Source organism: Orcinus orca, chromosome 5 (assembly GCF_937001465.1).
Source record: "Orcinus orca chromosome 5, mOrcOrc1.1, whole genome shotgun sequence".
Classification (NCBI taxonomy): Eukaryota; Metazoa; Chordata; class Mammalia; order Artiodactyla; family Delphinidae; genus Orcinus; species Orcinus orca.
In genome coordinates this window covers 137,041,437-137,185,615 of record NC_064563.1, presented here as the reverse complement: position 1 = coordinate 137,185,615, position 144,179 = coordinate 137,041,437, and the positions used below count along the sequence as shown (strand labels likewise).

General features: G+C 42.0%; 1 protein-coding gene, 1 long non-coding RNA gene, 1 other non-coding gene and 1 pseudogene across 3 annotated transcripts; 3 read left to right on the top strand and 1 right to left on the bottom strand.

Moving 5' to 3' along the window:
* Positions 1 to 60,628: 60,628 nt before the first annotated feature.
* Positions 60,629 to 62,084, bottom strand: LOC101282944 (heterogeneous nuclear ribonucleoprotein A1-like; annotated as a pseudogene).
* A 4,950-nt stretch (positions 62,085 to 67,034) lies between these two features.
* Positions 67,035 to 134,712, top strand: LOC125964571 (uncharacterized). Its single transcript, XR_007477720.1, has 2 exons — positions 67,035 to 67,096; positions 134,558 to 134,712. It is a non-coding gene; the product is annotated as an uncharacterized LOC125964571 (long non-coding RNA).
* C5H21orf62 (chromosome 5 C21orf62 homolog) lies at positions 112,171 to 131,739 on the top strand. The gene is made up of 2 exons (XM_033418209.2): positions 112,171 to 112,362; positions 128,308 to 131,739. The coding sequence occupies exon 2, from the start codon at positions 128,367 to 128,369 to the stop codon at positions 129,024 to 129,026; it is 660 nt and encodes a 219-aa protein (XP_033274100.1). The 5' UTR covers positions 112,171 to 112,362; positions 128,308 to 128,366; the 3' UTR covers positions 129,027 to 131,739.
* Positions 113,610 to 113,682, top strand: TRNAE-CUC (transfer RNA glutamic acid (anticodon CUC)). Its single transcript has one exon. It is a non-coding gene; the product is annotated as a tRNA-Glu (tRNA).
* Positions 134,713 to 144,179: the final 9,467 nt, after the last annotated feature.

The window sequence follows — 144,179 nt, the reverse complement described above, 5'->3', positions numbered from 1 at the left end:
TAGCATTTCCTCCCCAACGTGTGACGACCAAAGACGTTTCCAGGTATTGTCGAATGTACATTGGGGGTACATGCTTGTGTATTTTTAATTTTTCTGGGAACTGGATACAAGATAGACACACTGTGTCTGTTCTGCAACGTCTGGTTGCTTCTTTCAGAGAACCACTGCACTCCTGGATGCTACCCAGATGCAAACAAGACTCAGGCACACATGGCGATTGCAAAATGGAGGAAGACTCTTCACGGCTGGGCCAGGACCATTCGCCACAGAGCACAGCCTTTGACAGCTGCACCATCATCCCTTGACCGTCTGTACCGCCTGATGGCAAAATCTCTCAGCCAGCCCATCTCAGTGGTGCGGCTGCTGCCTCAGGGATTCTCACCTCCCAGCGTTCACACTCTCTGTAGTGTCCTCCCATATGAATCAGGCTGACATGTGTAACCCATAGGATATTTCAGCGTGACATCTGTGGCCAGGTCATAAAAGTTTTTGCAGCATCTGCCTTACTCCCACTTGGGTCACCATCTCTCGGGAGGGAGCCAGCTGCCGTACTCTGAGGACACTCAAATAGCTTGTGGACAGCCCACAAGGGAGGAACTGAGACCTCCCACCAACCACCAGCATCATTTACCAGGCATGTGAGGGGCCACCTTGGAAGCAGGTCCTCCAGCCCTAATCTAGTCTTCAGATGACTGCAACCCCGGTTGACATCTCGGCTGCAACCAGGTGAGAGGCTCTGAGCTAGAACCACCCAGCTAAGCTGCTCCTGAATTCCTGGTGCACTGGAACTGTGAGGCGAGGAGTGTTTGTCATCATTTTAAGCTGCTAAGTTTTAGGGTGTTTTGTTACGCAGCAATGGGTAACTAATACAGCGGGTCTTCCCCACAACCCCATAAGGCAGGTAGGACAGAGTTTACGATTGAGAAAATACCCCTCATGGCTGGAACCTGATGGGTCCTTTCCAATCTAAAGGACTTCAGTGGAGCAGAATCCCTTCACTAAGAGGCTGTGAGATTTCAGGGCCCCAAGCAACAAGCTTTTCTCTGAATTCTAAGTAAGTGGCCAACTGCAACTTCTGAGCTGAAGAAGCTGCACCCGGGCCCATCAGAGAAGCTTGGCCTACAGCCTAGTAATTATGTTAATGATTCAGAGGCACATTGTGAGGGTCATGACCAATGCATGCTGTATCTCCACTGAGGTTCTTCAAGGGAGAACAGCGGTACCTGCAGCAGGAGACCTTTCAAGGGAGCCTTGTTTGCTGCCTGGAAGGTGGAAAGCACGGATCCCACTACCGGGCCTGTGGTGGATCCACCTCTGTGCTGGGGTGAACCCGATGCTCGTAGGAGGCTTAAAAGGCCAGCAGAGGCCGCCATGAGTTCTGGATGTCCCTCCACAGGCTACAGACCGTACCAGTCATGGGGGAGGGGACATGGCTGTGAAATTGTCTTAAATAAATGGTCCTTCACATATGAAAATTATTCTTGATCAGGAGCTATGCCTTGTGAGCACTTTCTCTCCTGAACTGATTCTCCAACTAGACTATACCTTAGAATCATCTCGGAAATCTGTCAAAAATGCCGATTTCAGGTGCCCACCTCAAGTGGCTCTTAGCCAAGCCCAGAAAGGCAGTTCTTGTTTTTTCAAACCGCTCCCAAGATTTTTCACGGCTGGGCCAGGACCATTCGCCACAGAGCACAGCCTTTGACAGCTGCACCATCATCCCTTGACCATCTGTACGGCCTGGTGGCAAAATCTCTCACCCAGCCCATTTCAGTGGTGTGGCTGCTTATTTGAAAACAAGTTTGGAAACCAAATCTGGGCCCAAGATGGGCTACTTAGGAGCTATCTACCTTGGGCCAGTTATTGAACCTGGCTAAGCCTTGCTTTCCCCTTCTGTAAAATGGGGGCTCTATTAGTTTGCTAAGGTTGCCATAATAAAATACCGCAGACTGAATGACTTAAACCGCAGAAATTTATTTTCCGACAGTCCTAGAAGCCAGGAGTCCAAGATCAAGGTGTCGGCAGGGTTAGTTTCTGCTGAGGCCTCCCGCCTTGGATTATAGCTACCTGCCTTCTCCCTGTGTCCTCATGGTCTCCCCTGTGCATGTGTCTGTGTCCTAGTTTCCTTTTCCTATGAGGAAACTAGTCATATTGGATTAGGGCCCACCCCAATAATCTCATTTTAACTTAATTACCTCTTTAAAGGCCCTATGTCCAAATACAGGCCCATTCTGAGGTCCCGGGGGTTTAGGGCTTCAACAGAGGAATTTCGGGAGGCCCACAATTCAGCCCTTAATGGAGGTAATATGGTCATCGTGAGGATTAATAAGATGAGACACGTGACGCTTAGGGTGTTGGATGAGATCAGAAGTTGCAAACCCTTACTTTCCATTCCCTCCAACTTTGGTGGCACTAAGTGGAAAAAGTGCCTTTAAGAAGTGGGTGACATACAGGAAATCTGGACTTTTCTTTCAGGCAATAATCCCCTTAAAACATCTGGTCTGCCCCACCCCACCCCCTTCAAGAGCTGGTGCAAATCCCCCCATGCGGGAGCCGGTGGCGCTGGAATCCGAGCAGCTGCAGAGGCCACAGGCCTGGTTTCCCGGAATCTGAGCTTAGCACTTAAGACTGAGTTTCTTTTCAAAAGAGCTGAGGGCTCAAGCACTTTGTCGCACCTAATCCTTTTTCAGAAGGAAGCAGGCGCGCTCACGTAGCCACAGAGTTCTCCCTGTGGGCCTGCAAAGGGGTCTGGATATTTACACCATCCTCACCCATTTCCTCGCAAGGCTGGAGACTAGAAGCAAGGCCAGCAAACCCACACATGGGACCACCTGACTGGGGCAAAGAAGAGGGGCCACAGAGCCTGCGCGAGTACCTGCTGTGGGCTGGTACTGAGAGGTCTGAGAGGTCACGGCAAGGGTTCAGCCCACCGGACACCATGAGGAAACCTAGCATTCCCAAGGCCCAGTGCTGCAGAAGCTGGGCAGACCACGAGTCCCTTCACTTCTTTATTACTGATAAGGGTGTGAAGGTGGAAGGAAGTGGCATCTGGGGAGTCCCCAAAGCAGGCAAAAGCGAAATGCTACAACCACAAACACAAGCACCTTGAGCGTGGTCACCTCGGGTGGAATGAACAGCACCCTCTTGTCCACAGCCCGTGCCACAGGGCCTGGAGTCTCCTTTAACAGGATGCTGCCCTGAGAGATGGGTGGATGGGATGGAACCTGGGTGTGAGGTTGGCGATCTGGGGAAGGAACATTCCGTCTCCAGGTCTCTGGTTCTTCAACTGGTTGGATCAATTACCTCTAATACTCTTCCAGCTCTAATGTTTTATGGTTCCACCCACACCCAGACCAACTAGGCTTTACTTTTCTGGTTCAGCCCAGGTAGAATCAAGTATTGGGTGTGGAAGGGGACAGTCACTTTTTTTCTAATTGAAATATAGTTGATTTATAATGTTTCAGGTGTACAGCAAGGTGATTCAGTTATACATATATATGTATGTCTATTCTTTTTCAGGTTCTTTTCCATTATAGTTTATTACAAGATATTGAATATAGTTCCCTGTACTACACAGTAGGACCTTGTTGTTTACCTGTTTTATATATCGTAGTTTGTATCTGACAATCCCAATTCCCAATTTATCCCTCCCCTGCTGCTTTTCCCTTTGGTAACTGTCAGTTTTCTATGTCTGTGAGTCTGTTCCTGTTTTGTTAGATTCCACATATAAGGGATCTCAGATTCATCTGGCTCAGAGTTGATCCCCAACAACTCCCTGGGGGATCATTGCCTAATGAAACGAGTCTACCCCAAATTTCCTCTTGCAATTAAATTCCTGACAAAGCACACAATTTACAATCATTTCTGAGTGAGATTAATTTTTCTAGGACAGTTTCTAAAATAGGATTTTAGGAAAACACCCTCTAAGAAAGGCTTATACCCGAGAAAATACTTGACTTTTTTCTTTCCAGTTTATTTTTCTAAGAGTCTAGCTAGATTAATTAATTGCGTATTTGTCAATTCTTTATAGAGCACCTGGTCTGTGTGCTACTCTACGCAGAGCGCTTGGGCACCCTGGTGATCAAGGCAAGCATGCCTGTGCCCACCTGGAACCCAGAGGCCATTGCATCCCCCGATACTGCCTCGGAGCCCAGGACCGGAGGAACCACGTGGAATGAGCTGACCCAGGCAAACTTGGTGCCGGCACAGACAACAGTCCCTGAGCTCGGTTCTTCAAGGGTTTACCTTCCCTTGAGGAAGTACCAGATAAATACAGGAAGCTCAGTTAAATTTGAATTTTGGACAATGAATAATTTTTTAGAGAAGTGTGTTCCAAATATTGCCCTGAGAACTAGGTACGATTATCATTCTACCTATTTTATGAATGAGGAAACCAAGGCACAGAGAGGTTAAGGGACTTGCCCAAGGTTACACAGCTGTGATGTCACAGCGTGGAGATTTAAACGCAGGCAGAGCAGCACCAGAGTTGTTCCCTTGTACCCCACTCGAGCAGCCTGGCAGCATGGAGGTGGGTGTGATCTCCCAGCACCAGTGTGTTGATCCAGACTGAGGAGTCTCCAGAAAAACCTGCCCTGTTCCCTGCTCTGGGCCTTTTATCTCTTCCTTTTATTTCAAATTTATTGTAATTTGGTTTTTTAAAATCAAAGTTATAAATTCACAGAATTTAGAGAGTCAGGTAGGTTTGAAAAGCTTATAATAAAATGGAGTTCCTCAACTCTCCATTTCCCCTCTACCATTTCCTAATCCGAGGCAATCACTTTCATTTTAATAGATTCTTTTGATATTTACATCCTATATATCTGTAATAACATGATTTTATTGCTATTTCTTGGTTTTTTGGTTTTAGGTATTGCCTACTAACTTCCTCTACAGAAGAAAAGGATTTTACTCTTTCGCATAGAGCACACGTACACACCCATGCACACACGTGCACACGTGCACACACACACACAGGTGCCTTTCCTCCATTCTCCCTCTACAGTTTCACTGAAATTTTGGAGACTGATACTAAGTGTTTACATTATTATAATTCTGTAAATGCTGTGAATAGTGGAACCCTAAATATTATGTTTCTTTTTGTATTCCTCAACAACTTACGCTTTTCCTGAAGTTAACAATTGTCTTATATTTTTGATCAGTTTTAATAATTTATCACGAAACTCTTTTCAATGTGTTCAAACACTAATTCTGTCTTTTTGAAGAAGTCTCCTCCAGAACCTTCTGGATTGGTTACCCTCTACGTCTACTAGCAGCTGTTGTATTAGAGGTAACTTTACCTCTCTTTTGTGATGGAACCCCCGTTTCCCAGACCCCACATCTTCCTTTTTTTAAATTTAAAAAAATTTTAATCCTTTTAAAGTAAAAATATCACCAGCAGCTTCCTCAATAAGGCCTTGCATATCTGAAAACATATTTATTATACCCTCATTTTTAATGAATAGTTTTACTGGGTATAGAATTCTACCTTTGGAAATACTTTTCTTCAGGATGTTGAAACATTTATCCATTGTTTTCTATAACATTGTTGTTGAGAAGTCCAAAGCCATTCTGATTCTTGACACTTTGCATAAAACATGTTTTCTTTTTTCTTCCTGGAAACGCTTAGTATCTTCTCTCTGTCCCAGTGTGATGAAATTGCATGATGATATGTCTTGGTGAATCAGTTTTCATCCATGCTGTGGGTGTAATTGGGAAATTTAGGCTCTTGATGTCTGGGAAGTTTTCATGAATTATTTCTTTGGGAATTTTCTCTCATTGTCTCTGGATCTGCTTTCCAAATTTGGGTTTAGACGTTCTGGCGTCATCCTATAATTGCATTACTTCTATTTTTTCTTTGTGTTTTTGCTACGCATTCTGATTGCTATCCTTACCTTTTTCATTTCTGCTCTTTCCAAGCACTTTTGTTTTTTCTCTGAATTTTTTTTAAAAGTAGAATCCTAGGGGCTTCCCTGGTGGTGCAGTGGTTGAGAGTCCGCCTGCTGATGCAGGGGACACGGGTTCGTGCCCCGGTCCGGGAAGATCCCACATGCTGTGGAGCGGCTGGGCCCGTGAGCCATGGCCGCTGAGCCTGCGCATCCGGAACCTGTGCTCCGCAACGGGAGAGGCCACAACAGTGAGACACTCGTGTACTGCAAAAAAAAAAAAAAATTAGAATCCTATTTTTTTCTAGTTTTATTGAGATTGAATTGATATATATCACTATATAAGTTTAAGGTATATAGCATAATAGAATCTTATTCTTATTTCATGAATACAACATTTTCTTCTTGCTCTCTGAGAATATTAATAATGATTTTAAAACTTTTTCTTCTCCCTATATAACTTCTATAGCTTCTGTTGCCTCCAAATGACTCCCCCTCCTCTTTGGTTCTGCCTTTTCTGTTAGAGGTCATTCTCAAATGTCAGTTGATCCTTAAGTGTCTCTCTATATTTACAAATGGGACGCTAAGAGCTGCTGGTAAGCCCTGTGCACATGCCTAGGGTTGGCAGCTATGGGATTCAGTAGGGTGATCTTCTTGGGTCATTTTCCTGGGGAACCCTGGGTATCACTATTTTTAAGTCTTTTCTCTTGCATTTTTAGAAGAACTGTAGTGAAATCTCTTACTATCTCTCATGTGGAAGCTATAGTCCTTACTAGCATTTTTCTGGAAACAAGACGGAGAAACTGGCTGGAGATGTCAACATTCAGAATGTGAACATTTGTGTGGCCTGGTTTTGCAGAATAGGAAAGGAAGGTAGGAGATCTAACCACTTCTCAAAAGGACTGTTAATCAGTCATCCTGCTTGTAGAGTCACCTTTACTCCCACTTGCATTCATCCCTAATGCCACCAACTCCTGAGCAGTTGGGTTGCTTTTGGCTTCCCCACTTGGTGGCTGTGATTCAGCTTTCTCGGTTCTGTTACATCAGTTACCAAACATACATTTACTTTCCAGCTTCCAAAGTTTATTGCTATTATCGCACTCTTGTTCTCTTCATCCTGTAGGTTTGTGTGTTCTCCAAAATACCTCCTCTGCTGTTGCTGTAGTGGGGTTTCAGGAGGGACTGGAGAATAACCCTTGCATTCAACTTGCCATCTTTGAGTAGAGGTTCCCCCAATCTCCTCTCTGGCCTTGGCTTTGGAACCTTTCCTGTCTTTATCATAGCACCAATCAAGTAAGGAAACAAAAGCCCATTCCAGTATCCATTGCCATCTGATTAACTTTGCTTTAACATATGAACAGAAGTTTCTTTCTCTACTTCTCCACTTGTGCTTGTTAGAGCACCTAACACAATAGAGAAGAGAGAAAAAAAAATCTAAAAGTGGACTTAAGTAGTTCTCCCCATTTTCTGGAAAACAATTGTCTAAAGGTCCAAGAGATCTTGATCTGTGTGATCTTGAGGCACATGCACTGCCTCCTGGTGGACAAGCTGGTACTGCTTTTCAGGTTCTCTCCATGCTTTCCAAGATGATGATGCGAGGTCAAGATACTACTGCCAGAGGAGGTGAGATTTGAACTCAGACCAGAAGAGAAGAGGGGAAAATATGTTCTAAATTTAAACTTCTTTTTCATTTCTTATCAGTCAGTGTGTCCAGACCAGCATCAATCAGTACACCCACTGTCTGTGGCCTTGTAACTGTCACTGGGGATTTAGCATTAAGGTGGGAAAACTATTTTCTTGACTTCTAGGCTGTCTCTACCCTGTACAAAGGGAAAGTATAAGTTTTAAGAAAGAAGACATGTCATCCACATGAAACTCACCTCCAGTCATTTCACCCCACGATCTTCTGCAGCTGTGCCGTCCAATGTGGTAGCCACTAGCCATGTGTGACTGTTTAAAGGTCAATCTATTAAAATTAGAAATTCAGTTTCTCAGTCATTCTAGCCACATTTCAGGTGCTTGATAGCCACATGTGACTACCATATCAGACAGCACAGATGGACAACATTTCCATTGTTTCAGAAAGTTCTATTGGACAGCACTGACCCAGAGCTCCTACTGGTACCTGGACGATTCTCACAGACAGAATCTACCACAACCTCACCCATGTTCCTACAAGTCTTTGTTCCCACCTCTGCCGCCACATCTACTACAATCCGACTTGAAATGGAGTTAGTTAGATAATACGCCTGTCTCTCCCACTTGACCATAATAAGCTCATGAGGGCTGGGACCAAGCTTGTGCCATCTGCTATTATTCCCAACCCCCAGAGTAGAAACAGGCAAAGCGAAGTTCCTGAATAAATGTTAGTTGAATGAGTGGCTTGATTATAAACTTCCTGAGGGCAGGAATGAAATGTTCTCATTTTTGTGTTCCCCACAGTTCCTTGAGCAGAGGAGGAACCTTAGTAAATGTTTGCTGGATTCTTGCATGCTCTGAGCACTGTCAGCCTGAGGACGGACTTAGCACCCACTAAGGCAAAAAGCTGGACTGCTGTGCTCCCCAAACTCACCAGACTCCCCCTCACCTCTGTCCTCACACATAATGTCTCCTGAGGCTTTGCCACATCCCACCTACTTTCTCGTTGCTTCCCCATGAGGTCTGGTCACCATCACCCCTACACACCTTACACACACACACAGACACACGCACACACACGCATGCCCTCCATGCTGTTCTTTGACATCCTTTCCCCTCCCTTCTCGCACCTGGTAGAGTGGTCTCAAAATTGGGGTGTGTTCATCCCCAGGAGTTGCCCACTATGATCTTCTGGAGTATAGAGAGAAAATGTTTGGACTTCTGTTTGGGGGTTTTATCTAATATGCAACTATTAGATAAAATGCAAATTTTATCTAATATGCAAATATGCATATTTTATCTAATATGCAAATATGTTGTCCTGCCTCAGTGTTGGGCACCCGCGCCTTTGGCAGTGAAAGTGCAAAGTCCTAACCACTGGACCACCAGGGAATTCCCTGTTTGGGTTTTTTTTTTAAATCTCATCATTTAAAATTGTCTTGTTTGGGGAATTCCCTGGTGGTCCAGAGGTTAGGGCTTGGCACCCTCACTGGTGGGGCCCTGAGTTCAATCCCTGGTCAGGGAGCTAAGACCCCACAAGCCGCGTGGTGTGGCCAAAAAAAGAAAAACTATCTTGTTCTGCTGTATGTTTTAATATTTTAATAATATATTAGTATAGTAATAGATGCTTATTTATAAATTAAATACACATATTTGAGGTGTACTCTAACTTATTTTTATTGATAGGAGTATGTGTGAAAAAGGCATTGCCCTGGAATACCTCCTGCCCTTCCACTTTCTAGTCCTGCTTGTGTCTGAGGAGTGAGCAGAAGCCCTACCCACTGCATCCTCTCAGTCTACTCAGGCCCAGCTGATTTTCAAGGAATTGACATAGAGCCTTACAAACTGCTGGTGTCTTCCAGTTTTGAATTCTTAGTGTATCTTCAGGGAACACACTGCACTTTGTTCTTGAATTTGGATTATTTTCAGTTACTGTACTAGCTTTGTCTTTCCAACCAAATGGTCAATTCCATGAGCATCTTACAGTTATTTTGTACTAAAGACCCTCTTAGACAGGAAGGGCAGAGAGAATACCCAATCTAATTGCATTTTGTAAATAGGGGAGATAAATAGAGTCAGGGAGGTAAAGTGACCTACTCCTAGGCGAGAGCCTCGCCAGCCCCCATCATAGATGGGGACCATAAATTTGCACAGAGGAAGTTCAACAAACGTGGAAAGGACTATGTTTCCAAGGATCCCTGCTCCAGCTCACAAAAGCAAACCCGACAGCCATGGTTAGGAGCTTTCTGCCTGTCTTCAGCTTACCATCCTCGCCCTCGAGGGGTGCAGCACCTCCCTGAGGCCTGAAGAAAGCTACTCACAGAGGAGGCGTCAGCTGCTAACTTGACAAAGATAAGAGCCAAGGTCATGACCTTCTAATGGTGAACCAGCCTATTAGTTTAGCAATATGTATGTCCAACGTCAGAGCCATGCCTGGTGGAGATTTGATTTTTTTATTATTCAGGAAGCCCCTTACTTGAAAATGAGAAAAAACCTCTAGCAACCTCTGGAAATCTCTTCTTTTCAAATAATTACAAGTGAGATCTTCACCTAAGAAACTTGGCTGCATGGTCTTTCACATTCCGCTGCGCCCTTATGCTGGCGGAGGAGAACAGGCAAATGATTCGAACCTGTGGTCTTTAAAAAAAAAAAAAGATGCCAATCAAATGTAAATGATGATCCCATTAAATAATGATTTTCATTCAAACTCAACAATACAAATTTCTCAGACTTTGTGATTAGCTCCGTGTCAAACTTTTGCTCTTTTTAATTTTTTTTGAGCAGCTAATTTGGGATATTCTGCGATAATTTTCAGCCGGGGGGTTGGATTTTTTTTTTCAGTACTGACCAAAAAGAATCTTGCTGCATTCAGTCTCCTGAGAATGTTGGGTCGAGTTTTTTGATCCCTGTGGCTCATTGATTTGCGGGCTGATGTAGTGCGAGCGGTCCTTATTAGTGGCGTCTGTCCCTGCTGTAATGTTTTTGTTATTTTTCCTCATTTGTTCACTCTGACATCATGTCATTACAGAATGGTGCTGTTCAGGCCCTGCCTGGGCTGTTCGTTAGCGTGTGTTTAATGAGCAGCTTAATTGAGCTGTCTAGTAGGCCACCTGTCGCCCTCCGGACTTATTAACATACTAATGGCCTGACATTGTATTCTCTGACAGGCAACAGGGCTTACTGATTTGATGTCTGGACATGAGGATTTTATGCAGGAATGAGAGCGGGCATTGGGAAGGAGGTTTAAAAAACGCAAATTAACTCTTTGGTATCTCTGTGTTTATGGCTCTCTTGTGGAAAAAGAAAAAAAGTTGGACCCATCGCAGGCCAGGAAAGCATGTTCTGGGGAGGAAGGCTTGCTTTCTCCTTGTATCCCCAGTTGTGGTTCTCCAGGAGAGCAGGCTTTGTTTCGATTACAGTGTTATCGTTGGGAACTACCTCAAAGGAGAAATCTTCTGCAGCCTGGGGGGAAGGTTTTGCGACTAGACTTTTCTCGATTGTGGCTAAACAGATGAGAAGCAGCAATGCTTCACTGGAGGGATTTGAGTGTGGTCTGTTGTCCCCGCCTTTTGAAGCCAGCTGAGGACAGACCTGGGGATGCTGGGCTCCCTGGGAAGGCTCGGAGGGATGGCCAGAGCTCTCATATGCACGTTGGCAGGGGGGTCGCTGCTTTTGTTTGTGTTTTTCGTCTGGGAGTGCGGGGTTGGGTCTTTCCCCCTGGCCTCCCTTGCAGAGGCGGGAGGAAGAACTTCTGTTCTGGGAAATTTCAGGGGACTGAGTCTGGAGCATGGGCACGGCACTCCTGCAGACGGGCTGGACATCGCTCTCCCGTCCCCTCTGCTTTTCTCCCTAGCTGCCTCTTCCTTCGATGCCTGCACATAAAACAAGCACAGACAGGATCATAAAGAAAAGGCTTCTTTAAGATTTCAGGAAAGGATCACAGCTAAGGGTTGTGCAGAGTGAACTAAATCCCCCAAAGCAGCTGGGAGGTGTGTGGGAGCCCTTGGAGAAGAGGCCCATCTAGGGGCTGGGGTGAGCTTCAGGGTCCTGCCTAGCCTGAGGTTCCCCCTGAGTCAGCTGAGGAGCTGCAGGAGGCTGGAGGTCTGCAGAGTGAGCCAGAAAGCATTGCAGATGCGGCTGCCCGGAAGCCGCATTCCAGAACTTGGCACGTAGAACCTGCCGCCAGCAGGCTTTCTCTATGGGAGGTCACAAGTAGGTGCTGAGCGGGGGGGAATGCTGCCAGCTGAGCAGTCACACTTCCTCTCCTCGTTAGTGCCCCCAGCCATAGGGGAGGGCTGGGGGAGGGAGGGCAAGAAGAGCAGAAACCCACCCACTGTCTATCTGCCCACCTCATGTGATGATGATCATGGTAATGATGATGATGACAGCCTTTATCTGTATTTCTTAAGTCAAGCCTTTTCTAAAGATGATCTCACTTAAGTTTTCTCTCCTAGGGTTTTTCAACTTCAACACAGTTGACATCTGGGGCCAGATCAGATGGGTGGGGGGCCTGTCCTGTGCGTTGTAGGATTGTTGAGCAGCAACCCTAGGCTCCACCCCCTAGACTCCCATAGCAACCCCCACCCAACTGTGAGAGTCCAAAATATCTCCTGGGGGAAAAGTGGTTCCCAGTTCAGAAACACTGCTCTAGAGACAGGTGTGCCACCCTCAGTTTGTAGATGAGAAGCAAACACTCAGAGCGTAAAGGGAGAACTCAAACTCTTGCAGATAGTACAGAACAGGCAGAGCAGGATTTAGACGCAAGTCCATCAGATCTCATTCCTTTGCACAGTCCTCCCTGGTCACGATAAGGATGCATCTGGCCGTGAACAGAGGTGGGTCTGCTGTCCACATCCCCAGTGCTGACGATGGCAGAGCTATTGTAGATTGAAATATTTTGCTAAGGGTTTTACATAGCATCTTGTAAAATCTTCTCAATATCCCTTTGAGGTAGGTACTATTATTGCTCTCTTTTAAGAGATGAGGAAAATGAGGCTCAGAGGAATTAAGTAACATGTCCAAGGTCACACAGCTAGTGGCGGGGGAAGAGAGTCTCACCCAGGTCTCTCTAGTTTCAAAGTACATGTGTTTTCTATGATAGCACCCCGGATCCCAGACATCTGCACCCAGAGATCCCCAACCTTATGATCCATTCACCTCTCTTTCCAAAAAGAAGGGGCAATTCCTCCCTTTATTTCCCTGGCTGACCAGGGTGCTGTGCCTGGTAAGTTTCCCACGGGCACATGTGATGGTTCATTTTATAGGTCAACATGACTGGGCAACAGAATGCCTAGATATTTGGTCAAACATTATTCTGGGTATGCCTGTGCAGGTGTTTCTGGATGAGATTAACATTTGACTCTGTAGACTGAGTAAAGCAGATTGCCCTCCCTAATGTGGGTGGGCCTCACCCAGTCAGTTGAAGGTATGAATAGAATAAAAAGCTGAGCCTCCTCCAAGTAAGAGAGGATTCTTCCTGCCTGATGGCCTTGGAACTGGGACTTTGGCTTTTTCCTATCTTTGGACTCAAACTGAAACAATGGCTCTTCCTGGGTCTCATTTTCAGATTGCACAAACCTTCAGATTGGAACAATAGTGCTGGCTCTCCTGTGTCTCCAATTTGCCAACCCACTCTGCAGATCTTGAGAACTGTCAGCCTCCATAATCATGTGAGCTCACTCCTCATAATAAATCTCTTTGTACATTTACATCCTACTGGTTCTGTTTCTCTGGAGAATCCTGACTAATATAGCAGTTCGTTTAGCTTTTACACATGGTAAATTTTTATGTCTCATATTTTCAACATTTCTGCTTCATTTTGTTTTAGGACTTGTAACCAATATCTAGCTATTTTTAAAAATGCAATCTGAGAATATTGATGTCAAATACTTGCTCATGCTGTTGGTCATTTGGATAATTTATCACTCTGTGCTACATTCTAGATGAATTCCTCCCTAATGACCTTCCAGTCCATCAATTCTCTCTTTAGCCTTCCAATTTAAACTTTGATCAATTCTATCCAGCTTTGTAAATTTTAGTGATAAGCTGCTTTATCTCCAGGATTTCTAAGTGGTTCTTTTTCATACCCATCTCTTCTTTTTTTCATCTCCACCTGGTTCAGCTCCTTAGTTGTGTTATTTTTACTCTTTTTTTTTTTAATCTCTGTTACTCTTGCCTTTAACTCTTAGAAGATACTCAGCATAGTAAATTTTTCTCTAAAGTGATTTCATCTTCTGATTGCTGATTTTGTTGATTTGGTGTGAGTTCATCAAGAGTTAGTTTATTTTGGGATTTCCTTGGTGGTGCAGTGGTTAAGACTCCACACTCCCAAGGCAGGGGGCCCAGGTTCAATCCCTGGTCAGGGTCAGGGAACTAGATCCCACATGCTTGCTGCAACTAAGTGTTCACGTGCCCTGTGCTGCAACTAAGGAGCTCACGTACCACAGCTAAGATCTGACGTAACCAAATAAATAAATAAATTTTTTTAAAAAAAAACATTTTCAGATGTAAAAAAAAAGGAATTAGTTTATTTTTGTTTTGTTTCATTTTGTTGTAGTTGCGTGGCTCTGTATTCACCACTCCCTTTCTGGGGGTTTTGTTGTCTCTATCAGGCCCCTTAGAGTCTCCAGTTCAGAACCACATCTTAGAGTGGGTTTTCAGAGTGTTCATCCTAAGGAGGTAACTGGGAATATTGCAGTCCCAGCCACTGAGCCATTTGATAAGTTGACCAGATCTTTCTTGGCTTCAAGTCAAGGCTTTTCCTCATCTTAATAGGTATGTATCTTGAGTCTAGGCAGTGGTTGATAGAAGCATTTTTATCCTCTTTATAAGAAGGGAGCTGCACCCCATCCTTGGCACTGTTCCCTGCCTTGTATGAGCCATTTGTAGTCTCAACCACTGTGTAGGAAACAAGCTCCCTGCTTCCTTTAACTGCTTCCAGGCCCACAGTCCAGGAGGCTGGTAGCTTCAGTCCTGCTTTCACTTTAGGTTTGCTGGCTGACGAAGATGTTATGTTTTTTTGAGCATGGCAATTTTTTTAAATCTATCATTACTCTGTGTTGGTGCCGATGGAAGGCTCAAAGCCTGAATCCTGATGGAGTTTAATACTCTCTGCAGTACACACATCTCATCACCATTCTGCAATATTTTATCAAAAATCTCTCTACAGGGAATAGTTCCTGGTTGTTATCTTGGCTTTACAAAGCACTGTATTAGTAGTCAAAAGTAGGGGCTGAGGGGCTTCCCTGGTGGTGCAGTGGTTGAGAGTCCGCCTGCCGATGCAGGGGACACGGGTTCGTGCCCCGGTCCGGGAAGATCCCACATGCTGCGGAGCAGCTGGGCCCGTGAGCCATGGCTGCTGAGCCTGCGCGTCCAGAGCCTGTGCTCTGCAACGGGAGAGGCTGCAACAGTGAGAGGCCCGTGTACCAAAAAAAAAAAAAGTAGGGGCTGAGTCAGACTGCCTGGGTTCAAACCCTAGATCTACTACTTACTAGTTTTGGAAACTTGGGCCAAGTTGTTTAATGCTTTAAGCCTCTTCTGTGAAATACATCAGTAATCCAACTTCCTAAGGATATTATGAGGATTAAATAAGACAATCTGTGTAAAAGCACTTCCCACAGATTCTGGCACATAGTCAGCCCTCAGTAAATGTCTGCTGTTATTATGGTGGTTATTACTCCTTAGTCTGAATCAGATATCCAGCTTCAGTGAATTATTATTTTTTGAAAAGCTCCAGTGGCCTGAAAGGCAGAAGAGCTAAATGCCAAGAAATGATTGAATCACTAAATTTGTCAAGGTGCTTTCCTATCTATTAACTATTGTCCCAAGACAAATCTGTGCTTTGTTTTTCCCATTTTATGGATGAGAAAATTGAACCACGGGATTGCTGTACGCTTCTGACTGACCATAGGCACGTGAATGAAAAGTCACACTCAGTTGATGCTCTGGGGCACCAGCAGTGCCATCATTTCTTGAAAAGAGATTAGGAAGCAGCCCTAAGAAAACCCTGGTTCCTTCATGGAAATCAGCATTGTCCATTTCCTAGCTGATACACGGCTGTCAACGTAGCTATGCTGTTGGAGGTCTTGGGCACTTGAGATTACCCCAGCATCATGTACCCCAACAATACACACCAGGAAACTGGGAGGGTGTCTGTTTCCTCCTCCAAATCCACCCCTCAATCACCTCTACTCTGCTCTGGGCCCTGGATTGGTGGGGTTACATCCACAGGCCCCCCTGCCCTCTGGGTCCTGGCAGTGTTTGGTCAATGGGCAGGGTGACCAACGTTTTTGAAAGTCGACCTGAGACATGGCCACATAAGACTGAAAAACAACCAGCACTACCTATAGTAATATAGTATATAATCAATACTAAGATACATGTGTTTTATTCCTTTAACAGGAAAATATGAAAAATAGGTATTTATCCAAAATGACATATTATTCTATATTACTTACTTCTCTGTTATGTAAATGCTATTATTTAAACAAAACAGCACTAGGACTAGCTAACAATGGAAATTAGTAGCACAGTTGTCCCTTGATATACATGGGGGGACCCCCGCCCCCTTACCAAAATGCTCTGATGCTCAAGCCCTTTATATAAAATGCTGTCATATTTGCATATAACCTACACATGTCCTCTTGTGTACTTTATTTTATTTTAATTTAATTTAATTTATTTATTTATTTATTTTCTTTGGCCGAGCCCCGTGGGATCTTAGTTCCTCAGCCAGGGATTGAACCCAGGCCACGGCAGTGAAAGCACCGAGTCTTAACCACTGGATCGCTAGGGAATTCCCTCCTCCTGTCTACTTTAAGTCATCTCTAGATTACTTATTATACCTAATGCAATGTAAATGCTATGTAAACAGTTGCCTGAGTGCAGCAAATTCAGGTTTTGCTTTTTGAAACTTTCTGGAATTTTTTTAGAAATATTTTCAGTCTGCACTGTTGGTTGAATCCGCAGCTGCAGAACCCACAGATGTGGAGGGCTGACTGTAATTAGTAGGTGCACTAATTAAACAAATAATATATGTGAGAAAATAAAACTATTTTATTTTAATAAATGTTTTAATTTATTGTTTAATGTTTAATAAACATTTTAATAAATGTTTCTTTAATAATGTTTCTTTCGGTCCTCTGATAGAGCAATATATTTCAGCTCTTTATTGGATATTTAAATCTTGTAGGCTATATTAAGGTATATAAATGTAAAACTTTTAAAGGAAAGGAAAACAAACACAACAGGCCTAATTAAGTAGATATCGCCTATATTTAATTTAAAAAATAGCAATAATATGTTTCTTCCTATGCAGTGTTATAATAAGATATTTTTATTCTTTTTGTTTCCTCCTCTAGTAATACTTCTCTGAACTGCCTTTTTCATCTATATAGTGATAAAACTGAACATAGACCAAAGTAAAATTCACTTTGACTTATAGCTCTCCTCTTATGAAGCCCACATTACGCTGATGCCTGATACCAGTCCAAGGTGATGACATTGAGCTGAATAGCCTCTCAACAAAAGTGTTTGAACAAGGGATACTTTTTATTGGCTCTGAAGGTTAATTTTATGTGTCACCTTGGCTGGGCCATGGAGCCCAGGTGTCTGGTCAAACAACAGTTTAGACGTTGATGTGAAGGTATGTTTTAGATGAGATTAACATTTCAATCAGTTGCCACTGAGTGAAGTGGATCACTTTCCATAATGTAGGTGGGCCTCATCCAATCAGTTGAAGACCTTAAGAGTGAAGACTGAGGTTTCCTGAGAAAGAAGGAATTCTGCCTTAAGACTGCAGCATAGAAAGCCTGCCTATGTTTTCAGCCTGCTGGCCTGTCTCATGAATTTTGGACTCAAGACTGAAACATCAGCTGTTACCTGAGTCTCCAGCTTGCCCGCCCACCCTAGAGATTCCGGGTTCGCCAGCCTCCACAGTCAAATGAGCCAGTTCCTTAAAATCTCTCTGTCTCTGTCTCTTTGTCTCTCTGTCTCTATTTCTCTGGAGAACCCTGACTAATACATGATAAACAGAACATTTTTAGACTTGCAAGAGTTCATTTCCAGCTCTCCAAAAATGCCCATCCACTCTGTATCTATGGGCTTGTCTAGGTTGACCAGCTGTTTCTCAGTCAGGCCCTTTGCATCTAGAAATTCACCATATGGGTATTCATGTCCAAAATTAGTAAAGAAATTGAGAAAATCCTGTTGCCCTTTTCTGGTGATTTGGTTTGTTTTTTGGTTGGTTTGGTTTTAGTTTTTAAACAGTCTTATTTTTTAAAAAGTCTTTTTTGTAAGTGAGTTTTTGTCATAACCTCCACATAACATAAAACAACCCAGGTTCAGTCGATTCATCCTTTGCTAGGCTCCTGATGGCCTCTTCAAAGATCATCAAACAGTTGGAGAAAGAGCAGATTAATTCTGCTTTGCTGTAATCCTTTTCTCCATTCTTATCCTCAGTGTTCTTTCCAAATTAGAGAAGGTCACTCTTCTTTTCCCAAACTTTGAAAATATGACTTTGTAACTAGTCAACATCCCTTCTATGGCAGGAGATAACGAGAGCCATCTCCTAGGCACACGGCAAGGGAGGCTATATCCTTCCATTTCTATAAAGTCAAAAGTCTCACTAAGTGCTTCTGCATGTTTTAGGAAATCTACAAGGTGACCAAAAACTTTCATTATGAAAGCACCAATACAGTAAGTTCCCTACATACGAACCTTCAAGTTGTGAACTTTCGAAGATGCGAACGTGCGTTCGCATGTCCAATCACGTTAAGTTTGTTCATGTGTCTGGCATACACTGTCATGTGTATGAATCCTCTACAAGTGGTTGTGCTTTTGTGTACTTTACTGTACAGGACTGTATAGAGTACAGTAGTACAGTATCTTTATTTCAAGCCCAGGATGTCGGAAGCATGCATAAAAGTAGCGGTGATGTAGCTGGTACTAGCGTACTTTTCAAGGTATTGTACTTTAAGATGAAGAATGTTTTCCTTAATTTTTGTGTTTGTTTGCTTTTAATGTATTATTTGTGTGAAAAGTATTATAAACCTATTCCAGTACAGTACTATATAGCCGATTGCGTTAGTTGGGTACCTAGGCTAACTTTGTTGGACTGACGAACAAAGTGGACTTAACAAACAGGCACTCGGAATGGAACTCATTTGTATGTAGGGAACTTACTGTATCCCAAATAAGCAAGTTACGCTCCCCGAATGCAGGACCATTAGCAGGTAAGATCTTTTCATTTTCTTTGGTAAGAAATTTCCAGTCTGAAAGGAGTTTGCCGGAATTTACATTTGCACCATCAGGCAAATGTGTGAGTAGATTAACAAAAGTCTAGGGTTTATCTGGACAAGGTATCAATAATCTTTCATTTTATTTTTTCTGCAGCTTCACTGAACTCTTCATAGAAATCAAGAAGATGATTTGAAGCTTTATTTTTCAAATAGAAATACCTAAGAGCTAGGGAGACATTTTTTTTGTTGCTCTGTGTCATTTGATGTACTGTAGAAACCATGATTATTGGTAATCTATGATAAAAATCAGGTCTACCCTGTAAGGGACCAGCACATCCCTTACCAAAATGTCCCCCTTTTGTTCACCTCCACTTTAGGGTAAAGAAAGAGTGGCAATGAGCTAATGCCCAAATAGCACATTACTCAGAAGCTGCTGGCTTAATGGAAGAGGGTAAGAGCCGGCTGAAGGCTCAATGGAGAAATGATAAGCTAGGGGTCAGAATGCCGTCACACCTCTCCCACATGCCTTTAAAGAGAGCTAATGTACGGACCATCTTCCCCTTGGCCAGAATACAGGGGCCTGGGAAGCAAGGGGGTGCAGAGGAGACTGTCCCTCTCACTACTGCACTGTGTCACCCTCTGAAGTGATGCTTGTTTCCCATCCCTGGTGCTGTGGACTTGGAGGGTTTGGAGCTGTCGTTAGTGCCAGTACTGGTCAGTTTGATGGGTCAACCTGGCTAGGCTTGGCCCCCAGTTATTCAACCAAACATAAGTCTAAGTGTTGCTGGAAGGTAGTCTGTAGATGCAATTAACACCTACACTCAGTCCACTTTGAGTAAAGGAGAGACTATCCTTAACAACCTGGGTGGGCCTGGTCTAATCAGTTGAAAGGCCTTGAGAGCAGAACTGAGGTTTCCCTGCAGAAGAAGAAACATCCTCTGTGAACTGCAGCTTCAGCTCCTGCCGAGAGTTCCAGCCTGTCCTTCCTGACGGCCCACCCTGAGGATTTCAGACTCACCTAGCCAATCTCCACCATCAGGTAAGCCAATTCTTTGCACAAAAAAATAGTTCATTTTTTCTGGTGGAACCCTGGCTGATATAGTGTCCGGGGGAAGATGACTTGCCCAAGGAGATGAGTCATGACTGTTTTTGGGGGAACTTCATGCTGCCTAACCAACAGTCAGAGGAGGGATCAGTGTGTTGGCCAGGGTGGTTGATCCCCAAACCCAAGGGGCAAATGACATAATAGGGGGATGGAGGTCTTATGTGTGGACCCAGGAGATTCACTGGGGTACTTCTGAGTACTTCCGTGTCCAATAGTCCGGGACAGTGGAAAAACGATCGTCAAGGTCTAGATCCTTGCAGAATGAAGGCTCAGGTGATCCCTCTAGGTAAAGAGCTCAGCCTAACCGCGGCTGGCATGAGATAAGGGGGGGACACAGGAGGATGATGGAAGGAAGCAGCTAATTTTTTCAGTTTCAGGTAGGAGTTTGACTGAAGTGGTGTCACCCCACAATGATACAGTCACTGACGGGACTTTATGTGCTCTGCACCCTCCACCCCGTGCTGGGGATGCCCATTTTTCAACTGGACAAAAGACAAGAGGAAAAACTGGGGGGTAAAGGGGTGACCTGTGCCGAATATCTTCCGTTGGCACCCCCAGGTCTGCTCCCCACCCCTCTCCACTGTTCTGTGCCCAGGAGGCTGAGGTGGGAGGATGGCACGGAAAGGCTTCTGGGCCCCCCAACTTCCCGTGATCCTCACTCAGTCAAGAGGGTGCTTGAGACGTGAGGCCAGGCCCTGTGTTCTCTTGATCCCTCTCTAGGGGTCGCTGCAGGCTGGCCGAGTCCCTCCAAAGGCGGCCAGGGTCAGGTGTCTTCACCCCCCCACCCAGCCTTCTCTGTCTCAAGCTCCCGGGCTCTCAGGCCCGAGGGTGGTAACAGCATTGTCCATGATTTATTAGCCCCGAAATGCCACACTATTCCTTGCCGTTGCCCTTCTCCCAGCCCACATCTTTGTAAATGGTCCCTTTATGAAACTTTCCTCAGATACCACAATGTGTGTGTAACACACTGTTTCTTGCTTGTGCCCTGAATAATGTAGGACCACTTGGGCTTCTTTAAGTCTCTGAGGATTTCTCCAGAGCTTATCAAAGACTCGCGGAACTGGGAAGGACTGTAGATGCCATTGAGACAGCATCGCTTTCGCAGATGAGACAAACTGAGGCCCATCATGGTGAAGTAATAAATCCAAGGTCCTTTGGCCAAGCAGAGGCAGGGCAGCGGCCCATCCCAGATCTCCTGCCCCCTCCTTCCATCTGCCTCTGTCTCTGAGAATGACCCTCAGGCTGTACTGGGTGTTAGGATATAACCACAAAGGTAAAATCCAATAACAGGATGAGAGATTGGGGGGAAATACTGGCTTTCCAGAGAGCATCAAACCACCAAGGGAATAATACTATATAAATCAGCCATCCATGTTGGGGTGAGGCCACTTTGGGGGCCCAGCCACTCAGGCCCAGCCTGGACGATGACGGGGTGGAGCTTGTCCATCACCTGTCCCCTCCTCGGTCCTCCACTTCATCCCCTCCTTCCTCTGTCCCCACCAGCTGTGGCTCAAGTGCCCCATTCTTAGGAACCCCTGTCAGATGTCTCTGGTAACTGAGGAGTTAAAGGATTTTTCTAGCGTATTACCAAAGCAGTTTACAATGGGTAAGAGAACTCTCTTAAATGGGCTTCTAGAAGTCATTTTGTGGTGAGTATAAAGAGACAGCGCCCGCCCTCTAAAACAACCTCCTTCTCCTGGGCCAGCAGTCGGAAAGAACTTAACTTATGGGACATGATGAAACTTTATTCCTGGCCTCTCACTGAATGAGTATTTGGTGGTAATAATCGTCCTCTACCCTTGGATAAAAGTCCCTGCAGGCCCCAGGAGTTTGACAGTCACCTTAAGCGACAAACACTGTCTTGCTTCAGACGTTAGAATGTCCATGTCACATACTGATCACGATTCCAGCTGTAGTGTTAACCCTTGTTCTCACCCCCGGCTCGGCCCTGCTTCAGGCTGGAAGCCGCAGTAGCCAGATGGACTTGGCTGTTTTCTTTTTTCTTTCTCCACCTTGTGCTTTTATTCCTCTCCACCTCTACCTCCTTCTCAGTATTCAGTTTCTGTTTTGTCCAGAGTAGTAGCAGCATTGGGAGGGAGGAGGCCGTAGGGGATGGGAAATGTCTTATGGTGTATAGGCTGTAGGCTGCTTGCATATTTCAGCCTGTTCTTTTTTTTTTATATTGTTTGCTTTGAAATAATTCTGAATTTACAGAAAAATTAAAAGAATAGTACACAAACTCCCATAGATTGACAAATTCTTAACATTTTGTCACATTTCCTTTATCATTCTTTCTTTCTTCTCCTCCCTCACTCACCTGTCACCTGAGATTCCCTTCCCCACTTTTTTTCCTAAACGATTTGACATAGTGCCCACGTCAACACTTTTACCCCCAGACACTTCAGTGTGTATTCCCAAGAACATGGAGATTATCTGACGTGAATACAGTAACTATGAAATTCTAAAATTTTAACATTGACATAATTCTATGATCTAATATATAGTCTATATTCAAATTTTACTAATCATAAAAATGTTCTTAATGGCAAATTTCCCCCAATCCAGACTTCAATCCTGATCATGTATTGTGTCTGTTAATCTGAAAAGTTCCTCAGTCTTCCTATGGCTTTCATGACCATGAAAAGTGCAGGTCAGTTGCTTTGTAGAATATTCCACAATTTGGCTTTGAGCTGAGTAGGGTTGGGTTCTGCATTTCTGGCAGGAGCACATAAGGGATGTGTGTCCTTCTCAGTGCAACACGTCAGGGGATACACCATGTCAGTTCCTCCCATGACTAGTGATGTCAGCTTAGATCACCTGGATAGGGTGGTGTCTACCATGTTTCTCCACTGTAATTACTCTGATTCCCATTGTAATTAATAAACAATCTGTAGGGAAATACTTTTAGACTATGGAATACTTTGTTTCTTTTCAAACTTTCATCCAATAATCTTAGCATCTATCGATAATTCTTGTCTTAAGCCCCAAGTCTGTCATCAGGTCAGTCTTGGGGGAACTCACATTCCCCAGTGAAGAGTTCTTATGAATTAGAGCTGCCACTCACCCCTAGGGGAGGGAATCACTGCTCCCTTTTAACCCTTGATTCAGGTATGGAGTATGATTCAGGTATGGTATGTTTAAGCCAATCTTTACTTGTGGGCATCACAGAAGAAATATGAGATGAATGTCTGATGAATTCATCAGAAGCCTCTTTTCCTCCATCACCTGGACCGCCTCACCTGGACCACGGCTACTCGACCCCTCAATATTGCATTCTCAGGAGGGAGAGAAAAGCTTCCTGATCTGGAGGAACTCCTACATCCCCAGATCCACGGGGTCTGGCCCTAATCTAGAGCTCACCCCAGTATATTCACTGTCTTGACTGGAAAGATGGTACCCTAACTCCATTACACTCATGCAGCGTGTGTGTGTGGTGTCCATGCTGTGTGTGTGGGTTGAGAGAGGCTGGGTGAGAAGCCATCTCATATCCAGAATTTGAAATGGGAATTTAATACAAATAGCTGTTAATTAGGAATAAGATTGTTTAAAAAGTCATTGAAAATTCAGAGAGATGGAGGTAGCAACTATAAGAAGCAGCTCCACCCCTAAGGCTGGTGGGAACAAAGGGAAGATGTATTTTTAAAACCTAGAATTGAGGGACCCTGAGGAGAAAAACTCAGATCTCAGAAGAAAGGGCCCCGCTCTGCTGGTGCTGGTGCCTCTGGGCTTGTGAGGGGGAAACTGTGGGGCTGGAATGCAGACCTTGGAGGAGGGAGCTCCAGCCAACTGGTGCTGGTTCTGAAGTGGGGAGACGGGGGTGTGGAATGAAGCTGATTCTGTAGCGGTTCAGAAAACTGCACACTGGATGCAGCACCTTCTGTGGGAAGGAACTTCTGCTGCTGGGGTGAAGAAGCATCTTGGGTGGTGTCCTGAGGGACAGGAAGCAAACGGGAAGGAGCAAGTCCCTTTTATGCACTCCATCCCTTTAGTTTCTCTCCAGTTCACCTCATTGGCAAAACTTAACACGGAGCCAGCAGGGAAAGTAGAAATGTGGTTTGCAAAGCCCCAGTCCCGATCGAACAGCATAGAGAAGACTTTAGAAAGGTGAGTTTGGAACTGGAAGACAAGAATAACTGGCACACCTCCAAATTTAAAATGATGGTGTCTGTCAAAAGGATACAGCACGTGTGGATTTACAGTGGGTGCCCCATGGCAAGAAAGATGATCTCTCAAAACAATAACAGTTGGGTTATCTATGCAGCCGTGCTGGACAGTGTGCCCCATCTGAATGGAGGCCAGGACAGCCTTAGACAAGTTGGTGTGGCCAAGTGTTGCCCAAACTTCTGGCTGAGCAGCTTTGCAGTAGGAGGGGAATTAGGACCGAGGACAGTACAGGTCAGATCGAAAGGTAACCACATGGAAACAACCCAAGTGTCCATCAACAGGTGAAATGGATAAACAAAAGGTGGTATATCGATACAATGGGATGTTATCCAGACATTGAAAGGAATGGAGTTCTGATACACGCCACGACATGGAAGAGACTTGAAAACATTCTGCCAAGTGAAATGAGCGAGAAATAAAAGGACAAATATTGTACGGCTGGATGATTTTGCTGCTATATGTCTAGACTAGGCAAGTTCCTAGGGACAGAAGGTAGATTCAAGTTTACCAGGGGCTGGAAGGAGGGGTAATAGGCAGTTACTGGTTAATGATGACAGAGTTTCTGTTTAGGATGATGAAAAAAATTTGGAACTAGATAGTGGTGATGGTCGCACATTATGAATGTAATTAGTGTCACTGAATTGTACACTTTAAAAATGGTTAAAATGACAAATTTTATGATATAGATAATTTTTTAATTAATAATGTAATATACAAAAACCATTGTATTATACACTTTATTTTTTTAACATCTTTATTGGAGTATAATTGCTTTACAATGGTGTGTTAGTTTCTGCTGTATAACAAACTGAATCAGCTATACATATACATATGTTCCCATATCTCCTCCCTCTTACGTCTCCCTCTTACCCTCCCTATCCCACCCCTCTAGGGGGTCACAGAGCACCAAGCTGATCTCCCTGTGCTATGTGGCTGCTTCCCACTAGCTAGCTATTTTACATTTGGTAGTGTATATATGTCCATGCCACTCTCTCACTTCGTCCCGGCTTACCCTTCCCCCTCCCCGTGTCCTCAAGTCCATGCTCTACGTCTGCATCTTTATTCCTATCCTGACCCTAGGTTTTTCAGAACCTTTTTTTTTTTAGATTCCATATATATGTGTTAGCATACAGTATTTGTTTTTCTCTTTCTGGCTTCCTTCACTCTGTATGACAGACTCTAGGTCCATCCACCTCACTACAAATATCTCAATTTCGTTTCTTTTTATGGCTGAGTAATATTCCATTGTATATATGTGCCACATCTTCTTTATCCATTCATCCAATGATGGACGGATAAAGCAACTTAGGTTGCTTCCATGTCCTGGCTATTGTAAATAGAGCTGCAATGAACATTTTGGTACATGACTCTTTTTGAATTATGGTTTGCTCAGGGTATATGCCCAGTAGTGGGATTGCTGGGTCATATGGTAGTTTTATTTTTAGTTTTTTAGGGAACTTCCATACTGTTCTCCATAGTGGCTGTATCCATTTACATTCCCACCAACAGTGCAAGAGTGTTCCCTTTTCTCCACACCCTCTCCAGCATTTATTGTTTCTAGATTTTTTGATGATGGCCATTCTGACGGGTGTGAGATGACATCTCATTGTAGTTTTGATTTGCATTTCTCTAACAATTAGTGATGTTGAGCATCCTTTCATGTGTTGGTTGGCAATCTGTATATCTTCTTTGAAGAAATGTCTGTTTAGGTTTTCTGCCCATTTTTGGATTGGGTTGTTTGTTTTTTTGATATTGAGCTGCACGAGCTGCTTGTAAATTTTGGAGATTAATCCTTTGTCAGTTGCTTCATTTGCAAATATTTTCTCCTATTCTGAGAGTTGTCTTTTCGTCTTGTTTATGGTTTCTTTGCTGTGCAAAAGCTTTTAAGTTTCATTAGGTCCCATTTGTATTATACACTTTAAATGGGTGAATTATACAGTATGTGAATTATGCATCAATAAAGCTGTTAAAAAAAAAAAAAGAAACACACAAGCACAGCCCCTCAGTCACATTCTCAAACACAGTGCAACCATTATTGGTTATCATACCCACATGGGTCCCTGGAGAGGCTGTCTTAAAGCACTTCCTGCTCACACTTTTTTTTTTTAAATAAATTTATTTATTTATTTTTGGCTGTGTTGAGTCCTTGTTGCTGCACGCGGGCTTTCTCTAGTTGCGGTGAGTGGGGGGCTACTCTTCATTGCGGTGCGCGGACGTCTCATTGCCGTGGCTTCTCTTGCTGAGGCACAGGCTCTAGGTGCGCAGGCTCAGTAGTTGTGGCTTGCAGGCTCTAGAGCTCAGGCTCAGTAGTTGTGGCGCATGGGCTTAGTTGCTCCACGGCATGTGGGATCTTCTTGGACCAGGGCTCAAACCCATGTCCCCTGCACTGGCAGGCGGATTCTTAACCATTGCACCATCAGGGAAGTCCCCCTGCTCACATTTTCATGTCCCTTGACTGATCAAACAATTTGAGGTGAAACTCTCCCCATTAATCACATCATCTCATTTCACAGCAGAGCAAGAATGAGTGTGTGATGAGTTAGGTGCAAGCTATAATATAGTTAGCATAGTATAGTACAGTACAGTACAGTATAGTACAGTTTGGTACAGTATAGCTTGCTCAGCATGAAGCTACAGAAGTTCCCACAAGCCCTGAGAAGAGTTCGCCTGCCAATTAACTGGTGATGAGAGAGCAGTAGGAACATTTCTCCCTTTAATTTTTCAAAAAGCTAAATTAGTGTGTTTTCATTATTTAAAATATAAAATAACCACAATTATATATAGCCTTATACCCATTAGGATGGCTATTGTCAAAAACCAGAAAATGACCAGTAGTAGCAAGAATGTGGAGAAATTGGAAGCCTTCTGCCTTGCTAGTAGGAATGTAAAATGGTGCAGCTGCTGTGGAAAAAAGTATGGTGGGTCCTCAAAAAATTAAAGGAAGAATCACCATATGATCCAGCAATTGCACTTCTAGGTATATACCCAAAAAACTGAAAACAGGAACTTGAACAGATATTTATTCACCAATGTTCACAGCAGCATTATTCACAATAACCAAAAGATGGAAGCAACCCAAGTGTCTGTCAACGGATGAATGGATAGTATATATATGTACACATACATACATATAGATAGATATTGCATAAATGGAATATTATGCAGCCTTAAAAGGAGGAAATTCTGACACATGCTACAACATGGATGAACCTTGAAAACCTTGTTAAATGAAATAAATCAGACCCAAAAGGACAAATACTGTATCATTACCCTTATATTAGGTATCTAAAATAGTCAAATTCATAGAGACAGAAACTAGAAGAGAGGTTAACAGAGTCTGGGGGTAGGTGGGAATGGAGAATTAGTGTTTGATGGGTACAGAGTTTTTAGTTTAGGAGATGGATGGTGGTGATACTTTCACGACAGTGTGAATGTATTTAATGTCATTTAACTGTACATTTAAAAATGGTTAAAATGGTACTTTTTGTCATGCATAGTTTACCACAAAAAAGGAAAAAAATGTAGAAATAAGGTAAGCCAAAAATTAAAGATCACCAAAATTTCTCTAACCAAAGACAGTTGCTGATAGCAGCAATCAGAATCACTACAAACTAATTCTAGGGATAAGGGTTAGACTGAGTCATGGCTGATGGCTGATAAGAATTGAGTCCTGAACTTCCCTGGCAGTCCAGTGGTTAAGACTTTGCACTTCCAATACAGAGGGCATGGGTTCAATCCCTGGTTGGGGAACTAAGATCCCGCATGCCGCGGGGTGCAGCCAATAAATAAATAAATAAATAAATAAAATTAAAAGCTATGGGGGAAAAAAAGAATTGAGTCTCAAAGGTAAAGGTATCAAATTTTGTACCTTAAGCATTGTTTTGATTTACCCTTTTATTCATTTGTTAACAGCTCTGATTTTAGTTGTTAGAAAAATAGAAAGGGGAGATGGGTTGTCTGACAGCCTGAAGATAAGTAAGATATGGCTCTTGCCTCAGGGAACTCATAGTCTAACGGAAAATATCAGACTTTGACAAACAACTTGACCACAATGGGGAGAGTAATGGTCTTCGTACCTGAGAGAGGTAAAAGGCTAGAGAAAGGGAGCTCCCTTATACCATGGTGTGGTGGGAAGCATCGTGGAGGAGGCAATATTTGAACTGGTCCTTGGAAAATGAGAATAGGGAAGGATTCTCAGGCAGGAGTCATGTCTTGAGCAAAGGCTAGGATTTAGGAAACTGAACGCTGTGGAGTTTGAACAGAGGACACAGTTAAGTGAATAGGAATAATTGGGGATTAAACTAGAGAGGAGATCATGAATTTAACAGAGTCCCAGGAGATATGACCTGTGCTTTAGTAAGTTTAATCTGACTTCCGGGGTGTGTATGTATATATCTGAGGAGGGTAGGTTTTAAAGTATAGGGCTGAGTAATACTCTTTTTTTTTTTTTTTTTCAAGAGAAGGAAATATTTTTATTTTGGAAAGCATTTATACTGTTAATAGTTTTTATATTTTCACTGATTAAACAGTATGTTATGAGAAGCTTTGTCTTCGTGACAACTATAACAATAATTATAGAATTGCACCAAACAATATATGTGCACTCATGACAAACACATGGCCAAATATTTGGATTTAGAGGACCTGTGGAGCCTTGCTTCCTACAACTTCTAATAAGTTAAGCATAGAGTTACATCACAAGTGAATATGATTTTACTGCCACTACCATTTGTTATTCCAATACACAACTGGAGATATAACAGAAGTCAGAACCCTGTTTTGTTCTCATTTGTCTGAGTGATATTTGCTGTTGTGAAGTTACCAGTTCCCATGATTTGGTGGGTATGTAGGAAGGAAGCGGGGTGATGGCTTCTGGCTTATCTTTTGTAGGGAAGTTGAGGATCAGTGAACATATTTCACCTTCCAATATCCAGGTGAATTTTTCAATGGATCAGTATTTTCATCAGAAATATGCTTCACAGCAAGTAGGCTTTATGATGGTGTGGTCATACCCACACTACCCTATTCATCAAGTGGTCTGATCAATTTGATTCTTCTGATTTTCATCATTGTTATTTCTCCTTTCACATTGAATTGTTAATCCATTCTCTTGATGGGCAGGCGAAGAGGCTTCTCTGCTCACCCGCCGGGGCGGGCGGGGCTGGGAGTTGAGGCTCGGGCTTCGGTCAGAGCGCCGGGAGAGGACTGGGGTTGGCGGGGTGAACACAGCCTGCAGGGGGTTAGTGCGCCACGGCTAGCCGGGAGGGAGTCCGGGGAAAAGTCTGGACCTGCCGAAGAGGCAAGAGACTTTTTCTTCCCTCTTTGTTTCCTGGTGCGCGAGGAGAGGGGATTAAGAGCGCTGCTTAAAGGAGCTCCAGAGACGGGCGCAAGCCGCGGCTAAAAGCGCGGACCCCAGAGACGGGCATGAGACGCTAAGGCTTCTGCTGCCGCCACCAAGAAGCCTGTGTGTGAGTACAGGTCACTACCCACACCCCCCTTCCGGGGAGCCTGTGCAGCCCGCCATTGCCAGGGTCCCGGGACCCAGGAACAACTACCTGAGTAATACTCTTTAAGGATGACTATTTTGTTAAGGAATTTCTTTTTTCTTATTTATTTTCTAAAAATCAGCTTAAAATCCATGTTTTATTTCTAAGACCCTGTGCTCTCAGTTCAGAACATCTGCCTGAGTAGTGTACTATATCACCTGCTGGCAGCACCTCTAATTGCAGGCAAAACAAAATAAAGTGTGTCTGTGTCTGTGTTGGAGGGTGTGTGAAGGGTGAAGAGAAATATTCCAGTAGTGAATTTACAAACCAAAACATATAACAGCATAGATCAGCACAGGGGATTTTTATTCCAACAAGAGAAATTAATTGCAGTATTATCACAACTGACCATAAGTGGAAACACAGCTTGAGTAGAATGTATTGGGCTGGCCAAAAAGTTCGTTCGGATTTTCCGTACCCTCTTATGAAAAATCCAAACGAACTTTTTGGCCAACCAATATTAACTCTCAGTTACAGAAAGTGCATTTTAACTTTGTGAGGAACAAGAGAGAAAATGCACAGGTCCCCTTAGAATGAGACATGTAGATTTTCCGGGCTAACTTCACTCCAAATTATACCTGCAAATTATAGAAATGAAGACTGGCAAGAGAGACTCTCTTTCCCTGTGCTGGATATCATCTATTGGATACTGGTACTCTTTCCATCCATTATAAGAGACTGCCGGCTGTCTTAAATCTATATTTTTATTGTTCCATTTTAGTGGAGGCATCAGGCATATATTTGTCCAGCTACAGATGGATGTTTTCCAGCCTCTCTTGCAGGTAAATGTGGCACAAGACCACATTCTTTATAATGGGATACAGACGGAAATGATGCTGCCACTTTCAGGACCACCCACAAAAGCTTCTCACACATGTTCCTCCGTGCCCTGTCCCTCTTCTAGCTGACTGAGAGGATGAACACCTAGGACAGCCTTGGAAGCCCCATGTTGAAAATAGCAAAGCCATCATCAACCTGAGTCCCTGAATGACTGCATGGAGCAGGGTTGCCATTGCCCTGACCCCTGCCTTGGACTATTAACTGAGTAATCAACTTTTTACTCTTAAAGATGCTGAATGTGTGGAGTCTATTTGTTACCATAGTTCAGACTACCCTGACTCCTATCCCCTTTTTCTGTCCCCTCCTGTATTCAGAAATTTGAAGCCTTAAACTCCATCCCCCAGACTCTCTCCCACAAGGGTTCTGGACACAGTTTAGGCTCTGCCAATCAGATGCACTTGTGCACCATTTGGAAGTCAGTGGTAAGGCAGAGCTGTTCTTCCAGTGAGAGAGGTGTCCGATGGGTAGGCTCCAACAGACGCTAGCATCACACCAGCCAGATTTCCTGCTCCCCTCTGGCACCTGGCTTTGCCAACCAGGGTGTTCTGATGATGATGATGGAGAGTTCCTCCTCCTTGGACACGGTTGTGATGTGACCTCAAAGCCCAGCGAATGCCTTCTGCCTCTGCTGCTCCGGACCTTCTAACACTTACGTAAGCATAATTCCCTAGATTAAATGCCTTTCTGCATGTCAGTATCTTGCACTGATATTGCTTTCCCATTCCAGTGGGAGAGAGACATTTCTCATCTTTTAAAATTAGTTCACAGTATTCACAAGAATTCACCTGTTCATTTTCATTTATTTGCCCTCCTCAGAGACTCTTCATCTTCCCGTGTGTCTGCCTGGTTTGAACTTGTGTCCCAGCAGTAAGTCAGTGTCATTCTCTGAGCCTCAGTTTCCTCATCTATAAAATAGGGATATAATCCCTGACCTACAGAGTTGTTCTGAAGGTAAAACGAGACATTATTGGATGGAAAAAACATTTGAGAGATTGATATATGAAATGTTAAATCCATAAAAAGAGAATTAAAAAGCATACTTTGGTGAGTCCATAGGGGAAGAAACTATAGTATTCACCTGTCTTTTGAAAGAAATGTATTTTTATATGCACTGACTTAAATGCTATATATTTATGTATATATTTCTAAAATATATGTGCAGTAATACATAAGATCTAAAAATTCTGAGTGTAGGTTGATTGCTTAAATGTGAGGTATAAGTCATAATACAAGATCTACAAAGTGTGGTCATAATAATTTCAAATATCTTGAATCACTTAATATTTACTTTCGAAAAGTAATTCATTTTACTGTGACCCGCAATCACCAACTGAAAAACTTCTAAGACCCAAGAAAAAGTTTCTGTGTCCCAATCCACCCTCTTGATCAGCAGCCATTCTCTCATTAACATTTGTGGTCCGGCTGATTTTTGCTCTCATTTGCACTGTGTAAAAGGCCTCCGCCAGCTTCCTTTCCTCTCTGTTCAAATAAACAATAGCTTTTGGAACAAAGAAGGAAATTTGCAGCAGGTGAAAGTTTAGTTTTAATGATGCAGAGACCGAATTGTTTTTAAACTAGAAATACGTAGAAGACTTCAAACTCCCTTTAATTTCTCATTTCTCACAATTATCCATTAGAGTTTACCAAATCTCTTACTTTGAGTCAGAGAATCTTTGAAATGAATTCAGAAACTAACCTTTTGCACATACCTAGCTTATTAGCAACAAGAAAAATTACTTTTCTCTCTGACTGTGAGCTTCTTCTCCCTCTGAAACATAAAATAGAGACATAAACTTATAGGACGTAGAGGCAGCAACCGGTGACATTTTCATATCTCCTTAGGGAAAGAAAATCTAGACGAGAGGGGGGTGAAAAAGCCTGAGTTTGGTCATTTGTATCCACATGTAGCAAAGGGGCTATTAGGTGCTGATGAGCGGCTCAGATCAGAACACCCAAGGCAGCTGCCAGCCCCCTTCATGCCCTGAAGCCCTTGAATCAAGACATTTAATTGGTGTGTAAAAAGTCACCTTAACAAGGTTCACCATCACCTTTCCTGAAAATCTTCCTGATGAAGGATTTGTGAAAACTTTTCTAAACAAACATCTCCTCTCATTCAGCTATTCCAGAAGAAGAAATGTCAACTTTCACATGCAGTCATCCCTCAGTATCTGTGGGGCATTTGTCCCAGGACCTCTAGCAGATACCCAAATCCACAGAGGCTCAAGTCCCTTTATAAAAAGGCATAGTACAGTTGTTTCCCCGCACCTCCCACCCTGCATCCGCAGATGCCACTTCCGTGGATGCAGAACTCGCGGATATGGAGGGCCAAGTGCACACGGTCATTCCCACTCTTTGAAATTTCTTTCCCGCTAAAATGCAGAGGTAGCACTGAGGATGGAGAGAGCAGAGACCAGGTATGAGCAGGCAGGGATAGTATTAGTCAGGCTAAGTTACACAAGCTGCTGGGCCAAAGGATATGTATACACATTTGCTATTTTAATAGTACTGCCCAACTGCCCTCTGTTAGGGCTGTACCCATTCACATCCTCAGACTTATTTAAGAGTGCCTTGTCTCCTCCCAGTCTATGTAGCAGAGAATTACCAAATTCATGGATTTTTTTTTCCAATCTGCTAAATGAAGAAGGGCTGATATCAAAGTTTCTGAAAATCAAGTGTGTCACTGGGATAATTCCTCTTCCCTTTCACCCTCTACCCTCTCGCTCCTTCCCCTGGACGTTTTTTACTATGCTAAAATACACATAACATAAAATTTACCATGGTAACCATTTTTAAGGATACAGTTCAGTAGCTTTAAATACATTCACATTATTGTACCACCATCACCACCATCCATCTCCAGCATTTTGTCATCATCTCAAACTGAAATTGTACCCATTAAACAGTGAGTCCCATTCTTCTGTCCCCGCCAGCCCCCGGCAACCACCATTCTACTTTCTGTGTCTATGAATTTGTCTATTCTAGGTATCTCACATAAGTGGAATCCTACAGTATTTGTCCTTTTGTGTTTGGCTTCTTTCACTTAGTATGTGTTCAAGTTTCATCCACGTCATAGCATGTAGCACAATTTCATTTGTTATTAAGGCTGAATAATATTCCACTGTATGGATAGACCACGTTTTGTTCATTCATTCACTGATGGACACTTGGGTTGCTTCCATCTTTTGGCTATTGTGAATGATGCTGCTATGAACATGGGTGTACAAATATCTATTTAAGTCCCTGCTTTCAATTCTTTTGAAGTGGAATTCCTGTATCTTAAGGTCATTCTCTGTTCAACTTTTGGAGGACTCGCCAAACTGCCTTCCACAGTGGCTGTGTCATATTGCTTCTTTTTAAATTCAAATAACTGATGTTGATACAATTACTTAGAATTTTCAAAGCCATCTTTCCTTTAAAAATCTCATAAAATCCTAATGGAAATGCTGCAAGATGAGTGTTACTTCAATCCCCATTTTGCACATGAGGAAATCAAGGGTAGGCAGGAAAGTAGGATCACAGAGATTCCGGTGGCTTCTTAGCAACAGACAGCAGAAGCCACTCTGGGGAGCTTAAGGAGAGAAGTTGCTCTTCAAAGTGTTCCTTAGGTAGTTCAGAGTTTCTAGGAGGGCCAGAAGATCAGCCCCAGAGCTGGGAAACCCATCCACACCCCAGAACAAAGATCTCACCCCTGACCCACTGTGCACAGACACGGCGCTTGCCACAGGGGGACTGGACCCAGGATGGCTGTCAGTGCACAGCCGGATGTCTTCACCGCCACACTTGCCAGAGACAGAGTTCTCTGCAGTGAGAGCTGTTTCCTCATGCTGCTTTCCTCCAAACTGGGGCCTCCCACAGGTGCACCCACAAGCCCAGCCTAAGCCCTACCAACAAGAAGGCTGTGAAGGTTGCTTCTACCTTAGGGAGAAGAAAGTCCCAAGTCATAACAAGAGATGTATTAAAGGGTGCTGGGAAGCTAGAAAATGTGGCAACTCTCCATAAACACAGCTAGTAAATGCAGGGCCAGAACTCGAATCCACTTCCTTCTGACTCTGCTTCTAGTGTCTTGGAAAATTTCTGCTGCTTATACCTATGACTGTGGACACTGATCTTCTCACCTAAAAACAGAAAAGGAAAGATTGCAATATTGAGAGCTCCGGGGCCCCGATGAACGCTGAAAGATGAATGATGTATTGGCTGAATGACACTGGCATGAGTTGTCATGCAGCCTCTCTCTTTCTCATCACAATATTCCATCATCAAATGCAGACTCAGAGCACTTAATCCAGGTATATGCACCTGCCGCGTGCAAATTAAAGTTCAGAATGGGTGCTGCTCCAAAGTGATAAACAGGAGACGCTTTTCATATGCTTATTTCAACAAGCAGCGGCAAAAGGACTTAAAGTGGGTGGGGCTCCTGTTTCTGAATTCTCTTCAGAGCCAGAGGCACATTCTTTTGTTTATAATAAGTGGTTACAAATTTGTACTTCAGTTCCCTCATCTGTCAAATGGATATAACAATCATTTATACTTCTTAGCATTCCCGAGAGCATTAAATGATGCAAAGCACTTAGCACAGGGCCAGGCACGTATAAGAGCTTCATAGATGTCACCTATTACATTGTGGTGGTTGAACTTGTCTGGGCAATAAGGTAGGGATCGATCTGAGCCATATTAATTTGGGTCCAAAATGAAACATGATTCAATGAGACAAATTTCTTTTATGAGTCATAAACAGGCTCTGAAGTTTGGGGAGCTCCAAAAAAGGCTTGAACAGTGGCAGTGCCAGTGGAGTAGATGCGTGTTGAGCTTCCCGGGATGACGGCGGACAGGAGTTTCTATATTGAGAAGGATGAGGCAGGTTTGTGCTTTACTCTCATGCGTGCTAACCACCTCCTACACGAAGCATGTGAGTGACGCCTCCTTCCTTAGTGTTGAGTCCTTGTGTATCTTCTCCGGTTACTCCAGAGATAGAGTTTCTGAGACATGGAGGATCCATTACACACTTTTCCTTGCGCTGTCAAGAGCAGCTCCCTCCCACTGACCTGCCAGATGACAGCGCCCTGAGCGGTGACCTGAACCTCGGAACAGGTGAAAAGATAGTCTCAGAAAATCCGTATAGATGCCCGCTTCTGCTGCTCATCCCTGAAAAACTTTGCCGGTCTCCATGTTAACATATTTACTCTTAACTCAGCCCTTGTTCTGAAAAAAGAACTATGCTTTGCCAGGTAACTCGATGCCCTCCTTACCCAAGGGTCGAGGTTCAGACCTGGCCAGCTCGGTGAACTCTGTCTGAGGTCATGCTCTTACCCTGCAGGAAGGCTTCCATGAATGGGCATGATCCAGACCCCTGGGACGGAAGCTTTCCCCTAAGATACTGGCCTCAGCATCGCACAGGGGCCTGGTCCCATCTTCAGAGGGACCACTGCCCAGAACAGACGCTGGGACAGGAAGGGCAGATGGTCTGACATTGTCCTCTTACCCACTGCCATCCCATCACAGGACTCAAGATCAGAGAAGCCCACTGTTCTCTTCTACTGTCTTTTTCTCTTTTACTATCTCTTTCATTCATAGGTAGATAGATAGATAATAAATAGATAATTGATAGATAGATAGATGATAGACAGATAGATAGATAGATATGATGTAGTGTAATGTAATAAGTAGTTGAATTTCTGTAATTCTTTATTTCTCTCCCGATACCTTGTAAATCTGTAAAACAATGGGTAGGCCCTCAGTAAATAGCTATTACTTTTATTGTCATTATCATTTTTACTATTGCATGCTTGCTATTCTTCTATCTTTCAACTTTGAGCAAATATTAATTGAATGCCTAGTATGTGCCCAGGGCCCTGTACAGCCTGACTCCAATCCAACCATCCAGACTTCCCTCATGTATCCTCAGGTACATGTCAGGTACCATCAAGTCTCATTTCACTGAATTACTCACCAATTCTCCACCCGTTAAAACTCATGATTCTTTCTCACCTCTTGCTACACGCTGTGCCTGAAATAGCCTTTCTTCTTCTGCACCTGGCAAAGTGCATTCATCCCTTAGGACCTCTGTCAAATGTCACCTCCTCTCTGAAGCCCATCCTGATTGGTTTCCCTTCTTTTACTATTTATCCTACCGTATCCTAATTATCGGCTCACGCGTGTGATTATCTCCTGAGGGTGGGAACTTCACTTAATCATTTTATCCTTTCTACCCACCCCAGCTCCCCCTCCAACAGTCTTTGGCATATATTAGGTCCTCAGTTAACGTTTGGTGAGTGAATGAGGATGCTAGGTGTGTTGTGTGTTGCATTTGACTTGGTATTACGTGGGCATAAAGGCACTTTGCTCCCTCTTCACGTGGGTCTCAACTCTCTTCCATTGGCACCCAATAGCTTTGGAATGGATTGGTCTGGTTAATATCTTAGTTTTCCCCTTTACCGCAATTCCTACTCCCAAGTGGCTGCAGATAATTTTTGTAGAGACAGACCTCACTGTGATGGGCCCATGAGTTCTTCATGTTCTTGCTTTCTGCGTGCTGTTCAACCAAAAACTGAGGCAGCATTCCACTTTTACTGTCAAGGATGAAGAGGAAAATTGTAGGGCTTCCCTGGTGGCGCAGTGGTTGAGAGTCCGCCTGCCGATGAGGGGGACGTGGGTTCGTGCCCCGGTCCGGGAAGGTCCCACATGCCGCGGAGCAGCTGGGCCCGTGAGCCATGGCCGCTGAGCCTGCACGTCCGGAGCCTGTGCTCCACAACGGGAGAGGCCACAACAGTGAGAGGCCCGCGTACCGCAAAAAAAAAAAAAAAAAAAAAAAAGAGGAAAAGTGTAAATTTAGAAAGTCTGATTAGCGCAAACTGCCTCACAACCCACCCTTGGCCTTTTGCAGGGTGTTTTGCAGAGTGTTTTGTACATGTGGGTTTGTTCCTCTGATCAGACTGTGAAACGCCACGCTTTTCCAGGGACTAACAAGCAAACAGGCTGGTAACAGGCACACAGCCAGCTGGCCGCCTGACCGCACTCGTCCTCCCCTGTGTTGTCACCCCTTTGGCTTATATCTGAGAGCGAGACCTCTGGAAGATTGTAGTGACCTGTCTGCTCTGATCTTGCTGAGAAGCCATTAGTTAAACTTCTGCAAAAAGAGCAGCCACTTCCCTGTGAGAAGAGCGGAGTCGTTAAAATTTTCTCTCTGAAATGAGAGCAAATGTTGGGTACAGACACAGAAAAAGTTTTTCTATGAAAGATGCTTATCAAATCCTGGGCTCAAACAAGGAGGAATATTTAAACTTGCAAATGAAAAATACCTGGTGTCAACATATCTTCCCAGCATGGCTCCAGCAGCCTCTTTTTCTGGGAGTGTTGTTAATCAGTCCTCTGTTACCAAACCAAACGTGGGTCCAGTTGCCTGCATGGAGTAAAGTCAATCTACTGACACCAGGTCGTGGCGAAGGAAGGTGCAGGGTTATTGCAAGGCCAAGCAGGGAGTATGGGCAACTCATGCTCAAAAGACCGTAACTCCCTGATGGCTTTCAGGGAAAGGTTTTTAAAGACAGCGTGAAGGAGAGGGGTGTGGGGTGCGTGATCAGCTCGTGGACATTCTTCTGATTGGTTGGTGGTGAGGTAATCAGGAGTCAACATCATCAGCCTTCTGGTTCCAACCTGTCTGGGGTCTGCGTGCTTGTGGGCAGCACACAGTTAACTTCTTCCACCTGGCGGGGGTTTCAGTATCTGCAAAACAGCTCAAAGATATGGCTCAGGATATTATCTTTGGCCCTTGAGGAGGAACTAAAGGGACTTGACTTTGTTTAATAGCCAAGCTATTATTATTTTTTCTTGCTTGACTGTTTTCCTTTCTTTCTGCATTTTCTCACTTCTCTGATTAAATTTGCTCTTTGGAGCTTAGAGGAGGCCTGGGAGGCTAAAGGTTTTCTACAGACAAGAGGCAGGTGGAGGACAGTAGGGGCAGGGGTCCGGTTCTGGGAAGGCTGCATAGGGTCCTGCTCAGTTACAAGTGCTTAAAAGCTGGTGTATGCAATCATTGAGCCAGCACATGTTCTAGAGACCCTATTAGGACACACTCTGGGAATCTGTAATAATGTATGGATGTTTTATCTCACCCACCACATGCACACACACACACACACCCTGTTTTATGAGCCATTGGGAAGTCAGCAATTGCTTAGTCCAACCCAAACTCCCACTTGTCTGGGAACTGCCCTTCACACCTCTAGGAGTCCCATGGGATCTACCACGTTCCTACCACCCCCCTACCCGCCAGCCTCAGATATCTGTTCTCGACTGGCTCTCGACCCAAGTAGACCAGCGCCTCCCTGCTCCAAAATGTATAGATCTGGGACAACTCAGCAAGTCTCCACAGCCACAGCTATGAGACGTGAGGCTCAGAAGCCATCAGTGATCGAGTTTCCTACATGAGAGAAGAAAGAAGCAGAGACAAGAAGCAGGGGGAAGTTCTTGGGACTTCTAGGGTCCCTGGAGGTGGTAGTTGCTCCTGAAGCCGAGCTCTGTCCTTCCTTTCTGCATCTTGGCTGGGCAATGATTCCACAGATGCTATAAGCCCTTCCAGGGCCTGCTGCCTAGTTTTGCATGGTCCACAAGGTAAGAATTTACATCTTTTTAATGGTTGAAAAAAATCAAATGAATAAAATATTTTGCGACATGTGGGAATTTTATGAAATCCAAATAAAGTTTTATTGGGACACAGACATACTCCTTTGTGTACAAATTGCTACAGCTCCTTTCATGCTACAAAGACAGAATTGAGTAGTTGTGACAGAGCCCCCAAACTGTAAAATATTTACTATCTGACTCTTTATAGAAAAAAACGAGCCTATCCTAAAGTCAGAAACAATGGAGTATCCTTTAAAAACCCATGAAATTAAATCAATTTTAAAAAATGTTACTCATGGTTCAGTCCTATGGAAAACAGCATAGAAGTCCCTCAGAAAGTTAAAAAGTGAACTACCGGGCTTCCCTGGTGGCGCAGTGGTTGAGAGTCCGCCTGCCGATGCAGGGGTGACGGGTTCGTGCCCCGGTTCGGGAAGATCCCACATGCCGCGGAGCGGCTAGGCCCGTGAGCCGTGGCCACTGAGCCTGCGCGTCCGGAGCCTGTGCTCCACAGTGGGAGAGGCCACAACAGTGAGAGGCCCACATACCGCCAAAAAAAAAAAAAAAAAGTGAACTACCATATGATCCAGCAATTCCACTTCTGGATATATATCCAAAGAAAATGAAATAACTGTCTTGAAGTGGTATCTGCATCCCCCTGCCCTCTGTTTATTGTGGCATTAGTTACAACAGCCAATGGAGACAACCTAAGTGTCCATTGACAGTTAAATGGATAAAAGAAGATGTGGAGATATATATAGGTATATATATAGATGGATATAGATACAGATATAGTTGCCAGAGATGGGGGGTGAAACGGGTGAAGGGGGTCAAAAGGTACAAAGGTCTAGTTATTGATATAAGATAAATAAATTCTGGGACTGTAATGAACAGCGTGGTGACTATAGTTAACAATACTGTATTGTTCAGTTGACTCTGGAACAACACGGGTTTGAACTGTACAGGTCTATTTATATGAAGACTTTTATCAACAACTGATCTCAGACTTTTGGCCTCCAGAGCTGTAGGGCAATACATTTCTGTGGCTTTTAGTCCTTTTTTTTGGCAGCCTCACAGAACTCATAGAGAGGTGGCTTGGGTTTCCATACAGAGTGGGGAATATGGTGGTGGGTTAGAAAAGGCCTCTTGGACCATCTAGACCTCCCATCTAATGCCTTCGTCCCCTCCCTCTCGGTCCAGTCAAGAAACCATGTCGTCGAGACTTACATACTTCCAGGAACAGGAAAATCACTCCACAGCCCTCTTGTGATGATTAATTCAATGTGTCATCTTGCTCGGACGATGGGATGCTCAGATATCCGGTTACACACTATTTCTGAGTGTGCCTGTGAGGGTGTTCCCAGAAGAGATTAGCTTTGGAGTTGATGGACCGAGTAAAGCTGATTGCCCTCGCATCGTGGGTCGGCGTCATCCAACCCTTTGAGGGCCCAAGTAGAACAAAAAGGCTGAGGAAGGTTGAATTCTCTCTCTCTGCCTGCCCTGGGACTGGAACTTACACCATCAGCCTTCCTGGTTCTCAGACCTTAGCATGTGACTGGAGTTTACACCACCAGCTCCCCTGGGTCTCCAACTTGCAGATGACAATGGTGGGATTTCTCAGCCTCCATAATTGCATAAGCTAACTGCTTATAATAAATCTCATTATACAGGTAGATATAGATGATATAGAAAGAGCCTATTGTTTCTGTTTCTCTGGAGAACCCTAACTATTACACTTCTTTTATTTTTTGAGTACATATATTTTTAAAAATTTTTATCGGAGCGTAGTTGATTTACAACGTTGTGTTAGTTTCAGGTGTACAACAAGGTGAATCAGTTATACGTATACATAGATCCACTCATCTGAAGCAACTGATTCCATCTTTGCACAACTCTTTTTTGTAACAAACCCAAAATCCCTCTTTAGAGCTTCCACCTACTGACTGCAATATGTTCCTTGTGAGGTCGTCCTTATCCAATCTACCTTCCCCATGACAGCCTTTCAACTACTAGGAGGTACTATTGTGTGTCCTTGTGTCTTTTCTTCCCTCAATTTTCCATCCCGTTCCTTTCGGCTGAGTTACGGAGTTACAGTGAGTTACTGAAGTCTAACTCCTGGACCCTTAATCTCCAGGCACTTAAAGTCAAGGAGGCCTGATCACAGCGGCAGTTTTTGATGTTTTCCATATCAGCCAGGCTGTCATTGTTTGTTTTTGTGTGTGTGTGTGGTGAAATGTACACAACATAAAATTTACCATTTTAACCAAAAAAATGTCTCTCTTATAACACAGATTCTGCTCCCCCTGAGCACAGCAGCTCTTCTCCTTTGCACGTGTTCCATGTCTTTTGCATCCCCTGTCACGTGGGTGCCTCAGAGTTGGATGTCATGCCGCAGTCCCTATCTGACTACACAGATGAGAGTAGGGCCATTGCTGCCCTTTTTCTTGATATTGTTTGTTGACTTCCATTGTTTCCTTTGAATCACATGATATTTGACTTAAGAAATCACAACAGCCTGCTCTGTATAGGAAAAGTATGATGGTAAGCTTCCAGATAGTTCCAAGAAATGGATTGCTGTATGTGTGAATCTGTCATTTAGGGAGAAGGAGCCTGGAATGGAAGTCCCTTGGGTAGGTAGGGAGAACAAAAGACCGGGGATGCAGTGCCCCATGGCAACTTGGGGGGCAAGTCTTATTTTATCTGCTTAAGGAGGCAGGAAATGCCCCTGATTCCCTAAGCAGGGCAAATAGCCAACCAATAAAATCCATAATGACAATTTTTTTTTTTTTTTTTTTTTTTTTTTGCGGTACGCTGGTCTCTCACTGTTGTGGCCTCTCCCGTTGCGGAGCACAGGCTCCGGACACGCAGGCTCAGCGACCATGGCTCACGGGCCCAGCCGCTCCGCGGCACATGGGATCTTCCCGGACCGGGGCACGAACTCGTGTCCCCTGCATCGGCAGGTGGACTCTCAACCACTGCATCACCAGGGAAGCCCCATAAGAACAATTTTTGAAACAAACAAATATTGTGATAATTATTCCATTCACTTTAAAGAATTTTAAAGAACATTTTTTTCTTATTAGTAATAATAGTCATAATTGCCACCAATTACTGGGCAATTACTATGTGCCAGGCGCAGTACAAAGTGCTTCACATCCATTATCCCACGAACTCTTACAGCTCTATGAGGTGCATATGATTAGCCCCATTTTATAGCTGAGAAAACTGAGGCTTAGAGAAGTTAAGTGACTCATCCAACGCCACATGCGAATAGAGTGGGGCATGATTTGAACCAGGTTTACCTGAAGGGGAGGCTCATGTTTCCGGCCACCAGGCTGCAGCTGTATAAAACAGTCAACTCAAAATGAAGACTGGGGAGGCCAAAGTCGTCACGCCTTCAAACACACAACTCTACGTAAGCCTTCAGCACTGCTGCTTCCACAGCCCTCCAAACCAAGGTCCCACCCACTCACTTCTGCCACTCTTTTTCACCCCAGTGTTCAGCCTTCTTACTCTGACTCAAGAAAGACAAACCAACCAGTGAGAGCCTGGTCTCCAAGTTGTCCTCTTTGAACCAAACTCTTTCCTATTTATAAAATGCACTATTCATAATCCTACATCCTAATTTGTACTTTCTGTATCACGTTCTTTTCCTATTGGTAAAATTCCAACTGCCTTATCACCACCATCCTTTTTGTCCTTAGAGAAATTCCCTGTAGATATCATCAGCTCCATGCACAGGTGAGAACCAACTTTCTTCTAGAAACTTCGTAGTACCCATGACAATACCCCCAACCCTTAGTAGCTTAGGGGAGCCAGAAAGGTAGGGGCTTCATCTAAATCCCAGATACTTTTAATTGTGGCCAATGCATCATGAATAACCAGAATAAAGCTCTTAAAACATTCTTATTTCTTTTCATTCCAAAAGCATGCATATACCCTGACTTTTACTAATCATGTACTTTATTTTTATTCGAGCATAGTTGATTTACAATGTTGTGTTAGTTTCACGTGTACAGCAAAGTGAATCAGTTATACATATACATATATCCACTCTTTTTTAGAATCTTTTCCCATATAGGTCATTACAGAGTACTGAGTAGAGTTCCCTATACTATACAGTAGGTCCTTATTAGTTATCTATTTTATATATAGTAGTGTAATGGTGTACTTTAAGTTATTTTTTTGCTACTTCCCTGTTCAAATGCATGACATCCTCTCTAAAAAATAGGTCACCTATTATTTACATTCTTTGGAATGTCCTCAAATAGATTTTTTTTTTTGATGGGGAAGAGCAATAATATTTTTTTCTTTTGTTTCATTCAAGTATAGTTGATATACAATATTGCATTAGGGAAGAAGAAGAATATTGATGTTAAGCCTTCCTCCCTGCAAAGTATATATTAAAGCACATATTTATCAAGATTTCTGCTCTTCTCATAACATAAGAACATGTCCCTGGCAGATATCTGACATTTTAATCCCCTAATTTTTCACAGGTTCTTAAAGCAGATGCAAAACAAATATTCACCCTAGGTTGCAAATAGGTCATTAGGCTACAGTCAACGGGGTATTAGATTAAGGCTGAATCGTCTCTTTCAGAAACTCCTTGTGTGTCCTTCGGAAAATCACACAACCTCTCTGGTGTTTTGTTCTGTTCTGTTTTGTTTTATTTGAGGCAGTCTGGATTAAATCATCTCTGAGGTCAGTTTTGGCTTTAAGACTACTTCTATGGTCACGGTCCTTTCCCTCTTATTCTGTGATACTGTGGGTATTTGTAATCGGGACAGGTGTCCAGACAAGGTCCATGGGTGGAATGTAAACACATTCATAAGGAGACATAGAAGTGGCGACACTGGATTCTGTTGTGACCCAGGTCAGCAAATAGGTATTTGGCCCCCTCCCCTGCAATATTTGTTTTCATGGTAAAAATCTAGCTCCGAGAAACGATGCTGAATCCACAGATCTTGTCGCTGGGACTCATCAGGGGGACAAAGACGGAGTTTCCCAGCGCTCATTAATCCACATGTAAAAGATTAAGCAGCACAGACACTGTGACCACTGGGAAAATTACAGAGATAAAGATCATTACATGCATCTGGTTTTCCAGGGGGAAGACATGGAGATAAAGCCTTAAGTCTTTAATAAGGCTAGAAATTAAAACTGGGATTAATGACAACAAGAAGCATTTATAAGAAGCTGTACCTGACACTCCTGCCTAAGTTTTGCTGGCCTGATTTCCGGAACATTTTCTATGTTGTTAATATTTATCACCAGCTTCTTTTCTGGTTGAAAACAACTGTCACTGCCCACTGGTTTCAGGTCCACAGCCTTCTCCTTAGACATACTTGTCCTGCTTCAGACTATACTTAAAAAGCAATAATTCAACACTGGTCCCATGAGGTTTCTGTAGAGACGAGGGAGTATGAATCTCTGAATGTCAATGGAGCTTTGAGGTCTGGCCTTGTCCTGTGGTACACCAAGAAAACAGCTCCCGTGACAGGTGACTGAGGGGCATGCACCCTGGGCTCAGAATGGGGAGGGGAGAATGGACTCCCTCCTTATTAAATAGCTCAGATACTCCTACAAGTGGAGACTCAGAAGCCTCTGTTAAAATGTAACTGTGCCACTCAGCTGACCAACTTTTATGGGTTGAATGGTGTGCCTCCAAAAAGATATGTTGACATCTTAACCCCCAGGACTTAGGATGTGACCTTACTTGGAAACAGCATCGTTATAAAGGTAATCAAGTTAAAATGGAGTCATTAGGGCAAGCCCTCATCCAATATGACCGATGTCCTTATAAAAAGGGGGAATTTAGACACACATATGCACACACACAAACACACACAGACACACAAAGAGGAAAGAGACACAGGGAGAATGTGTGTGAAGGTGGAGGATTGGAGTGATGAGTCTACAAGTCTAAGAACACCAAAGACTGATGGCAAACCATCAGAATCTGGGAGAGCAGACTGGAGAAAATCCTTCTCTCATAGTCTCCAGAAGGAACCAACCCCACAGACACCTTGATCTCAGACTTCCAGCCTCCAGAAATATGAGAGAATAAATTTGTAGTTTAAGTCACCCCATTTATGATACTTTGTTAGGTCAGCCCCAGGAAATGAATACACCAACACTTCAACAGAGTAGAAAGTATGAGTGCCTTAGCTACTATCACCTGGCAAAGAACAGCATTTTAAAGGAATAGAAAATGTGTCCAAGTGGGAAAGCTTGGAAGATCCAGAGGAAAGGGTGGTGCAAGCAAAGGGCATATCAGAGGCCTCGTTGCCACGACGGCTATGGAAACCCGAGGGCTAACCTAAGAGCACCAGAAACCTTAGCGAGTTGAGGACAGATTCTAAACTGAAGGTCAGGAAGGTGTTGAAGATAAGCTCTCCCTACATCACAGTTTGCTGAGGCTAACTGTGGTTTTAACCATATTTGAATTTGCAGTTAATTATGGGGTTTCAAAATTGATTATACCTAGTAGCACAATCTACCAGATTATCTTAGCTCCTTTCACCCACGACCATTAACCGTGAACAAGAGCCGTGCCCACATTTCGTTACCTCTATGGCTTGTTCACAGGGCTGAGCTTATCAGGGCTGCCAGGCCTGGCCAGGTAGATGGATCCAACCTTAGCCACCGGGATGCCGGGGACATCTTTGCGACAGAGTGCTGGTGCGTAAAACATATGAAGAGTCTGGTTGTGGACACTGGTCCGACTCCAGGACAAACGTAAGCAAGCCTGCAGAAAAAGATGAAGCTTAAATCCAACCCCTTCATTCTCTTAGCCCATTTCCACGTTGACTTCTTGTGCTGTTGCCCACAATCCACCCAGACCTGCTCTGCTCCTTGCCAAGTTCAGCTCCGTCCAGAATGTAGCCCTAATCCATCATGGCATGGCAGATCTCAATAACTAGAACATTCCAGAGTGCAGAAGGAAGGTGCAAATAGTACACTGTACTAATTAGAATTAAGTTCAGCTGTAAGTAACAGGAAAAAAAAACCCATGAAATAATAGAAGACTAAGCAAGGTAGAGTGTTTCTGTTTAGTTTGAAGGAGTTTAAGGGAGGACATTTGAGAGCAGAAAGATGCTTCACAGTATCAGGAACCCTTTTTTCCTTCTTGCTCCACTTCAGATGGCCTCATCCTATTGTTCTAAGATGGCTGCCAGAGCTCCAGCCAACACAATCGCATTCCAGCCATGAGGAAGGACACAAGGGAAGGAGAAGAGCATGCTTTCTTTCTTCAAGGACAGTTCCCAGAAGTTGCTACATTAGCCTAAGTCTCGTTAGCCAGAACTTAGTCACATGGTCACACCAAACTACAAAACAGGCTGGGAAATATAGTCTTCAGTGTTGGCAGCCATGTGACCTAAAAATCAGTGATTCCAGTAAGATAGGACAGGGCTGTTCAACCTTGGCACAACTGCTGGGCCTGATGAGTCTTAGGTGCAGAAGCTACCCTGTGCACTGTGGAGCATTTAGCAGCATCCCTGGCCTCTACCTTCTAGAGGCCAGTAGCAGCCCCCTCTATGTGATGAACAAAAATGTCTCCAGCCATCGCCTAATGTCCCCTAGGGGCCAAAATCACCCCCAGTTAAGAATCACTGCTCCGGAAAAAGAGAAGATGTATTAGCCATTTCTGCCACCTCCACTTCACCTCGTATCCTGCCCCACTCTCATGCCTCGTCTGTCACTGAAGGCCACCTTTTCACTTTATGTTATTCCCTGATTCTAACCCACCACTTTCAACTCATACTCTGCTTCCTAGACAATATTGGGTACAACACCCCTGAATCAACCCTGACCTAAGATCTCCCAGTTTGGGGAGTAGTCCCTTACCCACGCATCGCAGGACATGGACTCGGAATTACAATCAGAGAAAAGCAACACAGAGAAACAAGCTTGTTTGAATTCATTATGGAATATTGAACATCCTGAAGAAGATGCAGCCTTTAAAAAGGTCAGTGGTGTACATATGTATATATCATAGGTAGCAGGGATTATATATATATATATATATATTTTTTTTTTTTTCCGGTATGTGGGCCTCTCACTGTTGTGGCCTCTCCCGTTGAGGAGCACAGGACGTGCAGGCTCAGCGGCCATGGCTCACGGGCCCAGCCGCTCCGCGGCCTGTGGGATCTTCCCGGACCGGGGCACGAACCCGTGTCCCCTGCATCGGCAGGCGGACTCTCAACCACTGCGCCACCGGGGAAGCCCAGGGATCATATTTTTTAAAATATTAAGACACGATTTGTTCCTACTGACTGGGTGACTATCAGCTTATTGAAGCTGAAAGATTCACCGCTTTGCGGAGAGAGTGGATACTGCTCAGGGGAGAATTCATCAATCTGTTGGATGCTTCAAACTAAATTTTTCAAGGTCCTTGGTGAGTCGTTGGGGGAAAAGGAAGGCAGTAGACTTGAAAGCCAAGTTTTCAAAAGAGAAAGAAAAAGGATTTCTTAGAATTTCCAAAGTTGCAATTTATATATCAAGAACTAAAGCTTTGAGGACTTCCCTGGCCGTCCAGTGATTAAGACTCTGCACTTCCAATGCAGGGGGCATGGGTTCGATCCCTGGTCAGGGAACTAAGATCCCACGTGCCGCTTGGTGCAGCCAAAAAAAATAAAAAATAAAGCTGCAGAAAAAAAGAAAACAGCCAAGTTAAAAAAAAAAAGAACTAAAGCTTTGAGGAAAGGCCACAGAGTAGGTCACAGTGTGTAGGCTATGACATGAGGGGAGCTCGCAGCCCATAGGAAGAAGACAGGCCCTTCCAGGGCCCTGGGGAGGAACCTGGAAAGAATTCCACGGGGATGAGAGAAGGAGCCTCAAGAAGCCCTTGGCACCCATACCCTGCTGAGTCCTGGGCAGCCAAGGGACAGGCAACGGCAGGAGCGCCTGGACAGACCCAGTGGAACCTGGGTACCTTGGGAGAAAGGAGCGTCTGGGGGCAACATGATTCCCGGGCAGGAGATTGGCAGGGTCTGAGGAAGGAGGTGCAAAAGTGAGGACCTGAGCTAATCCTTCACACCCACCCCTGAGCGTGGCACGTGAGGAAGACATTCAGAATCTGCACATACCCCTTTGGACTTGCGGAAGTGCCAGGAGTATCTATGGGAGAAAAGAGAGTTGAGACCAGGACAGGGAGGCTTTGGACTGTAGGAATCTTTGAAGCGGGGACGTTCCCACGGACCACAGGCTTTAGCAGCAAGAGCCAGCCAGCAGGCACACAAGGTGGTAACAGACACAGCTCTGTAGACTCGGCCGAAATGCCCATGAGCAGGAGGGGTGATCTGGGACTTAGAGAAGGCCAAAGAGCAGATGCCACCCGTCCTCTGCCGTGAGACAGGAAGCCATCTCTGACCATCAGTTACCGCTTTGGGAAAGGAGGAGGAAAAGGGAAGTAGGGAGAAATCCTGAAAACACTGATTAGTTACCTGAAAGACACTGAGTCGTCAAAAGAAGCCGTTTAAACCTGAAATTATCAAAAGATAATTTAAGTTATTGTATTAGCTCGAGCTGCCGTAACGAATAACCAGAGACTGGGTGGCTTACACAACAGAAAGTTATTGTCTCACAGTTCTGGAGGCTGGGAAATCCAAGACCAAAGCGCTGGAAAGGTTAAGTTTCATTCTGAGGCCTCTTCTCTTCGCATATAGACGGCGCCATCTCGCTATGTGCTCACATGACCTCCTTGTGCGTTTGAGGGGACAGAGAAGCTGTCTGGTGTCTCTTCCTATAAGGACATCAGTCCAATCAGATCAAGGCGCGATCCTTATGACTTCACTTAACCCTAATACTTTCTTAGTCCAAATACAGTCACCCTGGAGGTCAAGGCTTTGACATATGAACTGGGCTGGGCGAGGGGTGGGCAGGGGTGATGGAGAGAGGGTGGAGAGGGACACAAAAAGTCAGTCCATAGCAGGTAGCAAATTTAAGTGCTTTTTTCTACGCAGTTGGATTAGGGGCTCAAGATCAAGTTTATTTCCATCATAGAGAGGTGAACTAAGTTTCTCTGTTCACATCTACGTGTGTGACCTGCAAAAACATGTAAATATCTAAGTGTATACAGTTCAAATATAAACCACTTGAGGATTTGTACAAAATGTTGGCATTGGGTATCATTTGGAAATGGCGTTTTGGGTGATTCGTATTTTATTCTTTTCACGTACTTATATTTCCGTATTTAACCTGCATTTCTTTTATAATAAGAAAAAACACACATAACACTAAAAAATGGTCACTATCATCCAACCATCAAGATTTTGTACAAAAATGATAAGCATGATGATATGTAATCCTGGAAAGATCTGGGGAAATGAGTACTTTCATTCCTTGCTGGTAGAAACATGCATTATTCCAGTCTTTCTGAACGGCCATGTGGTAATATGTATGAAAAGCCTTAAAATGTGTATCTGCTCTGACTTAGCAATTCCACTTCTAGAAATTTGTTCTTTAAAGATTTATTTTAGGGAACCTAAGAACATGCATAGAGACTTATACAAGGATTTTGTGGCAGATTTATTAGCAAAACCCTAATAAAATAATTGGACCCAAGTGTCCAATCCTAGGTAACTGAAGGAAAGAATTAGGATATTCTATACTATGGAATATTATGCATCCTTTAAAACTCAAGTTGTAGAAGCATATTTGTGTTTATGGTATATTGCTAACTGAAAAACTAAGCTACAAAACTGCAGGTTTAGCATTACTTCATTAGCCACAATATTAATGCAAAACAAAATATCCCAGAACTCAGTGGCTTGCCACAGACAGTTACTCTCATGCTCACAGTGGGCAGGTTGTCTGAGGTTAGGCTGATCGGGGCTGGGCTCTGCTGGGTGGCTCTTCTTCAGGCTGGGGCAGCGGAATGGGCTCCCAGCTGCAGGTGGGGTCAGGCCTATTTTCGTTGTCTCTCATCCCTCCAGGACAGCAGCTCCCAGGGGCACATTCTCAGAGTGGAACAAGCCCCACCTATAACCAAATTTAAAGCCTCTACTCATTTACATCCACCAGCATTCCATGACCGCAGCAAGTCCATGGCCAAGCCTTGTACCAATAAGTTGGGAAACTACAATACTTGGTGCTGCCACAAGTGAGAGGAATGGCCAGGTGGCATGGCAAAGGGCACGGGTATGTGGAGGGGGGAAGAATTGAAAATAAGATTGCCATCTTTCACCTTTGACACTTTTAAAAAAATAATTAACATGCAATATCTACCTCTCTATTTATGAAAGAATCTTTTTCAATAAGCAATGGGTTTTGCATTGAGTGACAGAAATCTTGACTATGACTTAAAAAGTACAATGTTAATTTTTCTCATGGAACAAGAAGACCAGAGGCAGGCAGACCAACAATGTCATCAAAGAGGGAGGGAGGTTCTTCTGTCACCCTGACCAACCATCCTCATCGTGTGGCCATCATCCTTAAGTCACAAGATGCCTGAGGCCCTGCAGGTATGTGTGTGCCTGCTCCCCAAACCTTGACTTTTTCAGAAGTATCGATTTTGTTTACATGGATTAGTATGGACTTGGTCTCTACCTGGGTGGGTACAGAGAGCTGCTGAGGATTGCAGTTTTCCTTTTCTCCTCTTTTGCAAAGAAATACCAGGCTTCCGGGATTAATACTAAGAACTGTTGATTTACACATTGCCTGGAGTCACCCAACATTTTACCCAAATCTGATGTCAATTTCTCTGAAGAGATTACCCAACCCACTTACTTCCCCCCTGTAGCCACATAAGCAACTGCAATTTAATACTCGTGGTTATCACAGGGTTCAGCCTTAAGCAGTCCTTCCTTAGAAACAAAACAAAACAAAAGGATACCTCCAATAAGTTTGCAATTTTATTCCTTGCTGGGAAGGGCCCAGTAAAATGCCTCTCGTGGCATAGCTAGAACAGAAGAGAAACCCATCAAAGGTGGGGAGGCCAAGGGGGCCAAGGCCAGACACAATTAACTTCAGCCACTGGGGCTTTCAAGTTAAGGAAGCTGATTGTAGCAAATGTCTCCTTGCAGAACTGCCAACTTATTTAGAGACCCACTAGGGACCCGGAGTGTGGGGAGGCCGTCCCGAAGGCTGGAAACTCTTGCCTGGGCTTGAATTTAGAAATAAGTTCAATGAGTTCCTACCCCAATGAGAATCATTAGTTCCTAGTTTACTTTTTAAAAGAAAGTTTAAGCCATCCGGGAACCAAAAGTCATAGGACAGAGGCTTCACAGTTTATTTTTAACGCTTATAACCTAAGGGCAGGAAAGGGCTGTTTTCATTTTCTAGGACTTGACTAATGTAAGAGGCAATCCTCCTAGAATACACTTCTCTCTCTTTCTTTATTGTCTTCTCTCTCTTTCTTCTATACTGACAGTACTCCTTGATAATGTCAAATGCCCACATCTTAAGTCTATTGCTCTTTGAATTTTGACAAATGGGAACACATATAACTACCCGCAATACAAGATAGAGGACCTTTCCATCATTCCAGAAAATTCCTCTGTGCCTCTTTCCAGTCACCCAGCACTGTTCTAATTTCTATCACCATAAGTTAGTTTTGCCTGTTCTTGAATTTCATATTAATAGAATCATAAAGTATGTATTCTTTTGTGTTTGGCTTCTTGTGCTCAATATAATGTTTTTATTTTTAACATCTTTATTGGGGTATAATTGCTTTACAATGGTGTGTTAGTTTCTGCTTTGTAACAAAGTGAATCAGTTATACATATACACATGCTCCCATATCTCCTCCCTCCCGCGTCTCCCCCCTCCCACCCTCCCCATCCCACCCCTCCAGGCGGTCACAAAGCACCGAGCTGATCTCCCTGTGCTATGCGGCTGCTTCCCACTAGCTATCTACCTTACGTTTCGTAGTGTATATATGTCCATGCCTCTCTCTCGCTTTGTCACAGCTCACCCTTCCCCCTCCCCATATCCTCAAGTCTGTTCTCTAGTAGGTCTGTGTCTTTATTCCTGTCTTACCCCTATGTTCTTCATGACATTTTTTTTTCTTAAATTCCATATATATGTGTTAGCATACGGTATTTGTTTTTCTCTTTCTGACTTACTTCACTCTGTATGACAGACTCTAGGTCCATCCACCTCACTACAAATAACCCAGTTTCGTTCCTTTTTATGGCTGAGTAATATTCCATTGTATATATGTGCCACATCTTCTTTATCCATTCATCAGAAGATGGACACTTAGGTTGCTTCCATGTCCTGACTATTGTAAATAGAGCTGTAATGAACATTTTGGTACATGACTCTTTTTGAATTATGGTTTTTTCAGGGTATACGTCCAGTAGTGAGATTGCTGGGTTGTATGGTAGTTCTATTTGTAGTTTTTTAAGGAACCCCCATACTGTTCTCCATAGTGGCTGTACCAATTCACATTCCCACCAGCAGTGCAAGAGTGTTCCCTTTTCTCCAAACCCTCTCCAGCATTTTCAATATAATGTTTTTGATTCATCCATGATGTTGCCTTCATCAAGGGTTTGTTTCTTTTGATTGATGAGTAGTATTCCATTGTAAAAATATACCATAATTTGTTTATCTATTCTCTTGCTGATGTTCCCAGTTATTATGAATAAAGCTGTCATGAACGTTTTGGACACATCTTTTTGAGGAATATGTTTTCATTTCGCTTGGGTATGTACCTAGAAGTGGATTTTCTGCTCATAAGTTAGATAACATGCTGAATTAAAATTTTACTATTTTATGTTTTCACCAACAATGCATGGTTGCCAACACTTGGTATTATCAGTCTTGTAATTTTAGACATTCTGATGAGTGTGTTGCAGTATTTCATTGTGGTTTTAATTTGCATTCCCCTATTGCCTTATAATGTTGGACACATTTTCATGTATTGAAATTTCTTGGCTATTCAGGTATCTTCCTTTGAAAGTGCTTGTTAAAGATTTTTGTCCATTTTTTATTAATTGGGGTTTTTATTATTGATTTGTAGGAATTCTTTATATATTCTAGATGAAGTCTTTTTCAAATATACGCTTCTTGAATATTTCATCCCAATCTGTAGCTTGACTTTTCATTTTCTTGATGATGTTTCTTTTAATGACAAGTATTTAATTTTGATAAAGTCCAGTGTATGAATGTTTGCTTTTATTGGTAGTGTCTTTTATGATTTTCTAAGATACCTTTCCCTGTCCCAAATAGTGAAGATATGTTTTCCACTTCAAATTAATTTATATGTATAGTGTGAGGTAGGAGTCAAGGTTAATTTTTTTCCTGTGCCAATATCTAGTTTTTCCACCATTTTTCCCTGATATTTACTGACATGTGACTTATTTGCCTTTCTACATTGAATTGCTTTGACATTTTTGACAAAAAGCAATTGACCATGCGTCTATATGTTGCCCAATAACCACGGTAGATCTATTTCTGGACTCTTTATCCTGTTCTATTGATCTATTTTTTACCTTATACCAATAGTACACTATCTTGATTACTATAGCTTTTTAGTAAGTCTTGAAATCAGCTAGCATAACTCCTCCACCTTTGTTCTTCTTTTTCATGATTGTTCTGGCTATTTAAGATACTTTGCATAAATATTTTAGAAATCAGCTTATTCATTTCTACAAAACTCTCTGCTGGGATTTAGGTAGGGATTGCATTAACTGGATAGATAAATTTGAGGAAAGCTGACATCTTAACATACTAAATCTTCCAATTCATGAACATGGTATAACTCTGCATTTATTTAAGACTTCTCTAATTTGTCTCAGCAATATTTTATAAATTTCTGTGTAGAGACCTTGCATATCTTTCATTAAAATTAAATTTATTCTTAGTATTTGATTCTTAGGTTACTTTCAGTAGTGTATTTTAATTTTATTTTCCCATCATTTGTTGCCTGTATAGAGAAATACAATTTAATCTTTATACATTGGTCTTTTACCCTGCAACTTTACTAAATTCACTAAAAAATTCTAGTAGTTTGTAGATTCCTTTGGATGTTTCATGTACACAGTGACATCAACTGCAAATAAAGATAGCATTCCTTCTTTCTTTCTCATCTTTGTGCCTTTTATTTCTGTCCTTGACTTATTGCACTGGCGAGGCCCTCTACTGAATTGTAGGATAGAAGTGATAAAAGTGAATATCCTTGTCTTGACTGTAGAGGGAAAGCATCTAATATTTTACCATTAAGTGTGATGTTAGTTCTAAGTGTTCAGTAGATATCCCTTATTAGAGAGGAGGTTTCTTTCCTTGATTTTCTACTTTGCTGAGAGCTTTTTGTTTCTGTTGTTGTTTTCTTTTTTTTTAATACAGAATGGGTGTTGACTTTTATCAAATGTTTCCTCAGCATTTATTAGTACAGTCACAAGGTTTTTGTTCTTTATGACATTGATTTTTTAATGTTCAACAAATATTCCACTTTGGATAAACCTCACTTTGTCAAGATATATTCTTCTTTTAATACATTGCTGTATTCTATTTGCTAATATTTTGTTTGTGGTTTTGGTTAATTTCATAAACTACTCTAATCTGAACAATAATCTGTCCTCATTCTGTCAAAATGAAGGTCACCACAGTCCCAACCCAATAGCTGTACTGTTGCCAAACAAGTGTTTCATGAATCAGTGATTTTTTAAAATTTCTTATTTTTATTCTTCTGTATGAAAAGTTAAAAAGTAGAACTGAATGAAATTTACCATGGCACAAATACAAATGTGTAGATTGTAGAAACTTTCTGTGAAATCGGCATCATATAAAAGCTATAACAAAAAACAATTCTATTTCTGTGAATGTAAGAATGCCCTAAAAAATAAAGGTTAAGAAAAAATAGAAATGTCAAAAACAAACAGAAAAACAATTCTATTTGATATAGAAAAGTAAGAGCAAAACCAAATCCTATAATCACTGTAACTGACTGAATATTAAGGAGCCTGGCTCTCTATTCCTTGCAATGATGCTTGTCTTCATCAATTTATTATCAATACAAAAATCCTAAAATGAACATTTTTAATACTGGGATTAAGAATTGTCCTTTTATAACCTGGGAACCAAAATTATCTATGAAATGTGTGACATGAATTTGAGGAAAAGAGGAAAGAAGAATCCCTGTCTCACATCACTGGCATCTCATCACTCCTAATTCCCATCCTATTTCCAGCCCCACCCAAGTCCTTTGGTCTCTGAGTTAACACAGTGACCTGCTGTGTGCAAAGGTGGACTCAGCTCAGGCCTTTTTTCTGAGCTAAAGTGGGGTCCCATGTCCCATATCCCACGTCAGGGGATCCCAGCTGCACCAGGCCCTAACAACCATCCCCTCAGAGTCTCTTTGCCCAGCATGCCCTTCCCCTAGGTTTGCATCAGGAGGAGAATTAGGTAAAGGTACCTTCTCACTCAGTCCCAAAGTAACCTGCCTCAGGAAACTAACTTTTCCAAACTGACTGAGCAGGAGGTGCTGGGATAGGATGCTTTGATTCTGCAACCAAAACCTCTCCTCTCCTTCGGCTTGACCTGGAGTGGCACCTGCTCTCAGGTAACCTATGTCCAAAGCCCATGGCCCCATACCCCTCCAGCCAAGCCCTCTGGCATGCTTGCCCACAGGTTCTGTGGGTGGAGAGAGTGGTCTCCGTGGCTGAGCCGTCCCCACTGCTGGTTCCAACAGCCTTTCCTGACCATCAGTTCTGAGATATTCCTGATTCCTTCCAATAAACCTCCATCACTCATGCCCCTTTGGTTTTCCTTACTGTCCTTGAGCTGGTTTTGGGCACTTGCAACCAAAATAAGCTTGACTGGGTCAGGGGAAGCCAACAGGTGTGGGAAATTCAAGTGTCACGAGAGCCCTGCATGAAACAGGGCACAGCAAAGCAGGAGGACTTACCAAATTAGAATGGGATGGAAAATCAGGATCTCATGGCCAAGGTGACCCAACCAGCGTGCAGGGGTGGGGGAAACATCTTCAGAGTGGAGAGCTGGAGGAGGGCGTCCTTGAAAACACAGCTTCAAACCATGCAGTGTGGCTGGAGAGTGCTGGTCCCCTGAATGACACCTGAAGGGCAGCATGAAAGATATGTGTTCCAGGTGAATTGGGGCAACAGTAACCAAATAACGAAGTCCTAAGCACAGTCCTTTCAAATGCAGAGTAAAGAGAGGTTTGAGGGTCACTCAATGCTTATTCCAACCCATATGGATGCAAATGCCAGCAAGACCCACCAACTGCAGCTTTCACATATGATTACTACTATAGCTCCCTCCATTCATTCTCATGCCACGCAGAGTCCTAGGTGCTGAAAACCTATCAGTCAATCAAACAAGGGTCCCAGTCCTCAGGGAGTTTGAATTCTATCTACTGAGCATCTACAGTCAGCTAAGCACTTCACATGCACTCTTTCATTCAATCCTCAGAGCAACCCTATGAGGTAGGTACTGTAACAAGCTGCACTGTACACTTGACGAAACGAGGCTCAGAGAGATGAGGAGACCAACCCAAGGATGCACAGCCGGTGAATGGCTGAGGTGGGTCTGAGCGGGAAGCCTGGCTCCAGGGTCCGAGTTCTTGACTTCCATCCAGGTAGAAGTGGCAGTCCAGGCTTCTTCCCCCTTCTACCTCACATGCACATATTATTAAGCTGGAAACCCTTCTAGGCACTGGGATAAAATGAGAAAGGAACCCTCAGTCTGGTAAGAGGTACAGCTGTGCTTGCTCTCGACAAAGAGAGCTCTAAAGAAGGAACCATTTATGGCCAGAATGTGGGTTCAGGAACAAGCATGCTAGAGAGGAAACCTCAAAGACACAGGCTGGGAGAGGGGAAGGAGCAGGGAGCCTGGGGGAAGACAAGAGGTCCCGCGTGGCTCTGAGACCAAACCCTGGAGGTGATGGAGACGGGGGCAGAGGCAGGGTGTGATGAAAGGCAGTCGTCAGGAAGTGGGTGGGAGGGAGTGTCAGGATGTCCTGTGCCTGGTACCATGTCTGTGGCCTCAGAGGAAGGAAAGGAGAGAGGAAGTGAGGAGGGAGGAAGGGAAGGGGAAGAAGTTGGAAAACCAAGGTGGTTCAGGTTATGAAAGACTTGCAGGGTTCTAGTAAAAAGTGTGCACTTTTTGTTGTCAGTGAGCAGTCATTCATGGTTTAATCAAGGAAGTGATAAGCAGTACTCCACCGAATCTGCATTTCTATATTAGATGATAGATAGATAGAGATAGATAATAGATACCTAGATGATAGATTGCTAGATACTTAGATACCTAGATGATTGATTGATTGATAATTGATAGATGATAGATAATAGATACATAAATAGATACATAGATGATCGATCGATTGATAGATAATAGATGAGAGCTAGATGAGAGAGAGAAAGGCAGAGGTAGAGAAAGATGGAGAAGGAGACTGGATGAGAATGGAGATGGGCTGAAGATGGGGTAGGGATGAGGATAGTGATATGTTTTTCCCCCGGGGGGTGGAGGTATAGAAGGCACTAGGGGTGGACAGAAGACAGGATTTTTTTGTTACATTTCTCCCCCTCCCAGCTTTCTGCACAGGCTGGAGACTGGGTGACAGGATGCAGGAGGCAAGCGCTGGCCTGAAAGAATAGCCACTTCCCCTGACCAATGCCCAACACACAGGCTTGGATCACCGGCCAGACCCGCTGGGAACTGGAGCCGCTCGTCCCTGCTGGAAAAGCCCCTGCCTGAAAAGTTAGGGGGTTTGTTTTCATGTTTTGCCTTAGCAGCCTCCACATTGGCCTCCGTCTCCAGTGCTCATGGTGACTGCCTGTCGGGTCTAAGGGTTATTAGGAGGGAACAAATCCGCAGGTAGCGGCCACCTTGCCCGCCATGGCAGCCTCGCAAAGCCAGGCTCCCGCTGCGAAGGGCCAAGCCACCCTGGGAGGGAAATGACCAAGGTCAAGGTTGGGGATGCAGCATCTGCAGCAGAGCATTTGCCCCATTCTCCTCCTGTGGTCATTGTTACTTTCCACTGACCAGCTGCCTGCAGGCTCCGGGTAGAGACAGAATGTGTAACACAGCCGCCATTCAGTGGAGATTAATGCCTGAAATGAGCCACACCTCTGAACAATTGCTTCCTAGAAGAGGGACAGCGCTGAATGGCCAGGGAGCCCCATTGATGACTGTTATGAAAGAGGTAAAGGCCGGCCTAGAGGGAAAGAAAAGTTTCACACCGCCCCTCAAACCTAGCTCCGATTCTTCCTCCTCGCCCTTCATTTCCCTTCTGACTGCCCATTTGGCCCATGTTGCCCTAATCCAGACTCGTTCTTTTATGTACGGGGACTTGGGCAGCCAGCTGAAAATTCACGGATTTGCTACTGTAAGTCATATCACTGCGGCTGCGTGCCGATCGCATTAGTACTATTATCTGCGCAACTTTCCAACTTGACAATTAGTTACTATCATTCACACTGTGCAATCAGCTGTTAAATCCTCATTTATGCTCATTTGAATATGAATGTGCCGTTCAATAACATGTTAGATTGCCATGTTTACAAATATACTCCAGGTATTTAGAAATTTAGATGATGCAAAACATACTGTTTAAGCCGTGCTTGGTGCCAGTTTAAATAACTTAAGCCTATTTATCAGTCACTTAGCAATTCTTTTCACATACTTCTGTTTTCCTGGGTCCTACCCTTCTCAACCAAAACTAAAATATGCTCTCTTTTTGTTTGTTTGCTTTGTTGCTGTATTAAACTAATAATCTTCTAGATGGGACTTAATTAGCAGTCACCTCTGCAGCGGGTCTTCTTTTCTAATTCCAGCTGATCTAATTCCTGCCTCTTTTAGAGGCAGATGAAACAGTAAATGGGAAAAAGAAAAAAAAGAAAAGATCTCTGCAGCTGCAATGTTAAATATCAAGTCTCTGAAAGCAAATGATTTGTATGTAGCACAAAGGGGAGGGAAGAGCAAATTTTTGAATGAAGGTAAAACCGAAGAGAAAAGATACACTTGATCGTAAACTCTCGGAAGGGAAACAGTGTATACTCAGAGCAGGGCTGCTCAAACTTTAATGTGCCTTAGAGGCACCTGGGGATTCCCTAGGACTTGCAGATCTGGTTCGGTAAGTAGAGCTGGGCAAGATACCTAACCATCTCCCAGGTGTAACTGATGTTCCTACGAGACCAGGTACCACAGTGGGCAGCAAGGCTCTAAAACATAAATCATACATCCACCTTCAACTATTATCCTTACAATAAGAACACACATTAGGAGATTTAAGGACCAAGCTTGACAATTCCCCTCTGGTATAACCAAAAGAATTGAAAGCAGAGCCTTGAAGAAATATACGTACACCCATGTTCACAGTAGCATTATTCACAATAACCAAGACAAGGAAGCAACCCAAGTGTCCATCCCTGGATGACCTGATAAACAGAATGTGATATATAAATGGAATGGAATGTTATTCAGTCTTAAAAAGGAAGGAAATTCTGGGACAGGCTGCAACATGAAAGAACCTTGAGGATGTTATTCTAAGTGAAATAAGCCAGACACCAAAGGACACATATTGTATGATTCCGCTTAGATGAAGTATCTAGAATAGTCAAACTCACAGAAGCAGAAAGAATGGTGGTTGCCAGGGGCTGGAGGGAAGAGGAAATGGGGAGTTGTTTAATGGATACAGAGTTTCGGTTTTGCAAAATGAAAAAGTTCTGGGGATTGGTTGCATGACAACGTGAATAGACTCGACAGTACTGAACTACACACTTAAATACGGTTAAGATGGTAAATTTTATGTTATGGGCATTTTACCACACATTTTTTTAATGTTTTTAATAAATTGGAAAAAAATCTTGGTTTTAGAAACATCATAAAAAAAAATCCTTTTTCTACCAAGAAAGCCATATTTCAGCTGACTCTTATTCAATTCTTCCATGGGCTGGTCAGCTGTCACCAGTCCTGATACCAGCCGAAGAAGGATTAATCAATTTTTCTTCCACACTCCCATGTCCTCTGATCAAAACTCTATTTCAGTAATTATTGTATTCTCATCAATGTTCAGATTCTGTGTGTCTCCACCTCACTCTCTCGAATGTGAGGTTTTGAAGGCGATGATTTGCCCCTACAGCTATTTGGTAGATGCTGCTGGAGACTGAACCCTCAGGCATTTCTTGTCTCCTCCTTCCTGACACAATCCCCATTTTACTCTGGTGTCTCCCCTTCTCCGATCTGTCCACATGCTTCAGAGGAGGCTGGGCCCTTAGTGCGTGGGCCATGAGGAGTCCAAGTCAATCATGATGACGCCATTCTCCTTGTCAGTGACTGGTTCCAACATAGTCATGGGCCAATTTTGTGGTCAACGAGATAGGAGGGGGCTCTGCTGAGGAGCTTCAGGAAAAGATTTCCTTGCTTTTTTTTTTTTTAAAAGACACATTTATTCAACTTCATGATTAGACTATTACATTTAGCAATCAGCAGCATGGGTGCAAAAAAAAAAATCTACATTAAAACCCTTTGTTGGAATGCTTTATACTTTCCACAGAACAGAAACTAAAATAATCTGTTATACAATTGGTCACAAATACAGTCTTCCAGTTTTTTTTGCCCATGCACATGAGTATTGTCTAAAATATGTCTTCTTTGTAGCAGCCAGGCCCTGCCACCACCGTGCTTGGCTGCGTTCACCGATCTGTTGTAGCCTGGAGCTTCCCTGTCACTTCTCTGGCTCTCCTCTCCTGCTAAGCTTTGTTTCCCGGCAGTAATTAAAATCTTCTGCCCCCACCATAGCTCCTGCTGCTGCTGGAACCACCACAGCCACCTTGGTTTCATGGTTCGGCAAAGTATTGGCCTCCACCACCACAGGGGCCAGCACTTCTGCCTCCAAAATTTCCTCCTTTCATGGGTCCAACATTTGAAGATTGATTGTCATAACTGCCCAAATCATTGTAGCTTCTGCCACCTCCGAAATGGCTTCCATCATTACCAAACCCATTATAGCCATCGCCACTGCCACCATATCCACCGCTACCACGGCTGCCACCAAAGCAACCTCGGCCACTGAAGTTTCCTCCACGACCAAAGCTGTCATTCCCACCAAAACCCACTCCAAGACCACCACCTAAGTTTCTAGAACCACTTCGACCTCTTTGGCTGGATGAAACACTGTCATCTCTTGCTTAGGTAGGGCTTTCCTTTCTTCACAATTGTGGCCATTCACAGTGTGGTATTTCTTTTTTGTTTGTTTTGTTTTTTAAACCTGTGTTCTTTTTTTTAAATTTATTTATTTTATTTATTTATTTTTGGCTGCATTGGGTCTTTGTTGCTGTGCACAGATTTTCTCTAGTTGCAGCGAGTGGGGACTACTCATCCTTGTGGTGCGCGGGCTTCTCATTGCGGTGGCTTCTCTTGTTGTGGAGCATGGGCTCCAGGCACGCGGGCTTCAGTAGTTGCAGCACACAAGCTCAGTAGTTGTGCTCGCGGGCTCTAGAGCACAAGCTCAGTAGTTGTGGCGCACGGGCTTAGTTGCTCCGCGGCATGTGGGATCTTCCCAGACCAGGGCTCGAACCCGTATCCCCTGTATTGGCAGGTGGATTCTTAACCACTGTGCCACCAGGGAAACCCCACAGTGTGGTATTTCTGAATGACAATCTTGTCTATGGAGTCATGGTCATCAAAACTTAGGAAAGCAACGCCTCTCCTTTTGCCACTGCCTCGGTCAGTCATGAATTCAGTCACTTCGATTTTCCCGTACCGTTCAAAATAATCTCTTTGGTGATGTTCTTCAGTGTCTTCTTTAATGTCACCACCAAAAATCTTTTTCACAGGTAAATGGGCACCAGGTCTTTGAGAATCTTCTCTTGAGACGGCCCTCTCTGGTTCCACCACTCTTCCATACACCTCGTGTGGCCTCGCATTCATGGCCGCATCCACCTCCTCCACAGTGGCGTACGTGACAAGCCCGAAGGCTCTGCAGTGCTTGGTGCTCGGATCCCTCATTACCACACAATCTGTGAGCGCTCCCCACTGCTCAAAATGGCTCCTCAGACACTGATTGGTTGAGTTCAAAGCTCAAACCTCCAATGAAGAGCTTCCACAGCTGTTCGGGCTCTTCGGGACACTCTGACTCGGACATGACGGCAGTGGAGGGGGGAGATGTCAACGATGCTTACTAAGCAGCATCCGTGGGCACAAAGCCCATCTACTGAACATATCTCGATTTCCTTGCTTTTAAAGGAAGACACAAGGAAGAGATTGTTCCTGTGCCTAGGAGGGATGTTGTCTGCGCAAATGAGACACAGGGGATGAAAGCCGCTTTCTTGACACCAGTCTGAGGGTTAAGCCAGCACCAGAAAGGGGCAGAGGCAAAGGAATCCAGAAAGACAGAGAAAGAGCCAGAGCCACGCTGCCTTTGGATCCCTCAGCATATAAAATAATAGAGTGCTTCATGGTTTAAGCTGGCTGAGTAGGAGTTTTCTGTCTCCTGCCTCCAAAACCACCTTAACCAATACCAGTACCTTGCAGACAGGAGATACTCTGAAGTTTGCTGGATGAATTAAAGTAGGAAGATGGGGCTGGTTCACTGCCCTCAGAGGACTCCTTAGGCAGCATGACTGTCCCCCATGCTAAGCAACCTCATACACGAAAAGATTTTTCCAGCTGGAAAGATACAGGATCTTTTTGTTTGTTTCCTTGCTTGTTTTATTAAAGGATTCCTCATGGGCTACTTTTCCTAGAAAACATTTTAAATGTCTTTTACTATTACCTTTTGACAGCCTGTGTGTTACACAGCAAAGTTCAGGAATAGGTCGTCACAAAGGCAGATGTTTATTGAGTACTTATTATATGCCAGACATTATTACGCTGTTGTAAACTACACAACAGCCCTCAGCTTGATACTGTTATCACCCTCCTTTTACAAATACAGAAACAGAGGCACGGAAAATTTAATTCCCTTGCTCAAGGCTAGCAACTGGGATTTGAACCTGAACAGTTGGCTCTTACATTATGCTGTGTAGGTACACTTTGGCTAGGTGCACTGCGGCACTGCTTAGTTCAGATAACTGCAATCCGTTCCCTAGAGGGTGGTCAGAAAAATCTTTAAACTATTAAAATCTCCTTAAGACTCAAATCATATTAACCTCCACTCAGTGCCCTTCAGTGGATTCCCGTGGTTGTTCTAGAGAGCACCCAAAATAACGGACACAGCCCACAAGGCTCTGCCTATGTTACCCCACAGTCATTTCCAGCCCTGTCCCCATGCTAGTGACCACTCTGGCCAGTCTGACCACCTTCCAGCTCCTCTAACATTCAGTCTTTTTCATCTCAAGGCCTTTGCACCTGTTTTCATTCTGCCTGGGCTCACACCTTCCCCTCTCCCCTCAGACAGACAGACAGATACATACACACACACACACACACACACACACACACACACACCCTTACTCCTAGATAACTTCAGCTCATCCTTCAAGTCTCAGTGTAAACATTTTACTTTCTCAGCAAGTTCTTTGCTGACCCGTTAGTCTAAGTTTGCCCCACCATCACCATCTCCCCTGTCACCTTTGTCACAGCCTTTATCAGAATGGATAATCCCATCAGTCGGTGTGACTTGCTGCTTTGTCTCTGTCCTCCCCAAGGACAGGCTCAGCTCCACGTGTGAGGGATCATGTCTGTGTTGTCACTAAGGTGTCCCCAGCAACAGATAGGCGTATCATCGGCAATGGTGGACAAATATTCGGGGAAAAGTGGGAGGAAGGAAGTTGAGAGGGGAAGAAAAAGTTGGACGGAAGGAAGGCAGGTGAAACTGAGAGAAGATTGGAAGGAAGGAAGGGATTGTGGGGCTCCTCCGAGTCGCCACTTTCATCACTGTAACATTCTCCACTCAAATAAGCAAGGGCCTTGGCCTTAGCAATGGCTAACTTCTTTCCTCCCTTCCTCCCTCCCTCCCTTCCTTCCTTCCTTCCTTTCTCTTTGTATGTCTACCTTCCTATTTCCTTATTCCTTTTTTTAAATCTCCATAAAACAGAAGTAAATTATTAAATAGAACCAGCATCAAAGCATTCAATTATCCTTAAATTTTAAAATGAAACATCTGTGTTGGGCACACAAGACATTTTTATCATTTTTTACAGAGAGTCACAGGGAGTTTCCTCCTTCCACCTTCCTTTCCTTCTCAAGGATGTATCCATTTATATTATGTGGTTGGATCTTACAATCTCCCCTACATTTCGTTGCAATAATACCAACCAAGCTAATATACTGGAACCAGGCATATAACTAAGAAAGGCAACTAGACAAATAGCTAGATCTTTCACATATAGGATTAAGTGACTGTAAAGAAATTGTATCATGATGTCAAGAGATTTACTGCTGAAACATTTTCCTTTAATGAATTAAGAAAGAACTAGTGAGAAAAATATAATGACATGGAAATATCCGAGCAAACAGGAAACATTTAAAGTTGAGAATTGTTAAAATAGAGAGTAACCTGAGAAAAGCAATACAATTTCTAGCACTTTTAAGTCGATTTAAAATAGACAAAATAAATTCATTCTAGAACATACCCAGCTACCTATGAAATGTGATTATATTCAATATACTGTCTTAAAATGTATTTTGCAGAGCACTGCATTAATAATATAAGTAAAATGGTATTGACCAACAAAACTCTACACCACTGACGCCATACATCGTTTTCCTGGGTATGAAAGCACAAAGGATTGTGCTTTAAGTATGGGAAAACGGGAAATGCCTTCTTTCTTTGTTTGGGTCATTTTCAAATTCATTTTATTCAGAGTACCCATCAGTTAAGAGCCTGATGTAGCAATGAGACTGATGAAAGCAAGGAAGGAGGGAATCTATGCATTCAAATTAGTATTACCATTCAAGAGTGTTCCCTGGAGATTATGCATTTACTCTTCAGTAACTCCATCCGCAATTATTTTGGGAAAATTTCCATTTGGAACTATCTTTTCTGTGGCGGTCCTGCTTGGCAGGAGGTGTACAAGTTAGCCCATCACTGATATATGTGTATCACCTGCCATGATAAAGGTTTAGGCTTGGAAGGGACTTTACAGTTTATCAAGTCTTTACTTTATGGATGAGAAAACTGAGATCCAGAAAATTTAAGACAGTTGACAAAGTCACAGAGCTTTCATTCACTTAAAAATCAATGAGAGAATGAGAAAAGGGATTTGAACCACCACTTCATTGAATTGTTCAACGTATATAATTCTTTTTTATTGGATCCCCTCATTCATTCATTCCACAAATATTTACTGAGTACATGCCCGGCACTGCTGAGGATATAGCAGTGAACAAAACAGACAAAAAACAGCACATCTTCACGGAGTTCACATTCCAGGGATTCAATAAAATTGAAATTCCTGATTCTATTTTCTATTCTCAGGTTACTATTTTAACAGTTCTCAGGAACCACCTGATTAGAATCAAAGATGTTGAACGAAATGCTCCACTGACATAATTTGATGAGTGTAGGAATTACAAAAATGAGTCAACTCTATTGATTACAAAGAGACAAGAAAGCAGTGCACGTTCAATTTTTTAAAGGAGAAATTAAACCCCATGAAAAAACAATGTTCCAATATGACATCCAGATTCACCAGCCACATCTCCTAAAACAGAGGGAAAGACTGTTAGAAATAAGAGAAAAGAAAACTAAGCATTTTTAAAGGCTTTCCGTGCAGGGTAAGAAAACATGAAACTTTTGGCAAGCATCTTGGCAGCTCGCAGGATGAAACCACTCACTGCCTGCAAGTGTTTATCCCACAGCTGTTGGAAATGAAGGATGTCAAAATACGCAAAAGTAAGAATCCATGCACACACATCAAAGAAGCAAATCTCCGGGGCGCGCCCGGCGTCGAAGTGGACGATAGATGGAGCTCACGAGGAGACGCAGGAATGAGAGGTCCTGGACCGTGTAGAAGACCAACCAATCTTAATGTCACAACCAGAACCTGGCCTGTGTTCATGTCTCCTGTACCGTCATGGAAAACTATCTCAGACATTCGGAAATCCATTTTAATAGGATACAAGGCCTGTGGCTGTTACTTCATTCTGTACAAGGTGCATTTATTTACTCAATGATGACATCAGGAAAGCTTAGGCAGGGCTCCCTTTTTTCTTTTTGTGTTTTTTTTTTCTTTTTTAAAGAAATCTCATATTTACTGCACCAAAAGAAATCGTTATTCTTAAAAGCCAAGTGTTGATCCTATCTTATAAAGAAAAAAACATTTTTATTTTGAGAAGCTGATATTCTGAAAGTTCATACAACCCTGTAGTTCTTTGGTTTAAGTGAAAATACCACATTCCAGGCACAAAGGAGCGGCTAAATTCACTAATGGGTCAAAGACTATGCAACCTTCTAGGTGACAGTTTCACAATTTGGAGAAATGGTGATATGCTTTGTTTCTCTGTTTTTCAATCTTTGTGGAATTTGACCATGTTCGTTTTACAATTTCAATAAATGTTTACTAAAAATAAAATGGAGTGAATCTCCACTACAGCTAGAAGAGGCATGTGCTAAGGTTCCCCCTTTCACATAAAGTGACAAAGGAAGGTGACGAAGCCATAGAAAGCAATGGAGAGATTATCCACAGGTCAACCAAGTCACAGAACATGGGATATACAAGGGTTAAGTTTTTTCTCTTACATCACCTATTCATTCAAATAATTCAAGGGACTTTTGTAAGCATTAGGAAATTGGTCCCTAAAATGACATAGGCTATTAAGGTAAGAAAAAGAAAGAGGGGGAAGGCAGTCGAGCTGCATTGTAAATCACTCTGATGAGAACCTAGAGAGGACACAGGACGAGCCACAGTTCTGAGCTGCAGGCTGCACGAGGCTGAATCAATAGAGGCAAATATGGCTTCCCAGCCACCGTGTGCTCTGGCCCACAAAAGTCAGCTGGCAGGACTTGTATCATATAATAAATTCCCAGAGGACAGCTTGACTACTTATATAAAAACATGTATATGCTTCAACCCAATAATTCCTTTTTTAAGTCTTTAAGAGCTAATCAGAGAAGTACACAAAAATGTCTGCATAGGGCTTCCCTGGTGGCGCAGTGGTTGGGAGTCCGCCTGCCGATGCAGGGGACGTGGGTTCGTGCCCCGGTCCGGGAAGGTCCCACATGTCGCGGAGCAGCTGGGCCCGTGAGCCATGGCTGCTGAGCCTGCGCGTCTGGAGCCTGTGCTCCGCAACGGGAGAGGCCGCAGCGGTGGGAGGCCCGCGTACCGCAAAAAAAAAAAAAAAAAAAAAAAGTCTGCATAGAAGATGCTCATTTCAGCATTCTTTATAATATGAAAAAAATGGACATGCCCTCAATGTCCCACAAAAGGGCTATATGAGGGACTCACGCTGCCTTTAAAAGGAAATACACAGGCATAAAATCAGTGATATGAAAAATATCTCCATGACATATTGTTGAGCAAAAACAAGCAGTTTATAAAATGACATGCATGGTATAGTGTCATTTTTATTCAACGAGATGTACAAATGATAGAGAGACTTTTGGAAGAATGGTCTCCAGTCAATTGACAGTGGATATCTCTAGGTGGAGAATTTAGGAAAACCTTTACTTTGTTTCTTATTCTGTCCTGTGTTGTTCCAACCTTCTAAAAGAGTGCATGTGGATTTTATCATCTAGTCCTGGAAGGACGGGGAAAGGACCACCGCTGGAGCCTCTTGGAAAGTCCCGGGAAACCCCGGGATACCAGTGGGAGGCCCCGTGGATAGATTGGAGGGTAGGCAGAAAGGCTTAAATGATGTGGAAGCAAAGAGAAAGCCAAGGCAGTTTATGGCAAGAGGAAGGACTGTGACGAAGCAGAATTTCCGGGTGATTAGACTGAATTCTCTTTGAGTCTGCATGGGATTGCGTGTCCCCATTATTATTCATAGAATTCCTGCTGTCAGAGGACTCGGTGGGCCAGTGGAACAGCCTGGCTAACCGAGATTTCCTCAGTTAGCTTAGGGCCTGTGCAGGAAAAACAAATACCAAGTTAACTTTCTCAAGAAATACCACCATCTTTCGAGATGGAGGAGAAATTGTTCCAGGGAACATACTAAATCATCAGGGTCCACAGGTAGGCTCAAAACTATCTTGAATGGCAGTTGCATTCATCACTATGAGATATACCAAGTTTTTCTTTCCTAAAAAAGGATGAAAAGAGAGATCAAAGGATGTATTTCTTACTATGACAGGAATCCAACAGTGATTAGGGAATATCCTGTAACTATTATATTTAGGTTTGAAATACTCATAAACCAGAGATGTTCATAGTTATCTACTAGAAGTGTAAGAGCTCTAATGGGCGAAATTCTCTGGGTGGGTAAATGAGAAGCATTTGGGGCCTGGTTACTAGTTTGCCTGATGGGAGATTCCTTATAGAGTGGGTAGAGCTAGCAACAGAAATTAAAAGTGTTCACTTTTCAAAGAATCTTCAATAACACATTTTCCATTACCTAAATTCACAAACGTGTCCTAAAGATATACCCAAAATACTTATTTAAAAGGAAAATATCTCCAAAATTATTATCCCAAAGAGTTCCAATTTAAATGTCTGGGAAAATGACATCCTAATTTTCAGAGGGCTTTCCTATTTGATCCTTTTCAAACTTAACTGCCAAAAGAAATAAAAGATAAAACCATAAAGTAAAACCAAGCTGCAACAAAGAATCTTCAAACATTTGAGCCTCTTTAAACATTTTAGAACATCTCAAAGTGAAAAACGTCTCTGCTCAAACCTAGTTAGAAAATATTTGATGTTACAACACAGATTTTCTATCATGCACTTTGAGTTAACACAGAGATACGACCTAATACAAGAAGCATGGCTTCTCCCACTGGGAATTCTTAAGATATGAGAAATATAGCATGCTGCCTATTTACTTGGTTTGAATTAATAGCAATGTATTTATAGGATATTATTGAGATCAACGTATTCTCTGGCTGTTCACCGCTTCAAATTTTTCCCATTTAGCAGAATCCATACATGGCTAATGTTAAAAATGAGTTTTTTTGTGAGACCAAAAAAGAAAAAAAAAAGTATTTGATTGTATAATCTTCAAAGTGTTTAATTTGTATTAGAGCTAAATCCAGAGGCTCTGAAACCTTCGGGGCTCTCCATGTGGATTTTTGTTCTGGTTCACACACCTTGAGACAAAGGCTCATAGTCAAGATGTGAAAAAGACGTTTTTTTGTGTGCGAGATGCGGGGCAAATTTATTCCCGAGGCAGCCTGGAATGGGCTTCAGAAAATGGATAGAGTGTCTTCTTAAAGAAAGGGCCTCTAAGTGAACTCGACTGCCATTCAAAAGATTTGCTCTGACACTTAACAAGTGGTGCAGGAAGAAAGGAAAATCTGTTGTTAGGTTTGGGGTGTTTATCAGCCCCCCTCGAGACACTTGACCTAATGCTTTGGCCCCCCTAATCCGCTGATCTGCATGCCGTGGCTTCGCAAGCCGCAGCCCCCAACTGCCGGCCAAACTGCCTACAACACTTGTCCCAACATGCAGCTCCCCGGGTACATTGTGAGCCGCTCACCTACTCCCCTGCCTCCCCCCTCGCGCGGCTCCCCCTAAATTTAATTCTGCTCACAAATTGTGAAATAAGTTGTTTGGGCTGGATTTGTCGAGGGAATTGTCCCACTAATGAAACAGTCTGTTCATTATACAGTTGTAGGACGGAAGATTTAGAGCTCCCATACCCCGGGCCCCGGGCAGGTTAAGGTTTTTAGACTGACAGTTGACAAAAGAATGAATAGCTCTCTCCTGTCAAATCAGGCTTACAAACAGCTTGGCATACAAACAGTTACTGCTTGTATGCATGCGGATTTAGGGTCCCCGCCTGCTAATGCCCCAGATTTGTAAGTACAAATTGGTTAGTCTTCAAACTGTTGGCAAAAGGAATAAAATGACCAAAAATTAGTTTGTGTTAGCCTTTCCCCAACCTCCCCGCTCCTGCAAGTGAAACATTAAAAAAAAAAAAGAGAAGGATAAAATAGTGTGTAATGGTCTCATGGAATATTGTTGGGTTTTTGCTTAAGACATCAAATTAAGCAGGATCATTGTTTGGCAGGAAACATTTTGTTCTGTTCGGGCACCCTGCTTCCCAGAAAGCAGCTGAAGATCTAATGGAATTAATTTAAGATGCGTGATTTTAAAAGATGGTGGGGAGGAGATCAAAAACTTTCAGTTCTATTCATTTTAGTACCTGTTGCTTAAAAGTAGTCACAATACTTCCCTTCCTTTTAATTGCACTGGTCTTTTAAAATGAGTCATTTAGATTTCTGAACCTTTCTCATAGGCAATTATGTGTAAATTAGATAAAACCCATTTTATTTTTCTATGGCGTTTCAATTGTTTTGTGAGTACATTAAACTAATTTATTGAGGCAGAATGCTTTACAGGTAATAAAGTGAATATTTTTACCATGTGATTTATCATCAGTTTGGTGATAATTTTTAGTCTGGATTGGCTTAAGTATAGCTCTTTGATTTATTATAAATACAGGAGACTAGCAGACAGAATTAATATCACATATTTCTATCACTTTATAGGAGAAACAAACAAAGGTAACAGACTAAGATTTTTTTCAAATTCAAGCTTGATCTAACTAACATTTTTGACTTAAGAACTCTTTCCTTCTTGATCAGATACAGCCCCAGGAAGGCCAAGCTCCTTGTAATACTAGGAGTTAGCACTTCATATTTTAGTAAGTTCGTTATCACGTTTCTGTGTATCCGAAAGACAATTTTAAAAAACCAGATCTTCTGGCAACTTTGCAAGCAGCCATTATGAATTAGTTCAAACATCCCTTAAAACCTTTACCCTTATCAGTGTCTAAATCCTGTACTCTTATTTTGCAACATTAAGAGTTCCAAACAGTAAGTCTAATCTTAACTCATAAATGTGCAAGGTCAGTGATATTTGGCTGTTGGAAATCTGAATAGAGCAAAAACATTAGGCTGCTAGAGGGTAGGAGGGACAGCCTCCATCCCTGATGTGGTTGAATCATTTTCTATGATATTGTTCAAGTATATACTGCACACATGAGCCCTGATGTCAACAGTGGTCCTTTAAATCTGGGGGCATGAGTAGGAAAGAAAGTTTCAAGCAACTCAACAAAGAACTGTACACTAGGGCTGCACAAAAACCATCCCCGGGGGGGTCTCTTTCTATTTTCCATCTCTCCTCCAAAACTTTGCCAATATTTCCCTGCAATGGCCATTCTTTTTTCAGCAAACCTAAGACTTTTTCCTACTTCATCATGACATTTTAAGGCATTTCAAAGACAGATGCCATGACTTGTGAAGAACTTTGGGCTGAGAAAACGCATATGTTTAGTGAAATCTTTTTAGAGAATTACGCTTAGAAAAATGGCACTTCCCCATGAATTTTGCCATGGAATGACTCCTTTACCATGGAAAGCTGTTGGAAAACTCAAGGGCTTCAGTAATCAGTCACCTGTTCGGGGCAGGCTTCTCCTTACAATCCACTAGGATTAAAAAGAACCCAGGGATGAGTAAGACCAAAGCTGATCCAAGTTCCATGCAAAGATTGAAGAAAAATGAATAAATTCTTAGAGCTGCCTCTTTGCCTTAGTACTGATGAGGTACGCAAGTTGCTGGTGGAAGCCATTTTTAATAGCAAGTTGTAGACTAAAATACAAAGCTTTTCTGCTCAAAAAAGGAGACCTGGTGCTAAAGAAAATGGCATAATTAGCAGGGTAGGGGATGGGCATTGTATGCAGGTCTCTGTGGAAGGAAGTACCATTGACCTACATGTACAGTCTTCCAGGGTGGCAAAGTGACCCTTCTAAGAGCTACCCTGTCCCTGCAACATGGGAAGAATAGTATTTCCTACTGTTGTTGTGATGAATAATTTATGTGTAACACTATGTCTGGTTGCCTGGTCCAGCAATTAAAAATATATATAAAATCAGTATCTATATCTAGATCTGTATCTATCCAAAGCAGAAAAGTACTAGTGTCTTCTGAGGCATCCAAAAAACCCAACGGAAAACACAGGGCCATGGTGTTAGCCTAATAAGCTAACCTGACTGGTAATCCCCACTCTGGTGCTAGACTACCACGTAAGACTTAATTTATCAAATGTCAGGTCTGGATGTCTGCCTCCCTCATTTCACAGATGAGGAAACCGAGGTTCAAATTCACATGGGGTTAAAACTCAGGTCGTCTAACCCCCAGTCTAATAATGTCTTCAGCACATTCATTTTAAAGGAAATACTGTAAATTCTGTAAACTGGTTTATCTTTCGGGTACTTAATTCTCATTTTATTTGTATAAAAAGGGACATTTGGGTGAGCTCAGTGCGTTTTCTAATTGACACTCTTTGGCCACTTTTTGCCTTCTGAGTGTGTTTGCAGATCTGTAAGAGCTATTTTTAGAAGTTAATTACAGTGTCTAATCTTTCCAGGTAAATGCTGAGGTGATGGTTATTGTCTTGTTACTTGCGAAGTCAAATAAACCAAACTAACACATCTATTCTTTTTTCTTAACATCTTTTAAACATTTAACACTGAAAATACATTTTTCACATAAAAGAATTATTGATTTGAGAAACTGTACCTAAACCTGGGCCCAAGGGAAAAATGAATGGCAAACAGGAATGCCAATTAAAACAGGTTTTATGAGAAATGTACTTGCTTCACCTTACACAGGTTTTCTAAGATGCCCTCAGCTCCCCTAGAAACCTCTAAAAGGTTTTTGTTTTCTCCTTTCCATTCCCTTTCTGGGTTGGCTGCCAGACCAACTTCACCACAAGCACCAATTCAACAAGAAGGGACAGAAGCTAAAACAACTACCCCTCGGGGCTCAGGTTAGAATATTAGCAGCTCATCGCTTGGACTACATATTGCATCGATTCAACAGATTCCTTGTAAAATTCAAGTATTATCAGCACACCAGTTCGGCAGAGATTATCTTTTAGAGAAAGGGGTACAGAAAGAGAAAGCTAGAGCCCCCAAGATGAATTTCATCCATTCTCCCAGTACCAGCTCACAGAAGATGCATACGAGAGCCACCACTGTTTAACTAAAGATGGGACCTGGATATTCAATCCCGTGTGAGAAGGAATATGGTGTAGGAGGTTGAAAACCAAACCAAAAAACAAAGAGGCTGTGCAGTCAGAGGACAAGGCTTTGAATTTTATTTCAACTACTCAAAAGCTATCTGACCTTGGTTATTTTTTTCTGCATGTATAGACTTTTTTTTAGTTAATTTTTTGTCGAAGTGTAGTTGATTTACAATATTTTATTAATTTCAGGTATACAGCATAGTGTTCAGTATTTTTGCAGATAATACTCCATTGTCGGTTATTACAAGATAATGACTATAATTTCCTGTGCTACATAGTATATCCCTATTGCTTATCTATTTTGTACTTAGTAGATTGTATCTCTTATTAATCCCATATCCCTAATTTGCGCCTCCCTCTCCCTCTGTTAACCACAAGTTTGTTTTCTATGTCTGTGAGTCTGTTTCTCTTTTGCCTATACATTCATTTGTATTAATTTTTAGATTTCACATATAAGTGATATCGTACATTTGTCTTTGTCTGATTTCACTAAGCATAATACTCTTTAGGTCCATCCACGTTGCTGCAAATGGCAAAATTTTATTTTATTTTTGTATGGCTGAGTAATGTTCCATTGTGTATATGTAACACATCTTCTTAATCCAATCACCTGTTGAGGGGCGCTTGGGTTGCTTCCCTGTCTTGTCTATTGTAAAGAGCCCTGCTATGAACATTGGGGTGCATGAATCTTTTCAAATTAGTGCTTTTGTTTTTTTCTGGGTATATGCCCAGGAGTGGAATTGCTGGATCGTACAGTGGCTCTATTTTTATTTTTTTGAGGAGCCTCCATGCTGTTTTCCACAGTGGCCGCACCTTGTTTAAGTTATTAAACTAGGTTGTGCATGGTTTCTTCATCTATAAGGGGGGGTGATGTTGGATATTCTCAAGCTCCTCCAGTGCCCTGCTCTTCTAATTGAGGTCCTTGGACCAGCAGTATCCACACGACCTTCTTAGGAATGCAGAATCTCAGGCCCCGTTCCACCTGCGGAATCAGAATCCTTTTTTAATAAGACACTCCTGTGATTCATACACATGTTAAAGTGTGAGAAACGCCGGCTTAGAATACACTTTTCTCTACACTCTCAACTTATCCCTTGAGGCTTTGGCTGGGTGGTGTATAAATGAAGGCTAGAGTTTTCGACTAGGATCCCCCATACACCAGAACACTACCCAGCAGTAGGGGTTGCCAGGCAGTTATTTAATGAGTTTTATGAGACATTGAATCTTCCAGACGTCAAGGTAATTTGACCATTAAAGAAATAACTTTTTTTAAGGTAGCCCAAAACAAGCCAACTCAAGCGATTAATGGGATTAGTGTGGTGATACTGAAATCAGAGCTGTACCACGTGAGTCTCTCTCCATCACTCACCACTGCTGTCCTCACGGCTTATCATGGCACATTGTTTCATCAAATTAAACACCAGAGGGATGTTGTAAAGGCAACATATGGTCCTCTTTCAAAAGTAGTTAGCCTGACATTGCACAAGTGGCCTCGTCGTGGCTTCCCTGAAACCTTCTAAATCAATGCATTGAGGGTATTTGCTTTTGCAAAACAATGTCTCATAAAAGTAGTTGCTTCTAATTGCACGGTTGCTGTTGTCAGAAGCACAGCCAGGATATGAGATGTGAAGGAGAGCAGAGGGAATCAGGTTAGGAGGGGGAAATCAACTGTTCATCTTTTCCTGGGAGACCATCATGGCGGCAACAATCATAGGAGAGAAGATATCTGTTCTCAGAACTGCCACTTGGATGGATGTGGAGCTCTCAGACTATTTTTTTTTTTTTTTTTTGGCGGTGCGCGGGCCTCTCACCGCTGTGGCCTCTCCCGCTGCGGAGCACAGGCTCCGGACGCGCAGGCTCAGCGGCCATGGCTCACGGGCCCAGCTGCTCCACGGCATGTGGGATCTTCCCGGACCGGGGCACGAACCCGTGTCCCCTGCATCGGCAGGCAGACTCCCAACCACTGCGCCACCAGGGAAGCCCTCAGACTATTTTTTTACCCTCTCTATTAAGCATAGCAGACAGGACGTAGGTTTTAGAATCAAGATATGAATAATTACATGCAATTAAAAGACTTGCTGAAAGGGAGAAGATTTTCTTTAATGATCAGGAGAGAGAGAGGACAGTGTTCTGTGGAAGAGCCAGGCTCAAGGCAGCTTTGTCGCCTCTGCTGGGCCCAGTGGAACCTTCAGAGTTTATAAGAGGCATTTTATACGCCATTGAAAGGTGAGACCAGCCCAAGACTGAATTTCAAGAGAAAAGTCATTAGGCAATATTAGGAGTAATGTTTGGTTGTTATTTTGCATTTATGTATCTGACCTTTCCTCACCAAAGTATAATTACCAAACAGCAATCCCCACAGAGCCCCTGTGAGCCCGGTGTGGGATGGCATCAAAGCCATCTTCCTTTCTTCTGGTTGCAACTTTTTTCCCCACTCTCCCCTCAAAGCACGCCCAAAATAAGAGGGCTTGACCAAACTGGGTGTGGGATTTAGATCGCCACGGTGTATGTCAAGTCATTCTGCGGTACACCTTAAATTTATACGGAGCTGTATGTCAATTATATCTCAATAAAACTGGGGGAGAAAAAAGATTTTACCATGAGGTACCTCCTACCTTCTGGTTTGTGGGTAACACTTTGTCACATGTTATGGAACAGTTGCCACCACCCTTAGGGGGCAGCCCTAGGTCCATAGCCCCTTCTGTGTCTATGCAGAGGCAAACACAACCAAGCAGGTAGGGAATCTTTGAATCACAGCCTGAAAAAAAAATCTTTTTTTTTTTTGTATTGTTGAAAAAGAAGATATGATTGTTTTCTAAATTTTTTAAATGTACTGTAGAGGATAAAATAAAAAGTGAAAGTTTTGTCAACTGACCATCCGCTCTGATCACCCCTCTCCCTTCTGCCTAAGGACACCACTGTTACTGGGTATGTTAGCTATTCTGAAAGGGATCTTAGATGGTGCCTCATCACTTTCCCAATGGTTATCAGAATCTCCTCTATGATGCTGAAAATGAGCGAAAAATGTCCCTGTAACTTCACCCTGGTGAGAATATCTCACAAATAACAGAGCCTTTTACACTGGAAGTTGGGAGATACTGATTTTTATCTTGATTGATTTTTTTAAACTCTGGTAGGATCATAGGGATGTTATTTTGCTCTTCATAAAATGGACATGATAAAACTCACCACCTTCTTACCACAGGGCAAGAAGCAATAAATAACTAGGTATCCAGGATGATAAAATCCAGGACAGTGGCAGTTTTAGTGACCTCAAAATTCCAAGTTGCTTTCCTTAACCCAATGAAAGCTTTAAACATTTAAATAGGCAGAAGTTGAATAAACAATCATCAAGGTGGTTATCTGCCAAAGAAGCTATTCGTAAAGTAAAAGGATGATTTTAATAAGGGATAAAACTCATCTACTGGTCTATTAAGAAAATTCAGCGTGGAGAGATATCATTATAAATGTGAGGGAAACATTGTGTTCCTGCTGGAATAACAGGGGCGTGTGTGTCTTAGAGTGGAGCGTGGCCCCTCCGTTACAAGGCTCAGAACATAACACAAATCTATGCCCGCAACCACGACAGGGGCAGGACCTCACGACCAGGCTGCTCCTGGTGTGGGATTCATGGGGGTTGGTGTGCATGTAGAGCCTTTGTCACTCAGCTGAAATAATAGATAGTCTTAACCAATTTAAATGACCTTAATAAACTCGTAACCCTGGTGTTCTGGCCACTTTGGGATCTGCTGTAGCTGAAACGTAGCAAGCAAGCAACCTGCTGGGAGAAGGCGTGACTCAAAACACACCTGTGAAAAAAAACACACCTGTGATGAGTTATTTTTTGGTATCAGTTTAAAGCCCAAACACTGATGCAATTTGGCCTCTTTAGAGCCAGGCTGCATCAGCCGCTCTCCCCATTAATTAGCGTGAGCTCTAAGATGTTGCTAATAGCTACACGTCTTGTAAACATGTGGAGTGGACCCGGCCCCTGAAGGCTCTCACTGTTAAGTGATATCTCAGCTGGGGCTGGCAGAGCCAGCGTCCCTACCAGGGAATAGCAGAAAGGTGTGCAGCCTCTGTGCAGAATCAAAACATCGTGCTCTGAGCGCTCCCTTTCTGGTGTGGTTCCCATAGAGGTGACTGCCTTTTGGTAGTAATGATAGTAATACTGAGGAGAATAAAAATAAAGAAGAAGGGGAAGAGCAGGAGACAAAGCTTGCATTTACACTCACTAGGGAACATTTCTGATGAGGTCAGGTGGTGGGATTTTGGAAATACTGGTTTCTTGCCCCCAAGGTAAATGGGGACATCAGCCTAGCAGAGTAGAAAGTCTCTTAGAGTCTTCCTTAGTCAGCTGAGATAACCGGTCAGCCGCTTTAGAGCTACTAACTACCAAAACTAAAGCCACAGCTGAAGATGATGAAAAACAGGTTTGCAAACCAGCTTTCAGCTAGGAAACTGCTAAGGGAGAAGAAAGGATGAGCGAAGAGGTGGAGAGGCCGCGTGGCTGCAGCATGGTTGGTTTGCTAACTTTATGCTTGAGTTCTTTTGTAGGATTAGGTTCAATTTTAGGTGTGCAGTGGAATATGGGGAAGGGTGATGGTGGAAACCAAGGGGAGAGGAAGCCTGAATTTGGGGTGAACTCATCCCTGTTTGTCAGTTTCAGCTGAAACTCTGCCAGTTTCAGCACTAGAAGTCCAGTGCCCAGGGAAACCTCTCAGCCCCAGACCAGGACAACTGGTCACCTTCCTGGAGTCACAGAAGTGCATAGTGGACAGGAACCCCAAAGACAATCTCATCCAACTCCATCTTATATAAGGGGAAACCGAGGCCCTGTGGGGTCCATGAGCAGCACAGCATGGGGCTCAGGTCTTTTTAATAAAGGATGAATAGATCTACTGTCTTGTCACGTGGGTAAAATCATCAGAGATTACTAAACGCAAATATGGCACCAAAACAAGGGACAGGCTCAAAGGAAGGTGGGTTCTAATCCCGGTTCTGCCACTAAATGGGGACCTTGGATAAGATAATTCCCACCTGCCAAGCACTCTCCACAGATTATTTCAGAATCTGAACGATAGTCCTTTGAGGGAGGATTAATCTATCCATTTACCAGATGAAAAATTGGATTCAGAGAAATCAAGTAATTAGCCTAATGTCATAGTAAGAAGGGAGATTTGAAGGTGGGCTGTTTTGACATCAAAGTAAATATCCTCCCCAGAATGACACTTAACTGGTACGAAACTGCAGGGAAATTCCAACAGCCCATTGCTCCCACCAAACGACTCATCAAATAGGAACGACTGTTGGAAAAGAACTTTTTTCTGTTTGTTCACTGCAATCACAGAGGTAACCCAATCATCACAGAATGCCCAAATGGTTGATAACTGAGGGATAAGTACCTTGCTACTTCCAAGAAGGATTTAGCTTAGCAGGATACACGTATTGACCTGAGCTTTCATTTCTTTTCTCTTCTTTTCTTTTCTGAGAAACTCAGTATCTGATAGACTTAAAATTTTTTTTATGTCATCAGTTTCTTATCTCTACCAGAATCAGAATATAAACTCAATGAGGACAAGAATTTTGTTCACTGCTATAACATATATACCTGGCACAGAGTAGGTTTTCAGTACATCTTTGTTGAATGAATGAAAGAAATTCAAAATTAGACATATAGAAAAGTTAAATACTTTTGCTATACATTTTTATTTTATAGCATATTCAAAGTTGATTACAAGCTCAACAGAGGAGGGAGTAGAAATTAGGGAAGCAAAAATATATCTGCCAGAAAAATTTTACTCAAAAAATTATTGGATGGACTCTTAAATAAATGTGTGTATTTTTAATTTTTGTAAATTAACTATTTTAGTTACACTAAAGGAGATTGCTATTTAAATGACTCAATTTTTTTATGTGTGTGGGGATCATATAATGAAACAAAGAAACGAAATTTTATGGTAAAGTTAAGTCTCACTTCCCTTTGTTTATATGGTGATATATACATAGGGAGCACAAAGATGAATGGTGTGATATTTTATAATTATTTTTGCCTTTTGCATATTTATCAAGTATCTACTGTCAAAACAATAATAAATAAACCGAATTTTTCAAGCTGATTTTTAAAGTAAATCTTTAGATCTTTTCTAAATGATTAACATTTTTAAAATTAGCAATTTCTACAAACATATACAAGCACTTCTGTTTTTTCAGCATATGTTATATATAGGTTTCCTCTGATACAGTGGATGAAGTGGGTATGCAAAATTAGGGTTTGGGATTTATGAATGAAGCTTTATATCACTTACCAAGTTCTATGGTCCCTAAATAGTTAGCATTTGAAAATGATAACACATCTTTGAAATGTATATTTGACAGTGTCAAGTAAATAAGAATAAATCACATAACTTCAAAAATGTTATTAAAATAGCCTCAGCCCTTAAAACACATTTTAGAGGAAAAAGTAAACTCTTATACAGAGTTAATCATAATAAAGCAATAAGTCAGGTTTGATGGCAGGAGATCAGAAAGTAAGCTTAAAAGCAATATATGGTGTTTGGAGTTTCTGTACAAATGTAATGGTCTGAGAAATAACTTTCTCATTGGATTGCACTGCCACTCTGTTTTAGATGTGCTATTAAGATACTGATGGAACATCTTCTTTCTTTGTGGATACAAGAGGTCTAGTACCATAAAGAATTGATTAAATCTGTGACCATTTCAAGGCAAACAGTGCATGAAATACCCATACTACAACAAGGAAATGTGTCAAAGCCAGGTTAACAGATGCATGAAGCCATATGAACTCTGCTTCTTTTGGCTTAGTCTTTATATCTCCCTAGAACTATGACTAATCCTCTTTATGTGAACAACTTCAAAGACTCTGATTTAAAACACATGGCACACATATAACAGACAAACTTAGTTCCTGCCAGCAGGTAATCAGAGGCAACAAAAAGTGTCTCTTGATGAGGAATTGCCTTGTTGTCCAAGGCACCACTTCAGTTTATCCAACAGAAATTCATCGTGTCACAGCCCACTGCTCAGAGGCAGAATGAAGCCTGGTTTGCTGAGGCAAATAGTAATATAGCCTATCAGACTTGGAAGTGTTCAATTTCATCCCAGTTTACCTACTTATAGAAAAACCTATTAACTTATGTATAACTAACTTTGTAACCAGGCACTTTAGTTAATTATCTTATTTCTAACAGCTTTTCAATAGACTTTTATGAATTTTAGAAATATATAATAATATCATCTGCAAATAATTCCTAACCCCACATGTACAGGGGTTTTTTGTTTGTTTGTTTCTCTTCTCTTTTGTCTTCTCTTTTCTTATTGCATTGGCTAGTACTTCCAGAATAATATTAAATAATAGTTTTCATAGCAGTCAATATTGTCTTATCTTTGATAATAGGAAAATGTTTTTTCCCATTGTGTGTAGGATCTATTCCTAATTAAAACTTTTTAAATAAAAAATGGCTGTTAAATTTTGATAAAAAGTTCTTTTGGCCACCAAAAATATACTTATGGAGTTTTTGCCCTGTGACCTATTAATATAGTGAATTTTGATATCAGATTTCATACTGTCAAACTATCCTTTCATTCCTATGACTTTTGCATTTTTTTTTTTTTTTTTTTTTTTGCGGTATGTGGGCCTCTCCCGTTGTGGAGCACAGGCTCCAGACGTGTAGGCTCAGCGGCCATGGCTCACGGGCCCAGCCGCTCCGCGGCATGTGGGATCTTCCCAGACCGGGGCACGAACCGGCATCCCCTGCATCGGCAGGCGGACTCTCAACCACTGCGCCACCAGGGAAGCCCGACTTCTGCATTTTAATAAACTCCTGAATCGTATATGCTAATATCTTCTTTTAGAATTGTACCTAAGGGTATACAATAAAGAAATAGTATTATCCTTCTCCACACTGATGTTTCTATTCTCTTTGGCACTGTAGGAAGGGGGATGCTGTTAATACACCTCTAGAAATTTTTGCTGAAAGCAAATAATAATAATAATTGTAGTTCACACTTATATAGCATGTATTCTGTGACAGATGCTAATCTAACAGCTTTGCATGTATTAATACCTTCAATCCTCAGAGCAGCCTGTAAAGAAAGTACTATCGTCATCATCATCATCATCTTTGTTTTTCAGATGAGGAAACTGAGCTTAAGTAACATGTCCAACGTCACACAGGTAGTAAGTGACAAAGTCCAGGCAATTTACCATGAAAGTTTATGCTTTGATTCCCTAAGTCACTCATTTATTCAACTGTAACATGTACTTACTGAGTGCCTACTATTTTGAAGGCACTGCACAATACATTTGCCTTTAAATAAGCAAATGAATATTTAGGCCTATGTAATGAATCTAATATCTATATCCCTTTAGTCCAGGCAGTATTTCCATAAATCTTTCTCCCCAACCTTTTAATATTTCTGTCCCGCCTACTGAGACCCAGTATGTAGACTGAGGGAATACTAAGTTTAGCCCAAGATACTAGCTTAGTCTGATGGCATCCTGGCAGATCCTGTGTGGGTGCCCATGGTGACAAGGGAGAACTAAATACCAAATGTCATCAAATATCAGTTTGATAAAGAGACTGCAGGTGATGCTGCCAGACACAACACGTCTTGTCTGGAAAAGGTAGAAAACTAGCTATAGGCGAAGATGTGCCGTAGACACAGCGTGCTTGGTCGGGAGGAGGGTAAAACACAGGGAGAAAGTACGTCCTCACATCCATCAGCACAGGAAAATCACTGAGTGCAAGTTCCAAACAAAGCTTGAGCGTGGAGCCGTGGCCAGGAGGTGGCTTTCACACCATATGTCTTTTCCCCTGCCCCAGAGCCCCTGTGGCATTTTTGAAGTGTTGGTCCTTGATACCTTCTATTACCTGGTTTTAATTAACCTCCTGAAGCCCCTTTGTCTGGGTGGCAATGTCAGCTGTGAGGGCGATGAATAGAAGGCAACCCTGTCAATATTTTTTGGAAGGAGCCTTGTGAATGGGCCTGATGAGCCGAGGTTGGGGGGCAGGGAGGGTTGGAAGGAGTGCTTCCTCTTTAATCCGGCATTTAATCACTGGAGCTGAGGACAATGGAGGCTCCTCCAGCCTCCCAGAGTCCAATTCCATTTGGCAAGACCAGCCCTCTTTCGTCAGCCTCCCAAGGAGGCCCCACCTCCCCACGCTCCACACAAGATTCGCTTCACAAGTGTCATTGAGATGAAACAGCCAGTCCATGGGACTTAGGACTGCGGGGCCCAGCCTCTGCGACCAGCCCCAGCCCATCCTTCACAGGCCTTTGTTACTCTATGGATCCATAATTCCCTGAAAAGCTTTATTTTGATTTCCAGTCACCTTTATATTTAAAGTTCTCAAAGCAAGTACAATCCAGTGGAGTTATTTTCGACATACATTATTTTTCCTAAGAAAATTACGATTCCACTGAAGAGTTAAGGGTGCCAGGTGGTTCATAGCAATATGAAATTATAAACCCAGTGGCACTAAAATAAAAGGAAACTTCTCAGTGATTTTAATCTCTTCCTTTCCCTTCTAAGTCCTTAACTGCTATGGCTATGTAATTCTATATAATTGCAGCAAAGATGGGATTTTTGTATTTTGCGTTTTTTTTCAGCCATGTGTTGTTGAATATTGCTATGCTGCTTTTGTAACGATTGTTTTAGTGTCCAGATATTTATTTCATCAAGCTCATATAGTTAACCTGTACCCTACTGCTGGAGATATATATATATATATATAAAGAGATGTTATACTATAGGCGAGACAGCTTCAGCCCTGGGCTGCCTTTTTCCAACAGTCTAATCTGTGTACCTTAACCACTCTGAACATGAGTTTCTTCGTCTATGAAGTGAGGGTAACAGCACTGTACCTCCCAGGGCCACCATAAAATCAGAGATGATGTGCATGAGAGCTGTTTCTGAGCTGCAGAGCCCATACAAGTGGTAGTTATTATTAGCTTGTTTCCAAATGTCCAACCTTAACAGTAAAGGTTATAGTGAACATTTTCAAACACATAGTATTCAACTTCTTTTGAATTCTTTGCCTAAGACAGATTCCAAGAAGTCTGATTACTGGATCAAATATTACGAATGTGTATTTCATGTTATTAGATCTTAGATCCGAATTGCTGCCTGATTTTCAAATGCTTTGAATCAATTTACATGGTAACTGGCTATGTAGCCTTTTGCCAAGACCTCACGGACACACCAAATTTTCATCCTAAAACATGTTGGCTAATCACATAAGTTGCTGCCATTTCCATTGCTGGAGTACTGGTGAAGTCTGAATATTTTTCATGTCTTCCTTTATGAAAAAGAATTCCTTTTGTGTGTGATTGCTTATCTATTTGTCACTAAGTGAGCTTTTATACAGTATTAAGACCATTTTTTAAGGAACGCAAATTCCCCAAGGTAGCAAGAAAGAGACTACAGCATGTAGAGAAACCAACTTGAGCTTTAAAACATCACTTATATACATACTTGCAGGATTCTGTAGTCAATGAGCTCTCAAAAACCAAGAACCCAAGTCTCAACTTTTTTCTTGAAATGCCTCCCTCCACTATGGTTTATCCACATCTGATGCCTGACCCTGAATCTTTGGTCCTTTTCTGCAGTGTGGTGTAATCAAATGGTGTTGCCTCTGTGCATCCCAGGAGATCAGGAACTTGGGAGACCATGCAGCCTGGATTGAGTGGGAAAGTCTTTTTTTTTTTTTTAACATCTTTATTGGAGTATAATTGCTTTACAATGGTGTGTTAGTTTCTGCTTTATAACAGAGTGAATCAGCTATACATATACATATATCCCCATATCTCCTCCCTCTTGCATCTCCCTCCCACCCTCCCTATCCCACCCCTCCAGGTGGTCACAAAGCACCAGGCTGATCTCCCTGTGCTATGCGGCTGCTTCCCGCTAGCTATTTTACATTTGGTAGTGTATATATGTCCATGCCACTCTCTCACTTCGTCCCGGCTTACCCTTCCCCCTACCCGTGTCCTCAAGTCCATTCTCTAGTAGGCCTGCATCTTTACTCCCGTCTGGCCCCTAGGTTCTTCTGACCAATTTTTTCTGTATGACAGTCTCTAGGTCCATCCACCTCACTACAAATAATTCAATTTCTTTTCTTTTTATGGCTGAGTAATATTCCATTGTATATATATGCCACATCTTCTTTATCCACTCATCTGTCGATGGACACTTAGGTTGCTTCCATGCCCTGGCTATTGTAAATAGAGCTGCAATGAACATTGTGGTACATGACTCTTTTTGAGTTATGGTTTTCTCAGGGTATATGCCCAGTAGTGAGATTTCTGGGTCATATGGTAATTCTATTTTTAGTTTTTTAAAGAACAAGCAGGAAAAATCTTGAGAGAGGAGGCAAAATTGCCCTGCCTTGGATCAACAACGGCAAAACACAGATGTGAGGAGCTGGTCCACCTAAAGCATTTAGTGCTCTGCTATCCTGTCTATGGGGAACTTCCACTCCATCCAGGAGATGGGTGTTCACAGAGTCAAAACTTGGAAATAAATGGCAAAACACAAAACAAAGAGATAACTATAAGAAAACTCAAATGATAGTATTATAATCACAATATGTGAGTGTAAATATAATGGTATAATATTTAAGTACGGTGTTATAATTACAATATTTGAGTATTAGTATATTAGAATAATATCTGAGTATGGCATTATAATATGTGAATACTGGTCCTATAGTATATTCTTTGAGTATGGTATTAATCTTATAACATTTGAGTATTAGTATTTGAGTGTAATATTAATATTATAACATTTGAGTATAATGTTTAAGAATAGCATTACAATTATATTATTTGGGCTATATCCTAGCTGGAGGACTTCACGTTAATGTACTTGAGCTTCAATTTCCTCATCTGTGGGAAGATATTTTTTCTCAAGGTAACATGAGAAAAATGTGTGTTGAAAGATACGTTTGTAATATTATTTAATGCTTTACCATTTACAAAGCACTCTCATGACCCTGTCTTGATTGAACCTTATGGACTCATTTTACAGATGAAAACACGGAGGTTCAGAGAAGTTATGTGAATTGCCTAAGGTTACAGGAGCCAGATTAAACCCAGGCCTAGACATCTACATCAAATGGTATTTTATTTTGTATCTCCTAAGTATGTGGCAAGCTTATATTTACTTACGTTGTCTCGTGCAACCCTCCAGCCTCTCCAGATGAGTGGTCAGTCCTACTTAGCCCTGGCCCATAGAATGACACTGAGGCTCAGGGAGATGTAATCGCCCAGGGAGTTGATGGCAGAGCAGGTTGAGCTGTGGTCTATTTGACTCCAAAGGCTGTGCTTATTCCACGGCACATCCAGCCTCCCCGGGAGATGATGCGTCTTGGCTGGGGGAGAGAGACAGGAGGCTGCTGGAGCCACATGAGACAGGGGAACTGTGACTTTCTGCAGAAGCGCTGAGTGGGTTGGGGACCACAGAGGCCAACAGCTTTTATCTATAGCTCAACCAACCACCAGGTTGGTTCTCACATGTGTGCTCCCATCTTCATAGCACATCATTGAAAACGAAGCCAAAATCCCGCTACTTATTATTTCGTTTGGGATGGACAAAGAAGATGAAACGTGAGCAAAAAATTCTTTGCCATTTGAGCTAATCACTGAAAACAGATTGTTTGCTCGCTCAAGGTAACGAATCTCTTTCTTTTCCTAAACCTTAAGACACACACAAACAATACACTATCATTATTAGCTTGTTGTTAAATAGGTTTAATGCAAGTTTCTATTTCTTTGGTTTTTGCCTTCTGATTATGGTGTACTTTGTAAAACTCCAACAAAGTAAAGTAACAATTAACGGAGTAAAAAGTTTTCGAGTAAAAATGAAAATGTTCTTCTCACCTCATTTAAATAGAGAAAATTTATTCTTCAGGTTTAGGGTTCTGCTTTTTAAAGTGTGTGGTTTAGGACTTCCCTGGTGGTACAGTGGTTAAGAATACACCTGCCTAACGCAGGGGACACGGGTACGATCCCTGGTCAGGGAAGATCCCACATGCCACTGAGCAACAAAGCCAATGCACCACAACTACTGAGCCCGCATGCCACAACTACTGAGCCTGCATGCCACAACTACTGAAGCCTGCACGCCTAGAGCCTGTGCTCTGCAACAAGAGAAGCCACCGCAGTGAGAAGCCCATGCACCGCAATGAAGAGTAGCCCCCGCTCGCTGCAACTAGAGAAAACACACGCGCAGCAATGAAGACCCAACGCAGCCAAAAAATAAATAAATAAATTTATTTTTTTTAAATTTTTAATTAAAAAAACGTGTGGTTTATTAAGGAAGATTTTTGTATTATTCTCACAAAATTCCATGTTAATTTGCATTCCTTCCTTTTTCAGGAGATGTAACAACATTGTGATTGTATTAATCATATGAATTAAATATAATATGCTTTGTTATTGATTTTCATTTCATTCCTTAGCATCCAGTACAAATATTAGAAAGGCCATGCTTGAGTTATGGTCACTGCAAATGACTGTAGGTAAACATTTAATACTTTAAAAACAAAATCTTTTCATAAGGTTTCTTTTTTAAAAAAATACAGCTAAACTGTTAGTCCTCCCATATTAAAACAGATGCTATTAAAATATAATTGTTAGTTACAAAGGGAAATGGAAGTCATATTAAATTAATATCATATTATAGCAAATTAACTTGAAATCTATTTATATTATCAGTTTTCATTTTATTTACAATTTGATGGCTTTAAAAAATTATGCCGCCAACAGACACATGAAAGAACGCTCAACATCATTAATCATCAGAGAAATGCAAATCAAAACTACAATGAGATATCATCTCACACCAGTCAGAATGGTCATCACCAAAAAATCTACAAACAATAAGTGCTGGAGAGGGTATGGAGAAAAGGGAACCCTCTTGCAGAGTTGGTGGGAATGTAAATTGATATAGCCACTATGGAGAACAGTATGGATGTTCCTTAAAAAACTAAAACTAGAGCTACCATATGACCCAGCAATCCCACTACTGGGCATATACCCTGAGAAAACCATAATTCAAAAAGGGTCGTGCACCACAATGTTCACTGCAGCTCTATTTACAATAGCCAGGACATGGAAGCAACCTAAGTGTCCATCAACAGATGAATGGATAAAGATGTGGCACATATATACAATGGAATATTACTCAGCCATAAAAATGAACAAAACTGAGTTATTTGTAGTGAGGTGGCTGGACTTAAGAGACTGTCATGTTGAGTGAAGTAAGTCAAAAAAAGAAAAACAAATACCGTATGCTAACACATATGTATGGAATCTAAAAAAAAAAAATTGTCATGAAGAACCTAGGGGCAAGATGGGAATAAAGATGCAGACCTACTAGAGAATGGACTTGAGGATATGGGGAGGGGGAAGGGTAAGCTGTGACAAAGCGAGAGAGAGGCATGGACATATATACACTACCAAACATAAAATGGATAGCTAGTGGGAGGCAGCCACATAGCACAGGGAGATCAGCTCGGTGGTTTGTGACCACCTAGAGGGGTGGGATAGGGAGGGTGGGAGGGAGGGAGACTCAAGAGGGAAGAGATATGGGAACATATGTACATGTATAACTGATTCACTTTGTTATAAAGCAGAAACTAACACACCATTGTAAAGCAATTATGCTCCAATAATGATGTTAAAAAAAAAATTATGCCATTGCTGTACACCTGAAACTAACACAACATGGTGAATCAACTATACTTTAATGAATTTTTTTTTAATTATGCTATTTCTCCATGTCTATCATTAGTTGAATTTTATGCAAAAAAAAATTTTTTTTAAAGTCTGTTAAAACCAGAGATGATTTTGAAATAAATTGAAACAAAAATTTGTTTCATGGTTTCATTAATAGAGCAAGTTACAAAACACAGTTTGACCTTGAACTGTAGATGATTAGCGTATGTTGAATGTGGTAGAGAACGGTTTACAGAATTAAGTTTGCCCTGGGAAAAACATGTTAAAGGCACGATTTTAAAACAGATTTCCTGCATTTTCAACTACAAGCAGGAGAGGATTTGTATGAATCACAGAGGATAGGACTGTGGTCTCTGGAGCCGCAAACTGTGGGCCTTTGTAAGTTTTATTTAGCACCCTTGCAAATCCATTGAACAAGCACAGAAATATTTTAGATTTTTGAAACAATTGATTTCTTGAGTTTCAAAATATTTTTCCCATATTTCAACAGCCATGAAATTACAAAGAGAATAATAACAATATTCTGCAAAGGAGTGTGGTTTTTATATGAACACCGTTTTTAAAAACTTTACAGTCAGATTTAACTGGCTGGGCTCAGTTTATGGTGCGCGTGTGTGGCTGATGAGTATGTTCTGAAGGAAAAATAAAGTGAGTAATGATTTGTGATTGTTTGCTACCTGTAACCACATTGACAGCATTAGAGCATAACGCTGGTGACGTAATTAAAATACAAGAGAGCTATGCAACCCTCTGGGGAGAAATCAGAGTCCGAGGAAGGGTAATCTCCCAGCGCCAGGCCCCAGCTCTGCCAGGTTCATTAGGACACCTCGGCCTGGAGCCCTTCACCCATCTGCCAGGGGGGACTTGGCTTTGCCCACCTTTCATGGTTCAGCTCCAGAGCTGGGAACACAGGGCTGAAAGACCACATGCAACAGGCAAACATGGGTGAGTTCTCCCGTTTATCTTGAATGCCCATGGCCTCTTTTCTCATCCTTTGCACCCCTTCTTAGTCCCAGCTCTTGGTTAAAGATCTGATAGCCACATTTATGCCCCCCTGTCATTTTAAGTAGTTGGGTTGCTTCTTCTATTTAAATCTGAAAACTCATCTCTTAAATAGATAAAGGGGGTTGAAGTTAAAGTTCACTCATGAAACTATGAGAACACAGATGCGGTAGCAGAGCCACGGGCCCTGGTGACCAAGCCTGCTAAGGTCCCAGGTCTCAAAGCTGCAAAGGCCTCCAGGGACCATCTGGTTGGGCCTTCAGCTTTTAGCCTTGAGGCAGGTAAGGTGATGGGCCTGGTGACTGCCTAGGTTTGTCTGTCCACCAGGGCAGTAGCGCTGGGGCAATGCCAGCCCCCCCGACACCGGCCCCACCCCCTGGTGGAGTGAGCTCCTCCCTGTAATGAGCAACACAGCACTTACTTTCTGTGGGTTTCGTGAAGACTAGAATTTCCGTGGCGGCACTGAGAGGAAACAGTGAAATAGCAGGTGATTACATACAGGCTGTAATCAAACAGGCCAGGCCCTTGTAGACAAAATGAAGAGCATGGATTAAACGACTTCTCAGGTCCTTCTGAGCCCTCCAGTTCTGAGACTCAAAACAATTAGGGCAAAGGCTGTTTTTTTTTTCTTTTTTATTAAAGTGTAGTTGATTTACAATGTTGTGCCAGTCTCTGCCGTACAGCAAAGTGACTCAGTTATACACATGCAGACATTCTTTTTTTTAATATTCTTTTCCATTATGGTTTATCACAGGATGGTGAATATAGTTCCCTGTGCTATACAGTAGGACCTTGCTGTTTATCCATTCTATATGTAATAGTTTGCATCTGTTAACCCCAAACTCCCAGTCCAACCCTCTCCCTGCCTGCCTCCACTTGGCAACCCCAAGTCTGTTCTCTATGGCAAAGACTGCTTTTATTTTTTTAATTTTTTTAACATCTTTATTGGAGTATAATTGCTTTACAATGGTGTGTTCGTTTCTGCTTTATAACAAAGTGAATCAGTTATACATATACATATGTCCCCATATCTCTTCCCTCTTGCATCTCCCTCCCTCCCACCCTCCCTATCCCACCCCTCTAGGTGGTCGCAAAGCACAGAGCTGATCTCCCTGTGCTATGTGGTTGCCTCCCACTAGCTAGCTATTTTACGTTTGGTAGTGTATCTATGTCCATGCCACTCTCTCGCTTTGTCCCAGCTTACCCTTCCCCCCCCCCATATCCTCAAGTCCATTCTCTAGTAGGTCTGCATCTTTATTCCTGTCTTACCCCTAGGTTCTTCTGACCATTTATTTTTCTTTGTTTTCTTCTTTTTTTTTGGATTCCATATATATGTGTTAGCATACGGTATTTGTTTTTCTCTTTCTGACTTCCTTCACTCTGTATGACAGTCTCTAGGTCCTTCCACCTCACTACAGTTTTGTTCATTTTTATGGCTGAGTAATATTCCATTGTATATATGTGCCACATCTTCTTTATCCATTCATCTGTTGATGGACACTTAGGTTGCTTCCATGTCCTGGCTATTGTAAATAGAGCTGCAATGAACATTTTGGTACATGACTCTTTTGAATTATGGTTTTCTCAGGGTATATGCCCAGTAGTGGGATTGCTGGGTCGTATGGTATTTCTATTTGTAGTTTTTAAGGAACCTCCATACTGTTCTCCATAGTGGCTGCATCAATTTACATTCCCACCAGCAGTGCAAGAGGGTTCCCTTTTCTCCACATCCTCTCCAGCATTTATTGTTTGTAGATTTTTTGATGATGGCCATTCTGACCAGTGTGAGATGATATCTCATTGTAGTTTTGATTTGCATTTCTCTAATGATTAATGATGTTGATCATTCTTTCATGTGTTTGTTGGCAGTCTGTATATCTTCTTTGGAGAAATGTCTATTTAGGTCTTCTGCCCATTTTTGGATTCGGTTGTTTGTTTTTTGGATATTGAGCTGCATGAGTTGCTTGTATGTTTTGGAGATTAATCCTTTGTCAGTTGCTTCATTTGCAACTACTTTCTCCCAGTCTGAAGGTTGTCTTTTCCTGCTTTTAAATCGAGAACACCATCTAGCTTCCTGCTCCCTGGTACCTCCTACATTCCAATTTCTTAGCTAGAAAATTCTCTGCTTCCCTACCCCATCCCCCATCCCCACCTCCAGCCCTTATGCCCCTTGTCTCCAAGTCTTATTATTTCCTTCTTCAAATTGTTTCTCAAGTCTTTACCTTCTCCTTCCAGTTATATTATTGCACATGCATCCTATCACTTCCCCCACACGTCTGGGCCACTCTTAGGTGCTTAATGTGAAATGAGATTTCCCTGTCTAAAATGTCACTTCCATCATGTCACTGCTTTGATCCACAGAGCACCACCCCTCCCCATGTTCTGGCCTACGCCCCTGCCCACTTGTACTCCTTATTGCCTCCCTGATGTCAATCAACCCTCTCCTCCAGGACTCCACTCTCTAGCTCACTACACCCTGCTCACTCTTGATCAGCTGTTTGTTCACACTGTTTCTTTTCCTGAGAAATCCTTCTCCTTCCCCAACCCTTCCAAGTGTTATGGGCTTAACTGTTCCCTCGAAATTCATATGCCAAAGTCCTAACCCCAGAACCTCAGAATCTGACTCTACTTGGAGATTGTGTTTTAAAGGAATAATTAAGTTAAAATGAGGTCATATGGGTGGGGCTAATCCAATATGACTGGTGTCTTCATAAGAAGAGGAGACGAGGACACAGATGTGCACGGAGGGGAGAGCATGTGAGGATATGAGGAGAAGACAGCCACCTACAAGCCAAGGAGAGAGGCCTCAGAAGACAACCATTTTGCTGATACCTTGATCTTGGAGTTCCAAGACCTAGTCTCCAGAATTGTAAGGAAATAATATCTGATGTCGATGCCCACCAGTCTCTGGTACTTTGTTACACAGCCCCAGAACTCACACATCAGTATCACCCACTCACCAAAGGATCCGTTTGAGTCCCACATTCTCTGACTGCTCTTGTCTATCCTGTTCTCCCCTTTCTCTGAATATCATGATGGAACTATTGAGAGTTCAGCTGGGCAAGGAAAGACATGAGGATGTGATAGTGATAAGAAGTAGTGACAGGGACTTCACTGGCAGTCCAGTGGTTAGGACTCCGAGCTCGTTTCCACTGCAGGGGATGCGGGTTTGATCCCTGACTGGGGAGCTAAGATCACACATGCTGCACAGCGCAGGCAAAAAAAAAAAAAAAAATGTGTAGTGTCAAATCGATAGCAACAATGGATTACAGGTCCAAGTTGGGTCAAAACTTGTGGGAGTTGGGAGTTCCAAAGATAAGTGGTCATAGTGGGAGATTGAGATGAACAGGAGAGGCAGTCATGACAAGGGGTCACATCCAGTGGTTTGCTCTTCAACTGGCACTTTAAGTTGCACTTATGATCAATCTCTCAGAGGCTAGTTGTTAACAATTTTCGAATTGTCCCAGTTGTTCCGGCACCTCCAAGTTACCACATTCACTATTCAGTACTTAGTAGCCTCCAGCGGGGCAAGGGAAAGGAGATCTGTCAAAGGGCTCCTCGATTCAGGGCTACAAGGTGAGGATGAAGCCCATAAAACAGAAGATTAGGGGAGCACAGGGAGCTAACTTACACTGGGGGCACAGCAGAGAAGAAGAAACCCAGTGCCCTCAGTGAGCTTACCTACTAGTAGGGGTTGCAAATGCTCCAGGGGCCACTGGTGACAGTACATCTATTCCCACAGAAAAGTCAAAATAAGGCACATTCCCAGTCCAGCTCATGAAAGTCTATTTTGAAGTTAGAAATGGGTCAAATAAACCATACATCTTTCAAATACAGCTCTCTTGCAGTCATCAAAAAAAAAAAAAAAAGACAAGGTAGCCCTTTATGTACTGATAAGAAGTGAATTTCAGAAATGTTAAGAAAGAAGCCAGGGACAGGGGCTTCCCTGGTGGCACAGTGGTTGAGAATCTGCCTGCCAATGCAGGGGACATGGGTTCGAGCCCTGGTCTGGGAAGATCCCACATGCCGCGGAGCAACTAGGCCCATGAGCCACAGCTACTGAGCCTGCGCGTCTGGAGCCTGTGCTCCGCAACAAGAAAGGCCGCGACAGTGAGAGGCCCGCGCACTGTGATGAAGAGTGGCCCCCGCTTGCCGCAACTAGAGAAAGCCCTCACGCAGAAACGAAGACCCAACACACCCAAAAATAAATAAGTAAATTTATTTTAAAAAAAAGAATCCAGGGACACAACAGTGTGTGTAGTATGCTTCCATTATGTAAAAATGGGCGAACATACACACACACTTGGACTTACACACACACGAACTTGTGTATTAGAATACTTCTGGAAAGTTATACAAGAAACAGGCAACACTGACTCTGAAGAGGGGAAATGAAGGACCAGGGTGAGAAGAGAACTTAACTTTTTTTTTAATTGGAGTATAGTTGACTTATAATGTGTTAGTTTCAGGTGTACAGCAAAGTGATTCCGTTATATGTATATATCTATTCTTTTCCATTATAGTTTATTACAAGATATTGAATATGGTTCCCTGTGCTATACAGTAGGACCTTGTTGTTTATCTATTTTATATATGAGTCTGGATCTGCTAATCCCAAACCCCTAATTTATCCCCCCACCCCAGCTATCCCCTTTGGTAACCATAAGTTTGTTCTCTATGTCTGTGAGTCTGTTTCCATTTTGTAAATAAGTTCATTTGTATCATACTTTAGATTCCATATACGTGATTATCATATGATATTTGTCTTCCTCTGTCTGACTTACTTCACTTAGTATGATAATCTTTAGGTCCATCCATGTTGCTGCAAATGGCATCATTTCTTTCTTTTTTATGGCTGAGTAATATAAACATAAATATATATATATATATATATATATATATATATATATATATATATATATATACCTCATCTTCTTTATCCATTTATCTGTTGATGGACATTTAGGTTGCTTCCATGTCTTGGCTATTGTAAACAGTGCTGCAATGAACACTGGATGTATATATCTTTTCGAATTATGGTTTTCTCCAGATATATGCCTAGGAGTAGGACTGCTGGATCATATGATAACTCTGTTTTAAGTTTTTTAAGGAACATCCATACTGTTCTCCATAGAGGTTCCACCAATTTACATTCCCACCAAGACTGTAAGAGGAGAACTTACTTTTATTGTATTTCCTTTTTTACTGTTTGCATTTTTATCACACGGTGTTACTTTTTCAGTTAAAAAAACCTAATTAATAAAAAGTAAATATGCACACTTGGAAAGAATAAAGTCAGTTTAACTTTTCCTCTCATACTGTTTTCAAACCAAAGTCCAGATGGATTAAAATTGTTACATTTTTAAGAATTAATTATATATTGCAATCATCAATGAAATAATTGATTCAAGCAAGAGCTATCAATGGATTTAAAAAGCAAGTAGTGAGAGTTTTTTGGGGGAACAAGAGAGTCACACAGTCTCAAAGCTTCACCCCACAGATTACTTTTTAATTGTGGAAGAAAATTTAACCTGATCTCTGGGTGAGGAAGGATGTTTTCAAGCATAAAAACAAAAGACGAAATCCACCCCCCTACCGACACACATACAAATTAAACAGGTCTGATTGCACACAAATTCAAATTTTCTTTCCCTCAAGAAAATTCCACTGTAAGCCTAAGAAAAAGTAATCTTCAAATTTCAAAGAATAACTACTATGAATATGGTAATGAGTTAGCATATGTATTATATAAAAAACTGACACAAATTGACTTTTAAAAATAAGATCACAATAGGAAAATGGACAAAGGAAAAAGATATTTCACAGAACATATGATAATAGGAAAAAAAAAATCTTGCCGCATCATTCATCAGTCATGCCAAGTGAGACGAGATTGCACTTTTTACTTTTCAAATTAGCCAAAATTTGAAACGGGAGAGTACTTAAAGTAACAGGCACTCTCACTGAGGCTGGAGGAAATATAAATCAGTTGAAATGCTCTAAAAAGAATTTAGCCAGTGTACATCAAGAATTGAAAAACAGTTCATAGGACTTTCCTGGTGGCGCAGTGGTTAAGAATCCACCTGCCGATGCAGAGGACACGGGTTCAAGCCCTGGTCTGGGAAGATCCCACATGCTGCGGAGCAACTAAGCCTGTGCGCCACAACTACCGCAGTGAGAAGCCCACGCACCACAACGAAGAGTAGCCCCCGCTCGCCGCAACTAGAGAAAGCCCGCGCCCAGCAACCAAGACCCAACGCAGCCAAAGAATAAAAAAACAAACAAACAAAACAGTTCATATACATCAACTTAATAATTCCAGTTCTATGACATTAATCTAGATAAATAAGCCAAATGCAAACAAAGCTTTATCTAAACTATTCATCACATCATTGTTTATAATAGCAAAACACTGGAAGCCACTCAAACATCCAGTAATAGGGTAATAGTTAATTACATTACAATACTTCCGTACAATAGACTATCTTGCAGCCAATAAAATCCGGATTTCTTTTTGGTGAGATAATAATAAGTCAAATAGCAGCAAACAAAACCATACAGTTGGATCCCTATTTGGATTTTTTTTTTAAGAAAACCGTTAAAAAAGAATTGGAAGATTAACAATGATCATCTCTGTGTAGTGAGACTATACGTGATTTTTATGTTCTTACTTATACTCCCTTGACTTTTCTAAACTTTTAATCGATTTTATAATAGGAGAAAATTTTATGTAATAATGGTAATAGCAACATAAAAGCTAACGTTTATTGGGCATTTCTTACATGCCAGGCACATTACCTGTATTATCTCATTTATAGATACTCCTGTGTTGGAGGGATTCTCATTACTTCCACTTTACAGATAAAGAGATCAAACTCAGTGTTAGCTCCAGAAATCAAATCAGGCAGTCTCTCTCCAGAGCACACGTTTGAAGAATTTTAATTGATGAAGCGAAATGCTCCTGATAATTAAAAATTATGACAATTTTTTTGTAATGAACAGAGAAAAATATTGACATCAAAATGTTAGCAGCGGTTATCTCTGGGGATGGAATTTGGGATGATTACAATATTTTAATTTATATTTTAAAAAATAATCATAGATTACTCTGATGATAAAGGAAAATGATAAAAAAATATGAAGTATTAATATTATGGGTTAACTCAGAAAACTGACAGCCATGCAGTAGGAACATTTTAATTAGAAAGTATATTTTGAGTTCCAAAAAATTTGAAAATACAGCCCCTTCATAGAGAGGTGGCTGGCTGTGGCATTTTTGACAACCCAATATGCTTATACAGCAAGATAATAGCACTTTTTCAGTACCTACCAAGTACTTCTTTGTATATACCAAAGTGCTAGCGCAGTTGTTTTTTATTACTTTCCCTTATCTCTCTTTTTTTAAATTTTGTAAATTTATTTTTTATTGAAGTATAGTTGATGTAAAATATTATGTTAGTTTCTGGTGTACAGCAAAGTGATTCAGATACATATACTTTTTCATATTCTTGTCCATTATGGTTTATTACAGGATATTGAATATAGTTCCCTGGCTAGCACAATATTTTGAACATAGAATTATCTCCATAAATGTCTATTGATGAAAAGTGGCAATACTAAAAGAAATGTTCTGGAAAAAAAATTTTTTTAAATTAATAGGCACAATAACATAAAGTAAGCATCTTATAAGGTGAATTGATTCCTAGCTGAGTCATATTAAGACCTAAAGCTGCACTGCCTATTATTCAGATTCTTTCCAAGACAATCGGATAAAGAAAGCTTGTGAATATAGAACATCAGAAAGAAGGAAAGCAAGATTCATTCTCAAATCCAAAGTTAGGTCCAAAGACACTTCCTCAGAAAAATATCTGCTTCCTGCTGTGTTTTCACTGAAGCGTTTGCTGTAATTAAGTATACCCTCTCTTCTCTTTCACTCATTCTCTTCCCTTCCCTACTTCTAACTCAGTCTCAGTCCTCAGGGGACTGTTAGTGTCATTCCTTCCTCAAAAATAGAAGCTTGTACCACTTCTAAATTGACTTCCTGAGTCAGGAAAGCTACTGAGAGAGCTTGGGCACCTCCTAGAGGAAGCTGGCTAGCCTGTCAATCTGGTTTGGTTTGCAGAGAAACACTGCCATCTAGTGCAAGAAAAAGCAATGCTTCCATTCATTTTCTTGAGCTAATGGTGGATAAAATATTTGTAGCACAATCTCACTTTTAGGTTGAATCACATTTAAGCTTTCCCAGGAAAATGTCTGAACTTCTTTCTACCGTAAAACGTATATTTCAGTGAATTGAAAAAACACGTGGGACTTCCCTGGTGACACAGCGGTTAAGAATCCGCCTGCCAATGCAGGGGACAATGGTTCGAGCCCTGGTCCGGGAAGATCCCACATGCCGCGGAACAACTAAGCCCATGGGCCACAACTACTGAGCTTGCGCTCTAGACCCCGCGAGCAACAACTACTGAGCGCACGTGCCACAGCTACTGCAGTCCACGTGCCTAGAGCCTGTGCTCCACAACAGGAGAAGCCACCGCAATGAGAAGCCCACGCACCGCAACAAAGAGTAGCAGCAACGAAGACCCAACGCAGCCAAAAATTAAATAAATAAATTTATTTAAAAAGAAAGAAAAAACACGTAATTGGGTGATTCCTATAGAAATCACCAGAAACCTGAGCTAGACAGGAAAGGGAATGAGGAGAGAATAAAGGTATCTTTAGTTCATGATTAATTTGCTGTTTCCCTCATTATTACTGCTACTTTCGCTTGTTTGTGTACATATTTAGATTCTTTGTCGAAAGCTTCACCTAACCCAGTCCCATGGACTCAAGATTACATATGTGCTCATGTCAGCAAAACTTCCTGATGTGATAGTCTGCTTTGGTAATCTCGTTTTGGGAATATGCTATTAAGAAATGACTTTCAAAATAGAGATGAACTAACACAACATTGTAAAGCAACTATACTCCAATAAAAATTAATTTAAAAAATACAGATGAACTGATGATCCAAAGCTCAGAGTAAAGACTTAAGATTTATTGGCTTCCCTGGTGGCTCAGTGCAGGGGACACAGGTTCGAGCCCTGGTCTGGGAAGATCCCACATGCTGCAGAGCAAATAGGCCCGTAAGCCACAACTACTGAGCCTGTGCTCTAGAGCCCACGAGCCACAACTACTGAGCCCGCGTGCCACAGCTACTGAAGCCTGCGTGCCTAGAGCCCATGCTCCGCAAAAGGAGAAGCCACCGCAATGAGAAGCCTGCACACTGCAACGAAGAGTAGCCCCTTCTCGCTGCAACTAGAGAAAGCCCACGCACACACAGCAAAAAAGACCCAACACAGCCAAAAATAAATTACTTTAAAAAATAATAAAAAATAAATAAATAAATAAGATCATTGAGTGCTAGTCCAAAACACTTACTAAAAAAGAAAAAGAAAGACACCATTTAGTGTGAAGAGGTAAGCCACAGTGTGGGAAAGTATATTTAAAATACATGTACTTAACAAAGGACTTATATGTAGATTAGTAAAGACCTCCTATAAAGTGAGTTTTTAGAAGCTAGAAAACCCAATAGAAAAATGGGCAAAATTATGGACAATTATTCATTTCACAAAGAAGATATCCATCAAATAGTTATCAAGAAAAGGTCAACTAATATGTGGCAGCCTGGATGGGGGGCAGTTTGGGGGAGAATGGCTACATGTATATGCATGGCTGAGTTGCTTTGCTGTGCACCTGAAACTATCACAACATTGTCAATCGGCTATACTCCAATATAAAATAAAAAGGTTTTTTTTTTAATTTGAAAGAAAAAAGGTCAACTAAGCCCACAATTCTATACCGCTATATACCCACTAGAATGACAAAAATAAATAAGACATTACCAAGTATGGATAGGATAAGGAAAACCTGGAACCTTCATATACTCCTCGTGGGAGTGTAAAATGGTCCAACCATCTTTGGAAAGTGCTTCACAAGATGTACTAAAGCTGAAACACTTGTGTACTCTATGACCCAGCAATTCCACCCCTAGGCATGTATTCAACAGCGATGTATACAAATGGGCACCAGAAGACATTCGTAAGAATGTTCATGGCCTCATTATTTGTAATAGCCGAAATCATAATATAAGCCAAATGCCCGCAACGGGACAGGCCACAGCAGTGAGAGCCCCGAGCACCGCAAAAAAAAAAAAAAAAAGAGAGAGAGGGAATGGGTAAATATATTGTGTTATATTCACACAGTGGAATAATATAAAGCAGTCAGTGAGAATGAGTCAAATGAATAGATCTTATAACCATCACGTGGAGTGCAAGAAACAAACAAAATACAAAAATAATGTTTCCATATATATAAGGTCCAAAAACCGGTATAAAATCAATCTAGGGTGTTCTAAGTCAGAGTAGTTGTTATCTGGGGGAGGCGGAAAGACTGGAAGGGGACTTCTGAGTCTGGTAAAGGTCTCTTCCTTGACCTGAGTGCTGGTGACAAAAGCATATTCAATTTGTGAGAATTCATGGAGCTTATGCACAATTAAGACCTGTGAACTCTGTTGCAAAGAGGTTTTATTCCAATAAAAATTTGCTTAATCAGTCTAACGAACAATGTGCAAGATCTCTATGGGAATGTCTCAAACTCTATTAAAAGACATTAAAGAATATTCAAATAATGGAAGTGTATGTCATATTCACAGATAGGGAACGTCACTATCACAAAATTCAAATTCTCTACAAATTTATCTACAGCTTTATTGCAAGCCTGATTTTTAAAAATCCTTAGGGGGTTTTCTGGGAAGTGTGAAAAGCTGGATCTAAAATTTTTAGAGAGGAGCATGGGTCTAGAGTAACCAGTACAGTACACTCCTGGAGAAGAGGAATAAATTGGTATAAGGAATTTATTGGGATTTAAATCAATTAAGGCAATTTGATATCGGCACAGGGATACACAAATTTGCCAGGAGAATAGTATAGAAAGCAGAAACAATCTCAGACATAGATAGAAATTTTATGTTTGCATACCAATAAATGGAACTGGGAAAATGAGTTATTCACATAAAAATGGATACTTACATCATATCATGCCCAAAATTCATTATAGATAGATTAATAACTCAAATGTGAAAAGCAAAACTTTAAAATGTTCAGAAGAAAATATTAAGAAATATCTTTAAAACTTCAGATTAGGGAAGGGCCCCTAGGGATCCCAGCCCTAGGATTCACTGGCTGTGAGATCCTGGGCAAGCTACTCCCTGTTCTTTAGTTTCCACATCTGAAAAGTAAGGATATTTGTAGCACCCACCACACAGAGTTGTTGAGAGGTTTCCATGAGGAATACGCAAAAAGTGTTGAAAACACTGCCCGACACTTATTAAGTGGTATATAGGTTCTTGCTTTTGTCATTATTATTATTTGTTGTTGCTGTAGAAGTAGTTACACTCAGTTACAAGGGACAGGCATTCTCAACTTGGCAGATCTATGCCTAACAACGTGCAGAAATTTTAGTAACTAAGGGAAGAAAAGGATATTCAATAGTGGAGGGTAGCAAAGAAGATGGAAAAGCAACAGAAAAACATAATAAAGAAAGGACAAATTAAGAATTTTTGATCCACTCATATCAAAAGCCAAACATATGTAAATGGATTGAATTACTCTAGTCATCATTTCATTTAATCTGTATCTGTGTGCATCCCTGCTACTTACCCCCAAACTGCCCCCACCAAGAATAAGCTCCATGGGGGTGTATTTTTTGTCTTCTTTCTGTCTACTTCCACATTCTGAAATGCACAGTGCATCGTGGAAATCCAATAAAAATCATTTGATCAAGGAGACAGAATCTCCAACCTTGATGGTGCAAACATGAACCGGACAATGTGTTCTTTGTCTATTTGGAGGCACATTTTCTGGTAAGTTGCTGCAGAAATCAGAAACATAGCAAAACAGAATCGTCTTGGAGGTCCAGTGGACTTTGCAGTAAGTCTTTTATGCTCATCTATTATAACAAGTAAATATTTATGACTACCTAGAGTGTTTTAAATAGTTCTTTAATTTCACGGTATTTTTACTACATGTTCATAAAACATAGAAAAACTGCAATGTACAGAATTATGACTCACCTGCCCAAACAAATGACATTACGCAGATACAACATTTTGTGATTTTGCCGCTATAAGGGTGTGTTTTTTCTGCAGTAATTTTACTGTTATACCATGCTTTTTATTAAAAGATTTATTACCGTCATCCTAATTTTATCAGCCAGTTGAACACAGCATTTCCTGCTTTTGCAAGTGACACTTAAAATACTGAAAAACTGATTTTTTTAAAATTCTGTGAACCATAACACTTAATTTCATTTCTAACTGACCAAATAGTAACATTGCTTTGTCACCTAAAGCCAGTCAGATTCCATGAGTTTATAAAAACATTATTTTGTGCAAGTCCCACAAATGATAGTTCTATGATCTGAAATATCCAGTGTTCACTAACTCCTCCCCAATAAACTTTAAGGGTTTATAATAGACACCCAAATCACCATTTGAGAGCTACATATTAGGAGAAATCAATCAGAATTAGTACAAGGTTGAATAACTAGTGCAGTAGGCCTTTCTTCCCATCCTCTTGACTAGCTGGGCCCCCATCCCCCTCCCATCAAAACAAGAAGCTGATTTTTGTTTCTGGTTTCATCATATCAGTGTCTGGTTTATAACTAAATGAATCTCTTATTGCTTCGTGGATAGCATCTCTAACAGACATTACCTTTTTGTCAATAGTTTGACACTTCTAGAAGAAATGAGATCCAGCGAGTGCGAGCACCTCCTCTAACAGAGCGTTTGTTAGGGTAAGTGTTGCTGGTAAACCTTTGGGATAGCAGGGTTTAAGGGCTGATTCTGTGAGAATCCAGTGTCACCAGTAGGTGGCGTACCTGGTCAGAAATCCATAGGCTGTGGGGATGTATGGAGGTTACAGACAGCTACAAACGTTGGAAGCAGAAACTGAAGAGATGCTCATGGCCCAGATAGACTAGCAAATATCAGGAAGTGGGTATTTAATAACTGAGGCACAATAGTAACCGAAAGTGTAGGATGTAAGTGAAGGATAGCACCACTAAGCTGGAGCAGCCCTCCACTTTGAGTGCTACAGGTGCTCTCTCTTGGGTGATGGAGCCCCAGTCTCTGGTCCTCTGGGCCAGGGCTCTCTCCGTCTAGCTGTTGGTGGATTCCAGCCACCTGCCCTTCAGCAGGCAGCCAGTAGATCCCCAGCTTAGCTGAAGGCACAGGCTTGGTGGGGATTCAGGAACTAGGCCCAGCAGGTTCCCGCATCTGGGATACATGAACCTACAGATACCATTACACCGGCTGTTTAAACCCAGGTCTCCTAAGAGTCCCCTCCCTCATGGATGTAGATTTTGCTAGCTGGGCTCTCTGTACAAAGTTAATAAAAAAGCTAATAGGTGTCCATTCCCTTCCCCTTCCTTCCCCTGCCCTTCCTTAGCTGTACCCTGCCCCAGGCAGTCACATGCCCACCAGGTTTATACTTCAGTCTCCTAAGACTTTAGGTAGTTTGAGCCAGTTCCTCAGAGCACGATCACTTCCCAGTTCACTGAAAAAATGGAATTTCTGTTGCCTCAAAGTTAGACTAGATCCTGAGCCATGATCACCTTCTAAATGACCAGCCATCCACTTCTGCGGCATCTCTAAAATATCTCTATGTTCACAGCATAAAGGGTGTCCTTCCATTATCATATTCCAATTTTAAGTCCGCTTCCAGTAAAAAGAGGTGATACTGGTTTTAATGAATGATTCCTGCAATCGGCCGCAGAAAAGATGGAACAGTATGCATGGGGGCTGCTGACTGTCAATTAATGGATATGGTGTTCCCTGGTTATACTGCCTTGAAGAAAAGGAAATTCCAAACTAAGCCAAATCATGAATATATCCAGAATTTTAAAATATTACAAGCAGGTTTTAAGAGAATGGATGTTGACAAAACAATTCTTGTGGACAAATCATTGAAAGGAAAGTTTCAAGTCTATTTTAATTTGCTCAGTGGTTCAAGAAAACTTTTATGAGAGTACGATGGAAAAGACTATGACCCTACTGTAGCTGCTAGACAAGGTCAAGATATATCAGGAGCATTTTCCGTGTTGTTAGGGTTTGAACAAACCAGCAGTACAGCTCCTTGGAGGCCAGTTAGACTCAAACACTAATACAGGTTCTGGCTGGGAGAAAAGATCTTGCCTTAGGCAATGGGTATTATGAAGCAGTGAGGTTAACGCCGCAGGTGAATGTACTGAAACAGCTGACACGTAGGAGAAGCAAAGGATTTCTACTTTGGAAAGCTAAGGAACTTTGAACTGATTGCCAGGAAAATGAGGAAGAAGATTGCCCTGTATTGGGAGTGTGGCATCTCTGTACCACAGATGAAGCTTTGTGATTCCTAAGGAAGGGGCCCCATGGGAAGGACCAGCAGAGCATTAACAGCCTGGACCAGCAAAGCAGCAACATCTGAATGCTTCACTCCAAATCGTGCTTAACTGTAAAACACTCTCCTTTATTATACTTAGAGGACTTGCTGGTTTCTTTCCATAAGCAAAAAGCACTTCTTAAAGTGCCCTTTGCAGCAGTGTTATTTATTTTCCAATTAGTTTGAGTTGGGATCATTTTCCTTACAGCACAGTATTAACATCTAGTGGGTTCACCTCAGAAATGAAGAGGTTGATCTTGGGAGCTCTGCTTTGTGCTCCTGGTAAACGATGATTTCTGGGGAGGATGTGTTATGAGGTGGAGACTTCATAGAGAAATGCAAAGACTGAATTGAAGTAAGCTACAGTGAAATCTGGTTACAGAACATTTTAATGACTTTTACCACCATTAATAAGAGGGAAAAAAGAAATCCAATGAAAACTTTTCAGCTCTTACTTCATTTAACCTCTCTGTCCTTTTGAATACCGTATACTCCTATCTCATTTGAGAAAGGATTTAGGATAAGGTTAATATTTTTGGAACGTAGTATAACAGGTTGATCTTTTCTTACTTTTTCAATTACTTTTTTAACAGCTTTATTGAAATATAATTCATATGGTATACAATACCCTTGTTTAAAGTGCAAAATTCAGTGGTTTTGGTATATTCACAGAACTGTGCGTCCATCACCATAGTCAATTTTAGAAACTTTTCGTCACCCCAAAGAGAAACCCACACGCATTAGCATTCATCCCTATTTAACCTCAAGCCCCCAGCCCTAGGCAACCACCAATCTACTTTATGTCTCTATAGATTTGCCTACTCTGGGTATTTTATATCAATACCATATATAAATATGGTATAAATACCATATAAATACCATCTATAAATTTATATACATACCATATACCATATGTAATATTTTCAGACTGCCTTCTTTCACTTAGGTAAGGTTTACCCATATTGCAGCATGTGTCAGTACTTCCTTCCTTTTACTGCCAAATAATACTCCATGGTATAAATACACCACATTTTATTTATCCATTTGTCAGTTGATGGATGAAGACAACGTGGGTGGTCTTCACTTCGGGGGTATCATGAATAATGCTTCTGTGAACCTCTGTGTACAAGTTTTTGTGTGAATGTGTGTTTTCATCTTTCTTTGGTACACACCTAACAGGGAAATTGTTGGGTCATATGGTAACTCTGCATTTTATCTTTCAAGGAACTTTCAGACTGTCTTCCAAGGCGGCTGCACCATCCATTACTTCGTATCTAAAAAGTTTCTCAGTGCTCCAGAGATTTAATCACACTATCCAATTAATTTTCTCCTTATTTTTCTATGATATTATATTTTAAATTCACTAATCGCATATGGGCTGCATTCAGTAGATGTGAAGTTTGGATTTTCCTCCAAATTCCTCACCAGTGATTCCAGAATCATTGCTGAGTAATCTTTAATCTCCTCTTTGATATGTCTTCTCTTCTTTTATATATCACATTTTTATATTTAATAAATGATAATTCTGAGTTGTTCATGCTGTCCCATTGATCAGTCCAAGTCAATACCACGTTATTTTAAAGACTGTAACTTTTTTTTTTAATAATGCATGTTACTAACCGTTCCTTATCACTCTACATTTTTGGAATATTCTTTGTTTATTATGTCGTTTGAACTTCAGAAAATTTGTATTTACTCCTTTGAAAAAAAAACCAACGGGATTTTATCACTATTGCATTAGCTCTTTAAGTTAATTTGAGATGTTATTATTTTTACAATATTTAAGTCTTCTACCTTGAAACATACAATTTCTGCAGGAGAAACTTCAGAACAAGTCTTGAGTACTTAGTGACTTGTTTCCTCTATGAAATAAAGGAAAAAGAAGAATCAAAAATGCTTCTGAAAAAAAAAAATGCTTCTGAGATTCGGGGTCTGAGTGACTAAGAGGACCTTAATACAAGCCGACAGAGCATTGCTAAGGGCTATCAGAAAGAAGAGGGAAATGTTTTCAATGTTACTTTGGAGGACAGAAAAACAGTCAATGTCTCAAAATTATGAGGAGATAGATTCAGCCAAACATACTAAACCATTTTACATAGTAGAGCTCTCCAAAATGAAAAAAAAAAAACAAAACTGTTGTGTGAGAAGGTAAACCCTTCATTTCTGGAGGCATTCAAATGAAGATGGATTACCAAGTATCAAGATGACAGCCCTCCTATTTCTAACCGTCTGTGCTGACTGCTTGTTCTCCAAATGGCCTTAGTATAATTGAAACAAGGAACTGGAATTTATGAAGAAGAAACGTAAAAGAAGATCAGAGTCAAGGATGGGCTTTGGGTAGTGCTCAAAGGAAGGAGAAAGAAGAGATAAAAGAAGAGAAAGAGGGCTTCCCTGGTGGTGCAGTGGTTGACAGTCTGCCTGCCGATGCAGGGGACACGGGTTCGTGCCCCAGTCTGGGAGGATCCCATGTGCCGCAGAGCGGCTGGGCCCGTGAGCCATGGCCACTGAGCCTGCGCGTCTGGAGCCTGTGCTCCGCAGTGGGAGAGGCCACAACAGTGAGAGGCCCGCGTACCGCAAAAAAAAAAAAAAAAAAAAAAGAAGAGAAAGAGATGATTCGAATGACGAAGTAAACACTAGAGAAAAATCACAGACCCATGGATGATAATGGAGGACCAAGGAAAGGCTGGCTAATAGTCAAATACAACAGAGAGGCTTAGAAAGTAAAGTAGTAAGATTTACTTTCTAGTAAAGCTTAGAAGAGTCACTAGATTCAAAAATAAAGTCATAGGACAACCCGGCGAGTGAAGGTCCAGTAGATCTATTTGACAATAGAGTCATAATTGAGTGACACTGTAAAGTCAAGTGAAGGTTTATTTTTTCCTGTTGAAGAGGTTGTGCACATCCGAAGTTCAAAGTCCAGACAGTACAGATTTAGAGATAGAAAGTACAATAGACCCTGGCATTTGTAACTTTGATACTCATGGTTCTTACTGTTTGTCAATGACCCCACGATCCTAGGCAAGTAGTAATTTTTAAATGTTGCCAAAGCACACACTGGAATCATGTCTGCTGCGAAAGTGCTGTGCAGGAGTGAGTCACTTTTTTGGAGAGCGAGCCTAGCCAGCTGCCCAACATCTGTATCATATCATGGCTTTGTTATTCTCTACTAATCTCTGAATAGGCTGTAACTGTCATGAAGTGGTAGGAACTCTACTTCTTCATAGATCCAGACAAGCTCATGGATCATGTTGCTATTATGGTGATGTACTATGACAAATTACTTTAGTCCAGGTGACGCTTGACCAATGTGGGGTTTAGGGGCACCGACCCTCCTCGAAGTAGAAAATCCTAATGTAATTTAAGTGGACCCTCGGCATCCACAGTTCCTCCATATCTTCCATCCACGGTTCCTCCTCCACAGTTCCGCCCATAGATTGAACCAACCATGGATCGTGTAGTGCTATAATATTTACTAATGAAAAAGAATCCGCATGTAAGTGGACCCACACTGTTCAAACCATGTTGTTTAAGGATGAACTGTACTTTACAAAGCCACCGAAGTGCCTGAAAACATCACCATGATGTCTTGGATATTCTCTCCATTTTCTGGGGGGAATCATACATGAGAGATACTCAACACAGTGCGATTTTTGAAGCTCTCAGGACACATCTCTTAAAATTATTAAGATTCTACTTACTGGAAGAGGTGAGGCTATCACTGTAGAAGAAAGCTCTCTCAGGAAATGGGAAGGGCTGGTTTTTAGCTCAAAGAAGGAAGAATTTGGAAAGAAGAATAAAGGATGTGTCTCAGACTATTTCCCCAGAGAGCAGACCTCAGAAAAATTGTATCTGCATGTCCTTTATTGTATCTGCATGTGATCTCAAGAAAGAGTAAAAGAGAGTGAAGCAGTGAGAAGCTGCACAAGATATGTTACTGAGTTGCTTGATCCCATGGACCTCTTGAGAAGCCATATGACATCGTCTCAGGACTGCCAGTCTGGGATGAGAAAGGAGGAAGCATTTATCCAGCAGCTTGCATCCCTCACTAGTCAAAGAACATTCCAGGAAGCATTAGCTCTCCAGCACTTCTGGGTTGTACTTATGAGGATACCGAGGGGTGCCTGCAGAGTCCCAAGCCACGGTGAAAACAGGTAAGTCCTAGGATGGGAGGCAGGAGGTGCTGGCAGAATGCCTCCATGTGCAGTTGGTTGGGTGGCTGGAACAAAAGATAAGTGTGCCTGAAAGGATCTGAAGTGGTACATGAGAGATGCCTGATCCAAGATGTTTGTGGTTTAAGAAGACGTGTGTTGGTGTGAATAGGATGATAAGAAAACTCAGACCAGGTCCTGGCTCCTCTCAGGGCAAAAAGATGCCAGGCACTCTTACAGGAATGAGGATGCTGTGTTAGGAATGAGTATTTGCTATAAGTAGAGAAGAGTTGTCCAAACCACCGGGAAGAGCAGACTGAAAGGATGATGGGATAGTGGTAGGGGTCCATCTGATGCCAAGCATCATGAACTTTTATTTCTTTGCATTTTCTCCATGAGTGCCTTCACCCTAAGAGTAGGAACTGAGAAAGCAGACTCTGTGGGTCGGGTGGAGTCGTATGGGGCATCTAGCAATGGTTGGGTGGGAAGGTCATCAGAGTGGTGGGGAGGGCAGCATGGAAGCAGCTGATCAATCAAGAGTAGGTACAACAGACAAAGTAAAACCAAGGCCCCAATGTATAGAGGTTTCTGTGACAATAGGAGCAGAGCAGGAGCATGGGAGAAAGAATAAAAAAGGAAGCAGTGGCATCTGGAAGGTGGAACAGAGCCGTACACCGATGACAAAGTCTACAGCACACTCAGTGCTACCAGGTGAAGACATAAGTGTCTGTATCCTGCAGTGAATTGAGTAATAGGGTTGTTGACATCGCCAAGAAGGAGTTGAGAAGGAAAGAAGGAAACTGACATGGTTCCTGAAGTGGTCCAGGACAGAATAAACAGTATTAGATGATACTGGTGATGATTTGGAGGTGGCTAAGCCAGTGGTAGTAGAGTCCTCAGATGATAATAACTAGAAGAAAGCCTGTTGAAAGCGGTGGGGTATGACCTCATCATAGAAGAGTTTAAGGAGCCAGCATGTTAATGAACAATCAAAGCAGCTGCTGAGGTTTAAAGACAAAGCAAGATTTGCTTCAATAAAGACTTACACGAGCACTATTTCTCCAGGACGTGTTGGAGAGGTGGTAGGTGTAGATTTTCACTCTTACTTAATACACTGGGTATCATTTGAATGTGCTAGCAGGAGCCTGCATTGCTCTTGTGATGAGAAAAAAATGAAAGAAGCAAAATTAGTCAACGACAAAAGTAGGATTCAAGCCCACAGGGAACAAATACTTTTCTACCACCCCCTTGACTCTGCAGCTGAACAGAACAGGCAGTGGAATGGTTTCTTTAGTCTTCCGAACACTTATCTTTGCTAAATCAACTTAAACCATGTGACCTCATTAACACAAAGAGCAAATGGAAGTGAGTGTTTCAGAAAGATGGAGAGATATATAACCTGTGGTAAATGTTTAACATGCCACACACAGAGATCCAGCCATATTTCATCGGCAGCTGTCTTTTTTTTTTTTTTTTTTTTGGACTTCAAGTTTCCAGGGAGGAACCCACCCCTACATTCTCTGTGCCTTCATTCCAGCCCCTGACTCGGCAAGAGGTCCTGGAAAGCATCCATGTCATAAACAGAGGTGGTGACAAAGAGTAATGATTATAATAGCTACCATGATTGAATGCCTCCTCTGTGCACAGTTTAGGCTCAATACTGTGTGTAGTTTATCCCAGTTAGTCATTAAAATAACTGTGAGCAGGTTATATTAACTCTATCTTGAAGACTGGGTGGTACGGAGCTGCTGTAGGGATTCAGCAATGTCCTCAGGGTACCAGGCTCCTTCACGTTCCTGCTCTGTCCTCAGTGATAGGAATTACTCCCCCAATCTGTGTCTGTGTTCAAGCAGGAAGAAGCAGCAGAAGAGGCAGTACCGGCAAACGTACCTTGTATTGGCCAGAACTAGTGTTTCATTCAGGGATCATGTCGATTAGAGACAACAGAGTCCACTTCAGCTGGTTTAAACACAAGGAGTTCCTTAAGATATACAGAGAGTTCTTAAATCATTGGGGAGGGCTGAAAAGACTTTAGTTGAAGTCAGAATGCCACCGTAGAACTGGGTCATCAAGGGAGCTGCTGCCTCTTCCATCATCAGGCAGTTGCTGAATTAAGAGGCCATCTTCTCCTACAGGAAGCCAGTGCCACAGTCATCGGCTCCAAGGCATCTGCCACAACCTGGAAGCAAGTCAATCAGAAAACACCCCCCACAGCACTAGCTCCCAGACTAGGCCAGTTCTGCCGAGACCCAGGCCAGCAACAGAGATGCTCACAACCCTTCTCTTGCTCCCCACTGAACTCAGTTCCCAAACAAACGCTCATGGTCTTCTCTCCTTGTGACTCAGTTCCGACTCAAGGATAAAGGATCAATAAAACTTAAATCACGTGTGGAGCCCCAGCTGCCATGGCAGTTGAGGACTCTGCAAATTGACTGTTTTGGTTTTCCATTCTCTGTAGCAGAGGCAAGCGAGAGAGAAAAGCGTTGGCACAGAGGCTGAGTGCACCAAGCCATTGTATTAGCCACAATTTTTCTGGAAAGTTGGGAAAGCTGGTGTATGGACAGTCATCCTTCCCTTCTTCCATCCTAGGCATCCCGGCCACACATATCATCTCATTTAATCCTCACCTCAACCTCTCAATGACATATTGCTATCCCCACTTTATAGATGAGGAAACTGAGGCTTATAAAATTTAAATAATAATGTTCAATATCCTTTCATAACCTCAGTGGAATATAATCTGCAAAAAATAATAACTGGATCACTATGTTATACCCCTGAAACTAATGCAATACTGTAAATCAACTAACTGCAATAAATAAAAAATTAAAAGCTAATAATGTTCTAGAAGGTAGCAGAATCGAGATTTGAACTGAAGTCCATGTTCCACCATCCTCATGTGGTAAAATTAATATGTTTGCTTTGCTGAAACTAAACACCAACAATAATGGATTCTCTCTATTCTTAATTCCCTTGCTTCTAAATATGAATCACTGGCTTTCAAAGAATACTCGTGGGTGCTCTCCCATCTCGAAACCTTTGCTCCAGCAAGTTTCTTAATTGCCTGTGTTGCTTGATCCCATGGACCACCTGAGAAGCTTGATGATGTATGTGTCAGGACTGTATGAGGTGAGAAAGGAGGAAACATCCATCAGCTCACATCCTCCATTGGCCAGAGAATCATCCCATGAGGCATTATTGCCCTTTTTCTCCCATATCCGACTACTCATATCCAGCCATCCTTTCAGGCCCAGATCAAGCACCTTTCCACAGAGACTTCTCCAGTCTCCCTGCCAAAATGTAGTCCTGCATTTTCCGAATCTCCTACATGTTTTCTTTGTACCTCCCTTCAAACATTTCCCACATTCAACATATATAATCACCCCTCTCACATTATAACTTCCTTGAAAACAAGAATGACGACATTTATCTCTATTGTCCTTTAAAACTTCTGGCACAATGCAGGAGTGTAGAAAGGGTTCACCGGATGAATAATAAAGAAATGAATAAATTTCCCTAGGGAGGTGCTCTCTGCTTTAATGTATTGGATAATCTGTATCTGGGTAATTATAAATCAATTACTCTAGTTTTCTAATGTTTTTAAGTAGAAAAATTTTTCTCCATCACCATCATTCACCTGATTTCTTCCATAGTGAGCCCTCACCAATTAATGTCATAAAATGTTTTTTACATATTTATTTGATTTTAACATTTTTATAAAAGGAACTAAAAAAAGAGAGAACAGGACAACACCTTTGTTGTTCGTTATTGTTGAAGTATAGTTGATTTACAATGTTGTATTAGTTTCTGGTGTAGAGCAAAGTGATTCAATTATACACATACACATACACACACACACACACACACACACACACACGTATGTTCTTTTTCATATTCTTTTCCATTATATGTTATTACAAGATATTGGGTACAGTTCCCTGTGTTATACAGTAGGACCTTGTTCTTCATCTGTTTCACATATAGTAGTTTGTATCTGCTAATCACAAACTCCTAATTTATCCCTCCTCCTCCCCTTTCCCCTTTGGTAACCATAGTTGTATGATGCTATCTGGGGGTTGTTGGGGGTTGCGGGATCTTAGTTTCCCAACCGAGGATCGAACCCACGCCCCCTGCATTGGAAGCGTGGAGTCTTAATCACTGGACCACCAGGGAAATCCCTGGTAACCAAAAGTTTATTTTCTGTGTGCGTGAGTCTGTTTCTGTTTTGTAAATAAGTTCATTTGTATCATATTTTAGGGCTGGCTTTGGCAGCACATATACTAAAATTGTATCATATTTTAGATTCCACAGATAAGTGATATCATATGATCTTTGTCTTTCTCTGTCTGACTTACTTCACATAGCGTAATAAACTCTAGGACTACAACTTTGGAGTTGAAATGAGTTCACTTTCTCTCTGGAAAAACCACAATAGGACAATTTTTATACTAGTTCAGGCATTTGCCATAAGTAACAATTCATTGGACCAAAATGAGTGGAACAAATCATGATAGTGAAAGCATCAAGGAGTCTCCATGCTCTACACTTAATTCATTCAATTTCCTGCTACAGTAGAATTTCTTGCATTACTGTTAGCCCTTCAGGTCAGCATAGAGCAGCAGTCTCCTTCATTCCTTCTGGAAACTTTCCACTTCGGAACCCCCAAAAGAGTAGCCAGCAGTCTCCAAGGTGGGTTGTCTCCCACTGTGTGGTTCATGAAACCGGTAGGTGGGCAGCTTCCTTCTGGTTGCCATGGAAACGACCAGGGCGACTGGCTCTCTGAAAACGGAAAAGAACAGCAAGTGCAAGAACAGGCATTCCGTCTGTCCTGACTTGCAGATTATAGCAGCTGTCAAGCCAGAGTGGAGCATCAGGCAGAGATCTGGGAGTGGCGGAGCCAGCCTTGCAGTGGAGCCTGAGATGTAAGTCATTTCTCTGTTCTTTTCTGAAAAGCATGTCTAGCTTAACAGTTTTTAATAGCTTCACAATTTCTGCTGCATGGCAGAAAAGTGCTGGGATGGTTTGAAGAATCACCATCGGCACCACCTTCTTCTTGTAGTGTTTGCATTTCCTGAATATAACGCGTACTTATAAGTCACTTTCACCGGGAAACGCTCCTTTAAGCTTCCAGGCATATGAGTTGCTCTTTACTGAGATTCTGCCTTTAAAAGGAAATGTTTTCAGTACATTAAGCAACGAATGAAATGGTCTTCTCAGTCCCTAAATAGATAAACTCACTTAGGTTAATATTATATAACAAATATCGCCGTGGAATCTGAGCTTCCTGTTTCTATTTTTAAATCTGGCTAAAATAAAATTAAAAAAAGAAAACAAACAAAAAAAATCCGGCTATATTACCCTGTTGGTCTTTAATGCTAAATAACAATTAAATGAAAGAGATTTGTGTCATATCTCTTTTCCTTACCGTGATCACCAGCAAAACTAGGAACTCTCAAAACATTGGCTTTTATTGTTTCTTCACTCTGATTTTATCTAATGGTATTATATTTACTGTTTATTTACACACTATTCATAAGAAAACATAGGAAGACAAGAAGAAACCAAATTTAGATGAGCATCAACATTTGGATTGGTTAACTTTTTAAAAACTTGGTTCTTGCATTCAAAAGTGAAACAAACACGATAAATACTGTAGTAAAACAGTGATGGGGGTGTTTTAATCAAAACCAGTAATCCTTACACAGTTCTGCATATATTCATTGTTTAATAAATATGTTTTGGGGCAGTTTTTTAGCAATAAGTGTGTTGGTGTATATTGAGGAAAGGAAATGTTTCAAAAGAATTGTGCATAATATTTATAAAAACCTGTCCTTAAAAACTACCAAAAATATCAGACCTCATTTGCTTGAAATGTTTTTTAATGAAAAGGATGCTATTTCGCAAGTTTTTTACTTTTATTTTTATACCAAACAATTCAATGTAATGCATTATTTAAACATAATGCTTGAAAGGAAAAAAAAGATTTCTCATCATGTTTTTTGACAGAAACTGGGCATTTTCTGAAAATAACAGATTCAATACAGTATCTATGGAAATGAATACTTTTCAACAGTTGAGATAACACTTCCCAATTTTCTTTTTCGCATCAATATTTTTATTGCTTGAACCCAGTGTATGATCCACTTTTAAAATTCAGGGTCTATGGAATTCCCTGGCAGTCCAGTGGTTAGGACTTGGCACTCTCACTGCCAGGGGCCCGGGTTCGATCCCTGGTCAGGGAACTAAGATCTCATAAGCCACACAGTGCAGCCAAAAAAAAAGAAAAAAAATTCAGGGTCCAGTGGCTCGTGTCTCTGTGTCAATGGAGAGAAGAGACAAAGCACACAGTTCCAGGGGTGTGTGATTAAGGGGGCCAGACCTGCCGAGATGGGGGTTGGAGCACCAATGATCTAATTAGCTCAACGTATAGCAAGCCATTCACAGGAAATGCTTGAAGGGTTTGCAACCATTGGTTAATAAACTCTCACAAGAACTTGTGTTGAGTAGAAGGGTGCAGTAGCTACATATTTTAGTTAAGACTTCCCACTGGCTTGCTCTCTGAGAATCTTTGTCCCACATTCCATGACTATGTTAACAGCAGCAGCATTCAACCAATGTTGTCCTTATTTTAAAATCTAATGTATAAGCCATTTCTTTTTTTTTAAAAAAAAAAAGCGTTCTGATGCTTGTGCATGATAGAACGCACGTCATTCCTTTTATTTCCCGTTCATGTAGCGTGAGGTTTCTATGCACACTTGAGGTTAGAGGCCACGGACTCTAGTAATAGAATCCGAGGCACAGAACGTCATGTGAGTAAGAACTTGACCCTGGGGTGGGAAATGAAACTGTAATTTCCACCATGACGCCTTACAGTATATTTGGCTGTCTGGGTTCAAATCTCAGTTGTTTCTTTCTGGCTTTGTGACTTTGACCAAGCTATTTAACCTCTCTGTGTCTTCATTTTCTGATAAGAAAATGGGGCCATAATATCTACCTTTACGATTATTGTAAGGATGAAATGAAATAAAACATGTAAAATACTTCAAACAGTACCTGGTACAAAAGAAGCACTTATTAAATATTATTAATCTTTGAAAAATATGTGTAGTTCCTGATTTCAGTCATTTTTCAACACACATGGAACTCCCACATTTCTTATGTGAAAGTACGTTGCCTCCTATCGACGACCATTTTCTATATTTAGCTAGTTTAGCCCTGGGAACACAGGGCTGAGGGGCAATAAAGGTGTGTGTAGTAAAATGTTAGCACAATAACATCTGTTCTCTATCTAGTGGTCTGAACTCTCTTGGGAGTCAAGAGTTGTATATTTGACGAGTTAAGTCTGAGGTGTCTGTTAGCTATTCAGGTAGAGCTATTCAAGTGAGATGTTGGATACATGAGCACGAAGCTCAGGGAAGGGTGTGGGAGCGGTTAGTCATCAGCATGTAGATAATACTGAAATCCAGGGGTTAGCATGCAATCACCAAGGGAGTGGATATACACAGAGAAGAGAGCCAGGCGCCAAGCCAGGAGCATGCAACACTCAGGGAAGACGAGCAGACGTCAGCCGGATACTAAGAAGGAGTTGGCATTGAGGTGGCAAGAGAAACAGGAGCATGTGGTGTCAAGGAAGAACAGAAAGGCCTTTGCTCAGGAAGGAGGGAGCTGGCAACCATGTTGAATGCTGGTGAGAAGTCAAGCAAAATGAGACGAGGACATTAACCATTGGTTTTGGCACATTTGGGGGGTGGGAGTCACTGGGAATCTGATAACAATCATTCCAGTGGAATGACCCTAAGAACAGCCGGCTTAGAGTGGCTTAGAAAATCTAACATAAAACAGGCCCTGGGCTCTCAGTATAATTATAGATTTGCTTGCAAAAGCTTGGTTTTAAATTTCTTTTATGGTTAACTGATGTGGACCTATGAGAGGTCTGAGGTAGGCAAGCACTGTCATCCATGAATCTAGCCAATCAAGATCCATGAAAGATGTGAAGACAGTTTAAGAGATGAGGGTGGTTTCTTAGCAGAAGAGAAATAGAAAACACTCCTGACACAGGGGGCAACATAAGCAGCACGAGGGAGGCATCACACACACACAAAAGAAGACAATACACACACACACACACACACACACACACACACACACACACACACATCCATCAGGACTTGTTCTAACAATATTCCCTGATGCCTTTCCATTCCAGTTTTGATCCATTTCCCATAAAATGATCACTTCTCGTTTGCATTTCTGAACTGCCTGGGCTCCAGGGTCATTAGGAAGCCAGGATCTTCTCTGTGTCCAGGAGCTTTACAGGATTCCTTTGGAGTCATGCCTAGTCACCATTTCATGGGTATTCAGTTTAGCCCAAATTGTGTTGCCCATATTATCCACTAGAGTTCTGCTCTTGTCACAAAAATAACCTTCAATGAGTCATCAATGAGGTCAGGAGGCATTCTTTTCAAATAAAATTCTTATGTTAGAATAGTTTTAGACTTACAAAAAAGTTGTGAAGATAGCACAGAGAGTTCCCATAAACCCCGCACCCAGTCTCCCCTATTATTAACAATTTACATTACTGTATTATACATTTGTCACAATTAATGAATCAATATTGATACATTATTATTATTTTAACTAATATCTATATTTTATTCAGATTTTCTTAGATACCTAATGTCCTTTTTCTGTTCCAGGATCCCATATTACCTTTAGTTGTAGGCACACAAAAACCCTAAAAAATCTTCCAAGAAAGCAACAAGGTTCAAATTACCTTTGGTTCCAATACTTGTAACTAAAACCACTAAAGGAAAAATTTAACTCTTACTTGTCTAAAATCTAATGGTTGAATACAGATGAAAGGAAAAAGCTTAAGGCTTACATCTTAAGGAAATAGTTTAAGGTATTTTATGGGCTGTAATAATGTACAACTGTAAGTGGAAGGCCTGAATCCCTTTTTATTGTTCTGGAAGCAGGTAATTAAAATATTAAAGGTCTGCCAGCATTTTTTTGTTTCTCATCTCCTAGCAGAGGGATTACTCAGACTTATTTTCCTTGGCAACCTCACACTCATATAATACAGGCCCAGTAATTTGAGCAAAGCTCTCCCTGAATTAGTTTCACAAGACTGGATGCTTAAATGTTAGATTGTGGGGAAGTTTGCAGCAGGGGTTATTATAATCCCTCAACGGAGAGCAATTAAGGCAATGGCTTCTGATGCCCACAAATATCTGTGAGACCAATATATACTAACTCAACTCATGCCTCCCTGAAGCCTGGGGAAGCCACGTGGAGTGAGGTAGAAGGACGGTGATCTGGGGTCCTGACTCGGGTCTCATGGTCCCTATCCTAGGTGAGTGTGTTTCACCCTTTGTCCCCATCAGATTCACAGAAAAGTTCCAAGGCAACTGCAAACTTAGACGATGCTCACTGGTAAAGTCACAAGAGGTTGCAGATGCCTCATGGGTCTTTTGCCAGATGTCATTCGATGACCTTCAAGGAGACTCACAAGCAAGGCGTAAGATATTGAGTTTAAATTGCCACCCTCTCACCAGTACACAAAATCTCCTTATACTTCCTCTGTCATGGCTGAACCACATGCTGAAATTCCTGCTAAAGAAGAAGATGGATTTTGCTTGCTAATTTGATATGATACACTCCACAATTCCAGGAGGTAAAAGGTAAAAGAGGAAGTAAAGGATCAATAACATGCCTCTCTGACTTAGCTAATATAGGGATTTATTTGGATAATATAAATATTTACGGAGTGCCTCTATGAGTCAGGCGCTAAGGACAGGGGAAACCATGGTCAACTTGAAGACCAGGGGTCTGTCACAATAGAAATCTGACTGACACAGCATACCAGCAGCAATTGTTCCAGCATCCAATAGACAAACTCGGGGGCGAAATCAACATTCAATTAAGCTGAATGCTTTCAAAACATAAAACGTCTGCTTTTCAGTTCGTTCTTTTAAAAAATAGTTTTATATATATATATAGCTATTTTTAAAAACTATTTATTTATTTTCTTGGCTGCATCAGGTCTGAGTTGTGGCACGCGGGATCTTTGTTGCGGTGCTCGGGTTTCTCTCTAGTTGTGGCACACGAACTCAGTAGCTGTGGCGCGAGGGCTTAGGTGCCCTGCAGCATGTGGGATCTTAGTTCCCCAGCCAGGGATCGAACCTGCGTCCCCTGCATTGGAAGGCAGATTCTCTACCACTGGACCACCAGGAAAGTCCCCAGTTAGTTCTTAATTATCTTAGTCTAGACGCTTTTGAGCACTTTAGTTCATTTCTATCATTAACTACGTTTAATCTGAAAGCAGTAATCCAATTGATACTTGAAGAGATCCTGGCTTCACCAACCAGTGGGCACAAATAAGGTTTAATTAACACTAATCGCTTGTATCTGGTTGGTTTGTGCTCCCGTCTACCTGATACAGGTCCTTGCCTCCTTCCCACCCCCATGTCTACACAATAGAGTCTCCTCTAATCATTTCTTGGGGTCCCCTGGAGTGCCTCACCTGTATTCACAAACGGTCCTTTCATGAGCCTCTGTCCCCAGCCACCATTGGATGTCGACTGCCCCCCCATGCCACTGCCATGGGGCTCCCTGTTAACTTGTTGCCCAGAGAGCAGTGTCTGGGGACATCCCAGTCTGTCCTCCAGGAGAGGCCAAATGATGCTATCTGCCCCTTATCCCTCGCTGTTTCAGAGCTGGGCTGCCCTCAGTGCAGAAGTGGGGAGAATGACTCTGTCCCCTGCTCAGTGTCACACTTTCTCACCTGGGCAGGGTCCACTGTGTCCCGAATCTCTGAGTTCTTGAGAGCCGTCCATACAGTATCTGCCTACAACTCCACTGGACTCAGCCCAAGGCTTTAATTAGTCTGGGTTAAGAAGAGGCAAGCGCTGTCCCGTCCCTCCACCCACTCCCGCCCCAGACCCTCACACATCATCTTTACTCTTCCTTCTTTTTTCTCAACAATTCCACATATACAAATAACCACCTGGATACGGTCACCCTCTGAACTCATGAGACGTGTCCAGATGCATCTGTTCAGACTGGGCTGGGTCCAATACAGGGTGGCTACTCTATGACAGCTCTGAGCTTGGTACTACAGAAGAATGGAAAGGAGTTTAGGACATTGTTACCCTAAGAGCTTATGATCCAGTCTAGTGAGAGTAATAAGACACATGACACAACTAGTGAATACTGCAGGGCTGTGAATAAAGAGGAGCTAGTGTGCTTGATCCAAAAGTGGTTTGATTGGGTGGTTTTGTTTCCTCATAATTTCCATATTCCTTTCCTATCACCATTCTAACAAATTCCCACAAACTTAGTGGCTTAAAACAACACAAATTTATTCTTTCACATTTCTGGAGGTCAGAAGTCCAGAATCAGTCTGACTCCGCTAAATTCAAGGTACTGGCAGGGCTAATCCTTCTGGAGACTCCAAAGGAGAATCCATTTCTTGCCTCTCCCAGCTTCTAGAGGCTGCTGGCATTCCTTGGCTTATGGCCACATCACTCCAGTCTCTGCTTCTGTTGTCACTTTTTCTTCTCTCTCTCTTCCTGTATCCCTCTTAGAAGGACCTTTGTGATTACGTTGGGCCTACCCAAATCCAGGATAATTTCCCCATCTCAAGATCTTTAACTCAATCACGTATGTAAAATCCTCCTTGCTTTGTAAGGTAATATTCACAGGTTCTAAGGATAAGGATATGGATATCTTTAGGGGCCGTTATTCAGCCACCACAGTATCCAGCAAGCACAGAAGAAGACCAGAAAGAAAGTGTTTTGATCATATCCCATGCTCTTGCTCTCTCTGTAAACATTTTACACACATTTAAATGAGTAGAAATGGGAATTGGACAGTTATTTCCATTTACCAGACTTGCTTACTAATAATTTCAAGGCCTCGCATTCCTCAGAATTTACAGGACATTTGTAAATGAGGTTCAGGAAAAAATGATACAGGAAGATCTTTTTGTTTTATGCTGAGCCTGTTCTCTGTTCAAATTTTCAATGCAAGCAGTGCATTAAATTAAGCATTACTTTGGATTTTGGGGAAGGTGGCTTTTGGGATGTTCTAATATCCCAAATATATATATATTCCTATTATCACTATAATGCTGACATTACAAAATGCCATAGTTTATGAATAGTACTATAGTACTCTGTGTATTATAGTTGCTTATGAGTAGTAGTAATAGTACTTACAAACAGCATTAATAGACTATATATTATGACATGCACCTTGCTTTACTCTTATTATAACCTTGTGTGGTAGGTATTATCATACCCATGCCAGACTGAGAAAAATGACTCAGAAAAACTCTTTGGCCCCAAAATATTCAGTGAGGTTAACAATCACAAAAATGCTTTAAATTGTGTCCCCTGAAGACCCGAATTGGATGCTTGAAACTAATTTGGCCTAAATTCCAACTTATGGAGACATGAACTTGTATCTCCTCTTTTTCTAGATGAGGAAATCTATCAGATGATAGCAAATAGTGTAGGTCTTACTGTATAAATCAAATGAGAAATTGATCCCATCAGAATCACAGCGAACCCCGTTTCCTGCCTCTCACGATGAACCATGTGAACTTCGATGAAGGGGAAGTGATTTTTGTCAACAGAGACTTTACAAGGCGGTGACTTCAGAATGACTTGGAAGGGTGTGTGAAAATTCAGTGGCTCGTACCAGGGATGGGGAGTGTGCTGTTGTGGAATGTGAAGAAGAAAGAAAAGACAACACTTATCCTAGTAAGAAAACATGGGGGAGAAACCCAAATTCGCTTTCAACATTATAAGCTTTGAAATATTAAGCAATAAGAACATTATTCCTCTTTCCAATATCATCTTATGTAGTGCTTCTCTCTAAACTGTCCCCTGCAGTGTCCTTGTGGAGCAGAGCCAAGGAAAAGGAAAATGCTAAAAATCTTTTTTTTTCAAAAAATCATTCTCAAGATCCTCCACCTAAAGCCTTCATCCAGCATCTCTGCGAGCTTCTCACCCACAGAACAGAGTAGCCAACATTTCCTCCCTGACCTCCATGGGAAGGGTGATTGCACAGCCACAAACGAGTGGGAACTGGGCCTGAGAACAGGTGGCCACACAATTCTGGGTCCTAGAAAGGAGTCTCACCCCACACTTCTCCTGTATTTCTATTTAACCCTCGCTATCCCTCTAACAAGGGGCAAGGTAGGGATAAGGCTTAAAGCGCAATCCCCTTGGGCAAGAATGTGTTTACTTAAGTCTGTACTAAGGATTAACCACGTGATATTAGACCCCTGTATGAGTGGGCTTTTAGCACCAGGCATCTGAAAAGAGTGGATGAGGGGATGACCAAGGAATTAAGAGGAAGGCACAGCAAGGGGACAGCAGGGCAGGAGCCTCGACCTCATTCCCACCTCCTCAATCCCACTCTCTTGTGCCCTCTACCCCCTCAAGGATTCCAGATAGTGAAATAAATTTATCTGGAGAGCCTGGAGTTAGAAGGAGCCAGCAAGTGGAGAGAGATAAACGTTCAAAGAAAATACAAAAGAAAAGCATTTTCTCACTTAGAACTCATTGTTTTCTGGTCTCTGCCCCTCTAATTCAATCTCCACCTGGCACCTGCATGAACTTCCTTAAGCACAGATCTACACAGGTCTCCCCTGCTTACAAACCTTCAGCGCCTCACTTTTGCCTCTAGCAGGGGCCTCCAAAGGGGGTGTGTACATCAAAGGGGGTACACGGGCCAGTGGGGTAGAGCTGACAATACTCAAACTTCCATTTTTATTTTTCATCTGAAGTATTTAAGATTCTACTCTTCGTGTACAGTATAATTATGGTATTTCTAATACCTTTATAAATTAAAAATTATATCTACTGGGGAGGGGTTTTATTGGTGGGGTGAAGATCAGAAGCGTTTGGAGATCAAACTGCTTAGCTTGGCTGGCACAGTCCCAGCCTCATGGCCCCAAGACATGCCAAGTACTCTAGTCCGAGATTTTGCTCAAGCAAGTCCTCTATATGCAGCACCTCAGCTTTCCTCACCCCATCCCCTCTCTCCTCAGTCCACACAGCACCAGCTCTGGGAGTCTTTCCCCTTTCTCCCTGCCCAACACTTGGTCTGTGTCTTTAATAAGCACTCACCATGCACATCACCTTAGAGTTGGTTGCCCAGTTTTTGTTCCCAGAGTACATGCGATGTTCCTTGAGCAACCCATTAGACTCCAGCAGTGAGCGAGGCCATCTTAACTGCTGTCCATGTCAGCAGGCAGTGTGTGCCCTTTTTTTTTTTTTTTTTTTTTTGCTGTACGCGGGCCTCTCACTGCTGTGGCCTCTCCTGCTGTGGAGCACAGGCTCTGGACACGCAGGCTCAGCGGCCATGGCTCACGGGCCCAGCCGCTCCGCGGCATGTGGGATCTTCCCGGACCGGGGCACGAACCCGCATCCCCTGCATCGGCAGGCTGACTCTCAACCACTGCGCCACCAGGGAAGCCCCAGTGTGTGCCCTTTTGACAAAATACACTCCAAGAGTATGGGTACACGTCTCACTTTGTGGGATACACCTAAGATTCCAAATTGTCTCCTTTTCAGGAATTCCTCTCATTTTCAGCACCTCCAAATCTTCAAGGATTTTTGCAGGCACACACTCTGGGGATTACATCTGCGAGAGACATCCTCACTTAGCTCCGCAAGTCCTGCTTCAAAGTGGGTTTCTTGGGATGCCCAGACGCTGGATTTCTTCTCCCTTTCTTCCCCGTGCTGCATTCAGATTTATATTTCAGACTGTCTGCTTCTTGCTGGAGCATCTCATCAGCATCTGCTTCTCTTCTCCAGTTTCTTCAATTGAGTCTTTCCCTTAATTGTCTTTGCACTTAAAAACAAATCACTTCTAATTTCAAATTCAACTTACATCTGAATTAAAATTTGAAATCATTCAATTTTTGATTGCTGTAAGGATTTGGAGAGTGTCACTCTATTTTCCCACAATCGTTATGTCTTGTCTTTTGTGTTAAGACTATCGAATTCAAAGCATCATTCTTCATGACATTTCAAATCTGTTTCAGGCAAATGGTCCAAATGCTATCCTCCCGCTGACACAATATCTCCTTACTAGTAATACCTTCTTATAAACAAAACTAGTCCAGTTTGAAACATTCCTTTTGGAGCCAAGTATAAACATTATCTACATTTGGGGTGTAATCCTACATTGAGAAGGAATCTGTGTGGAATTTGTTTTGAAGTAACTGATGTCTGTATCTGCTCAATTCAGGAGTCTTTGCTTTCATGCAGCTAGCTGCTAGTATTAATTGCTCTCGGGATTTCTCCAACTGAGATATAAAAATATTTCAAATGAGTCTGAATAGGAGCTCTGGTTTCTAAACATGTTCAGTGATTCAATGATCAAAGATTTAACGGCCATACATGGTTTTCAGCATCTTGCCTGAAAAGTTTAGGTGGACTCACACCACCTGAGCTTCTTTTGTCATGGTTGCATAAAGCTGTTCATTGTATCTCACAACCTAGGTACGTCAGAAACTTCTAGTGCCCACCAATACCCACATTCTCCTCTCCTCTCCTGGCAAAGTGCTGGGCTTCATTTCCAAGCTGCTTGCAGCCACGTGGTGCCATGTGGCTGAGTTCCGGCCCATGAAATGTGGGCAGAAAATACTGTGGAGGGGACTCCCCTGCCGGTGCAGTGGTTAAGACTCCCCGCTTCCCCTGCAGAGTGCGCGGGTTCGATCCCTGGTCAGGAAACTAAGATCCCGCATGCCGCGCAGTGCGGCCAAAAAAAAGAGAAAAAAAATACTGTGGAGGAGCTGAGGGCCCTAGAAATTGGCCTAAATAAATAAATAAATAAATAAATAAATAAATAAAGCCTGAGTCGCTGAATGACCGTGGAGCGGAGCACACCCTCCCTACCTCCATCCCCCTTTAATGGCATTAGGCTGTATGTAAGGGAGGAATGAACCTTTGCCCTAGTTTCACTGTGCATTTGTTCATTAGTGGGCAGACTCCAGCATGGCATAAGCAGAATGGCCACACATAAAACCCACGCCCCCTGCCCCTCCCTATGCCCCTGGCCCTCCCTATGCCCCAGCCCTAGGGGTGTGGAGGGGGCTTATATTAGGACACAGTCTGCAAATCTCAATGATGGAGCCCACAAAAAACTGGGATGCTGAGAAATGATCTGTCAGAGGAAGTCAGAGGATTCCAGCCCCACAGGACCCCTCGACTGCCCCTTCCCACTGCCACCCCTGCCAACCTCATATCCTGTCAATCTCTCTATCCTACTTTTGATTTGAAAAATTCTGGTCACTCTATGCTAATTACGTAGGTAATTTTCCTTTTATGTTTCTCACTCAAGAAATATTTCTCTAAGCAGATATTATGAACTTAGCCACTCCCAGGCAGTCCTAGGTACAGACTTAATATCCCATACAAATTGTTATTAGAATTATTACCACATTACTCTGTGATCATTGGTTCCAGTGTGTCTTTGACTGGGGTATAAGCCCTTGACGAAGCTCCTACTAGCTTTATCTTCTAGCACAGTGCCTAGCACAAAGCAAACGCTCAACAATTGTTTACCGAGTGACTGAAAAAAGCATAGTTCGCCAAATGTCAGTGTACCAAGACACTTTTAATCGCTTCTTATAGATATCCCAGTTCAGATTGGCTTGAGTAGGGAAAACAACTTGGCTCATATATTTTTAAAAAATCAAGGAAGAAATTAAAAAAAACCAAAAAAAAAATCAAGGAAGTATGTCAGGCGTGGCTTGATCTGGGCGCTGAGAAAAAGACTGTTAGGAATGTCTCTCTACTTCTTGTCTCTGTTTTCCTCTGTGTTGGCTTCATTCTCAAGCTCACCCATTCTGGACACAAGGCAGTTACCAATAGATTCGTATTTCCCTTCTACAAGCTGAGCAACCCCCAGAGAAAAGGGTGTCTTTCCCAACAGTGCCCCCCTACCATGGGCAGGAGCAGGTCAAGGGGCGGGGGCAATGTGATGTATCTGTGCTCGCTCTGCTTATGCCAGGCTGGAATTTGCCCACAGATGAAGAGATACATGGTGAAAGTAGGGTGTTCATAATCCACGTTCAACAAACCTAAAGAAAGAAATCCATGATAAAGCTGAAGGAGATCCTTAAAAAACTAAAAATAGAGCTACTGTATGATCCAGCAATCCCACTGCTAGGCATATATCTGGAGAAAACCATAATTCGAAAAGATACATGCACCCCAATGTTCATTGCAGCACTATTTACAATAGCCAAGACATGGAAGCAACCTAAATGTCCATTGACAGATGAATGGATAAAGAAGATGTGGTACATATATACAATGGAACATTACTCAGCCATAAAAAAGAACAAAGTAATGTCATTTGCAGGAATATGGATGGACCTAGAGATTGTCATACTGACTGAAGTAAGTCAGACAAAGACAAATATCATATGATATCGCTTATATGTGGAATCTAAAAAAAAGGCTACAGATGAACTTATTTACAAAAGAGAAGTAGAGTCACAGATATAGAAAATAAACTTACGGTTACCAGGGATAAGCGGGGGGGGGGAATAAATTGGAAGTTTGGGATTGACATATACACACTACTATATATAAAATAGATAACTAATAAGAAGCTACTGTATAGCACAGGGAACTCTACTCAATACTCTGTAATGGTCTATATGGGAAAAGAATCTAAAAAAAGAGTGGATATATGTATATGTATAGCTGATTCAGTTTGCTGTATACCTGAAACTAACACAACATTGTAAATCAACTATACTCCAATAAAAATTAAAAAAAAAAAAACTGAAGGAGAAAAATGTCCAACTAGCATCTCTGTGGAAACCCCATCAATTGGTTACCAGGGATACTTGTCCCCCTCTGTAACCCTTCATGAGGCTTCAGGCATCTGGCCTCCTTGTTCTGGCCTTCAAGTTCCCTGATGTCCGGAAGGCAGCGCCCTCGCTGCTGAGACCCAGCCAGGGCTTTGACTGCTAGGAAGTTGCTCACAAATCCCTTTGGGGATCTCCAGCTCCACTGGAGAGCTCCAGGAAATCCATATCTTTTTCCTTTCTTACCCCTTGTCTTCTTCCATGCACACCTCTGAATGGTAACAGCACCTAAAAGAATGAGGTAGACACTTTTGTCACCAGGTTCCAGCTGATGTAGAGATGCCCATCCCTCCCTTTCCCTCTAAGGCTGGGGTCAGAGCAGGCCATTGATACGATGACAGCATTCCTAGTTCTGGGATGCTGGGGTTACTGGGACATGAAGTCCTAGAAACCTCCTGTGGAATCTGGGACAGGTGATCATCTAAAATTATCTGTATTTAGTAAATTATGCACTGTTCCTTACTAAGTGGGGTATTTGCCACCACATTCTAACACAATTTAAAACTGTTAAGCCTCTCGTTCAGGGAGAATTCTGGATCTACATGTTTCTCAAAGCCCTTTCTTTTACTACAAAATGAACTAATGAATAAATCCTTTAAGAAAACCCTGTGCCATGGACCTAGAAATTGTCATACTGAGTGAAGTAAGTCAGACACAGAAAGACAAATATCATATGATATCGCTCATATGTGGAATCTAAAAAATGGTACAAATGAACCTATTTACAAAACAGAAATAGAGTTACGGATGTAGAAAACAAACTTACAGTTACCAAGGGGAAAGGTGGGGGAGGGATAAAGTGGGAGATTGAGATTGACATATACACACTACTATATGTAAAATAGATAACTAATAAGAACCTACTGCATAGCGCAGGGAACTCTACTCAGTACTCTGTAATGACCTATATGGGAATAGACTCTCAAAAAGAGTGGATCTATGTATATGTATAACTGATTCACTTTGCTGTACACCTGAAACTAACACAACATTGTAAATCAACTATACTCCAATAAAAATTAATTTAAAAACCTATTTGAAAAATCCATTTTTAGAAAGAATAAAAACATTACTTATACTTAAAAAAAAAAAAGAAGAAGAAAACCCTGTGCCAACTTCAAGATAAACACAAACACTATCAGACGCCTTATCCAGTCTCCCGACTGGATTTTAGCCTACCTCTCTCCTATGATCCTCTATTTGTGTGTACATTCAGGAGAGCTTTCTCGGTTCAGCCTTCCTGGTCTTCCTCTTTTGCAGATGAGCCCCTGGGGCAGGGTCCGGCTCTTGCCCATTTTTGTTTCTTCTGCTTGGCCTTACCTGACTCCTGCCTTTGCCTCCTTTCCCTTCCCTACTCTCATAGCCTCTGGTCCTCACACGTAGGCCTGACCCACCTTGGGCTCTGGAAGCAGAATCAAGTCCTTTAGAACATAAGCTCATTGTCTTATTCTGGGCTGTATCCCCTGGGCTAGCAAAGTGCCTGCCACCTAGTAAACTCCCAATGGGCATTTGTTGAATGAATGAATGTATTAGGATTGCTGTGAACCAATGTCTTACCATCCATTCAAGTTTACTTGACTGAGCTGATTTTTAATCTCCCAGCACTCACGCCACCAACCTGTTGATGGACTTGTGCTGCCTGCCTGTGTACCTGACCCCAGCATTTTTAGCTCTGCCCCCCACCTTAGATTTCACATTGACTTACTCTGCCATCTTGTAGCCTCATCTTACTCCCTGAGGGATGCAGGTCTGCCTAGCTTCTTTCCTGCTGTCACCATCCTCTTTGGACACATGTGTAACTCCCTGGAGTGACCTTCCATCAGTCCTTCCTTACCACGCTTCCTGCAGGGGGCCATCACTAGCTCTGGACTCTCCTACTCAGAGGTCTTATCCCCAGTATCTTGCCATGCCTATCACCATATGGATAGATGCACTGAACTGTATTGTTTGGTCTGTCTGTTCAGTCATCAGCTAACTCAGGAGAAATTTCCTTAGTTTTGCAAAACTGAAATCTGGTGCCCTATTTCATAATGTCTTATTCCAATCACACCATAAAAGAAGACCACACGTCTATTATACGCCAGGCCCTGTAGGGCATTTCCCCCCAAATTGGACATCAGGGTTGCTCTTTAAATTAAACAAGCATTCCTACCTTATTTAGGTCATTTAACAGTGCTTATACATTGCTTCCTTTTGGAGCCCTATAGTAAGTTATTTAATAAAGTCAATTTATAAAATTTGTTCGGGGAAAGGAGTAGATAAATCAGGATCATTGTGATTAACTGGTGTGTGATTAATCTTTTCATTGTCGAGTAACACAGTTAAAGTGGATTCTAATTCTGGACTAGGAGACCAGGAAAAGTATGAATGGTCCTACAAACAGATTAATATGATCGAGGGGAGCATGTTTGTCTAGTTAGAAATTGAAGTTTACCATTAACTAAATGTTTCACCGGTATTCATCCTGTGTTAACAGGTAGCACTTGGGTAGCTGATTCCGACAAGGAACTGTTTGTCTCCTGAATTCCAGGAAGTCAGATATTGAGGGGGGTGGGGATATGTGCCTGTTTAGAGAGTAGACAGGTATTCAGTACTGGCAACGGGAAGTTTGGAGGAAGTTTGGAAGTACGCACTTAGATCACTCCAAATCCCTGCCCACAGACAGGCTGCGGTAGGTCTCCTGTCCGGCATCTGCTCTTGCTTACTTGTTGGCATGTTAGTCTCACTACCAACAGACATCACGGGGAGTTTTACCGCTCAGGTGAGCAGAGTTCATGGGATTGGCTGAGGCCTCCCAGGAGGTTCTGAGAAAAGAGCGTTGCCTGCACTTGGGCTCCTAGCATTGCCTGCCTTTGCTAGAAACTGCAAGAGAGAACGTTTAAGACGGGTTATGTAGGGGGCTCCTTTTCCAGAAGCTGCACGTTTCTAATGAGAGGCTGTGATCGCAGAGCTGCACATTTTCTTTCAGGTGAGTTCCAGTGAATCGGCTCATGAAGGGGAAGCTCGCTGGCCCACCCTGAGACAAGAATGGTACCACCCTCTGGGTGCAGCCTCCTTGTGCTCGGTGCACTGGGCGTCTTTGCACTTGGCTGCTTCGTGAGAGCTCAGAAGAACCGCACGCTAATTTTCACGAAGGAAAACACCATTCGGAAGTGCAGCTGCTCTGCAGACATCCGGGACTGTGACTACAGTTTGGCCAACCTGATGTGCAGCTGTAAAACCGTCCTGCCTTTTGCAGTCGAGCAAACCAGCTACAATGACCATCTGACCATCTGGTTCACAGACACATCTGCACTGGGACCCCTGTTGAACTTCACGCTGGTCCGGGACCTGAAGCTTTCTCTGTGCAGTGCCAACATTCTCCCCACTGAGTACCTGGCTATTTGTGGTCTGAAGAGGCTTCGCATCAGCACCGAGGCCAAGCATCCCTCCCCAGAGCAGAGTTTACTCATCCACGATGGTGGGGAGAGAGAATCCAGAGAGAAGCCCATGTTGTTACACCAAGGCTGGCAAACCTGTATGTATATCTCCTTCTTAGACATGGCACTTTTCAACAGGGAGTCATCCTTAAAATCATACAGTATTGCAAACTCTGCCAGCATGGCCAGCAACTTCCCCTACTTTTCCTACTTTAAAACCTTCCCAGTTCTAAGTAACAAAAGCTATGTTGTCACATTCATTTACTAACATTGTAGCTGTGTCCAACCTTTGGGACCTTGGGCACATTATGGATCATTTCAACAAGGAATCTGTGAACAAGGTCATGGGTATTCCTATCCTCAACTTCACTTCACCCCCAGCCCCCATTCTGCCGGCCCCCTCTGCTCTGCCCATGCCCATCCATGGTAAAACAAAATAAAAAGAGCCAAAAAACCTACTTGATTCAGTCCAGAAACGAGCCTTGAGGGCCGGCTAGAGGCTAGGTCCTTGCTACTGGGGGCAGGTGGAGAAATGTCAGATCAGAAATGGAGAGACCAGTGCACCCCGGGAACTGCTTAGTGGAGCTCAGCAGAGGGGGTGACCCCCAAGAAAGGCGCCTTCCTTCAAAACATTGCCTTAATTTTTTTTTTTTTTTTTGCTTCATTTTGTTAGATAGGTTGGAATTCCCCTAAGTAGAGAATGATAGACTTCAGCGTTTTGAGACTGTGATTGCCACAGAATGATTAGGCTCTCTTAGACTGGTATTTTCCAAATATCTTGTTAAGAATATTCACATTGAGAAAGGGGAATCTTGTGAGTGTGTTTAGTGAGGGAGGTTTGAAGCTTGGAGGATAGGGTGGGACCTTAGGACTGAATGAGGGCACTAGGGTCCTGAGGAAGGGATACAGAAATCAAAATTGGAAGTCACAAAGGCCAAGTGCATTGGGTTTTTTCCTTAGAGCAAGGCCTAAACCCAGGGAAAGTTTTCCTCTTCTAGCCCTTCATGTCCCTCTCTTGTCTTGCCTACTATCTTCGGCCCCGCTGTACCACTTCCCCCTTTCTCCTCCCATTGTCTTCATCCCCCACCTCCTTCTCCTGCTCCAGAAATCGGAACTTAGATTAATACTAGGAGAACTATGTTTGACTACACTAGGGACTAGCCTGGGAATGTAACAGTCCCTTATAACATTACTCCCATGGGTAAATATGCCCAGATTACTAATAGATAATAACTAATAATTAACGAAAGAACTTAACGAAAGTCAAGATACTTTGTATGATGGGGTTAACACAAAATGGTTTTATGTGCATTGATACTAGGAACTAACACAACATATTTCTTTTTTAATTAAATTGACTTGGGGATTCCCTGGTGGTCCAGGTCAGGATGCCGCAGTCTCACGCCTGAGGGCCCGGGTTCAATCCCTGGTTGGGGAAGTAGGATCCTGCAAGCCATGTGGCACAGCCAAAAAATAAATAAATAAATACATTTAAAAATTAATTAATTAAACTGACTAATCATTGTACGAAGAAAATCTTCTCTCCCAGAGACCCAACTTACCATTAAAGTGGAATATAAAGAATCTGTGGCAATTATGGTATAAATGTCTAAATTCAGAGTGCAAAGAATTTGAAACATTACTGAATTTATGATATCATAATAAGAAATAGTTCTATTATGAAATGACAGGCTGTCTTGGAATTGATGACTTTATATCACATTCATCACATTTTTCTCTTAACCTTAACACAGGGTGACTGAAATAACCTGAAATGTCTACATTTGCGTAATTGGTGGGGGATTTGGCCATTAGGGCTAATTAGCATGCATCTATAATGTCAGTGTTTAAATTAGGCCAAAACTAAGACCAAAATATGAATTTTAATAGAAAAATGTAATGACCTCATTACTGACATTGTATTTGAGAGGTAAGATTAAAGTGATGGAAAAAGACAAAGAAGAAAAAAAGAGGGAGAAAGAATGGCAAGAAGGATACAAGTGAAAAGATTAATAATAAATATATTTACTATCATTAGTTACTGAAAATGTAACAAATTGAATTTTAATAGATTTTTATTAATAAAGTATAAACTTAACTGATGTTAGACATTATGAGCATCTTAATGTGCATATCTTCCATTTGGTGGCTTTTAATAGTTTCAGAGCCCTTTCACATGTGTTTTAAGTGATTCTTATAAGAAATAATTGTGGGTCAATGGGACTTAAATCAATAGAGGAGGAAAGCTAATTAAGTTATAAATCAAGCCTGAGGTTGCCAGGTTTCTAGACTGAAATGCGGTTCAGGTTGTGCTGACAGAGGACAAATAGGCATATACATGGGGAAACATGGCATCTGGCGCTCAGTCACAGGGTTGGGAGGACAATAGGGAGCGGTGGGGATTGTGGCGAGCTGAGCAGGCACATTCACCTGAAGGGTCCACAGCAGTGCAAGCTGGCTGAGTGTCACTGCCATGGGACAATACAGCAGGGCCAGATCTGATCCTTCAAGGGAATTAGAACTCCAGGTGATTTGTAAACGTTGGCACATTATTCTGCTTTTTTGTTTGTTGCTTTAAAAACCACTGTGTGGGTCAAACTATGTCAGTGGTCCCCATGGAGTCTGGGACTAGCCATTTGTCGCCTCTGATCAGTGGTGTGCTAGTGAAAGTTTAACCGTCAGCTCTCCCCACAAAAGTCTGTGTGTAGATATAAATGTGCATAAGTTTATTATAAATTTTATTGATAGAAAGGATGTGTAGCACACAATTTACAAATGATAATAAAATGTGTAATGCTCTTTATTATAAACTCTGTACGCAATTAACTCTCAAAGAATGCTTTAGTTGATTTTTGCCAAAATCTTGTATCCAAAGCCAACCTAGGGCGCCAATTGATGAGCAAGTATAATTCTGACGTAAGTGTTGGTTGATATTTTCATTTATGTTAGGAGTAAGAGGAAAGTTAAACAATAAAGATGTATGTGGGAATGTCACTTGTTAGTCAATGATGTAAGCAACTTCTTTGCTGAATCAAATAATTGGTTTCAAATACTGGAGGAAATTTTCCTCAATTTAGGGGACTAGTCACAATGTAAGGGCTACAGACATGATACATTTTTATGTTTAGTCTGCACTGTTAACATTTTTCCCATCACACTCAACAAAACAATAAGTAAAACCCTGATATGTAGTGTTTTAAAAGACATTTTAAAGACATATTTCTTAGCTTTATCCACTGAGAGGGCCAAGAAGCAACGACACTCCTGTAGCAAAAAGCACATCGAAACCTACATTTTGGTTCCTCAAAACCATTCCGCATTAAAACAAACAAAAAAACAACAACAAAGAAAATAGGACCCCGGGACTTCAACGCAGGGAGCCCGTGTTCGATCCCTGGTCGGAGAACTAGATCCCGCATGCTGCAATTAAGTCTGCATGCCGCAACTAAAAGATCCCGCAGGCCGCAACTAAGACCTGGTACAGCCTAAATAAATAAATAAATAAAAATTTTATAAAGAAAATAGGGCCTTGAAGAAATAACTGATTGCACAGGGCTAGGGCAGCAAAAATTTAAGGGTGAGCCTGGAACATCTTAATGTGACAGAAAGTAAGAAAAGCTCAATAAATTGATGGGGACATATAAAAAAATATAGAAGTCAGCTTAAAGAATTCCACCGGTCACAAAGGGACCATCTGAGTATCAATATGATCAATTACCAGAGTGGATTTTAGCATATTGACTTGAAAAAAAATTCCATGAGTTAGTACTGTCAAAACAAAGGAAGGAAGGAAGGAAGGAAGGAAGGAAGGGAGGGAGGGAGGGAGGGAGAGAGGGAGAGAGGGAGAAAAAGAAAGAAGTGGGAATGGGGAAGGGAAAGTACTACTTTACAGAAGAATGGCAACAAATACATATAGAAGGAATAATAGAAATACAACATCACCATTTTGCAAACACCACCATAATAATTAATTCTGAAAAGAATCATTAATGGATGCTAAAATGATTGGATGAAATATGTCTAAAAGTATTATCATCCTGCAGAGTATTTGTAAACCACAAATGGTACCTTTATGATGGAGAAAGGTCCCTAAATGAGTGACTGAACTTAATGGGACAAATTGGCATCATGGGCTGCCTGATGTGATACACCTGAGAAGGACACATTAACTATGAAGTATTCTTGCCTAAAATGTTAAACCTGCATCTAACCCAAATCCAAATTGAGGGACATTCTGCAAAAACAACAAATAAGCAAACCAAAAAAACTGGCCTGGACTTTGCAAAAATATCAGTGTCATGAAAGTTTAAAAAAAGGGATGAGCTGTTCTAGAATGAAGGAGACTAACTAGTCATGACAACTAAATATAACGTGCAATCTTCACTGGATCCTGAATTGGGGAAAAACCAACAGCTATAAAAGACAGGAGAATGGGACTTTCCTGGTGGTCCAGTGGTTAAGACTCCCGTGCTTCCACTGCATGGGGTGCGGGTTTGATTCCTGGTTGGGGAACTAAGATCCTGCATGCTGTGCGGCATGGACAAAAAAAGGGGCAGGAGAAGATAGACGTCTCAGCTCGAGCATAGAGAATAAATTTCTCTTTCTCTGACTTTTGGTTATATTCAGGCCCTCAAAGGATTGGATGATGCCCATCCGCACTGGTGAGGGTGATCTTATCTCTACCAGACACCCTCACAGACACACCCAGAAATAATGTTTTATCAGCTGTCTGAGCATCACTTGGCCCAGTCAAGTTGACACATAAAATTGACTGGCACACACAGGAAAAGGCAACTCCGTAGAATAAGCAACCATTTTATCTAGTGAGAACAAACTGCTGTCCCCTTCATGAGGGAAAGGGTCTAGTATAATGAAACTGGCTCATCCTCCCAGGGAGTGTTCCATATTGGGGGATCAAGGTTGGATGCTAAACAGATCAGAAGTCCATTTGAATCCATACAGAACCTTCACCCCTGACACCGTGGCTACTTTGTTCATGAGCCCATTGGGTAAGCACAGGAATAGCTAGGGAAAGAGGTAGACTGGTATCTATAGAATGAGTCATCTCATCCACCTTATTATTGTGAGCACCCTTTTTCGTGGGGGCACTTTGAAGTATTCACATAGACACAAATGTCCTCTTACCTGTGCTTATTCTGAGTCTGTCCTTGTAACTCTTTCCCACACCTCCTTGTCTTATTCCTTCCAAGTCCTGTAACATTCACCCCAGCCTTTCTTCCTCTGGGTTTGTGAGAGAAGTAAATCATATAGAAAATGATTTGAATGATTATTCTCTCAACTCTCCCAAGATGGAACACGCCTAGATGCATACAAGATAAGTTAATTTATTACGTAAAATGGATACCTTAGGACATTAAGGCTAATTGTCTCTAGGAGCCCCAGTTGAGAAGTGGTGATCCAGCCAAGCTATTAATTACTACTAATGAGTCAGAATAGATCTGTAGTTCTACCCATGTTCTTTCCAGGCAAAGCAGACAACCAGATGCACTGCTTGGTGTTCTTCTGCTGGGAAGGTTTCCCTTCACTATTTCCCTCATGCCTATGCCCGATTGGGGCTATAATGCTACTGAGCCCACTTCAGATGATGCCAGCACATCGTGTGGAACCATATGTGCTCTAGACTTGAATTTTTTCTTCCTTAATCAGTTGGTCATAGGTATGGCTCAAGGGACAGTGAGCAATGCATCAAGAGTAAGAGCGGGGCTTCCCTGGTGGCGCAATGGTTGAGAGTCCGCCTGCTGATGCAGGGGACACTGGTTCGTGCCCCGGTCCGGGAAGATCCCACATGCCGCGGAGCGGCTGGGCCCGTGAGCCATGGCCGCTGAGCCTGTGCGTCTGGAGCCTGTGCTCCGCAACGGGAGAGGCCACAACAGTGAGAGGCCTGCGTACCGCAAAAAAAAAAAAAAAAAAAAAAAAAGAGTAAGAGCAACAAAGCACAGGGAACAGGTAAGTACTCTTTCAACTTGCTTGTGTCTTCAAGACCGCTAGCATCCAGTCACATATATACGACTTCCACTCATGTATAGAGGGCTGTTTTCATGCCCATCATTATATTTTTAGCAGATCAGATAACTTCAGTTTATTTGGGGCAGCTAAGATCATACGGTCGCTTGGTGTCCCATGGCTAAATATTCAGTCTTTATTAGGGCTTACATCAAGCCAGGAGCAATTTCTCAAAAGGAGAATACTTATTTGTCATTTAATTGAATTCAACTTCAGCTTGCTACCTGATACATACTGGTCACAGGCCTAAGATTATCCTTACTATAAGAGTATTTAAAGCCACAGGACTTAGTTTGGTCACCTAACAAGAGAGTGAAAAAGAGGGCCCAGGATCAAACAATAAAGCACCTGAATACTTAGGGACCACTTAGAGGAGAGCCAATAAAGGGTTGACAAGGTTAGTGAGGAAGGAAATAACATGAGCTGGGGTGTTTTTGAAGGAATGGTGTTCTGGTAAACGTTTAATAATCAGCTCTCAAGGAAAAAGAAGTCCAATTTGAGGCATTTGCTGGTTTCCATGGTGTAAATACTCCTACCATGGCCCATTTCAAGCTACAATGTGGCATCACTGAACTTGAAGTTGGGAGATGTGCAGAATCAGCTCTGTAAGCTAGACGAGCCAGCCCTAGCACACCATAGAGAGGACAGTGTTTTAAGTAGGAGAGTGGGGTCAGTTCTGTTGAAGGCTGTTGATGGGTCAAATAACGTAAACATAGGAGGGTCCTCTGGCTTTGCAAGAGGTAAGTCATTGGTGACCTCAATAATGGAAGTGTTAGTGAAGTTGTAAGGACAGAAGTTGTAAGGACAGAAACCTCTCAGATTGGAGAGGTTTGAGGAATGAATGGGACATGAAAAAGGGCTGGAGTTAGTGAAGGTATAGGTATGGAGAAGTCTGGCTGTGAAGGAGACCAGAGAAACAGAGCAGTGGCTGGAAAGAGTGATCAAAAGAAATTTTAGGATGGACTTACTAATATAGTGTGCATGCAGGTGGACATGACACAGTACAAAGTGTTGATAAGGCAGAAGACAGGAAGGCCAAAAGAGTGAAGGCTTTAAGGGGATAGAATTCTGAGCACAAGTTGATGAACTCATCTTTGATAGGGAGAAGGCCACGTTTTCCATTTTCATGAGTGGAGGCAAGGAAGAGGAGTACAGATACAAGTTGGTTTGTAGATGTGGTTCCCTCTGATGATTCTCTCTTTTCAGTAAAGAATTATGTAGTTATTAGTTGGGGATAGCATGAAGGGCTTGAGAACAGGTACATAATAATCTCCTGGTATGGGAAAGCAAACTGACCAAGGGAACATTAAAAATACTAGATAGATAAATTTGTTGAAATCCCTAAGGTGCAGATGACTCTCTCATGTTCTCTTCATTGCCATATGTTTACACATTTTAAGCCTTTGCCATTGTTTCGTTGGAGTGATGGGAGAAGGAAATGATAAAAACCTATGGTTATTCCCACATCTTTAACTCAAAGTCGATTTACCTCTTAAAGTCTTTCCTGCTTCTTCTTTGCTTATTGGTTTGCTAAGAGCTATTACGTTCTTCTTAAGTCAGTTGTGAAATTTGTATTTTGCTAGAATACACATTTTCTGTAGAATTTCAAATGTATTGCCACTGGGTTCCGTAGCACATTTTCTCATAATTAATTCGGCTCTTCCTCGTGTCTGGTTATATGTAAAGTTGTGGGGATATGTATGTGTGTTCTGTATTCTTCCTTAATTAAGCTTGGGTTTTTCCTTGTAATTCCTATGTTTGGGGATTTATTTTCTTTATTTTTTATTTTTTTTGCGCAGTACGCGGGCCTCTCACTGTTGTGGCCTCTCCCGTTGCGGAGCACAGGCTCCGGACGCGCAGGCTCAGCGGCCATGGCTCACGGGCCCAGCCGCTCCGCGGCATGTGGGATCTTCCCGGACCAGGGGCACGAACCCGCGTCCCCTGCATCGGCAGGCGGACTCTCAACCACTGCGCCACCAGGGAAGCCCTGGGATTTATTTTATTATTTTCTGATTTATTAATTACTGTTTTATCTTTGACTATCCCTACTCCACACATTCTTGAATTGTTTTGCTGGGTTTTTCTTTCCTTTGTCATTTCTGAGGCTGAATACTTTATTTCTGTTTTCACTTTGGTAATTATAAACTTAAAGTTATACATTATTCTCTGTGTACCCCTTTAGCTATGTACCATATATGTTTATATGGAAATAACATTTTTATTAATTTCTAGAGTTTTAGAAAATGTATATTTTATTTCCTCTTTGATTCAGAGATTTAGAAGATGGTTTATTAATTCCAAAGTAGTTAAGGCTTTTTTTTTTTTTTTAATTAGGAAGTGTCACTCAACTTCTTGAATTTGGTTTGTCATTTAACTTTTTCTCTGGTTGGAAAACGTGCCCTATAAAAATCTCTATTTTGAAGAATTTGTTCAGGTTTTTTTTTTTTTTTTGGTAGCCAGGTTAATGACTGATATTTATAAATGTCTCACAGATGATGTAGGTGATTAAATGGACTCTGTTTGGAGAGTACAAAATTCTATCTATCTATGTATTTGAGCTCACTGATTATATTATTAAAATCCCATATAAACTTACACATTATTTGACTACGTCATCTGCCTGATTGAAACTGAGAAGCATATTCAAATAATGTATTACTAAGAAAAATAATGTATTTAGTGTCCATTTGAAGTCTGTAGTTAATTTAAGAGAAAATAGGAAAAATTAGCCACTCAGGGACAGATAAAGAGAAGGCCACAGTCTGGCTCAACTATGACTAGGGTTTTGCTGGGTGAGTACAACAGAGCAGGAGGCGGAAAGGGAGTTGAAGTTGTTGCAAGGGAGTGACTATAATCTTGTCCCCATGAAATCCAATCTGGATAAGGAGGGAAACAAAGGCAGAAGCAAGAGGATGGGCAGTGAAAAGTCATAGGTTCATTGGACTGGAGGTAGAGTAAGCAGACTAGAAGGATGGAAGTGAAGCTTTCACTGGGGAAGACTCCCTGTAACTCACTAGTAATTTGGAGGAGGTCCAAGATGCAATGATTATGATAGGAGGACTAGAGTCAGGAGGTTAGAGAACTAACTCCAAGTAGATATTGCACTGGAATGTTGAAGCCACTAAGAATGAATGAGTGAATGTTCATAAAACAATTCTGGAAAGAAATTCACCAAAAATTAACTGTTAAGATTATAAGTGATCCTTATTTTCTTCTTTGTATTGTTCTACATTTTCTAAATTTCTAAAATGTAGTAACACAGGTAGTACTCTTAAAATCAGACAAAGGTTATTTTTTAAAGTCAACTTAGTTTTTTCCAAAATCCAAAGCTTGGGCTTTCCTGGTGGCGCAGTGGTTAAGAATCCGCCTGCCAATGCAGGGGATACGGGTTCGAGCCCTGGTCCAGAAAGATCCCACATGCCGCGGAGCAACTAAGGCCGCACGCCACAACTAGAGCCTGCGCTCTAGAGCCCGAGAGCCACAACTACTGAGCCCACGTGCCTAGAGCCCGTGCTCCGCAATAAGAGAAGCCACCGCAATGAGAAGCCCGTGCACCGCAACAAAGACCCAATGCAGCCAAAAGATAAATAAATAAATATTAAAAATAAAATTCAAAGCTTGATTTGATGCTTCCCTCTGTAATCATACTATAATGTTACTGTGTATTTATTGTATAGTTTTGCTGCCCTAGAGTAAAACTAAATAACACAGAAAAAAAAAACATTCTTTTGTCTTTATACCCAGAAGAGATACTTATAACTCTGTTGTCTCTTTTTTTTTTTTTTTTTTTTTTTTTGCGGTATGCAGGCCTCTCACTGTTGTGGCCTCTCCGGTTGCGGAGCACAAGCTCCGGACGCGCAGGCTCAGCGGCCATGGCTCACGGGCACAGCCGCTCCGCGGCATGTGGGATCTTCCCGGACCGGGGCACGAACCCGTGTCCCCTGCATCGGCAGGCGGACTCTCAACCACTGCGCCACCAGGGAAGCCCTGTTGTCTTTTTTTTTAATTTATTTATTTTGGCTGCACCAGGTCGTAGTTGGGGAACACGGGATTTTCATTGTGGCATGCAGGATCTTTTTGTTTTTAGTTGCAGCATGTGGGCTTCTTAGTTGCAACATGTGGACTCTTAGTTGTGGCATGCATGTGGGATCTAGTTCACTGACCAGGGATCAAACCCGGGCCCCCTGCATTGGGAGCGTGGAGTCTTACCCACTGGAGCGTCAGGAAAGTCCCCAACTCTGTTGTCTTTAATAACGTATCTGCTTTTGACTTTTTCCCCAAGAAGGAAAGACAGTACTGTACAAATGATATTGAGCCAACAGAGCTAAGTGAGTTCTCTCATAAAGGAGGCATCACTATTTTTGCTTTTGCATTGGTTGTATAGTTCTTAGATGTATTCATAAAGTGTCCATTGTGAATGTAATATAAATATCATATAGGTACTATGATTATGAATTATATACTCTTTTACTTTTTTTTTTTTTTGCGGTACGCGGGCCTCTCACTGTTGTGGCCTCTCCCGTTGTGGAGCACAGGCTCCGGACGCGCAGGCTCAGCGGCTATGGCTCACGGGCCCGGCCGCTCCGCGACATGTGGGATCCTCCCGGACCGGGGCACGAACCCGCGTCCCCTGCATCGGCAGGCGGACTCTCAACCACTGTGCCACCAGAGAAGCCCCTCTTTTACATTTTAACACTAGAAGGTATAAAATACTAAACAGATAAAATGATTTCAGCTGCTCCTCATTTTGCATGAAATATTCAAAGAAAAGTTTACTAAAAGAGACATCCTGGAGCTACTAATTGTAATCATCTTGAAGGAAAATCCTCTGCACAATCTCAGAAATCTTTCCATATTTACTAATGATGAAGGTATTTAAACGGCCAGGGACTTCCCTGGTGGTCCAGTGGTAAAGAAGCCACCTGCCAATGCAGGGACGAGGGTTCGATCCCTGGTTGGGGAAATAAGATCCTACATGCTGCGGGGCAACTAAGCTCACGAACCTCAACTAGAGCCCGGGTGCCGCAAACTGCAGAGCCCACGCGCTTTGGAACCCGTGCACCACAACTAGAGAGAAGGCCGAGCACTACAACGAAGAGCCCACGCGCCTCAACGAAAGATCCCGCGTGCCGCAACTAAGACCTGATTCAGCCAAAAATAAATTAAGTAAATAATAAACAAATCTTTTAAAATAATTAAATGGCCATTGGCACAAAGGAAAAAAATGAATCAAATTGAAATTTATGATTTTATATCTGTGGTTTTTGCATTATAATATCCTATTGACTTCATAATATTAACTGCAATTGTAATAAATTTTTGGCTTTTTACGTGTTTTATTATCTGTCTTCAGCACCTGACTAAAGATCCAGAAGGCTAAAGAACACACCTTTCTTGTTCATTATAACAACACATCTGCCTTGTTCATATTGATTCCTATTGCCTAGCATAGTGCCCAGACCATAGCAGATGCTCAATAAGTATTGTTGAATGAATGGATGATAATAGAATTACCCGGTCTAAGTAGAAGATGTATTTTAAAAATACTGAATAACTTCAGTATTTCCATGCAAGGAAATAAAACATCGTTTACTTTTATGTTACTCTAAATTTCGATGAAGAGAAATTTCTTTCTTTTTGTTGAAGAAACTGTCATTTCAGAAAATGTAAGGAATAGCCATTACAGTTGAATTGCCAATACATTTATAAAAGTTGAGTGGCTTTCCACTGGGGATACTAATATGGCAAAAAAAAATTTTTTTTAACTTTTAAAAGTCTGACTTTTAAATCTGGATCCCATCAATAATCATGGTTTGACTGAAAAGATAATCTTACTGAATTAGATACAATGGCTAAATGCAGTTTGAGACAAAGAATATAGAAATTTTCTAACATTTTTAAGAGGACCATTTACCTGCTCTGGATGGAGATACCTGTCTCTCTTTACTTACAACAACTATATATTTGCAAGGTAAAGAGCTTTCCTCACTTTAACCCACTGCTTAAATGTCAGTGAGCATACCTCTATGAATATCTTTAAAAAAGAAAAATAAAGGAAGAAAGAAAATCTCTCTGAACAAAAGCTATAACTGAAGAGTTATTAAGTTGGATAAAATTACCATTACTACAAAATTAAAATAACTCTTGTTTATTTCGTTAGAACTCTTTGGTCCTAGTGTTCTTAGCTTTTTTTTTTTTTTTTTTTTTTTTGCGGTACGCGGGCCTCTGACTGTTGTAGCCTCTCCCGTTGCGGAGCACGGGCTTTGGCCGCGCAGGCTCAGCGGCCATAGCTCACGGGCCCAGCCGCTCCGCGGCATGTGGGATCTTCCCGGACCGGGGCACGAACCCGTATCCCTTAGCACTGGCAGGCGGACTCTCAACCACTGCGCCACCAGGGAAGCCCTGTCTTTTTGTTTTGTTTTGTTTTGTCGTTGATGATGTTTTGTTTGTGTGCATGTTTGCTTAAAGTAGTTCAAGTTTATTTCCATTAATTAAAAGCTAAGGGGCTTCCCTGGTGGCGCAGTGGTTGAGAGTCCGCCTGCCAATGCAAGGGATACGGGTTCGTGTCCCGGTCCGGGAAGATCCCATATGCCGCGGAGCGGCTGGGCCCGTGAGCCATGGCCGCTGAGCCTGCGCGTCTGGAGCCTGTGCTCTGCAACGGGAGAGGCCACAACAGTCAGAGGCCTGCGTACCGCAAAAAACAAAAAACATTTATTCTAAGGATTCTGGGGGTATCTAAGGGAACCCACAGACAGGAGTGCAGTCCTGCTTTAAGAAGAGTTGAGAATAGGAACCGGGAAACGCACAAGAATCCCATATGCTATTCTTTTTGTCCTCTTCTGCTTTCTAGCACATCTGCTTCACCCTTCTCTCCTTCTACACAGACTAGCTTTCTCAGCTCCTGAATTGACATGGTAATTGATGGCTTTCCTACAGCTTCTGAGTTCACTGCAAGTCCAGCCACAAGCAGGGACTCATTGTCTCTGTTTCAAGAGCAAAATCTTGGGAGAACCTGATTGGCCTACCTTGGATCAGGTCCCTATCCTTTGCCTAATCAGTACAATGTAACCAGTCTTCCAGCCTTCACTGGGTGGGGTGCCTTTCTCCCAAAGGAGGCAGTTCCCAAAGGCAGAAGGGGAGGTATCTATAACTACTTTAAGAACTAATCTACCCAGTAACTTATAACGAATGTCTTGTGATCTTGTTTTGAGAATAAAGAGATGTAAACTGTTGAAAATATTGATTTATATCAACATAGGGTAAAACATTTATCACTAATTAAATACACAGATAATGTCTAGTACCATTCCGTCAACAAATATTTATTGCCTACTGTGTGCCAGGCACTATGGTAGGTACCCTAAAGCTAGCAGTGAACAAAACATAAAATCTCCTCCCCCATGAAACTTACATTTTACTTTAAGTTAATGCACAGCTGTCTGCGCCAAGGCAAGGGCTAACATAATTTAATTAAATAATTAAATGATTTCTTCAGCTTTTTTTTTTTTCCAGAACAGAATTATTGAGTTATAGTTTTAGGAAGAAAAGAAAAATCTGTAGATCAGGGATTCATAGACTATTAGATTAGACTATTATTTAGACTACTTATTTGCCTGCCAAATAAAATTTTTAGATAAAATAAACGATTTGGGAGGACTCATAGCTTTCACTACCTTTTAGTTTGCCAAATAAGTGTATAAAAACAAACAGGGCTTCCCTGGTGGCGCAGTGGTTAAGAGTCCGCCTGCCGATGCAGGGTACACGGGTTCATGCCCCGGTCCGGGAAGATCCCACATGCTGCGGAGCGGCTGGGCCCGTGAGCCATGGTCGCTGAGCCTGCGCGTCCGAAGCCCGTGCTCCGCGGTGGGAGAGTCCACGGCAGTGAGAGGCCCGCGTACCGCAGAAAAACAAACAAACAAACACACTACCATATACTATCATCATTATTTCATATAAGGAAAGAGATTTCAGTACCTTAACATGGAAAGAGAAAGACAATCTCTGAATAAAGGACCATTTTTTCCCCCCAAGAAAGGACATCTGGCTACTCTACATGAACAGACTGTTCTTACTCTTCTCATCTGGCAGCTGCCTAGGGAAAACTTCACAGGTTCATAGACCTGCATTTGGTAACTATCGTTCCAGACTATAGAGTCTGAGTTGGCAAACAAAACAAACAAAAGTGGTTTGCCTTTTTTGTTTGAATTTATGGGCCAGTTAATCCATGTAAAGTCACAATTTGGTGGAAAAAAAATGAATCAGAATTATTGCTTGGAAAGATAACTTTAAAAAAGCACTGAACTGATTGATTCAAACAAAATGATGGATGTAAGAGTTCTTAGGAAGCAGTCTTTGTCTTCCCAGATACTAAAAGCACTCCAACATTAAATAGTGATGACACACTTGGGACTTCCCTAGAGGTCCAGTGGTTAAGACTCTGAGCTTCCACTGCAGGAGGCTCGGGTTCAACCCCTGGTGCAGGAACTAAGATCCCACGTGCCATGCAGCATGGCCAAAAAAAAAAAAAAAAGTGATGACATACTGTATTCAATAAACAAATTAGTCAGTTTAATACTCAAAGCACAGAGCATTTTATAAAATAATTAGTTTCAGATAATATACTGGATGACAGGCAATTAAAGCAGCTAGTCAGTTTCAGGAATTTAATTTCCGCAGGGTCTATAACCTCTAGAAGGACCTCTGGCTTGCTTTGGCAGCAAGATAACTTCTAAGAGTTTAACTTTGCCCTTCAATTATCTGAATAGGTTGATTGTCAAAGTTATAAATACATGTTGTCTTTTCATTTGTTAGCTTGCTCTAAAACGACCAGTGGTCTCCTCTCTACCCATATTCAATCGCCACTTGTACAGTGGAAGATCTTTTTGAGGTTTTAAGCCAAAATATTAACATAGTCCTTAAGTCCTCCGGACCTTGTCTTTGTTGCCTCTACCCTAATCAAGTTACTGCAAATCTGTCTCTTGGCTCTGGAGCTGCTGTCTAGAGGCTGACCAGGCAAAATTTGAATCTTCGGTGATAGGAATTGGAGTTCAATTTCACCAATGAAACACTGTTGGAATCAGAACTTAAATCAATGCTGAATAGCCAGAATATAAGAACTTAGAGTAATTTGAGTAGAATGGAAGCTAGATGTTATTAACATTCCCTATTAACTGGAAGAAAATGTTACAGAGGACGCTCTCAGCCTAGATCATCTTGCTAGTTTCCAAAAGTGAGTGATGGGTGGGCAGATCTCAATCCAATCAAAGAAAACCAGAGGCAGATGTGTATGATATAGAAATTCTTGAGCTTGGGATCTTTTTCAACTTGGAACTTAAATCTCAAGTGAAATTTTGACAGGATGGTGTAGGCAAGTAGGCACTTTGGTAGGAGTACAGAC

Bases quoted from the DNA above. Each gene is read 5' to 3' on its own strand.
- C5H21orf62 (XM_033418209.2), top strand. From the start codon at position 128,367: ATGGTACCACCCTCTGGGTGCAGCCTCCTTGTGCTCGGTGCACTGGGC.